The sequence below is a fragment of the Sphaeramia orbicularis genome, chromosome 13 (assembly GCF_902148855.1).
Source record: "Sphaeramia orbicularis chromosome 13, fSphaOr1.1, whole genome shotgun sequence".
NCBI lineage: Eukaryota > Metazoa > Chordata > Actinopteri > Kurtiformes > Apogonidae > Sphaeramia > Sphaeramia orbicularis.
In genome coordinates this window covers 29,776,423-29,889,786 of record NC_043969.1, presented here as the reverse complement: position 1 = coordinate 29,889,786, position 113,364 = coordinate 29,776,423, and the positions used below count along the sequence as shown (strand labels likewise).

At 38.3% G+C, this 113,364-nt stretch overlaps 3 protein-coding genes across 3 annotated transcripts; 2 read left to right on the top strand and 1 right to left on the bottom strand.

The window, feature by feature from the left end:
* Positions 1 to 24,878: 24,878 nt before the first annotated feature.
* Positions 24,879 to 34,836, top strand: LOC115431820 (probable G-protein coupled receptor 149). The gene is made up of 5 exons (XM_030152471.1): positions 24,879 to 26,147; positions 28,149 to 28,329; positions 28,417 to 28,919; positions 32,126 to 32,269; positions 32,362 to 34,836. The coding sequence occupies exons 1-5, from the start codon at positions 25,173 to 25,175 to the stop codon at positions 32,872 to 32,874; spliced, it is 2,316 nt and encodes a 771-aa protein (XP_030008331.1). The 5' UTR covers positions 24,879 to 25,172; the 3' UTR covers positions 32,875 to 34,836.
* Positions 34,837 to 40,847: 6,011 nt separating this feature from the next.
* dhx36 (DEAH (Asp-Glu-Ala-His) box polypeptide 36) lies at positions 40,848 to 65,043 on the top strand. The gene is made up of 26 exons (XM_030152457.1): positions 40,848 to 41,381; positions 42,123 to 42,280; positions 44,992 to 45,111; positions 45,204 to 45,399; positions 45,499 to 45,537; positions 45,707 to 45,877; positions 46,069 to 46,148; positions 50,023 to 50,097; positions 50,726 to 50,892; positions 50,976 to 51,057; positions 51,160 to 51,300; positions 52,319 to 52,424; positions 56,586 to 56,673; positions 57,103 to 57,158; positions 57,293 to 57,357; positions 57,885 to 58,028; positions 58,410 to 58,527; positions 59,458 to 59,556; positions 60,747 to 60,920; positions 61,035 to 61,121; positions 61,204 to 61,287; positions 61,427 to 61,526; positions 61,697 to 61,784; positions 62,875 to 62,995; positions 64,190 to 64,342; positions 64,452 to 65,043. Exons 1-26 carry the CDS (start codon positions 41,118 to 41,120, stop codon positions 64,686 to 64,688), a joined length of 3,213 nt encoding a protein of 1,070 aa, XP_030008317.1. The 5' UTR covers positions 40,848 to 41,117; the 3' UTR covers positions 64,689 to 65,043.
* A 1,486-nt stretch (positions 65,044 to 66,529) lies between these two features.
* LOC115431808 (rho guanine nucleotide exchange factor 26) lies at positions 66,530 to 103,458 on the bottom strand. The gene is made up of 15 exons (XM_030152458.1): positions 103,302 to 103,458; positions 101,306 to 102,886; positions 100,516 to 100,570; positions 100,271 to 100,413; positions 97,299 to 97,355; positions 96,773 to 96,933; positions 88,660 to 88,812; positions 88,372 to 88,501; positions 87,727 to 87,801; positions 87,361 to 87,450; positions 85,798 to 85,952; positions 81,496 to 81,705; positions 69,853 to 69,923; positions 67,821 to 67,922; positions 66,530 to 67,431 (listed from the first exon to the last, which is right to left on the bottom strand). Exons 2-15 carry the CDS (start codon positions 102,770 to 102,772, stop codon positions 67,289 to 67,291), a joined length of 3,012 nt encoding a protein of 1,003 aa, XP_030008318.1. The 5' UTR covers positions 102,773 to 102,886; positions 103,302 to 103,458; the 3' UTR covers positions 66,530 to 67,288.
* Positions 103,459 to 113,364: the final 9,906 nt, after the last annotated feature.

Sequence of the window (113,364 nt, the reverse complement as noted above, 5' to 3'; positions counted from 1 at the left end):
AAACAGATAGCTGCAGTCCAAATAATTAACAATTTATTAAAGCTTTATTGATGGATTTCCAAATAGAACAGAAAAAGAGCAGCTAAGAGGATTGTTCGCAACCCCGTTACCCAAGAGATAATCTCATCATTGAATATCAGACAATTCTTCATTGACAAATAATGAGGTTGAAACCTTATTAAATTACAAATAAGCTGTTAAAGCCTAGTAGTATGGCAGAAGAAGGAGTCAGAGTCACGTTTCTGTTCTATTTCACTGCCTGTGTGAGGAAAAGAGGCTCAAATCTACCTGAAGTTAAAAGATTCTTCTGGCATTAGCATACATATAGCAACTACATGCACCATCTATATTATAAAAGCCAAGTGGCCTCTTTGTGCGTGTGTGTGTGTGTGTCTCAGGAATCACACAAAATCCAGAAAGAGCTGACTGCTTCAGTTTGGAATATTTATGTATTTTTGGTCAAGGAAGACAGTAGTGAAAACGGTAAGTTGATAGAACCAATATTTTGAGAGATATTAGTAATTTTGGAATACAATACCCTTACAATCACGTTGCTATGCCCAGAATGCTTTGGCGGTGACTGCTGGACAGCATGCATGAATACTCAACAGCATAAAAACTACCACATTTAGAACCTGTGGATCCCCATGGGTCAACACGCTAGTCATCTATATTATAAAAGGGAAGTGGACTCTGTCTGTGTGTCTCGGGCATCACAAAAAATCCAGAAAGAGCTGACTACTGCACTTTGGCATACTTATGGATTTGTGGTCAAGGAAGAGATTAGCGAAAACAGCAAGTTGATAGGACCAGTACTTTGGGAGATTTAGTAATTTTGGAATACAAAGCCTTACAATTGCCCTGCCCAGAATCATTGAATCATAGAATTGAAGTGGGTTATCTAGCAACAGATAAACAATAGGGCCACATTGCCATGGTGTCATATTTCATGTACAGAAACAGACCCTCCACCTGAGAGGTTATTCAACTGAAAATACAAGTGGAATTTACCAAGAAAGTAAAGGAATGAACTGTATCAGAGGTAAGTTCATTATCTGCCACATCTAGAACCAGTGGTTCCCCAGTGATTTATACTATTTGAATAGCTACATATCATATTATTATTGTTATTATTATTATTTGCATGTATTTTCTGTGATCTTGAAGATGACTGCCTTTTGAATTGTAGTCAATCTGACTAAATCTGTAACACTCATTTCAATTATATAAACTTTAATTTACTTACTCTCTGATACCCTGAGACCTGTTTAAATGCACAGTCTCACAATATTTCAAGCAGATCCTATTTCTGTGCAGTTTTGTCTTTTCTTTGTCACCAGTCCATATGTTTACACATGAATATGGGAAAAGCATTATGCAGGCTTAACAATGCTAATACCACAGTGGGATTCATCCTAATCCTGATACTGAAGATGGATTCGACGGAGAGCAGCTACTGATCAAAATGTAAGGCATGTCTAGACCGATTCCCAAGACACGTCTTTCTTTTGTCTATGGAGAACCAACAGTATTTCTTGAGTTAATGCCGGGGTATTTAGTTTTAGACTGTGCAACCGACTATTGTACTTGTAACAACCATTTCAGAGCGCAGCAGTGCTGTCTCACATGACCACCTTTGTGTGGCATTCTATGTCTTGTAAGCAGATATCTTACCATTTCAAACACTATTTGTTTTAACACGCTAACACGATTTGCAAACTAGTGCAGACATTTTGTCACTTTACTTTGGGTTTAAACACTCTGTTCCCTCACCTGTCTTGTCTTCTGTCCTAAATTCTCTGACCAGAAACATTTACGTCTCCTTGACTGTGAACAAGCAATAGAAACTAACAAATTGTCCATCTTTTTCCTTTTCTTTGTGACTTTCTGTTTCAGCACTATAATTCAATATCTTTCAAGGTTTCAGCAGTAAGTGACCTTATGATGAGAGCTGAAATGTTTATTTGGCCCATGAAGGTGAAAAATACAATAATCTACAGAGACCCATCTACCTGTGTAGTCTGTTCAGAAAGGCTCTGGTTGAACACCACTTTGGTGCTTTATGTAAAGTTACTGCCCTCTAATGTTCTGTAATGAAAGCACAGCAGCACTGAGTGTTGGCTGTAGCCCCCTGTGGTGAAGCACACTTGTTATTTTTAGTGATGTTCAAAAGAAAGATTTTTTACGCCAGCCAGATTCTTCAAACTGCTCATCTCCGTCTCCAGTGCGCACTGGATTGGAAAGACCAAGATTGAAAACATATTTCCCAAGATAAAGTCTTCTGCCAGGTGACTTTTCGGGGAAGTGCTTTACTCCCACAGTGCTCTAGTTTGATAGTAGGCCTGCCTGAAAGGCTTTAAAAAGTTTGCCCAGCCATGCTTGTCAGCAGCGTGTGGATGATAGCCTGGGTTTGGAGATGTCAGTCAACCTTTCCACCAGGATTCAGTCCCTCATGATCTGTTTGTTTTGGATAATTCAGACATCCAGCTCTTAAGTTAAAATGCAGAAATGTTTATTTAATGAACAATCACATTTCATAATTTACATGTCACTCCGCCTTTTTGCATCATTCCAAGCTACTGTCATCTTCTTAAAAGTCCATTAGATGGTCGAGCTCCAATGAGGCAGATTACTTTAAAAATGTTGCCAGTCATATTGCATTTTGTTGAATTCTGGTAACAGTAAGACATGTCTGCTGACAGTGTCTGTCTGACTATACGCTTATTGCATCAAAGGAATGAATGAGTGCAGAATAGTAAAATGAAGCCCCGAGGGGGAAAAGAGGTACTAATGGGGCCTTAATGAAAATCTCTAGTCTACTCATTATTGTAGAAACACACACACATAATTCACACAGCATGGAAAGATGGCAACATTGACACACACACAGGAAAACACACATGCGCAGAAAAACAGATGGCTTTGTCACATGACCTCTTTATTATGCACTTTTTTCGTCTCCTCACTCCTCTGTCATTTTATGCTGTCTTTTAGTCGAATTAGAAACAAAACACCTATCATCATTTTATGCATAACTACCCAAATAAACTATACACAGCAGGTTTACTTTAATATTCTCACTGTAAACATCCACGTATATTAGATGTTTCCTTGTCATTTTCTTTCTTCTACTTCCTCTAAGTAATTGATTCCATTAAGCTCAGGATGCTGCAGGAATTCATTATGCTGATTAGTGTGCTGTAGGTTGTAGGGATGAAGGTTTGGAGACCATGTATTGTGGCTGTCAAAAAAAAAAAAGAAAGAAAAAAGAATCAGAGAGTTAATTTGATGCATTTCTTCACAGTCAGATGCTTTGCTGATTACTTCTCCCCTTAGGACTGTAGCTCAGTGCTTCAGTGACTTAGTCTTTTTCTGGACTAGAACAGCTGTTCCAGAATCCAAGCATATGAGGGTTAAGCATTACTGTTTTTAATACGTCTAGCACATTTCATACTCGCTTCAACACTGACAATATTTGTATAAGTGTGTTTAACATCTTCCATGTAAGTGATCCAGCATTTAGGACCACCATCATGTTTCACTCCAGCATCAGCACTTTTCTCACAGACACCAGTATTTCCATAGTGCAACAGGTCCCTCTTGTGGACATATCAGTAACTTTCCATTAAAGACACTTGTGACCACTTAAAAATACAATGTCTACTCATCACCAGTCAGGAATAGCTGCACATTTGTCTTTCAGGTCAAAGACAATGTGATTTTCTTACAGGTTTTGTTTGATCACAACACCTAAAATTAACCAGTAATTTGTAAAACTATTACAATTCACATCTAACATTAAGGAATATTCAAGTAAATTCATGGAGTGACACAGTGGTGAAGTAGAGACGCTTCACAGCAAGAAGGTCTTGGGTTTGATTCTAACACCAGTCAATGGGGGTGGGACCTTTCATTATGGAGTCTGCATGGATTCTCTCCACGTACTCCAGCTTCCTCCCACCATCCAAAGACATGCACTGATAGGTTAATTGCTTAATCTAAATTGCCCATAGGAGTGAATGTGAGAGTGACTGTTTGTTTCTACATGTCAGCCCTGCAATGAACTGGTGACATGTCCAGGGTGTACCCCACCTACGCCCTTAAGTAGCTGGGAGCCCGTGACCCTAGTGAGGATAAAGCGGGCTCAGAAAATGAATGAATGAAAGTAAAATCATTCTAAACAACAAATCAAACACCAAATCAAGTGGAGAGAGTTTAAAATGACACAAAATCTATTATAATTTTTATATTCCCAGTAAGGGATAATAATTTAACAAACAAATAACAAACATTTCTATTGGACTTTAAAGCCACTTTTACCAACTGCTTTTCAGCACATATATAATACTAAAACATTTTAAACAAAGTATTAACAAAATATCATAATATAAAATATTAATAGAAGACTTACAGTGAAATCAAATGCACAAGAATGGATGAAATTAAATTTAAAACATTTCATTTGCAAGACTGCAAGATTCATTTGCAACACTAAGAACAAAATACATTTTAAGTAAACAGTTGAGAAAATATGAACACAGAAATAGAAAATAAATATTGTGACAAAGTCTGTTCATAAAAATATGATTTAAAAAATATGTTTAAAAAATGTATTTATATAATTTAAAAAGCCAAAAAGACAGTGAATTGCTGAATAATACTCTGTGAATTCATTTGTTCCTTCCTACATAGGATTGAATTACAAAGACATTAACATTATTTTTGAAAAGAAAGTTTATTTACAGTTGTTATTTTATCAGTTGAATAAATGCAGAGTTCATTTTGATAATAAATAATGAAAATATCTGACCCATTGTTCTGACTTGCTATTACCTTTTTCTGGCTGTCTTCGATGTGACTCACTTGGATGATTCTGTCTCTGAAAGTAGGTGTTATAATGTTTGCTCTGAGTCTCCATGTGTATTGTTATCACTGCAACTCCAATTACACTGAAAATTCTGTTTTAACCATCTGGATGTGTAATACCCCTCAGCTTGATAATTGTCCTTATCTTAATCCTTTCAGGAATCCACAGTAGTAACTTTTACAAACTTCTGTAAAAGTATAAATCCATATTTCAGTACACTGGGACACAAACTGGAACTTAGGAAATGTGTTAAAGTGAGAAAACAAAAGAATGGGGAGGGCAAGTAAAAGGGCAGAAGGTGTCTATTTATGCCTATAAACTCCATCTGGTGTTTCCATGGCAACAGAGATGTGAATTTTATGTGGCCTTACATGACTTTATGACAATCAACTAGTATAGATACACATATGCATAACATGAAGAAGCAGATATTAACATTTTCTTGTTTTTGTCTTATTTTCTTTCTTTTTTAATAAACTAATGCATTTGCTATGTCAAAATTTAATTTAGTATATTAAATCAAAAGTATGGCCCTCAAAAACACAGGTTCATGTATTATGATAACTCTTGTGCACACTTTATACACATTACTGGCACACTCCTGTGTATGTGTTTGTGTAGGGTGTAATCTTGGCTAAATTAACCAACCAAATTAATTTAATTTTAATTTATATTCATGAAATGTAATACACTCCTGATCAAAATTTTAAGACCAGTTTAAAAAATTGCATGAAACCACATTTTTCATTGTTGGATCTTCAGAAAATTCTAAGTAGAGTTTCAAAATGCAAAAAGAAGAAATGGGAGTGAGACAAAAACAAAACTGGAGTAAGCAATTTATTGAAAACAACAATTAAACTGAAATAGGCTGTTCATCATCTGATCAAAAGTTTAAGACCACAGCCTTTAAAAGCCAAAATCTGTGCAAAAATGTGGATTCAATGTCATTTTCTGTCAGGTATTCACACTGTCATGACCTCCAGATGGCAAAGGCAAAAAAGCTTTCTCTCTTTGAATGTGGTTGGATTGTTGAGCTGCATAAGCAAGGCCTCTGGCAATGTGCCATGTGCTGAGGTTGGACGCAGTAAGACAGTCGTTCAAAGAGAAAAAGCTTTTTTGCCTTTGCATCAGGAGGTCATGACAGTGTGAATACCTGATAGAAAACGACATTGAATCCACATTTTTGCACAGATTTTGGCTTTTAAAGGCTGTGGTCTTAAACTTTCGATCGGCTGATGAACAGCCTATTTCAGTTTAATTGCTGTTTTCAATAAATTGCTTACTCTTTTTTTTTGGTCTCACTCCCATTTCTTCTTTTTGCATTTCGAAACTCTACTTAGAACCTTCTTAAGATCCAACAGTGGAAAATGTAAATTCATGCAATTTTTCAACTGGTCTTAAAAGTTTGATCAGAAGTATATGTAAGAGTTTTAGAAATGAATTTTAGAAAACAGTATTTACCATGCCAATACAAATATTCAACCTCAACCCTTTAATGTCAAAGTCCAAACAAATTTTTATTATTGAAGTAAAAATATATGATGTAAAACAAGTGCATAGATATCCATCCCTTTCAAGTCAGTATCTAGTAGATGCACCTTTGATCACAAACACTGCTCTGTGTTTATGTGGATAGGTCTCAGTCAGGGTTGTACATCTGGATGCTGCAATTTTACTCCATTCCTCTTTACACAACTGCTCACTGTGCAGCGGTCAGATGAACAGCCTTTTTCAAGCTCAACCACAATTTCTCCATTGGATTGAGATTTGGGCCTGTGCACAAGATTCACCTTGTTGTTTCAAACCATTTCTGTGTAGCTTTCACAACATGCTTTGGGTAATTTGTTCGGTTGGAAAATAAATCTTCTCCCGTCGTAGTTGTCTTACAGACTGAATCAGACCCTTTACAAACCCTTCCAGGGCCTGCTGCTGAGAAGCATCTCCACAGCATGATGCTGCCTCCACTGTGCTTCACAGTGGGGATGATACATTTGTGTTGATGTGTCAAACACTGCCTGTAGTCTGATGGCCAAAAAGAACCACTTTGGTCCCATGAGACAAAAGAACCTTCTTTCTGTTGTCTGTGCAATATCCCACATGCCTTTGGGTAAATTTTAGTTGAGATTTCTTCCTCTTTGCCCCAATGCCATAAATGTTTGACAAGCAAAGAACACAGGCAACAGTTTCTGTCTGCGCAGTCTCTTTCAACTCGGCAGCTGAAGCTTTTAACTCATAGGGCTCTTGGCGTCCTCCCTAACTGGTCTCCTTCTTCACAGTCACTCAGTTACTACAGACATCCTGCTTTAGGTAGAGTTACACATGCGCTAAATTCCCTCCATTTCTTACTAATGGATTTAACTGAAGTCCAGGGGATGTTCAGTGACATGGAATCTTTTTTTTTTTTTTTTTTTTTGCGGATCTGTCGTCTGACTTAAATGTTTCAATAACCTTTTCTCAGAGCTGCTTGGAGTGCTCTTTTGTCTTCACAAAGCCAGTGATACTGATGATTCATTGAACCTGTCAGACATGGATGTCTTTATGCTTCAGAGACATTCAGATGATCTCCACTTCACTAGATGTAAGAGTTTTATTTGGAATGAATACTGAATGAAGCCACTTTGTAGCATGATATATTTTGAATTAATTTACATTTATTTGTTTTCATTTTGACACTAAAGAGTTTTTTTTTTTTTTTTTTATTGTTTTGAGAAATGCAAAGTTACATTGACTCCATTAATAAAAGAAATAAACACTGAAAATATCTGAGATGGGTGAATACCCTTTATACTCACTGTATTCTCTCATTTATGATAGCTTTTTTAAATATAGATTAGTCATTGCAGACACAAGTCTGTGTAGTTCAGAAGTTCAAGGAAAATCCAATACTTTGAATTCAATTCAGATACCTTTTATTTACATAGTGTCAATCACGATGCACATTTATTTCAAGGTTATTTCACAAGGTTATTTCAAGGTACAATACAGAGAAGAACCCAACTAAACAACCCAGCTAAACATCTCAGCGTGAGTTCATGCTGGGAAAAAAAAAAAAAAAACTCAGATAGAACCAGGCTCTGGGTAGGCGTCCATCTGCCTTGACTGGTTGAGCTGAATGGAAAGAGGAGAGAAAAGAGAAGCATAAAGAGAGAGGAACAAACAACACAAATACTGGATAACATCGAACACTGGGCAGTTGTAGGCCAGTAACAATACAACAGGAAGTACAGGTCCAGAACCAGAGATACATGCAGAAAGAAGCAGGGAGAGTGAGGAAAGAGAGGGAAAAAACAAACAAACTATGGCAAAGGAAAGATTCAGGTAATGACATTTAATGATGCCACCTATAAATACAATGAAGGAGTCTTAAAGTTAGAGACAATACCTGCACCCTGGACCCAAACTGGGGGCTGGTCCCATACAGTTTTGCCTCCCGGTCTGGATTTAACACCAGAACCACCATGAGGTCATTATGACCTCTCTCACCTTTTATGTGCATGTAACTCTGTTTGAATGAAAACCCCATGTCTAACAGTCGAAGACTTTTCCTAAAAGTGTGTAATACATCATCCTGTGTATTTTGGGGACTCCGGAAGAAAAGAGAGTAAATAACAGTGCTCTTACCTTGAAACTCTTTTGACCTCCATTGCTCTTAATGCAAAAATGGTAAATAGACTGCAAGTAAATAATAATGATGATAATAATAATAATAATAATAATAATAATAATAATAATAATAATAATAATAATGATAATAATAATAACTATGGTCTTCATTTGTGTTCATCTGTCATGAGAGGACGGGACTGCTATTGTTTTAACATTCAATGTTTATATTATTAGGTATTGTGTGGGCGGCCGTGGCTCAGGGGGTAGAGAGAGTCGTCCAATAATCGAAGGGTTGGTGGTTCCTAGTCATGTGCTGTTGTGTGCTTGGGCAAGGCACTTCACCCTCCTTGCCTCCAGTGTTGCTACTCACATGGGTGTATGAATGCATATGAATGTTTGGTGGTGGTCAGAGGGGCTGAAGGTGCAAATTGGCAGCTACACTTCCATCAGCCTTCCCCAGGGCAGCTGTGGCTACATATATAGTTTACCACCACCACAGTGTGAATATGTGAGTGAATGAATAATGAATCCACTGTACTTGTTTTGAGTGTGTGTTCATAGAAAAGCATCATATAAATCTATTATTATTATTATTATTATTATTATTATTATTATTATTATTATTATTATTATCAGCCGTGTTCATTTTTGATCTGTTACTACATATGTTTTTCACTTGATTATTTAACTGAAGTGAATGTATATTGTTATATTGCTAAAACAAAATAAATCCTAATTTAAAATGCATAAATTTGTGATGTTTTGTTATTTCAGCCTTTTTACAAGCTATTAAAATAAAAAGACAGAAAAGACAGACCAAATATTCCAGTGGTAAACTTCTAATTTACAATTATAAATGCCTGCTGTGGTGCAAGGTCAAAATGACCTCATGGCAGTTCTAGGAGGTACTGCATGGTTGGCAGTTCTAGTGTTAAAGACTTGGAACCACAAGTAAACCTGCATTCTAAGAGTAAAGTGTTCTTTTTGGGTTAAGAGGTCTTTGATACCTGACCGGACTTTTTTTATTTTGGTTGTTGACAGATTAAAAAGGCCCTTAAAAGACCTTGCCTTTTGCCAGGTCACAGTTGTAAATAAGAGTATTTTCTTAATCGGTCTTGCCTGGTTAAAACTAGGCTAAAAAAATATATTTAACCGTAGTTTTTGCAGATATCCAATGAAGACTACTGTTCGAGAAATATGATATCTATTCCCAACTCCTGTTAGACGTCAAAACACAAGATAAACAAGTCTCCTTCATAACTTTACTGCAAAGTGGTGATAAATTACTTGTTTGCATTTTCATTTGCTCTCACATCAAGCAAATACAGAGGCATATTAGCATTAATTTAAAGTCATGACTCTGCTCACCAGATTAATATAAGATTCTTGATCTGATGTGTTTGTTTTTCATGCATATTTATTAGATATTTGGCTGTAATTATTTATTCTTTAATATTTATTTTGGGTTGGCTTTTGGATTGTTTTGAAGTGTCTAGGACTGAGTGGAGACTCGATTCATCAGTAGGACAAAAAGCCAGTTCTCAGTCAGGGGCAGACCACAAGTAATCAGCTCCCAGGAAGAGGAGCTAAAGGTGAGCGTTTTATATGTCAGGAGGATGCCAGTCAAGGAAAGGGAAGCCAGGCAAATAAAATGTGTATACGGCTGATCAGTCACCTGAAAAAATCCATTTGACAAGGAATGAACTCAGCTTACAACTGTATCTAAATTCTAAATCTGTTGTAACCTCAACCCAGACAAGCAAGTACAGTTCAGGGACTCCTTTGTAGAACCATATGAGGGTCTTAACAGGTTAGTTTGAATTGTGTGATCATTTTAAGTGTATGCTACAGTATATTTACATTTTATAATCTGGTTTACCTTTCTGTCATACACTGTCATAAGCCTTAAGCCCAGGCTGACCCAGCAAAACAACAACTCTGCAGCTCAGCCCTTTTGCATTGCCCACTTATGTTACTGTGATTTTGGTGTTTTAATCACAGACTGAACATAATTACCAGGTGGAAGAACTGTGGCGTTGCCTATTGGTTTCTGAACTGCTGTTTTGAGGCCACAAGTTTGCAATTTAGGACTCACTGTGTTGGCTTTTGGAACAGGATGAAGAATTTTGAGCTTTTTTAACCAATAACATTTCAGTAGGACTTCACAGCTCAGTCATGACATGGTAATAGTGTGGTTAGTGTTTGGTAATATGTAGATAGTAATGAAGTAATTCCACTTAAACACAAAGAAATAACCAGTTATAATTCCACTTGTTCTTTTCATTCAATGTAACACTATTTTTTGCTAAATTTAGTGAACAGATCAGAACAAATATCAGAAGAGCTAGAACTCTGTATACATGAGAAAACATTCTGCTGCACAATTATTTATGAGAAACTTCACTTTGGGGGTTTTGTGGGCCTTCTCATGAAGGACAGGATTTCAAAATCAATAGGCAAGTTCAATCTTGTTTAGTGTTTTATATGTTTGCTCAGGATTTTCATTGCTATGAATCATGCGAGCCAGCTCTCACTAGCTTACTGATGTAATCTGACAGCTCAGGCAAACAGTAGCCAAAAGATATTAACTTGACTTTAGCTTGAGTATTTGTTTGACTGGAATAAAGAAATGGGCATGAACAGTCTATAGCCCCTTTCACACAACACTTCTGTTATGGGAATATTTCGCCTTTATTCCGGAGCGACATCTGTGTAAATTAAAATGGTGGATCAATTGGTCCCATTTTTATCATGGCTTTGTAACGCCTTTGGAGGTAGTAACAAAGCCGTGATAAAGGTGGAATCATGATTCTGGAACGCTATGTAAAAGGAACACCTCTCGTTCCACAACCAAAGTGTGACATTTGGATGAAGTATTGCATGTGCGACCCCTGAGCCGGGGGAATTTAAAAATGAGTACATTAAACAAACATATCAACATAACTAGAAAGACGTCATTCTGGGGAGACGCTGAGATCTGCGAGCTGTTGTCGCTTGGGGCGGAGGACTCTATCCATGCTAACATTTGTGGAACGGGAAAAGATGGACCGACTCTGGAGAGGTTACCAACACTGCTATGCTCTGGGTATTTCTGGCACGGAAGTCATATGTCACATGTCACACTATACACTGCGTCACCACCCCTTTGATTTCCGGAACGCAGATCCGCTGTGTAAAAGTCCAACCTGTCTCACCTCTGTTACTCCTTTGTCTTGGTTGTGGAAATTGGTCAATGGTGGAAAAAAGGTGGGATCACCATCTTGCCTTTTTTTCCGGTATCTCTGTGTAAAAGTGGCTTATATATCAATAATGCTATGAACTCGATAGCTTAGATTAGAACTGTATGACTGTCTCAACCAGACTTACCAGTGTCATTAGGGTGGCAATCAAAGAAACTAATTGTGGCAAGCTGTCTCTGTGCACAAAGTGTAAAATTTGACATTTTGTTATAACTTTGTATTAGATGTAGGTCTTTCTAAAGGTCACAGGCAAAATCATCATAATGCCACAGGCTACAAGGCTGAAATCTGAACTGTGTGACCCTCTCAACAGGGGGATTAAACAATGTTATCATGAAGGTGAACGGAGAGGCTTTACTTATGATTATTTGTTACAGTGCACAAAATGTAGAATATTTTACTCTCTCAACCTAAGGATTTAAAAGTTTGCAAAAATGGAGACAGAGAGGCTTTAAATGTGGACACTCACGATGCTCAATCTGTAAAATTTGATATACAGGTTTAACTCGACGGAAGGGTTGCAAAAGGTCATGGTCAATAATTTTTAAAAGCTTGAGCTAGGAGGCTGAAATGTGAATGCGTGACCCTCTAAACCTTGTATCAAAATGAAGACAATGAGTGCAGTGGGAAAAAAAAAATCTACCTGTAGTCATGCAGTGTAAAATTGGATATTATGGTAGATGTTCCCATTTGATATAGTGGTTGCAAAAATGTCAAGGTTTGTTTCTCCACAATTCTACCAGCAGGGAGGCGGAAATTTGAACTTTTTGACCCTCATTAATCGGAGAAGCTCTAATCAATCTAATAGAGCTGTCGATGTGCAATGTTTTGCATCCGAGTTTAACATTGTATCAGATGTGGGAGTTAACTACATGTCTCGGTTAATATCCCCACAATGCCTTGGGCTGTAAGGCTGAACTTTGACCTATGAGATTTTCCCAGCTTAACATTTTCTCTTCATGCACCTTAAAAGGGATAGCATTCTCAATTCTGTTGTAAATGTACAGTGATAATAAAGACATTCATCCATTCATTTATTCATTAAACAGTGTTAAAATGTTGGCAACTAAAGAGGTTTTAAATCTGGTGAGTTGTCATTGTGCACAGAGCGTAAAATCTGACATTTATGTATAACTTTGTATTGAATGTAAGGGTTTCCAAATGGTCTAGAAGGCTAAAGTTTGACTCATGTGGTCCTCAACCTAACGACAGTACTGACATGAGTAGCTTTACTTGTAACAGTGCACAAAGCATAAAATTTGACATTTGTACACATTTTTCGATTAAAACCCAGGGTTCTCAAATGATACAGGCAATACCTCTGCAATGTCATGAATCTGAACCTATTCCTTAATCTTCTTAATATTATGCATCAGCTGTCAACATTAAGAAAAATGAGTCAGCTACAAGCAGCTTTTAAAAAAAAAAAAAAAAGGTTTTACTGGCTTGGATTTTATCCTGCTGTCCTTCATGTGACAATCACTAAAATCTTCAATCTCGAGGTATTGCACAGCATGTTCTCATCCTCTCCAAGTTCTGTGATTTCTGCTCCTTTCCCTCTGTCAGCAGTGCAGCAGTATGGCATAAAAAGTCAACCTGATTGACCCTCTTGTGTGCATTTTACACCCTGATTGACCCTTGGTTCTTTATGTTTGGTTTACTTTTGCATTCTGCAGTCCTGGTTCATAGTTATCATACACAATTTACCACAAGTGATTAGATGTAATAATTATGCCATCAAGTCTACATTTTTATCTAATATTCAAGTTAAATTAATTGGAACAGATAGTTATGCATTCTATATCTATACATCACAGCTATTAACATCATTTCTTGAGCATTACCTTAAAACAATAGAGATATTACTTGAGATGAATTGAATTATGGCATTATGATATGGTAATTAGCATTTTTATTCCAAATAATTTCCAATGAATTTTACTGGAGTTGTTACATACTTATTATGTTGATATTTACGTGGTATAAATCATTAACTATGCATTACCAAACTATTATTTCCATGCTATTATAAAGTAGTAAAGCACTACCAAAACAGATGAATTCCAGTAAGCCTGCTCAAATCCACCCAAAATGATTTATCAATGCTTAAATTAAATAAAATAATATATTTTTAAAACTCTAAGAAAAGATCATGTTTTTGTCATTGATGATTTTGTTTCAAACATTTTTCATAAAGCACAAAATATATAAGATCCAACAGACTATAACTTCTTGTAGTCGATGGAAATTAATATAGAGAGATCTGATACTGAAAGTAATTGGAGGAAAAACACCATGGAAGAGGATCTGCCAACATGGTCTCAGGGGCTTTAAGTGGTACCAAACAGGACTCAATAAGGACTCTGAGTCCATGATCCTGGGACCACTTTGCTCCGGTCTGTTTCTTTAGGTTGTTATACACTGTTTTCCCATTTCCTCAGCTGAAACTTAGTTATTGATTTCATCCCTTGAGATTTCTGCCTGATTCATGTGTCATTGTCAGAAAATGACTCACAGCAGTAATATGGCTCTACTGGTGGGCCATAAGTCTGAGAGAAATGTACACTAACAGGAGGGCATCGATATCAGACAGGTTAATAATGATAATGCCAGTTTACCTAAAGCCTGTTTAATCTCTTAACACCATTCAGTCATTTAATGGGACAGGCTTATAGCAGAAGTGTGACACCAACATGCAAAACAAGAAATACAGTAATGGTTGTTTTCTCTGATGAAGCCAAATTAGAGAAATTAAAGAGAAAGCACATGACTAGACTCACTTTTTTTAATTACTGAGATTTCTTGTATAGTTTTACCTGTTGCAGTGCTGTGATTAGCATCATTTTGGTTGCATTTCAAAGCGAATTGAGTCAGTCAAGTTCTAAAAAAAAAACCCTCAAGCTAACCACCAGATTAAAGGCCTTTACTCACCAGGAGCCAAATGAAAAAAACATATGAAGTGTTCACAATAATATTTTACATCTTTGCTCAAATGAGCAACAATGCAAGTTTGTGACAGTTGCAATACCTATATATTAAAAGATTTGAGTATATTTGTATGACCATTCATTCAAGGGCATTCAACAGAAGTAGCAATGGATTTAATGATGGATTTAACATCATCTTAAGTCTCACCTGCAGCCTGTGTGTTTGATCCAGTATCCTCAGTTCCTCTGAGTTTATGTCCAGGGTCCAGTTAAAAAATACACACACACAATACAAACTGTATTTGATTCATAGGACATTCATGATACAGAAACTCTTCACAATCCCAATAGCCTTGTTGTTTGGTGATTCTGCTCCACACACTGTCTGTTGTAATCTTTATCATTTGTGTGATTCACAAAAAGTCTGGTCCATCATTGCTCTTGCTACTTCATGTCTATGTCACACAAACAATTGTCTTATGACCTTATCTGAGCTGTGAAAGCACCAGTTTTTCTCGATGTAATATTCACATTGTGTGAAAATACCCATGGCATAAACAATGATTTGAAAAAATACAATGACATGCAAATTAATCACATGACAAAATAGCCCAAGGGTGTAAAGACCTGAACTGTTAAGCAAGGGGTTTCATCATTGAAATCAAACCCCCTGTTGCAGAAAACAGGTTAGACTGACACTCAGCTCAGGTTTGATCAAAAATGAGTTGGTTTCCTTAACAGCTTGACTAAAAATTGCAAACCCAAATTTGGTCAGCATAAGCAGACTAGACATATAACTAGGTTTGACAGAGTTCACAGCTGGCTGATGGTCAGTCAGCCAGAGGGCTTCGCCCACCATTTTTTGGAGCCCAACAATAAAAGTTTGTGTAGGAGGAGTAAAAGTGATTGGGTTGGTAGACACAGATTCTCGGGTCATATTAATACACTGTAATGCCCACACAATGTTTCAGTGTTTGATGCAGCAACAGCCTTTTTACACTTGGATGACGTAATATACTCATCTCATTTCTCCTCTCACAACATTTCAAAGAGCACCTTCAGAGATTTGTGAAGTAGAGGCTGGATAAGAACAGTCGGATTTAACATTAGATAAGATCCTGAGGTATATGATTAATGAGACATGGATGAGAAAATATTTGTTTTATAAAAATTAATTAGCAGTCATAGCATACACTTGGAGACACCAGCACCCTTCAAAACATATAATGATTGAAAAATGTAAATGCCGTTTAACTTAGTCAAGTCCCGTTGGATATTTACAAACTGCATGCCTGCCCTCTTTCCTTTTGAGTGATATGGACCAAAAGTGTTGTAAAATAAGGATGGATGCGTCACAGGAGGCAAAATTAAAAAAGGGTCTATTAAATAAAAAGGAGCTTTGAATATCCAACTTGGCAGACAAGTGAGCTGTCATAACCAACTGCTGATCAGAACCTGGAAAGGCAGTCACAAAAGCTTTGTATTCTATCGAAGATCTTATTAACTGAGGGGAAAAAATGGTGTAACTCTGTATGGGGGCCAGAGATATCTGAGCTCAGCACCCAGTGGCAGTCAGTGGTATTACAGTTTAAGATACATCGTCACATCCTAAAGTCCCCCTCAACAGACAGGCTATGTGATATTTCTACTAAATATTAAAAATTACATTCAAGTACCATTAGACTGTTTAGACCTAAGAATTCTGATATTATGCCAAAGATAATAATACATTAGATTGTAAAGTTATGAACTGAATGTATCTACACCAGTGGAACTGGAGACATGTGATCACTAGAGGAAGTAATGAGTCATTTTGCAAGTCTCCCATGTGGAAAACAAACACTACGGGGCCTTTGACCAACGTTTCAGAATATGAGGTGAGACCCATTTTGAAACAACTTTCATTATCAAAGAAAATGATAAAGCGATAGAAGCCCCAGTAGTGTTCTACATTCTACATTGATCTGTTTAAGGTGTATTTGAGGTTTTTCTTACCAAGTAAATTGAATAAATTGCCTTTTTGTAATCCAGACTCATCATTTGAGGAGAAGAAAAAAAAAAAAATCCAAAACATGTCACAAAAAGTTGCCAAGTACAATTTTGATGCATTTTGTTTTATTATTCATGAACTACAATGGGGAAGTCCTCTGTCCTTCACTCTACTGTCCCCGCAAAGAGTGTCTGGAGTGTTTCTGTCCTGTAGGATTGGAGAAGTGGCATTCATAGGCTGTTTACAGGGAGAGGATGGACAATCAATGACCAGTTGGTAGAGAATTTTTTAAATTAAATTGATTAGTTTGTTTAGTATAGCCAGTGCCCAGTGCCTTGGTTACTTTTGTTTTTTTCTTTTTGGCGTTAGTATTGTCAGTGTAATGATTATTTCATCACTAAATTTTAAGAAGAACCGTTAACATAGAGTGTGAGTATTATCCATCCTTGTGTATTTCCTTCTCAGCCAAATTATCTGTATATTTTTGTGAGGATATTTTATCCAAATAAAATTAGATAACTGCTTTTTTTTTTTTTTTTTGCTTTTTTTTAATATATTCACTATGAGTGTTTTGAGCATGAATCATTTGCATCTAGAGTATCACATCTCAGGCAGTTTAACCTGAAGTGAGAAGTGAGAAAGTGTTCATTTTTTCAGCTTGCTGTAACCTACTTGGGACTTGTTAAACCTGCTGCAGGGATTGTTACAGGTCTAAAGAAGATCTGCACGGTTGCTGAATGCCACAGACCACAAGGCTTGGCAGAGTTAAAGTCGTTTTTGGGCAATGCAAGGTTTTATCAAATGCCAAGGAAGGACTTCACAAAGGCGATAGTTGAAGATCTGGGTCTAAACAGTTGGTTTATGTTAGTCTTGCAGGAAGTACATTTGTCCTTACTGTTCATGAGAACAGAATGGCAATGAGCAGCTAAGTAAATGTAAAAGCAGAAGCTAAAAATTCAAGATAATCTAATTCTAAATCAGCACTTTAACAATCTTAACAACCAGTGACTGTATTTTGCATTTGTGTCCCATTGAGCACCTCTGCAGACTTTGAGTCATTTTGTATTTGTGGCATCACCTATTCATCTTCTTTTCCTCATTCAGTTTTTCTTCCATTTTTTATGCAAATATATTCTTCCATTCTGTTTTGTCTCTGTATCTTTCTGTGAAGTGCTGCTTCATTAATATTTGATGTGACTTGGGATAATGATGCACTTAGACTGTGTGTATTTGTGTGTTTTTGTGTGTGCGTGCAGGTGTGGGTGGATTCATGTTTGGCAGTGGGAAAGGCACTCCAGCTCCACAATTTAGTGTAACAAACTGTGCTGCTGTGAATTAAAAACATACCACAAGAGGCCACTAAGCAACAAAGTACAGCAGTGTGATTTAACTTTACACACATGTACAATCCATCACATTATTAATGCACTTGAAGGGTCTTTATGCAACATATCACAGTCATCTATCATTGATCAGCTGCTTCTCTTTCATGGTCTGGATTAATTGAAGCAAAGATACAATGAGATTTTACTTCATAGATTCACTTTCATTTCTGAGCCAATATTACAGATAAATGCTTTATTAGATTCTGTAAGACAGCTGTAATACACAAAACTATTGCTTCATTAGTTTTAATGTAATTTCATGAGACATTGTTATATGTTTACTGATGTAGGCAATGAAATGGAAATGTCAGGTTTTAGCAAACACCTTTTGTGTGTTAACATAAGCCATATTACTCATAATTAGCCTCATTTCCTAGATTTAATATACTGTAACATTCTGCAAGGGGCTTCACAGTGCATAAGGGATGGAAAATGATGCTGGTGGTTACCAAAGACCACCACTGAGATATATATATATATATATATATATATATATATATATATATATATATATATATATATATATATATATATATATATATATATATATATATACATATATCAAGGTAGTAAGTGATTCTGTACTCAACACATGATTAAGGTCTTAAATTTTACCACTGGGGCGGCTGTGGCTCAGGTGGTAGAGTGGGTCGTCCAATAACCGAAGGGTTGGCAGTTCGAATCCTGCTCTGTCCTAGTCAGTCCATTGTGTCCTTGAGCAAGACACTTCACCCTCCCTGCCTCCAGTGTCACCCACATTGGTGTATGAATGTTTGGTGGTGGTCGGAGGGGCCGTAAGCGCAAATTGGCAGCCACGCTTCTGTCAGCCTGTCCCAGGGCAGCTGTGGCTACAAATGTAGTTTACCACCAGCAGAGTGTGAATGTGAGAGCGAATGAATAATGGGTCAATAATGTACAGCGCTTTGGGTGTCTAGAAAGGCGCTCTAGAAATCCAATCCATTATTATTATTATTCCATTCATTTAAAGTGGAACTATGTAACATTTTTACCTTAATTAAACAGCTTCATTGTTAATTGTGATGGTTAAATGGCTTGTTAGGGGGAGGATGGAAGCCCTCCCCCTCCCCACTAGGGTCTCTAGGGCCAAATATGCCACTTGCAACTTCTCTGCCACCGTTCATGTGGCCTAAATCTCATTTCTAGTGAGAAACAGCATGGTTTACGGCACTTCGACACAAACACACCCTCAGCCATGTACCGCTGGCTAGCTGCAAACACAAGCCAGCCATGCCTTCATTTCACAGGTGTTTATTATGGCAGAGAAATGGAAGAGGTGGCTGTTGTCAGAGGATGAAGGAAGAAGAAAAGAGTGAATGATCAAACCAGATACACGCCAAGAGTCTGCCTTGGTCAAGCTTTTCCAGAATGGCAAGAGTTGAAAGAAAAAGAAATGTGCAAATCGGATGCAAACTTGGCATTGTTGCTACTTCACTTCTAAGCATTGCTGAGATTAATTCTCTATGTATTTCAGTGTATTTGCGCGCTTTTGATGATGCTATTGGGTGTAACGTTGTTTACTCGTTTGTGAACTTGTTTTATGAATGATGCCCCGATGCTTGCTAGTTAGCGAAGATGTTAGCATACTCATGTTAGCATGTTTTTTTTGTTGGCAGCTCCAAGAATAAGTCTGGATTCTTTTAGGTCTCATTTTTATAAATTCATTGTTGACTTGATCTGATCACAAACAAAATATAACTCAGCTGAGGATCCACACCCCAAGTGGGGAAAATGGACCCAGACATTCAAATGCACATCACTTTTATAATCCTTGTAAACTGATCTCCAAACTTTGGGCTGACCCCTTGTGCTAGGTGGGTTGGATCACACAACATGCACTGGTGTCATCTGACTCTAAAGTCAAGCAGATGTGAAACCTCAACTCTATGTAAAACCCCCTATTTAGTGTTTACCTCTTAATCTCTTGTTGTTTATGATCATCTATGAGCATGTGTATTTAAAAGTGTGCCAAAGGTAAAGTCCTGTGATCATAAGTCTGACAGTTTAGTATGTGACCAAGATGTGACCTATCCTAAAAACTTTACGACTGACCAGTGAAACAAAGAAAATCTAGTGACACAAAAGAATCCTGATTAATAGTGACTAACATGTGATTAAACCCAAGAATTCAACCATCCAAATTAAAATAATATTTTACTCACTAGTAATCATAACTGTTTGTGTCACGTAGGTGTGTGTTTGTTTAGTTTACTTGGTGGTCCTTTGTCTGCCTCAGGAATGCATTTTTACTACTAGCCACAAATTTTGTCATTTGAATCTACTTTTTGTGAGATGTATGTAGTTCACTGTATGACCCATGTCTAATTTGTTTCGTCTGAATAGCGACTGGCACAACAACTAGCCTTGAAGTTCGATCTCACCTGGTGTTGTACAATACTTTTCCCTTGTACAGGTGAAGGTCTAGATCAGGGGTGTCCAAACCCGGTCCTCGAGGGCCAGTATCCTGCGTGTTTTAGATATTTCCCTCTTCCAGCGCACCTGGAAGCCATTACACTGTTATCAGGCTTGTGTAGAGCTTGATGATGAGCTGGTCATTAATTGAACCAGGTGTGCTGGAAGAGGGAAAAATCTAAAACATGCAGGATACCAGCCCTCGAGGACCGGATTTGGACACCCCTGGTCTTGATGATTGTTGCGGATGACAGTGCGCTAATCGCTAACGGGGCCGGAATGTGGTGACAGGTGGGAGCTGCTGATGTTTGTTAGTTTGTTAGTTCTTAAGCTGTGCAGCTAATGCTAGCAGGGCGGTGCTAGCAACTGCAGATGGAGCCCCAGACCGGCAGTCTCTGCACCCATAACCGGCATGTCAGTGTGACCCGTCCACCTGGATGGCCAGGGGGTTCCTGTCCACACGTCCCCCCACTGCAGTTCCACTTCCACGACCACCTCTGTGAAATGAAAACAAATGTCCGAAACTTCAATGTCCGACCAAAGTTTCCCACTCCGTTCTGCTCCAGTATTGTCTTTGATAAGTATTTTTTGCCTTCTCGTAGCTTAACTGGGCTTCATGACAGTGGATGTGTACTTCAAAACTGTAGGGGAGCTCCACTGAGAAAAATGACCACAAAAATAGTGAAGAGGAACCAAAATGGTAATATTTTACATAGTTCCACTTAAACTTGGACCACCCTAAAGATTACCCGGAGATTCATCTGTATTAATCACACATCTGATTGCCATACCTGAATCAAAATGAAGTGTTGGAGGGGAAAAATCGCATAACATAAACACTAAACCATTTCAATGCATAGTTTCTACCGAAGCATTTAAGTACGGTAGTTCCACAGATAAGTGTAATTTATAGAAAATGCCCAGAGATGTGTCTTTTCAGTCAACTTATTTTTACTCATAAATTAAAAGTTAAAATAAAGATTGAAATTATTGAAGATAAACTGTGACTAATATATTAAAACAGACACTTGGAAAAAATAGAGAAAACTAGACAAATTAAAGTTGATGTTCCTTAAAAATAACTTGAAACAATGCAAACACGTAACTGGTTATTAATATTATTTGAGTTAAAACTAATTCATTACCATTTGAAGTAGTTCATTTGAGTTGGTCCAACAATTACAGTGTAGGCTAAATAAATAAATAACACTCCCAGATCAGTGTTGGGTTTGGAACAGGCTGGAACCCAGAGGACACAGAAGAATTGTAACATCAAAAGAGAATGATAGAAGGAAACTTACAAAATAACTGCAAAGATGACATTGTTTCACCAGTACAAATGTGAAACCAAGCAGTGCAAAGAGGTAAATAACAAAAATAAGGACAGCCGAAGGTCAAAAACACCAACACATCTGCAGAAATGACAGAAAAGACTGATTCAGCATCCTCCAAACTGATATTTATGAGTTTTTACACCAGGACGAATGACATTAAAAGCTACAGGTAATGACAAAAAACACCAGTAATTCATATAATGTTACAGTTAAGGCTGGGTTATAGGTTTAGGCACAAAAACACTTCACTTTGTATTAGCTAAAGATTAAAAAAAAAAAAAAAAGAATGTTACATGGTGACTATTTCACAATTATCACATTTAGAAAGTACATTAAGGAACAGTAACAATACCAGTCTCCTTGTTTAAGTCTAAAGGTTTACTATTTTATCATATCAACACTGACTCCCTCACAATAAAGAGATTTTCCATATAAAAATGTCACCAAGCTGTTCACAGATTTTACCAGAAAAATACTGACAGTTTTAACTCCTGTAATAACAGCCAAATGTGTTGTTTGTCTGGTGATTTCAGGCATTTACACACTGACTAGCAGGTGAAAAACACTTGGGTAAAAGAAAGAAAATAAATGACTGATGAGTTAAAAATAAGTTAAATGGTCCTAAAACTACATATTTTTCAGGATCTTTTGGTAATTTTATTACTTATTTTGACTGTCACCACTAATTGATTTTACTAAACTGAATTACACATGTGAATTTCATGTGATAATATATATCTGTGTTTTCATCTTGTCCATTTATCTCCTCACCTACCTTGATATCAGATGTATTTATAGCCTTTCTCCTCTAAATAGATAATGGGATGGGTTTTGACAGGAAAGCTTTTCATCATTTCCCGGCTTTTATTGTATTGCGCTGTTTTTCCTCAGTGCTTAGGAAAACCTACACAAAACTGCACTGTCACCTTGTAATTTCTGAAATACACACAAATAAAGTATTGCATGCAATAGGCGCAAACACAAAGTAGGTCACCTTGATGTGTGACGCTGATCTCAGCTGGTGTGTGTCTGTGTGTGTCTGCATGCGTGTGTGTGTGTGTGTGTGTGTGTGTGTGTGTGTGTGTGTGTGTGTGTGTGCAACCTTGTGGATTGTGTTTTGTCCTCATATGTTCCTCTCTGTGTGTCGAGAGAGACTCTACTCATTAGGCTGGCAGTAAGTCACTTAGCCCAAACTCTAATTTAATTAGAAGACCTGAAGTCAGATGCACTTACAGTAACATTTGCATCCACACAAATATATGTTGCTCGAGGCTACAAGGGGAGCTCTGTATCTTCACATCCCGTACGTGATATCATATAGTAAGACTGAGTGGGAACATGTCATCTTGCAGATTCATGTGCACATTTATCTGCCATCATTGAGAACAAATTAGCCGTGCACACCGACTGCTTTTAGAATAAATGAACACCCGTGAACCATCAAATATACTGAGGAATCCTTCACCCTGAAAATCCTTGAACACCCCAGGGAATTACATGACAAGGCCAGTTCAACACAAGGGTATAGGATTTACACACACACGTTCCCCTTCTCATTCCTTTGCCAAGTCAGATACTCACATTGTCTCACTGGGAATCTTTCATTTAGCTCTTATTTAGTAGCATTTCCAAGTGTTGTCCCTCTACGTAGCTTTAATCTTGTACAGATTGAAGCAAATTAAAACTTAATCATTCATTAAATTATAATTCAGAACACATCTCTGGAGTAAAACATGATATAAGCCAGGGGTGTCAAACATGCGGCCCGGGGGCCAAAACCAGCCCGCCAAAGGGTCCAATCCGGCCTGCAGGATGAATTACTGAAAGCAAAAAATCACACTGAAGATATTAACAGTCAAGGATGTCAAAATAAATTTAGTTCAATTCCATCTAAAGTGGGTCAGACCAGTAAAATACTATCATAATAAAGTATAAATAACGAAAACCACATATTTTTCTCTTTGTTTTAGTGTAAAAAAAAAAAGTAAAATTACACAAAAATGTTAATATTTACAGACTAGCTTTTTACAAAAAATGTGAAAAACCTGAACAAATATGAACAACCTGAAATGTCTTAAGAGAATTAAGAGTAATTTTACCAATATTCTGTCTGTTATTAAATGTTTTGTGCATTTGTAGATCCACTGTGATCTGTACGTTGTAATGAACATGTAAAAATGAGAAGCTGAGGCCAAATAATGGCATAAATTGTTAAAATTACACTTTTTTTTTTTCTAAATAAATTTCATTTTGGTCATGGTTTGTTCATGTTTTTCTACATTTTTTAAAAGGATAGTTTGTAGATGTAAACATTTTAATAATATAATCTTACTTTTTTCACTCTAAAACATAGAAATTAGACATACAAATGTTGGAATTGATAATATTTATGTATTATTATGTTATTATTTTAATGACCCGGCCCACTGCAGGTCATATTGGGCTGTATGTGGCCCCTGAACTAACATGAGTTTGACACCCCTGATATAAGCTGTCTTGAAAAGATCTTCTTTTGTGATGGTTGCTCAGATCTAATAGCATGACACACAAGATAAACACAGAAAACACACTTACAGTACACTGGCCTTACTCTGTTTTCAGTTTCTGCTTAAAAGGACATTCATGGTCACAAGATACCACTCACTACTTATCTAAATGATGCTCCCCTTGTTATTTTAGCCCTGGCATTTAGCTGCTCTATTCCATTATAGTGCACAGGATTTACCAGAACTGACTTTCACATGAATGTATCTGAAGATGTTCATTTTGCCTTCAACATGAAATTAACCATAAAGTGATGGGTTCTTCACGCATGAGCAAAAATAAATAAGCACTAGCATGGAAGAATAAAAAAAAAGACTAATTGTGTATTTTACGCCTCTGTATCCAGTTGCAGTTAAATGCACAATGAGGGGGCGCGTTATGACCTGGCAAGACCCGAGGAAGGGGTCGAGTTTAAGCATAAATGAAACCGCATCCTGATGCATCGGACCTGTTTCACACACAGTAGTAATGGGCTGTGTTTGGCCCAACCCGACTGACTGCCATGAAGGGGGAGTGTGTGTGTGTGTGTGGGGGGGGGGGGGGGGGCGGTGATGACGAAAGCGCGTAAATCGGTAGCTGGAGACGAGAGTGCCCTTGTTGCGCGGTTTGAACGGAGAAGTGTCTACCAGGACCATAACCGGAGGCTTCATATTCGAGGCACTAGGAAGCTTTGGATACGTGAAGCTGGAGGAGAACGCTGCCATGTGTGCATTGTTTTTATTCTGTGGAATTTTGCAGAAATGCCAACATCACGCATTTGCGCCGTGGAGAACTTTATAGACTAACGGGTTGCATCTGAGCAAATAAAAGTGCCAAAAGAGATAAAGAAGATAAAGTTAATTGACCAAAAATGTCCACGACGCACCTCAGCTCCCCGGCGCCTAACAGGAGCTACCTTTCCACGGCCACCTCCGAGGAGCCGGATCCCTCAGAAGTGGAAAGACAAATGCGCCTGCTGCTCTTCGGCTTGTGCGTAACCATCGCCGCTGCCACCTTTGTCGGGGGTGTTTATTCACTCCTGTCTCTCATCCGGATGAGGAGGAAAACCTCTCTGTGTCTCATTGTGGCTTCCATGTCCGTGGATGACCTGCTCAGTGTGGTCCCTCTGTCCCTCTTCATGCTCCTTCAGTGGGAAAGACACGGAGGCGCAGGGTCGGGGAGCTTGTGCACTTTATCCGGACTTCTGTACGTGTTCCAGGGCGTTTCTAGCAATATGAAGGCTTGTCTTATAGCAGCCTACACTTTTTATGTCACCAAGAGGTTTGGAGTGCTTCAGTCCGTCCGTCGGCCCTTGAGAGTGGCGTGGGCTATCGCCGGTGTGTGGGCGATCAGCCTGACCGTGAGTGTGTTACCTCTGTGCGGATGGGGCAGCTTTACGCCTGCCTCTCTTGGGTGTTTCCCAGAAATCGATAGTTTTTACATCCTGCTGCTTTTCTCCTTATACTCCCTTTGTTTCTGTGGCTTGCTGTTTTTCTTCATCCCCCTCACCTACCAGCTGCTGTGCTCCAGAGAGCCCCAGCGGACTTTACTGTACCCGACTTATCTGGACATGGCCAGGGGACTGAGTGGCTCCTCTCACCTCTGTGACATCCAGTCCTTCTCCCCGGACAGCATGAATAAAAGTTTCGGTGCCTACAATGAGCTGAGTCCAAGTTCGTGCGGGACAGGGTCGGGGCTCAGGGAGAGAGAGGACAGTGGTTTGTCCCCGGTGTCCGTCAGCGGCCAGAGGACAGCCGCTGTAGGGGACACACCGGTGGTGTTTGCGCAAAAGCGCTTCTCCATGATCCTCGCGGTTGTTCGAGTTATTTTATGGATGCCAATGATGGTAAGCATACAATAAGAGACATCTGAAGCCAAAAGCAACAGTCTCTATTACTTTAACCCATAAAAACCCAAACATCCACCATCTACTAAAATCACCTGCTGATATAAACGGTTTAATCCCTGTTCATCCACTTATCCATGTTAATAATTGGTATAAAATACAGTTTGTCATCTTTTCATGGTCATCAGATATGACCCATTTGAGCGTCCAGAGGCTCCGTTGTGAACGTGGAAACATAGTCTTCTTCTACAACATTGATTCACTAATAAAACCCATGGAGTTGGATCAATGACAGTGGATGGACACACTTGGTTTGTGTTCAGTTAATGATAGATTTAACTGAAAATGCCACTTTTTCTTTAGTTTTCTCTATTTTTGATATAATAATGCTTAACTTTACTCTGAGCTTTCATGAACATGTGCATGATTAGTAAATTAAATGTTGGAAAATACCTGATTTTCACTGGAAAAAAAAAAAAAAAAATGCAGAAGACAATATGACAGTAAATGGTGATGAAACATTTCATGAGCGTTAAATATAGAGAAAAATTCATTTAGGAACTGCCACAAATGTTACACTAGGTCCTTATGGATTAAGCAATGCCCCTCGTCTAAAACGCCCTTACCAAAGAGGTAATATAAGAATAATACAAATTCTCCAAACCTTTTACCCAAGTTATCCGTTCTTCTCATTTGGCAAATGAGGAGGACTTGAAATCTGAGACAGAACCAACTGTTATTTATCCTGAAGAATGAATTGTACAGCTGCAATATAGAAATGCCAAACAAGAACAGTCTAAAGCCCACACACTGAAACAGCCACAGGGCCAACTGGAAACATGTACCTTTAATTTAGTACAAGATACTGCAGCTCTTTAATTTAATATATTAAGTATAATATATACATGATTGAATTGATATTTTGCCATTGTGATGGGGCTGTGACTTTGAATTATGCATTGTGGATAAGATTAACATAAAGTACTGGAGATTCTTGTGGCATTATGCTCTAATGAAATGAAAACACTCATCTATTTTCATTTGATGTAGTTTATTTGATTTTTTTCTTTGTTGGAACCTGGATGTCTGGAAAATGCATGCACACTCTATTCATTAATTATCTGGCATCCTCAAAGTCTTCAACCCTTTTAATCATCACAGTCACTGATGAATAAATGAGAATACTTATGTATCTATGTCTAGGCTTCCTTTTATATTGAAAAGTACATAGGCCTTGAAATCAGCAGATTTCATTCTAACACCAATAAAGCAGCCTTCATCTGGTTTCATTGCAAAATAATGTACGTGATTGCCACACAGTGAGAGCTGCAGTTACATTTGTTAGTGCTCAAACAAAGAAAAAGAAAAGAACTTAGGGTGATGAATGATGTGCAGCCAGTAAACAATGGTGTGCAAACAAATATGGCATTTGAAAAGTCAGAGAACAAATGCACTGGAAATGATTATTGCATATAATCAAGTCAAAACACAACTGTTCAGAATCACATCAGACACAACACAACAATTCATGCTGATGTTTTTTTTCTGGGGTTTTGATTTTTAAACAACAAATATGCCATGTCCCCAAAGGTTTCCCTGTAGATTGCTTTTTGTATTTTTAATCACGTAAATAAGCATCTTTTTGGGCCAATAACACTCCAATCATGCATTTGATGCTGTGCCATGGCTGTGTTGCATGAATAGTTTTCATTTTTAAAAGGGAAGGCTTTAATTTCCCACTATAAAGGAGAAGCAATCAATAAAAGTCCACATTTAATGGAAAAAAAACAATCTACTTTAGGGCTGACTATAAAGAGAACAGTAGTACAATAATGAAACTGTGTTGTATTGTGGCTTGACTTGCACTGAAATCTCTCACAATAATAGCGAAGAGTAAGGATCTGGTTTCATTCATATGTTTCCCTGCCCCCACATCCTCATGCATATTGGATCCCTGACTGTTCAGTGAATTAATTTCCCCTTCCTCCCTTTCATTCACAGACTTTGGTGCTAGTACGCCATGCAGTGAATGCACGCAGCTCCTCCCTGGAGACGTTGAGCTTCTTTCTCACTTTGCTCGCCCCAGCGGTCACCCCTGTGTTCGTGCTGTCTGAGCGCTGGATCCACATGCCATGTGGTTGCTTCATCAACTGCAAACGGGATCCAACACAGGAGCCATCAGGTAGACCACAATCATAGTGAATCACATTTAGGTACCTTTAGTTTTTGTTGCAGCAATTAAATTATTCATTTATCACTTTTTTCACAGTGATGAAACGAAGACTTGAGTTTAATCTCTCATTCCAACAAGGATATGGAGTGTACAAGTTGTCCCATGCCACTTTGTCTCATCACAGTCCATCCATTGAGAGGCCACCCTATCATAGTCTTTTCAACTGTGATTTCCCAAATACTCGCCTTAATGCACTAGAAAGTGGGGGTCTCTCCAGCTCGGGGCCCGACTTTGAGTTCAGCACCACGTGCCCGGTGGACAGCTCCTCTCACGCTGACCTTCTGTTAGAAGCAGAGGCCGGTGGGGGGGAGGCGTTGGCTGATTGTCCTCCACTTCCCCATGAGAAACATGGAGACGGTAATGACTTCCGCTGTGTCCCGCCACTGTCATCTCATCACCGGGAGCAAGATCATAATTTCACTGATGCGTCCTCAGTGTTTGAGGGACCGGAAAGGAGGCTATCGCATGAAGAGTGTCGGAAAATCGAGCTGACAGACTGGGAGTGGTGCAGGAGTAAATCAGAGAGAACACCCAGACAGGTATATTTCTCTCTCTGATCACTCAGTTTATTACTGCTGAGCTATTAAATTAAGTAATTTGTACTCGTCTTTTTGTAGCTTATGGCTTTTATTAATTGATTCACCGAGAACAGGCCTGTTTTCTATTTGTAAACCAGTCAAACATATTCTTCATTAGCATGCAACATATGATGATGCACTGCAAAGGTGGTCTAAAGGAGTGATTAGTGTGGGAGACCATAAAACTGATGAATTTTCAATATCCTTTACAGTGTTTACATTTTGGTCAGAAGGAAATTAAATACACTTACTGCAGTGCATTGTTAGAAAAAGGTACATTGTAGAGGTAGGCACACATCTGATGGGGTTGAATACATAGCCAGGGTTCAAAGAACACAGTTCTTGTTTCTGGTGTGCATTTACAGTAAGTGTATGTCTGAATGCCTGTCTGCCTCTCTGTTTGTTGGTTTGTGTCTCTGTGGGTTTTTTCCGCATCTGTGAATATGCCTCTTTATATTCAAGCTGACAGTCTGAAAGCTGTGCATGTGATTTAGATAAGGTGGTTAAAACCCTCTCTCCCTTACCTCTCCTCTCTACACTCTCCATATAGCAACATTATCGTCATCTGTGCAAAGGTTCAGTGATTCTGACTAGTGGAGCAATTGATCAAGATACCATCAGCAGCTTAGTATTTTATTAAACATTGTTACCTTGTCTTTCATACCATTCATTGGCACTTCACAGATACTATAAAGAAAGACCACAGGGCCAACTCTTCATTGATGACATTCTTAATGAGATTCATCCATTGGGGGATTTAGCTCACTGAAGGTCAGCTCACACTCACAAAAGCTGCGTTTTGAGTGATGGAGATGTGGCATGAATTGGGAATGAAAACAAAATAAAAAATTCAACATTTCAATCCATTTCTGATTCATGATTTAGAGTGGCTACCTAAGATCGACAGAAAACTTCTATGAGTGCAGAGTATACAAGCACACGGTATTTCACTCATAAATGTATGGAGTCATTCAGAATTTTCTCTTTCCACCAGATACAAAGTCAGAGAGATCATGCTTCTTATAGCCAGTTACCATCCATTCAACTCTGAATTTAGTTTCCGTTTTTGTTCATGGTGAGTTACCATGTCTGTGATTTGTTGGATGAAGTGAATTGCCAGACAGGGTCAGAGGAGCAAAGGCCAAATGATGAATGTATCCTAGTATTAGGGATACCAGAGAACAACTTCATTCTAGTTTACATTGATGCAGCTACAGTTTATACTTCTGAAACTGACAACACAGAACACTAACAAACTTGTTGCAGAGCTACAGGACAAACAGGGATATGAGTGGATACCATAACAGCGATATACATTTACATGCCTACACTCTTTACTATATTATTCATGCGTCTCTTCTCTGTATTTCTTCCTGACTGTCTCTGCTTACAAGTATGAAATGTTTTGGTTTTAAAATCACCAGAGGGTGGAAAATCCATGGAGCATGCATCTACAGCTTGGCTTGCACTCACTTTTCATCATGTATAAGTCTGAGTTGCTTGCTGCTGTGTGTGTCCTACTTCTTGGTTTCTTAGTAGCAAAGTGTTTATAAGTACAATTACAGTGTGACAGTGCATACGCCAACAAACAGGAAAAAAACATACTATATGTATATCAGTCATATGTCAGTATGTGTAAAGATAATACATAGCAAAAAAAGACACAGGGATTCAAACAGCCTTTCAGCTCCCCAGAGGGAAAAAAATGACAGACAGCAAACACACATACAGTATATCCACATGAAGCCAAACAATAGATGAAAGCCGAGCCTTAATATTTTGTTTCTTAGCTGTGTTTTGTTCTTTGTTAGCAGGCTAGATGTCATTATCCAGCATCTCTCCTGCTTACTGTCAGCCCTTCTGGCCCTTAGAATCCGCAGGGAGAGGTGGAATTAGAGCTTAAAGACATCTTTACCCTCGCTTTGACTTTATACTCACTGTTAGCAAGCACAGAGCTGGGGGTGCATTCACAAGGCTCTTCCCTGAGGGCAAATGAAAATCTAATGTGCATTCAGATGTATGGAACTGAAACCCATTTACTTTTCTGAGAACACATCCAAAATGTTAAATGTTGTTCTTCCCACAGGGCTGTGTTGTGGAGAATGAAAATCAAATAATTTTTTGGTCTGAAAAAAATAAACCTAAGATCAATGTACTGCACAATCTTCAGGTCAGTTTCAGTGCTAATGCTTATGCTATACAAAAGGCTAATGTTAGAGACTATAATTGAACATAATGGTGTTAAAAGTAATGGCATCAAAGAATTGCATAAATGTCATGTGGGTTTGCATTTGCTGAAATACTCAATGGACAGCAAAAGGAAAAGAAATTATCCATGTGACATATAGACTCACCCAGGCTCACATATCCATCAGTGTACTTCCCACACTTATTGTTATGAGCGTTATTTGATTAACTTGACATTGTGTTTTCGGCTCAACATCACAGGCTTTCTCTCTCCCTCTGAGTCTCACTCCATTCTCATTGATGCACAGACACATAAAGTAAAATAGACTCAGAAAGGACAGCATATTGGCAACCTTTTTTGTGTTTATTGTGCAACATATTCATGATTACATCAGTACATTGAACTAAAGTAAATAATTTAGAGGCTTTAATGAGACTTGCCACAGTCTCCCCACTGTCTCCTCACAGGGAGTGCGTGCTTCTCCATGCCTGGATTATGCTTTTTCTCAACAGTGGCAGATATTTATTTTTGAAGTAGCAAATTAATGTCTATCTACAAAATAGAAAATATGATTTGATTATGTCTAAATGATAACAAAGTCAAAGGAAAATGATGCTGTACTACTGTGTGTTAGTCCAATGCTGAAATAACTTCCAGCAGTTTCTTTAGACATGCTACTGTAACATTTCATTTTAACAACAAAGTGTTGTTGATGGGGCTCTGACAAGTAAGGCTCATTAACTCCAGGAATGGAAATGGCTGGTCAACACATTCATCTTTTAGCATTTGACATCGTGGTCACAATCTGAGCTCAATTCATTTGGACATGCAGAAGAATCTTATAACTGATGGAAATTAGAAGCTGCAGTGTTTACTTTAAAGATAGAACAAAATGAGGCTGGAACTTATTATACCTGTAAATACAAATGCTGCGTAATGATTGATTTGTGTGTGTGTGTGTTTTCTTTTTAATATGCAGCGGTCATCAGGTGGTCTGTCCATCCCACTGTGCGCCTTCCAGGGCACTGTATCTCTACAAGCCCCCACTGGAAAGACCCTCTCTCTCTCTACATATGAGGTCAGCAGTGATGGACTCAAAATTTCCCCCAACAATGCCAAAAAGGTAACAGCAATTACTATTTTTTTTTCTATTACTACAGGATTCAGTTCCTTTTTGTAAATAACTGGTGTTGCAAATCCTTTTCTGCTTCAAAGGTGGAAGTGTATCGTTCCAAATCGGTCGGCCATGAGCCCAGTGCAGATGACCCGGCATCAGGAGGAGGAGCTGGAGATGTGAATGTTAGCAATGTTGGTATAGGCATGGATTTAGGAATGGGGATGGGAATAGTATCGGCGGTGGGGGATACTAATGTGAAGATCCACCTGGAAGTTCTGGAGATCTGTGACAATGAGGAAGCAATGGACAGTGTCTCCATCATCTCCAACATCAGTCAGTCCTCCACCCACGCCCGCTCGCCGTCCCTACGCTACTCACGCAGAGAAAACCGCTTCGTCTCTTGTGACCTGGGTGAAACTGCTTCGTATTCTCTGCTCATCCCCAGCAGTGGCAATCCAGAAGCAGAGACCATCAATATCACTATACCTGACACTGTGGAGGCTCACCGGCAGAACAGCCGACGACAAACTCAAGAGAGCTCAGGGTATCGTGAGGAGATCCAGCTGCTAAATGAAGCCTACAGAAAGCAGGCTGGGGATGAGGAAAACTGACATACATATGGGGTAAGACAGGGTGGCTCACTCTAGTGAAGAGAGGAAGATAAAGATGAAGCTCTGAGTGCAAAATATGAGAGACAGACTTCCTAATCATTTCACATTTGCTTCGTTCTGATCATTGACTGAACTGACAGGTGACCCAAATAGAGACTTAGTTATACTGGTATATTAGTATGTTTGCCTCCTCTTTTACTTCCTCTTCAGATAACATTTGACAGCAGCTCTATTTAGAGTATGTAGAGATAGATTAGGCTAGAAGAAGGGAAAGAGTCATAAACTGGGGTAAACAAAAGTGAGACCGTGTCACAGGAGGCGAAGGGTGAGAGAGAGAAAGTATTCCAGCAGATCGTCTCTACTCCTGTCAAGACCTTCACCATATGGCAGACTGCCATCGTAGAATAGATACAGCAAGAGAAAAAAATCACCTAGACATGGAAAAGGAGTGGCCAAGGTTTGGTCACATGTCTAACATGAAGATGAAGACTACGTCACCAGTGACTCAGCTGTGATGGGAGGGGTCACCTGACCCGTGTGTCTGACTCATCCTAGTGTGTTGTTGTGCATTTTTGAGTGTGACTGTGTTTCACCTACAAAACTGGCCTTTCTTATGAGGAAAAAGGCTGATTAGATGAGTGCAATGATCTGAGGTATCAGCTGCCAATGTGTGCATATGTACCCGTATAAAGAATGTGTTGTTTATTCTGTACCTATTATTTAATTATGGTATGTAAATGTATGTCCATTCCTTCCATCCCTGCTGTGTGTCCACTATGTATTACACGAGTAATGTTCATGCTTTAAAATGTGTGACAGGTCACTGAAAATATCAAATAGAAGAAAAGAAAGAGGCAAGGCAAAGAGAATGCATGGGACTATTGAAGAAGAGGGGATTTTCAAGGAATGACTGTGTGCATATTTGACTGTAGGCTGAATATGAATGTATATTTCAGAGCCATTTTGTGAATCAATTCTTGAGTGCTCAGTTCAGTGAGCTACCTGGGGCTCCATTTCTATTGCATACATGCATAAATTCAGGACTGGAATCAAATTTTCATGAATAGTATTGTAACACTGTATCACTCAAGTACCAGTTTTAACACTTACAAGGACTGTGAACATCTATCTTTTTTCTCTTTCACAATAATATCAGTATATTAGTATTAATTATATGCACAGTTTTCATGTATGTGTGTATCCGAACTGCAGTAACAAAGTAAAAATATGTATTTAAGAGCAACTTTAGAATATGTATTTATTTGAGCTTCCTTTATGATGGTGTCTTAATACATATGTTTGTTTACTTGTTTCACCTTCAACACATCATGTATACTAGGTTGAATTAATTTACAGGGCTTTTGAACTGTGCAGTAACAAGCTCATTTAATCAGCTGCAACATGCTAACTATATCCTCCTGACGGTTTTCATTAAAAATTCATACAGGAAAATTGCCTCAAACAAGACTGAGCTGCATTTCTGCATCTCCAATCCTCTTGGGTAAAATACATATATGAGAATAACGTACAGGTGAATGAATCATGACTAATGTAAAGATGCATTTAAATTCTGTGCTTTCACAATGAACAGAACGGTCTTAGCAGTTAATGGTTTTCAGCTGAACAGAGCTTTGTCTCAGCAGCCTAGCAGAGTGAAAGTAATTTGATCATCTGCAACTACGGTTCATCTTCTGGTCAAGAATTCTCCTAAACCATATTGATCAATAAAGCGCTATTTGGTGTGTTTGTGAGAATTAGCTTTAGAGGTTTTGGCATGTTTGCTCATTCAGTCACTCAGCTGTCTGCACTGACTGGGTGAGGTGCAAACACATGATACACTTGTTCCTTATAATGGATAAAGCAAATAAAGCAATGTTATTCACTAGTGACCTGGTTTTCAGCTAACATTAATGAGTACATATTGTGGAAAATAGGGTTTTCATTTCTTTTTGCATCATAAAACAGATCTAGAGGCACTAAAAATATACTATTAAATTGCTTGCTCGATGGAGAAACACTCACGGCCCTTTTTTTTTTTTTTTTTTTTTTTTTTTTTAAATAACCAGGCCTACAACAAGTTGTTTCAATTTCTGCATATTTGTGATGTGACATTGATACAGTCACTGCTCTCAGTCTGTCCTCCAGGACCCGGTGTAGACTCCAGAACCACCAGAACCATCCTGGTACCCTAGAATGATTTGTCAGGGTGTCTACATAATGGTATCCATGACAACAGCTGGAAAGGCGTGTGGGTGGTGGAGTATTTGCATTTAAAGTAACAGACACTGAAACATCCTTTATGGAACAGGGCTGAAATCCAATGAATGATTTGTATTGTATTCAAAGCTAAAACTTAAAATACACCATCTGGGAGCACGCAAGACTTAGATGAACTTGTCAAATTGGGGTACAATAGTTTCCCTTGCAACTAACCCATGTATACACATACATCTGACCTAAAATCCGTCATTGTAACGTTTATATTCAAATGTATTGTATAACCATCATCATTATTTTAACTTCTCTATGCAAAACATTTGCAGAAATAATTATGCAGGAGCAGCATACAGGGATGGGGAAAGAAAATCAGATACTACTAAGGCACCGAGAGAAGGGCATATAGCAGTGAAAACTGCATAGTACATAAACAAGTGTAATTACCAAATGATCTGGCCAGCAGCGATGTGTGATCATTCTGATCCAAGGACTTTCACCTCCCACTCAAATCTCTGATTATGCTCAGGCAAAAAGATACAGGTAAGTCTGCGTCAAAATGCTGTATAAGTGGCATTACTTGAAACCTCCATGCATACATAGAGTATACCTTCAGTAAATAGCACATATATTATTGAATATGAAAGGCAAACCATGAGAGGATAAAACATCTTCAAGCATGATGATGATGAATGTTGTTTTATCTTTGTTAAATGATTCAGTGCGGTCAGAGATCATTTATATGCAAGTAGTCCTGAGGGCATGAAAACAAGGTGAGCAAAAATATATATCTGCAAATGGTCGAAGAGCAGAAGGGGGAGGGGGTCTAAAGCATATCAAACAGTCCTCTCTCTCTTCTCATGTCCTTTTGTTTTCACAACCACTACTAAAATGGCTCTGTCATCTTTTTCCTCACACACACATTTCAGCTTCATTCCCAACATTTTTGAAGCTTCACCACCTTTATTTTTCTCTATTTACGGTCCTTATTGTTACACTCCATTTTCATTCTCTCACCTTTTCCCCTTGGAACAGAGCCAGCTGAAATGTTTCTAAGTAATGACTCAGATAAAATGGGCAGCTGAAGAGGGATTCTGTGTAAGTCATGACGCAAACAGATAAAATGTCGACTATGTCTTTTAATTGTAAAGGTATTTAGACTCAGTAGATTTTCTTCAGCTGTACACAATGGGCTGAAGTTGCAGTAAATAAACTATGTAAAAAAATTATATGATTATTATTATTACATTGTATAATTCATTTCATGTAGATGAATGAATTTTATTGAAATGATCTGCATCTGTGTATGTACATGGATTGTGGCATGTATTGCATTCTTAAATGTATGTGCAAAAGGGTTAACATTGATTACACCCTCTCTTTAACCTCTCATTTAACTACTAATGTGAGCAAACCACATAAATGAACCCTAAATCTTTATTCCCAGTTTTTGTTTTCCAGTGTACGTTTTCTCTAAAAAGATCTTTTATTTGTTATTTTGATTTTGTGAGACGAAGACAGAATGAGGAATGACAGAAAGAAATAAAAGGTAGAAAAACATCTTGTGCTCATTTAATATCCCCGGAATTAATACAGAGTTGATAACAGTCCTGTTAGATATTTGGTTTAAGTGTGAAGGTCCAAACCATCCAATAGAGTCACTGGAGGGTGAAGAAATGAAAAACATGAAAGAGTTTATTTATCCATCAATAGCAAAATGAAGAAAACAGAATTGAGAGAAAATCTGTTATCTGTTTAGTGATGTATCTGTGAGTTTTTGTCGTGTTTAGTGTGAATCATAAAAGCAGGTAATGGCAAGGTTACACTAAAATGCCAGCTAAAGACAGGCAGTGGGTTGCTAATCCATTATATCATGGGTTAAGGACTTTTAGTAAAGGAAGACAGATTTCCACACTTTAACATGGTTAAATATTATTTTTATTTTTTGCAGTTTCTAAGAAGCAAAAGGTCACTGATAAATTACACAATGGTGTAAAATGAAAGCAGACTAAAAAAAACCCCAAAACTCTACCTCTGAGGTAATATAATCTATGGCAGTCAGGGTAGATCTTTTTCATTTGGCTGTAACCTTTAAGGCCCACACAACAGGTCACTCCCTGTCCCTGATGCTGCAGTGGGCTTGGAACGGTTTCAACAGCAGCACAGAAATGTGCATTGGTGATGCTTAGAATTAAAAAAAAAAAAAAGTCATTAAAAAGCCAGGCAGTATTTTTATTCATCCAGTCTCCTTCAAAGGCTTAGTCTATGTCTGTGCAATCAATTTTCTTTCAATATGGATGAAAAAGTATATTTTGGAAGCAAACCATTAAATAGAGCAGACTTGATGTAAGGTTAAAATATGGGGAAACTGACTAATTGACCTTCACTCAGCCACAGCCATCATAGTTACTGGTCTTACACCTGTCAAGTTTTGGCACCCAGCATGTCATTCATGATTTGAGAGGCTTTACAAGACATCGTTTATTCTGCCTCTCTTACATTCCTACATTCTACTCTCACATTCATTCATTTACCTCCCACATTCTTATATTCTGTCCTGCACATTTATATATCTTTCACAAATTCATAAATTCTTCTTTCACATTCAATCATTTTACCCCCACATTTACATATTTTCCCTCACACGTAATGCATTTTAACTCTCAAATACATATGCACTGAAAACATACATGCAAAATAGAAGTGTATGCAGAAAATAGCCTATGTGTGTGTATTCGAGGAGATTATATGCATGTGTGAGGACAAATACATGGATATATGAGAAGAATATGCATGTATGATGAGAATTTATGTGTATAGTATAGTGTGTGTAGTGTAGTGGAATTGGACGGCAGAGAAGCTTGAGTAGGGATGGTCATCTATACCTGAATGTGAGTTGTTAAAATGTATGACTGTGAAAGGTGAATGTATGAATGTGAGAGAGATAGAATAAATTATGTTTTGTATGCCCCCTTGACATTTTCAGCTTTATCACACATGTTCAAAAGGAATAAATTGAAAACCTCTCTAATAAGAGTTATAAAATATTAGAGAGAGGTCCACAGAAAGGGCTAGAAGAGCTTGTCTTTGCAATATAATGGTAATTTAATCACCAAAATCACTGAAACGCTAACTAACATTAGCTTGGTTAGCACACAGTTGTTAGCATAAACCCCAAACTTTAACTTTAATTTTATGTTCGGTAGTTGAGTATCGAGTACTTGAGGAGAAGTAGCGCTGCATGATTACTTGATTTTAAATTGAAATTGGATTATTTAATTGGGTCAATGTATAAAAACGGGTAATCGTCCAAATGAATTTCATCTTTCTCGTGTCTCTGGGCTACTGTAGGCTCCTCCTCCTAACTGTAAGAATGGCCTCCATATTCTTTGGTCTCCACACACCAATACAAAAATGGCGTTTGCTAAGGAGACTGAGAAGTTTATAGCTAAAAATAGCAAAAGCAAGTCGGTTGTGTGGAACTTGTTTGGCTTAGAAATTTCCAATGAAGAAGAAACCATTCCTCGCTACAAACTCTGCCTGAAGGTGGTATCTGTCAAAGAAGGCAACACAACCAACTTATTTCAGCACCTCAAACATCATCACACACCAGAATGGGAGCAGCGCGTTGCATTGTGAGCTACACACGAAAACGACATGCCGACTAAAACACCACAAACAAACAAAATGATTGAAATACTTCTGTTGTCTTTTGTAGTTTTATCTGAAAATCAAAATCGAAAATCAAGTTTTAGAGGAAAAAATTAGGATTTTATTTTTGACCAAAATTCTGCAGCCCTAGGCGGAAGATTGCTTATGATAGCCTCTTAACTTAAAGTAACCAAACTGATGTTCATTGAGGCCAGATTATAAAAGCAGATCTGTAATACACATTACAGTCCTTTCTGTCTACATTTCTGCATTATTTCACAACTGTTATTACAGAAACTTTATATAATGTCCTTGAGAATATCTCATTTATATCTGCCCAATATTTTAGTTAGTTGTTACCATATATCATAAAACAATGGAACAATCTGTTCACAAGTTCTCACATATACTTCAACTAAAATACATTCAACATATTATTTTCACCTGTTTATGTGCATGGTCGCTAATAAACTCCCTATATTCTCAGATGATCTCTTTAATGTAACTTAATGTTTAACAATGAGCCATTTTCATCTTATGAAGGAACATTTTTAATGTTGGTTTTACAGGTTACAGGTTAAACTGTCATAAAAATATAAACCATTTAGTGACTGTGTATAAATATTTATTAAATGTAAACTATGGCTTTAACTAGTGATAAATGGTGGCATATTTTTATTGCTAATAAATACAACTCATGGGGTGCTTAAGTGACTGTACATATAATTGTTTATATGTATGAGCACCATTCAGTCTCTGCTTGTGTCTTCTCTGGTTCTGAAAGCTTGACAGGCCTCTTCTGCTTAGATACAGTGGCTAACATGGGATTGGACAGCAGCTGTTTTTGGGAAGGACATGGTGAGGGTAATTCCCACCTATTTGAGAACAATCAGGTGTAATACTGTATATTCATATCACAGTTTACTTTCCTTATCCCTGACCCCACATGGTAAGGCACATGCAGATTCTATAGAGAAAAAAAGTTTTAGAAGGTAAATTTTCTGTATACTTTTCAATCCTAGTTATATTCATCACATATAAATATAGTATAATGTTTTTTATCTCAGTAAACCACTTTTTGAGGCATATCACATGGTGAGGCCTCTGTCTGTAACTGTGTTACAGTGATAAGTAGGTTATGACAAAGAAATGCTGTGTATGTGACATTAACTCATGAGGCATGTGGTTCTCATAGAACCTTTAATTGAAACCATACTGTGCTGAGTGCAGCACAGAACAGTACAAAATTGTATCTGTTGTTGTTTTGTAAGGTTGTAAAGAGCACATGGAATTATTCTCTTTTTTTATTTAGATAAAACAAGATACTACAGGTCTGCAATATTAAACACATGCACACACAAAACAAACAGACAGGAAAAATTAATGCAGTAAATATCCTATTGTTCCAACACACTAAGACACTTTGGTCTGTAGAAGACATTTTTAAGCTAACTATTATTTTTGTTAACTTTGTTTTTGAAGTTGATTTTTTTCTGGATGTAAAATTTATTTATATAGCGTCTTTCATGGACAAAAATTAACAAGTCAATAGGCATAGAATATAAGTTAAACAATACACATGGATAGAACTAACTAAGAGCAAGCACATACATGTTTTAATCTGCTTCTTAAACGTATCAAGTGTGTGCACAGATCTTGAGACCAATGGGAGCAAGTGTACAACATAGAAAAAGAGCAATATTGGTGTCCATTGGACCTTTAAGTGGACCTGGTTAGAAGCCTCACAGCAGCATTCAAGACTGTTTTTGTAGGTGTTGAAATTTTTTTAAACCTGTAATTTCTGCATCATCTGTATCGTCTTTGTTGAAAATAAAAATTGCACATCTCTGATCATTAATGTGACAAAGACTAGTAGTTCTAATATTACTACTTGAGATAAAGATATTGAAGCAAAAGTGCTTAAGTAAAATCTGTGGCCAATTAAAAATATTTTTGCATTGATGATGCTATTAAAAAAGTAAAATAAAATCTTTATATGTACTATAAATTACAATTTTGTATGGCTTTCAGATGTGGAGCAGCCAGCCAACCACAGGGCGATACGTCATATTCCATCGCCTGATATATAACGTCATCAAAAAGCGACACGCCGGATGGCGATGATATGTATACCAACAGCTTCAGTAGCGTTTCATTCTTGGTAGTTTAATAGTAAATTATATGACTAATTTGTAAATTGCACGCGTATTGGCCCAATTATAGCTGTAAAATAATTGTATGTGATCACAGCATCATATTTTTGGAGTTCAGACAGCTCGTGGACAATAAACGTTAGCAGTTACAGTAGCTACAAGACATTTACCGGCTAACGGTTAGTGACAGAAATTTATTAGAATTGGTTCTTCCGCTGCGACGTTATGAGTTATGGGTATGGCGGCTGCGGTGGACGAAGAGGCAGAAGAGGAGGTCGAGGTAATAGAGACGGCAGCAGAGAAAGATGGGACCGAGGAGGAGGAGGAGGAAGAGGGAGCATGAGAGGGCACAGCTCCGACTATGACCACGACGGAGGAGCAGATGGTGGACAACGGGACCGTCCTCCACCACACCTGAGAGGCCGTGAGATCGGTCTGTGGTACGCCAGATACGGAGCTGTGAGGAGGAAACAGGCTGACCGCAGATCGGTATGGGTCATGGCTTGAATGCTTACAGGATGCTGACAGTATGATGAACAAGGCTATAAGAAAGTATGACCAGGCTTACCCTCGGCACAGATCAATAATTTCCCCCTCCTCTTGGGTTGTAAGTTCTTGCTGCAGATCTGTCCTCTGGATTTGCTTATTGCTTCTCAGGTACTCCATTAACTCAAAGGTTTTTGGGAAAATATTACATCTGTGAATCTATTACAATCATTGCAAAACATTTACCTGGCCAATGTGAAGAAAATTAGAAAATAAAAGATGATTATTGAAAGAAAAATGTTGCTATTCAATACAATAATTATCAAAGTTTTCTGCTCATTTCAGTTAAAAGGTTGAAAGGCGAAATGTATGGAAATTTTATCCTTGAAAAGTCATAAGATTTTGCCTCTAAAAATGTTTTGGAGGCCTGCACTAGTGCATCAGTGCCTTTATAAATAGTCAGGAATCTAAGGAAGAATGACAGATATTCTCTACATGAAGATTTTTATTATTTATTTATCTTTACTTTGCAGAATTTTGAAAAGACTGAGAAATACAAGTGTCAAATGTTTTATGAAATACAGAGGAACATTGTTCTTTAATATGAATCATATTATTATATATTGTCATTTAATTTACATAAAGGATCTTTAGTATATAATGAGGTACCAGTTTTTCTTGATTCCACAATTTAAGGTTAGGCATTGGAGTAAGCATAATTTTCCCATTTCTGTATGCATGCAGCGGGCAGTCGTCCAAATGGATGAGGCCAGAGAGCAGCACATTACCAGGCTGCTTAATTCTGTCCAGAATGATCAACCTCGTCCAGAGAGAGACAGCAGGGATGTCAGAGCCACTTCATCTGATAACTGGCATGGAGCTAGTACTAGCACTGGTCATTGGTAAGAATTGATTGGCAGTATTGTATACAGGTATAAAAATGTATGCATACATTTACATACATTGTAGTGTAGTTGTTTTCATCTCCTGATCATCTGAAAGACAACCAGATTTTAAAGGGGTTATATGTAGTATTGATATTTCAAACTCACGGCAAAAAATAAAACTGTGTCTTTCTTCACTTTAAGTGTCATTGGATAGTTTATATTATAGCTCTTTTAGCTTAGGGGTCAGTTCAGCCAAGGAGTTAAACCCCACCTCCTACAATTTTAATGAAATGTATTATATAGGTAATGCATTGCCAGAAAAGCCAAAATTTCAAATTTTAGCTTTGTCAAACAATGGTTTTCGAGATGTCACAATTAAATTTTTTCACTCTTTTGTGAAAAAGGCTATAGCAGCCAAATATCAAATTGCTGTAACTCAGCAACCACTGGTCTGATTTTTAAAAAGCAAGGTGTTTCTGTTAAGGGGAGGCCATAAGGAATCTAAATCTAGCATTCTTTTGGATATTTGGGTACTTTTGAGTTGGATGACCTTTTGACCTAAATTTTGACCTTGAAATTGACACTTAAATGCTTGCATGTGGTGAGTCCTTGAAAGTCTGTTTGTGTATGAAAAATAAGAGACACAGGCTTCTGTCCTTATCAGTTCTTTCAGTCCTGTGTCTTGGCCTTGGAAGGATGTTTTGACTGCAACAGAACAGATTAGACAAGAGTGGCTCCAGCTGCTTTACCAGCTCCCAGGAGAAACAAAATTAAACAGGGAAAAATGATTTGATTTCTATTTAATTTCATTATAGGTCAATTTTGTTGTAAGTGGGACTCAGCATTTAACTCCTCACTTCAGAACTGGTAGATCCCTGCGCAGTTCATCCACTTGTCCCTCAGTACCGCAATTTGCTGGAGCGCATCCATGGTCTGTCCAGTGATGTAATCCAACTTTTTGTGTGAGCCCGCAGCTCATCCAGCCAGGTCTCACATCCAATCCTCCGACTGCGCCACTGTTCACTGTAATACCTTCACGTTGTCACTAACCACTCCAAGGTGCTCCTTAATTTTTATCGACAGCAGTGGGCTCTCTTTATGTGCTGCTGTCTTTCCAACTTTGCGATAAACCAGGGCAACTCCAAGACCAATTACAAGGTGTCCTGTTATCAAAAATCCAAATAGGTAAATATCCTCAATATCCTCCACCAACAGAACCAACAGGCATACTACCTCCACTTGTTTCAAGTTTCAATAGCATACCCGGCTACAAAAGTCCTGTCAGGGCAGGCAGGCTCCCCCAGGCCCCTGTTCCTGGGTGAAAATATCTTGTCAATTGCGTTGAGTGACCAGTTGGTCAATTCCATAAATTAGTTGTTCGAGAGTACAGCAAACAGGGGATCCAAAGATAAAATCAGACGAGACGCAGAGGCAAAAGCAGGAGAAAAAAAGAGAAAGGCAAGGACAGCTCAGAGACACGTCTGCTCTCGACAGAGGACAGGAAGGAAGGTCTGGACTTTGTGGTGGCCAGTCCATGTGTGAAAAAGGTGTCTCATGCTCCCTGAACCACTCTTTCTCAGTTTGAGCCTGATGAGTCCTGTCATTGTCATCCTCGACTATGCAGGTGAAATCAGGGAAGAAAAAATCGATTGATGGAATAACCTGGTCATTCAGTATATTCAGGTAGTCAGCTTACCTTATTCTTTGGGCACATAATGTTGCTGAACCTGGACCTGACCAACTGCAGCAATCCCAGATCATAGCACTGCCCCCATAGGCTTCCACAGTCGGCACTAGGCATGATGAATGCATCACTTCATCTGCCTCTCTTCTTACCCTGATGCACCCATCACTCTGGAACAGGGTAAATCTGGACTCGTCAGACCACATGACCTTCTTCCATTCCTCCAGAGTCTAATCTTTATGCTCCCTAGCAAACTGAAGCCTTTTCTTCCAGTTAGCCTCACTGATTAGTTGTTTTCTTAAGGCTACACAGCTGTTCAGTCCCAATCCCTTGAGTTCCTTCACATCGTGCATGTGGAAATGCTCTTACTTTTACCATTAAACATAGCCCTGAGTTCTCCTGTTCCTTTTGATTTCACCAGCCATTTAAATGATTGCAGAATATGATCAATCAGGATTTTTTTCCGACCACATATCTTCCTTGAAGACGATGGTTCCTCACTATACTTCCAGTTTTTAATAATGCGTTGGACAGTTCTTAATCCAATTTTAGTAGTTTCTACAATCTCTTTAGATATTTTCTCTGCTTGATGCATGCCAATGATTTGACCCTTCTTAAACAGACTAACATCTTTTCCACGACCACCGGATGTGTCTTTTGATATGGTTGTTTAAGAAATGAGAAGCTACTCATTGCATCAGTTGGGGTTAAATAACTTGTTGCCAGTTGAAAGATAAGTGCTCATGCAGTAATTATCCAGTAGGAGGCTCGTATCTATTTGCTCAGTTAAATCCCGGTAGCGACTTTTTCTTTGGCCACAAAGTGTATGTTCCGTTCATATCTCTACAATCCATTATATTGATGTCTTTGGCATGACTTGGTAATTCTTTATTCTAAATGATACTTTTAGGTCATTTTTTAATATTTGAAAGTAGAAATACTTCATGTAGCCCCTTTAAAAGGAGATGTGTATGTTTGCCAGCTGTGTCTTTTGTCAGAAGTTTTATATGTTCTTCAGTATTGACATAAGCTGGTTTCATAGTTACTTTGATGGAGATTTGCCTGAAGATAAACCTAAGAATGAGAGCAAATCTGTCAAGGAGGAAGAGGAGGACGAAGATTGTAGTATGGCAGAAAACAAAGGAGTTCACAAATCTCAGAGGTAGGAAAGCACATAGTAAACACTAAAAACTCATCAAAACTGTACCATTATATTTTGACTGTTTACTTAAGCATGTTATTGTGTTTGTTCAGTTACTCTCAGGCTAAAGATGAGCCTCCAGACATGTGGGATGAAGATGAACAGGAGGAGGACAAAGAGAAACTGAGAATTCCAGATAAAGATGCAGAGTTCTTACTTCAGGAAATAGTCAGAGACAGGTCTCTGGATGATTATTTAAAGAGTGATCTTGAGAGCAAAAAATCTGATATGAAGTACAAGGAAATGCTGGTGAGAATATTCATTAACATTGAGTTTAATACATTCATGGGTAAAAGCCGAAGTATCCTAACATCAACAACTGAGACATCTGTTCATATTTGTCTTTAGAAATTCAGAGAAAAACTCCCATCGTATGGGAAAAGAGAGGTGAGTGCTCAAAAACTAAATGAAAACTGACTAAACTTAATGCAGTAATTTTTATTTAGATTAATTTACACATTTGAATGTTTTGTCTTTATGTTTAGCCTCATGTTGCCATTTTGCTTTATCCTACTTTCATATTCCTTCCAAATTTTTAACCTGCTTCCATCTTCAGGAACTGGTGGAACTGATCAACTCTAACCGGGTCTTGGTTGTGAGTGGAGAGACAGGGTGTGGAAAGACCACCCAGGTCACTCAGTTCATCCTGGACGACTATATTAACCGAGGCGTGGGGTCAACATGCCGTATTGTCTGCACACAGCCTCGTCGCATCAGTGCTATTTCTGTATGTAGGCACATTTTAAAATCATAATGAATCTATGTGCATGCATGTACTTGTATTTTCACTGATGAGTTTGTGCTGTGTGTTTACATTTTCTATGCTATTTTCTGCATTCCTAACATAGATTATGTTCAAAATCTAAAATTCATTGCAATGACTGTACCATGTAAAGATTGTTTGTGTTTTTTTCTCAGGTAGCAGAACGTGTTGCAGCAGAAAGAGCAGAAAGTGTAGGGAATGGGAATTCCTGTGGTTATCAAATCCGCCTTCAAAGGTAAGGACATTTTTTGAGACAAGACAGCGGTAGAACTGTTTGTATTATGAGTATAGAATAATTATACAGTTTTATGCAATTTTTATGATGAACAAGCTTTTACATAATAAGAAACATGTTAGAAAGTTTCTTGTCGAGCTGACCTGACCTGTCACTGGATCAGTCTGTTCAGAATGAATTGGGTAACCCTTGGCTTGAAGTAATTAATGGTATAAGTCAATTTCAAGCAACAATGCTAAACAACCATGATGCACTTTTGATTGTATTTCTTTAGCTTTGGCTTGTTAACTCAAGGGATGTCCTGTGCTTTGAATGGCAGACAAATTATGCTTCAGAAGACAAAATGATGTGTTCATTTACGCCATGTAAATTCAAAAATGTATGTGTTTAGAGCAGGAAAGTTTGTATATTTTCTCTGTTTACCTTTGTTAGTATCCGTTATTACACTGAGATTATGACAGTGCTTTTCCATGTTAATATTCAAACTTTTAGTAAATTAGCTTTCTTGCTTTAGCTTTCAGGTACTGTCCAGACACTTTTTTGATTGTCTGCATTATCAATATATCGATATTGTTCAGTATGGAAAAAAATATTCTGATAATATTTTTGGCCGTATTGCCCAGCCCTTATTGGAACTATGCATAACTATAAAATCATACCTAAGTGGGTCCTGATGCAGTATACAGGAAATGGCCCTTAATGAAAAGAAATGGCAAGGTGGTTCTGTTCGATTCATTTACAGTCTGTTACTTACCACTGTTTGGTTTTATTTGATGGACTACAGATGTTCTCAGTTCATGTATTATCGCAGAGGATGATATTTAATTCATGCTTGAGTAAGATTACTATGAATGTGTGGTTCACCCTTTAACATTTATATTACAAACCATTGTTGCATGTGAGTCAATATTTCTCCAGTATTTTCTGATGCTCTGGATTCCTTTGTCTGAGGCAGAAAAAGGTCTCCTGAATATGTTCATAAAATACCTAAATACAAAAGAAAGACTGCTCATTTCACTTTGGTGGGGGTTTGTTGGTCAATGGGGTAATTGAGATGAAAAGGAAAATGAATTTGTACGACAGGAAATTAGTGTTTTTTTAGTCTGAGGAGTAGGTAATAATGCTAAGTAGATGAGAGTAATCATGAATATCCTGTTATCAAGATAGAGGTAAAGCTTGAGATAAAGATACTTAAGTAGTATCATAGTGAATGAACAGATTTTATTAACAGACAACAGGGTGTAGCAAACCAAGGCTGGTATGATTGTTGAATACAAAATATACAACCAGATATGAAGGCGCACCCAGACATAAAAAGAGAGATAACTGGCTGTCGAATAAAGACTCTGGTGTTATTTCTTTGTTTTCTCTTGTTTGTATCAAACAACTAGTCTTTGAAGTAGATTAGAGCCTAGTCCATTTTCTAAAGGCATTTTTGTGAGCTTTATTTATCTTGCTGCATAGTCACTGTCACCGACTGCGGGTGTTTCTCAGTGGGAATATTCAAAATCTAGCAATTTATACTTTAAACTTTGTTCAAGTTACCGCTGATGCCTCCATCCCCCCACAGTACACACTGTTCCTGAAAAAACAAAGCTTTGGCCCTGTATTTTAACTCCCATTAGGCTCTCAGTGGGTAATTAACTTTTTTTCAAAAACTCTCTGAATTAATTTTGGCCGCAACAGTTGGATGTTTTTTGCAACTTCAGTTACATTTGCATTAAACCAGTCCAGGCAAACGCTGAATTTATTTTGCTCTGGTGCTGCTGAGTTGATATAATAAACACAAAGATGAGAACAGTTTGAAATGAATAAAAATTAAATTCTTCAGATTCACAATCAATTTATTCACACCTAGGATATTTTGAAATTGCTCTAATGAACCAGATATGATGGAAAATGACAGTAGGAAGCTGCTGCTGAATTTGAACATTAATCAGTATTATTTGTAACAAGTAACTACAGTGTTTAATTTTCAGCTGTAAAAAAACAGATGTTAATTGTTAAAAAATAATCCAAACTCTGACATGCTACATGGCAAAGCTTGTGTGTAGTTCACTTATTAATAGAAAGTGTATTTGAAAGATGTTCTGTAAAAGAGGTGGTGGTGAGTCTGGGATTTAACTAAACAAAATGTCACTATTATTTGTAATTATTTTGAGCAGCTTTCAGCCTTAATTAATGCTTATATAACACAAGATATGAACACAGCGAACACAAATGGATTTTTAAACCAAGATATTCCTCAGAGAGTACCTTTTAAATTAATAGTATATTATAATAACATTAGAAGGAGCTCCTGATAACACTGCACAGGCTCAGCCTCAAGATACTTCTGCTGTAACTCTGTCTTTATCTGGACAGCCAGATAACTTTAACATATTAGTCCATTAAAAAAAAATCTATATAAACTGTTCAGCCAAAAATAAAGTCAAATACACAACATTTCATTGGTCTGTTGGCATCTTTGATCACATGAAGCATTGTTTATTCCACAGAACCTTTACGCGGTGTCACCATAAATGTCACAACATTTATTTCCATCTAGAGTTGATTGAGTTTATTGCCAAGTTCTTGTACTAATGAGGGGACATTAGACCACCAAATAAAGTGTTCTCCATCACATCCCAAAGATTCTCAGTGGGGTTCAGGTGTGGACTCTGTGATGTCCAATTCATGTGTGAAAATGATGTCTCATACTTCCTGAACCACTCTTTCACAATATGAGCCTGATGAAAAAAAAAACAAAAAAAAAACGCCACTGACGTCCAAACCTGGTCATTCAGTTTATTTATGTTTATCTAACCTCAGATCATTTCACTGCCCCCACAAGCTTGTACTGTAGGCACTGGGCATGATGGATTATCTTTGACCTTTCTTCTCACCTTGATGCACCCATCCCTCTGGAACAGGATCAGTCTGGACTCATCAGACCACATGACCTTTTTCCATTGAAACAGTCTAATCTCTATGCTCTCAATCAAACTATCAAGCTACTCACTGCATCAGTTACTCACAGAACTTGTTGCAGCTTAAACATATCAAAATCAACACATAAATTAACTACTTATTTTAAAACTCATTTATTTATGATTGCTTTTTATGTTTAACTGTTTTATGTGTTTGGTTCCAGTTTTTATCTGCTGTATGTAAAGTATCTTTGAGTGCCATGAAAAGCGCTATACAAATAAAATATATTATTATTATTATTATTTATTCAAATACACATTTTTGTTTTTTTTTTCAGGCCAGGCTGTGTATGTGTATTATTAAACAAACAGCATAGTAAGTACATAAGGGACATGTAAGACATCATATATCTGAAGGACTACACTGACAATAACATTGAATATTTAGCAAAATTAACAACTGAATGAAGTGACAAGGCAAGACAAGGCAGGTTTATTTATATAGCACATATCATGTACAAGACAATTCAAAGTGTTTAACCTAAAATATTAAAAGCATTACAGCAGGAGCAAAAAAAAGTATTGGCATGAGAAAAACGAACAAACAAACAAAATCAGATAAATAGATAAAACAGATCAACAGATAAAACAGACAAGCAGATAAAACAGATAAAAACTTTTAGCTTAAAAGGAACAGTGCAGATCTGAACTGATAAATAAAAACTCTATTCAAATGCAGCTGAGAACAGGTGGGTCTTTAACCTGGATTTAAATGAACTGAGTGTTTCAGCTGATCTGAGGCTTTCTGGGAGTTTGTTCCAGACATGTGGAGCATAGAAGCTGAATGCAATGTGACATTTTAATCTAATAACCACTGCATTTACAACTTTTAATTTTCATTTTGTTTTTTTGTTCATTGAGAAATAAAAGCACTTTCTCAACCTATCTTCCCTCCCATTTCCCAGTCGGTTACCACGGAGACAAGGATCGGTCCTGTACTGTACAACAGGCATTATTCTTCAGTGGCTTCGCTCAGACCCGTGAGTCTCACTCATCCTAGTCCTTATCACATCCTCTCCTAGCATGTCTTCAGTTTTTTTTTTTTTTTTTCCTTGTCTTTGTGTCTCACTTCCAACTGTCCTTTCTTGAGTCTCTTATTCCCTCTGTTTTGTATCCCTGTTGAATTGACGCTGACTCTACTGTCTGTGGAAGAGGCATTAGTATGGATCCCCATTCTCATAGGCAGAAAAATAGACACACACAGCTTCTGTTGACTCATCTCTGCATGCTCATCCTTGCATTCTGAGTGTATTTAGAAAACCACAGAGACTAAGTGAGGGTGCCAGCTTTTCTTGTTGTCTTGCTTCATGCTTTTTTCAGAATTGGTAAAACTCTAGTGAGTCTCTGAAGGGCTACATAGACTGACAAAATGGTCCAGGGTGATGGAATTAAGTTGTGTTTACACAGCAGCTGGCTTAAAAGATGAGCATTTGCTTGAATGTTAGCTCTGTTTACAGCTTTAATCTTTAACATTATACTGGTTCAGCCATTATATTAGTGATACATTAACCTTCAGGATGTTAAATATCATACTGCATTTCACTCAAATCTAATTAACATAGCAGAAAACATAAGTGATGTGAACCCCTTTCCCACCATGTCTCTCAGATTGTTGTCAAGTATCAGCCACCTGGTGCTGGATGAGATTCATGAGAGGAACCTACAGTCTGATGTTTTACTCATCATTGTGAAGGACCTACTCCATATGCGTGATGACCTTAAGGTCATCCTCATGAGTGCCACACTAAATGCTGAGAAGTTCTCTCAATATTTTGGTACAAACTTTACCAGACAAATTTTTTCTGCCAAAGTTTTTTTTTAAAGACTAAATAACCCTTTTTTAAATACCTCCTTGTAGACAACTGTCCTATGATACACATTCCTGGTTTGACCTTCCCAGTGAAGGAATTTTTCCTTGAAGATGTTGTGGAAATGACAAGGTAAAGTGACACTATTCCCAAACACGCATATAAAAATGAAGCTCTTACATCTCGTCAGTTGTCATGGGTTCTTCTATAAACTGGCTGGTGTGTGTCTGACAGGTATCAGCCCCAGAATAGGGACCGCCGCTCCTCCTGGAAACGAGGCTTTTGGCAAGGACACAACTCCAGACCTGAGAAAGAGGTGAAAGAGGCGGAGTACAGAGAGATGTGGCCTTGTTTTGCACGAACATTAGAGGGCAGGTGAGTCAGTCAGATCAGAGGGGTTAAGCTGGTGGTGCAGTAGCCAATGGATGTGTTTAGATGACAAAAAGAAGATACAGGCTTTGTGTTACATTTTCTAAAGGTTACCTCCCCATCGGACTTGAACTTTAATATGAAACCTGAGTGTATGAAAGGTGAATGCAAAATGATACAACTTTCTGCCACTTCCAGTGGTTTTATAGATTTCTCACATAAATATTGATCCGTGTTTCTGCTTTAAAGTCTTATTCTTACGATCCAAGAGGCTAAGGTATATTAAAATGAATGTTATGGAATATCAGCCACTTAAACACAAGCCAAGAAACACTACGAAAAGTAGCTAACTTGTTTGTCTCTTTAAAAATGTAAAACCAAATTTATGCCAAATGGAGATGTTATGTATTGTTACTGTTCTGGTTTTTAAACATTTCTTGAACTCTGTATAGTGGTATTTATTGTGTTGTCATTGCCTTTGCTTATATATCTGTGGTATTTAAATATCCTTTGTCCTCAGTTTGATGTAAAAGGGTTATCATTTTTATGATGAACAATGGAGGTACCATAGTTCTTGTATCACTCGGCTGTGCACAGATGTCAGCGGGTCTCCATTCCCTCTGCTCTAATGAGCTCATAATGACCTCAGTTTTAAGCAATGGCAGTGCCCAGGGAAGAGATGTATTTGTCTTTGACAAAAGAGGGAAAAAACTGAAATAATGGTTTGCACTGTAAGCTAAAAAGAGACCAGGAAAGCAGTTGACAATTATTAAATACATTTTTCAAGCAGATAGCAAGATCACCGAGGTAAAGTATGCATGGTGAATACAATGACACATTAGAGTTAATGTTTATCATCAAACATGAATTTGCTACTTTAGTGAAATGTGTGAATTACTCATCAACATAATACAACATAATATCAAATCATTTTTTCAGTCTTAACTCTGGTGTGACAGTTGAAGCAGAGCAGTGTTTTATTGTGAAAGATGTTTTTCTTAATTATATATGTTATTTGTTACAGATACTCTCACACAACCATTGAGGCACTGGAGAAGTTGGACAACGATGACAAAATCGACTTGGAACTTATCATGGCACTGATACACCACATTGTGCGCGAAGATGAAGTAAGTTTTCCTTGAAATTTGTGACCCAGCTGAAAGTGGCAAAATGGTAGTGTTGAAAAGTACATTTTCACTTGGCTGCATTTGTTGGCAGGGATAAAAATGAAATTTAAATGTAGCCTGTAATGTTTCTAAGCAGCCTGAAGCCCTGAGGCTGAAAATGTAATCACTGAAAGACCCGGGTGCTTGGATTAAGAAATCTCATGGCCTTTTGATCACAGACAGACAGGGAGACTGAGGCCCGGTCCCCAAGATAGTTTCAGATCAAGTAAATATGAATGGGTAACACAGTCACAGAAACTGACAAAGGAGAGAAGTTCAGTACAGTCATAGGTAGACCAGATGGAAGGAGCAGAAGGATGAGCTTCCAAACAGAGTCACGTTAGATCAGAGGAAATAACGCAGATCCTGGCAGCAGATCTGTGCTAATGAGTTGATCGAACAGATGCTCTCCAAAGCAAATTCATTCCCTTTTTTCTCATTCCAATTCTTACCATATTTCTTGGTTTTCATGTTGGTGTTGCTTCACTAATATGATATCTTTATAGATAGTAGCATGTTTTAAAGTGTAATGCTGTATTTCTTGCAGTTGATACACAGTAAGCAACATTATGCCAACTCTGTTTTATTCATTTTACTGACTCTCAGATTAAATATTTTAAGTCTTCAAATATGTAAAACATATTTATGAAGTTTGGACAGGTTATGTGAACTGCATATATTTTATTTTTCTTGTGGAGTTCTACTATTGTGGCAGTTCCCAAATCATTTTTTCTCTATATCCTCACCCAGTAAGTAAACATTTTAACCATTTTACATTAAATAATTGCCTTAACTGGAAACAGCATGATGCAGCTGTTTTTCAGATATGTTTTTTTATTTTTTTTATATAAAGTCCTTTTCAGTGGACATTTTCTTTTTTTTTCTTTTTTTTTTAAGTAACGCTGTGAAACTCTTGTCCACTATAGAGGACAAAAATGCATTGCTGGGTCTCAGAAGGATATCTTACCTATCTTCAGTCTTTTATCACCATTTATTATAGAATGATCCTTTTAATTTTGATTTTTTTTCAGTGTAAATCATGTATTTTCCAATATTTAATTCATTGTTCATGTACAGGGTGGGGAAGCAAAATTTACAATGAACATTTAGGTGTTTTTTCTCAGCAGGCACTACGTCAATTGTTTTGAAACCAAACATATATTGATGTCATAATCATACCTAACACTATTATCCATGCCTTTTCAGAAACTTTTGCCCATATGAGTAATCAGGAAAGCAAACGTCAGAGTGTGTGATTTGTTGAATGCACTCGTTACACCAAAGGAGATTTCAAAAATAGTTGGAGTGTCCATAAAGACTGTTTATAATGTAAAGAAGAGAATGACTATGAGCAAAAGTATTACGAGAAAGTCTGGAAGATACTATTAAAGAAGAATGGGAGAAGTTGTCACCCGAATATTTGAGGAACACTTGTGCAAGTTTCAGGAAGCGTGTGAAGGCAGTTATTGAGAAAGAAGGAGGACACACAGAATGAAAACATTTTCTATTATGTAAATTTTCTTGTGGCAAATAAATTCTCATGACTTTCAATAAACTAATTGGTCATACACTGTCTTTCAATCCCTGCCTCAAAATATTGTAAATGTTGCTTTCCCACCCTGTAGATGTTCATAAAACCTCACAGTAAATTCAAAGGTTGTTACATCAGAAACAGAGAAAACTGAAGAAAAAGTGACTTTCAGTCAAATATATCATTAACTTAACATAAAAACAAGTGTCTCCATCCACTGTCATTAATCAAACTCCAAGGGTTTTGTTGGTGAATCAGTGTTGTAGAAGATGGCGGTGTTTCCATGTTCACTTTTGAGCCTCTGAACGTCCAAATGGGTCATATCTGATGACAATGAAAAGATGACGAACTGTATTTTGCACCAATTATTTACATGGGTTGATAGGATTTATGGATCAACAGGCATTAAACAGTTTAGATCAGTAGATGGGTTTGATTGCCAGTGGCTGTTTGGGTCTTTATGGGTTAAATGTGTTGAAACTGGGCCTTAGAATTCGCTCCACACAGTTCGTTGAGATCAGCCTGGTCTGAGCAGGGCCTAGGTTACAACAGTGTGGCATGTAGCTGTCATTGTACAAAAAAAAAAACATGTGAGAGAGAAAAAAATGAAAGAAAGCAAAGCCTAGAATGAGAGGTGACTAACGGAGGGAGACAGAATAATTATCCTTTCCCATTTAAAGCCGTATCTCTATCAGTCATGGCAACCTTGAATCGGTCAACTAGCTGATTCGCCGTGGCATTGTCAAAGGGCCAAGAGGGAACTGGCTCATCTGCCATGACGGGGGTTCTCAACTGAGGATGCAAGGCGTCTGCCAGGGTTTCAACTGTGATGATCTGTTAATTATGTTACAGAGTCTGTGATTAGACACCTAGGGGGTTGACATGCTGGCATTAATGAACGTCTGCTAGGTGCAATTGTGTCTGTAGGTGGCTGTGTGTACAATAAATAGGGCATCAACACTGCCACAGTCATTGTAATGCTACTAGAATTTTAGTTGGAGTTAATCACACCTTGCTTATGTGCTGCATAATTGCATATGTATGAACATGTGTTTCAGTAAAGTTGTAAGTAAACGCACTGCCTGAAATGTCTGTCTTTCACACACCTACACAGCCACAGGCATTAGCACACACTTACAGTCCCATGTGGGTGCCAGTGGTTGAAAACTGGTAATAATAATTACCTTTAATTAAAAGGCGGCAGGGGGGTATGAGGGGTGCTTAGGGCCCTGCAGCTACATTTATTTTCTGTTCTTCATCTCCCTTTATTCTTCTCAGAGAATGAATAGCAGAGTCCTTTTTAAAGGACTTTTTTAAAGGTTATTTTTAACCATGTTAATATTATTCTCAGAGTAATTTAGTTGAAACTTGCATCATTCATAAGATGAAATAGTGATGTCAGAGACCTAAGATCACTGATCTGAACGTAAAGCTTAAGCGTACAGGCGGTGTAGCTGAGGTTCCTAGTGCTCATGTGGTTTTACATTATACAGTATTTCAGTGATACACTGCATGCACTAGAGCACGGATAAAGACAGTCAATTTTTCACCATGGTACATACATTTCCTCTCTTCCCAACTGTCATCTTTATGTAAATACTTGATAATCTTTCAAGCGTCTGTGGTTTGATCTGAATGTTTGACTTCTGACTTTTAGCATGCAAAAATATTCAACCCTCATATTTGTGTCAGCCACAGACAACCAGCTACAAAGTATGCAAACCTTGGTTGGATTTTTTAGGCTTTCTAAACAGATATTTCCTGACCTTAATCAAGGAATTCTACAACAGCATTTTATTATGTAAAATTCTTGCTTTTGTCAGGAGAAAATTAATTATGGATTGATGAAACAGTGGGTTTTTTTTTTTTACTTAGACGTTCAGAGGTTTTTAAAAACGTCCTTTAAAGGGGATTGCAGTATTAAAAAAATCTTAACTATTACCATCAGAAATTAAAAAAAAAAAACTGCAACAGCTAACCTTGATCAAGTTATATCGATTGAAAAATATTGTTTCAAATAGTAAATATAAATGATAAAGTGGGTTGACTGCTGTACTGTCACAATATTCTGTTAACATAACATCAACTGTATCTGTGCATTAAATGGTTGACCACTCACCAACGTTTTTGGACGGCTCAAAGTACAGAGATCAGCTCAAACTGGACGACGTCCAACTCTATTAGCCAACATCATCTGCTATCCCGCTGATGTTTTCTCAGCTTGCGTTTGTGCGCCTCTGTATTGTCCAGATGCCTAATTGCTTTCCACTTCCATTTTGCGCTGTTGAGAGAATCAAGTCCATCCCTGTGGTAATGTGACCGCAAGGCCTGTCCAGTGTTGGTGAAATGTCAGGATGATGATGTTGGCAGAGGATACTGGTGTCTTTTGTGCTGCTGAATGTGGAGCTTGGAAGCTCAGGGGCAAGTTCTGCCTCAGCTTGGCTCCTCAGAGAACTCTGGCACCCTGCTCACTTGGCATATTTGTGGCTCCAGCTAATGTTTTTTTTCTTTGTTTTTTTTTTTTTGTCCTTGTTGGTATTTGTAACTGTGTCTGTCTGTCTTAAATTCTGTTTTATGTGTTTGTCTGACAGGAAGGAGCAATCCTGGTTTTCCTGCCTGGCTGGGACAATATCAGCAGTCTGAATGACCTGCTCATGGCTCAACCTATGTTTCGATCAGGTATACATATGATAACATACACACAGCACATGCTGTCACTCTTTGACTATAAAGTACATATTTGTTTTTTTTTTTTAATTGTATATTATGTTGATGTTATGTTGCTGGGTTGTTTCAAAACAAGCACCTCGTAAAATGAATTAAGTGAAAACTGTTCATGCTGAGCACACTTCTGTTACTCCAGGCTTATGAGAACAGTCTTCAAAACATCTTCTACCTTCAAATAAAATGTGGATTTTTCACTTGATTTGTTAATTAATAATCAATAAATTATGATGGTAAATCATTGCATAACAAGTATTACATAGAATATTCCTGTTTTTTTTTCATAACGGCACCATCATGCACAAGTCTTATGTTGTCTTCACTTTGACAAACATAGCTTTTTGGAGCTTTTTGAGTTTTTCTTGTGTGTTTCTTGCGTTTTAGATCGGTTCGTTATCTTCCCTTTGCACTCCCTCATGCCGACTGTTAATCAGACTCAGGTCAGCATCATCAGTTCATCTTTCTGTGTGTGTTTGTTCGACTGTGTTTGTCCTTTCTGCCATTTGGCATTCTATATTCCATTTTCGGTATCAGAAAAAAAAAACACCTCATCTTTCTCTCTCACTCTTCTCAGGTGTTCAAAAAGCCTCCTCCTGGAGTTCGAAAGATCATAATAGCTACCAATATAGCTGAGACTAGGTAGGTGTATATGTGTCTTTTGGCTTCTTCAACTTTTAGTCTTGTACCCTTTGAAGAAATACTCTGGAACAATGACACATTTAGTCTGGTATGTGTATGTTTTTGTGTATGAGTGTTACACAGTAGGTTCCAGTCATTGGAAACAGCAGATTTGAGTCTAATTGGCATACACTTCTTGGATTGATTATGAATACCATCACACAGACTTAGACAGAGCACACTGAATCAGTGACAAGCAATTTGTTAATGCATTCACATAGCTTCACATTCACCCAAACACGCACTAACTGAGCAAATTTAGAAGCTGTTTGCACTCTGACATTGCTAGACTAAATATAGACTGGAAATGTACCAAAGGGACTACAATTTATTTTTACTTCTGAATGATTGTGTGTATGTGTGACTCAGCTAAGCATCTCAGACAGACTGCTTTGAAGTATTTTTCTCCTTGATTTGGGCTTTATGTCATCCAGTTTTTCTTTCCTTTCCTTTCCTCTACCCCCCCCCCCCCCCTTCCTTCCTCACAGCATCACCATAGATGATGTCGTGTATGTGATAGATGGAGGGAAAATTAAGGAAACCAACTTTGACACCCATAACAACATCAGCACCATGGCAGCAGAGTGGGTTAGTCTGGCCAACGCCAAACAAAGAAAAGGACGTGCGGGCAGGTGTGTTTTTGTGTCTCTCTGCTGTGGTTTTGGTAGATATTTCTATAATGAGGCCACATAGTATGTTAGTGCCTTTAGGTATGCTTTACTAATCCGGGAGGATTATTTTGCTTCCTTTTTTGTCATCTCAGCTCTGCATCAGTCTTTCCCATCAGCCCACACTTTCCCAGCCGTAAACAAAAAGAAATACAAAATGTTGCCGGTTGTTTCCAGTCTGTTACTTGAGATGTCTGTTCCGCTACCTAGTTCTGACATCAGACTGGAGTGAGCCCCAATTAGTAGGAGCTGCTCAGAGACTGCAGCTTCATTGCCTTGATGTTGAAGTCCCTCACACAGGACTGATAGTGTAAAAAAAAATTTCCCGCTCTTCTTCATGTACAGGGTGCGTCCAGGGAAGTGCTATCATCTTTATAACAATCTCAGGGCCAGTCTGCTGGATGACTATCAATTACCCGAAATCATGAGGACGCCGCTGGAGGAGCTATGCTTGCAGATCAAGGTTGTGTATCTGGGACAAAAGTGGGAAGACTGACTGACAGAGGGAAGCGAAAAGGTTTTAACTTCTGACTTTAGACGAGAACTAGATTGCTGTGAATGAGTTTTTTCAGTAGGGAAGTGAAACAAGGACAGGGCTGGTGTATTTTTCATTTTTTCGTCTTGGGGTACATTACTGTCTCTCCAGGCTAATGAGAGCAAGGGATGGACATTATGGTCTGACTCATGCCCTTTGCTGTAGTGCTGTCTCTCTTCTGGGCGTGGGTCTCTCCAGTTCTCTTACAAGAACAGTCTTTTGATGCCAACTGTATTTTTTTCCTCCTCTTTTTGCTTTCTCTTTTTAAATCCTCCAGCTCCACTCAGGCATACTAATGGAACATTAAGCCAGAGTTCACACAGATCTAGTGCTTGCGATGATTGTTCTCACCAGTTGCTTTATTTATGTATATGAGTGTGTGTCTTCCACTCATCCAGTTGGATGCATCTGAATGTGTGTGCAGTGTGGTTTATGAAGCTAGTGGGTGAGAGGCGGACTAATGCATCAGTCTGTCCTTCAAGTGCGAGAAACATTGACAGCATGGTAACCCTGAGCAGACTCTCACACAAACACTTCAGTACCTCCCTTTTTATTCAGACACAAATGTCCTCTGTAGTTTGCCACTGGTTGATATTGGTGTTGCATTTAAAATCTCTTTTTATTTATTTATTTATTTGTTTGTTTGTTTGTTTTTTTTCAGTGAATACGCAATTTAGAAAAAAAAGATATTTACAAAATTGGTTCCAGTCGTCGCTTTGGGTCTCTGCTGAGCTAGACTTTAACAAAATCATGTTTGTCAATGAGATTTAAAAAAACCTGAGAATAAATTACAGGCTTGACCTTGATGTATTTCCATTCTTGTGCAATGTGTAAACTAATGCAATATGTGTTGTCTAGATTTTGAAGCTTGGATCAATCGCTAGATTTCTGGAAAAAGCTCTGGACCCTCCAACTGAAAAGGCTGTCAATCTATCCATCAAGAACCTCACTGACCTGGTAAGAAAGAGCGAAGTATAAAATAAAATTCAAAGGAGTGATATTTTACTTTTTTAAATGGAATTATGCATTTGAAAACATTTCCCTGTGGTCTACATAAACTGTAAATGCTATGCTGGGGTCTGAATTCTTAATTAATTGAACTCCACAGGTCCATCTTCAACCCTATTTTTGAGTAATGACAGGAAAAAGGTCGTTTTGAGCGCTGGCCCTTTAAACGCAAATGACCCCACTCCCTCCTGGGTTGTTGACCGTGCTGCTCTGTCCCGTTCAGCTACTTGAATTTGTTAATACAACCGACAACTGAACATTTTAGGTAATTGGCTCAAAGTTTGGACATATTTTCAGTATGGACTACAACTGCTGCTGCTGACAAACAATTATGGCGTACTCGGAGAAATGTTCATCAGAAGTCTTGATCTTATATGTGCAAACGTCATGACGTAACTAGTTGTAAACGTAACAAATTAAGAAGGAATTGAAACTGGTTGTAAAAATCCACTCAATTTTTGCCAGAATGAATATAAAGATAGCTTTGCAGCACCTGGAGGGTTCAAATTCAAACTTTATGAACTATTGGACCACAGATACACAAATTAATGTACCAAAGACTAATAAAAGTGGGTTTAGCAAAATATGACCCCTGTAAAACAAGTGCAAATCTGTAATAAACACCAAAAATCTCTCACAGTTATAGTCTCAGTTCCAAAAAAAGTTGGGACATAGAATGTAAATAAATACAGAATGCAATGATCTGCCAATTTCATTAAGCCATATTGTTTCGCAATAGAACATAGGAAATGTATGCACCTGTTTACGATAAAAATGTTGCAACTTTTTTGAATTGTGGCCGTAGTATTTTAGCTAGCATAAAGATCCTCTGTGCACCTGGGTTCATCTCCTGTCAGCAAGCTCTATGTACACTACTATTAGGGATGTTATTGGGCTCCAAAAACAAACTCAGAACTAACAAAGAAAAGAGAGGGTACAACATGAGCATTGTTTCATTCTAAGAAGTTTAAAAACAAATAAAATACTTGAAGAGAGTCGAGTAGTTGCTCCTGAAAACCTCTCATTAACATTTCTACCTGGTTTGAAACACAAAAAAATGCTGTATTTCACTGTTGTGGATATGGCTGTTAACATGTTGACTTACGTTTTGTGCGTTTTGTGACAATCCTGCGCATCAGAATGCCTTGGATCATGCAGAGAACCTGACAGCGCTTGGCATCCATCTGGCTCGTCTACCCGTGGAGCCCCACATTGGCAAACTCATACTGTTCGGAGCTCTGCTGGGCTGCCTTGACCCTGTCCTCACCATCGCAGCTTCACTCAGCTTCAAAGACCCTTTCTTCATACCCCTGGTAGGTCACCAAGTCCACAGTTATGAAAATTAATGCAGGTAGTGACACACATGTGCACTTTATCACATGTGCTCCTGTATATGCTGTGGGTTTTCTGAGTGGATGTCCTTTCAGGGTAAAGAAAAGATGGCAGATATGAAAAGAAAAGTGCTGTCCAGAAACTCCAAGAGTGACCACCTCACTATTGTCAATGCCTTTCAGGTAAAATATCCACATCTGTCATGTCTATGTTGCCGAGGAAATTGTTGATTCTGTCTTAATTTGCTATCCATCGATTGGTTAGGGTTGGGAGGATGCGAAACAGCGTGGTGCGAGATATGAGAGGGAGTACTGCTGGGACAACTTCCTGTCTGCCAATACTCTCCAGGTGAGCCAGTCTGATTTCAAGTGATACATCGAAGCGCTTTGAAAATGAAACCCAGCAATTACATTTGGACATTGATTTCTATCCGGGATGTTAATGAAATGCAGTTTTTTTGGCACTAATTTGTTTTTTGATCATCCAGATGCTGCACAACATGAAGGGTCAGTTTGCTGAGCATCTAATGCATGCAGGCTTTGTCAGCAGCAAGGACCCCAAAGACCCCAAATCTAATGTCAACTCAGGTAACAAAGGGGAACTGGTAGCATGTGAATCAGCTGTACAGTATTGGTGAATAGGATAATGGAATGTGTAATATTCATAAATACTAAAATCGGGCTATGGAGCAGTTATGAAATGTGAGACAAGTCCAATAAATGCAGTACTTTTTATTTATTCTTTCTTTTTTCCCCAGACAATGACAAGTTAATCAAGGCGGTGATTGTCGCTGGTCTGTACCCAAAGGTGGCCATGATCAGACCATGTCACAGCAAGAAAAGGCCGTGAGTCTTTGAGCCCGTTCAAAGATGGACATGAGCAAAAACAAAAACTGCACAGAGCGGCGTAGAGAATTCGATCATTCCTATTGATCCCTAGGCAGAAAATGAGGTTTTAGTGTCCCGTCAGACCTATAAGGAAAGAGATCTGTAAGGCTTCAGTGATGACTACCTGGGGCTTTACGGTGACCACGTCAGGAGGATTGTCAAAAACACAAGCCCTTTGCTGGTGCTGATCACTGCAGTCATCCTGAAAGTGCCCTGAGGCGGCTGTCATAGGCAGCGGCTGTGACCTGTGTGCGAATGATAGACGCATGCAACGGGGAGACAGACTCTGGCAGACGCACTGTCACTTTTATTTGTCCGTCTCGGTGACAGCTCTAGACTCAGTTGCTCAGTGAAATTACCAGGGCCGTTCTCTCTGCATAAGTAATCCTCACTGTGTCACTGTTGCGATGCCAAGGCAGTTAGAAGTTTATACTGGTCCGCACCATAGCTCTGCATTATTTAACAAATTCATTGTTTGATGAAGCACATTCTTTTATTTTCCTGCAAAAATCAGACAACTGTCTGCTACAAACAGCTTGTTCCCTGCAGTCAGTTTTGTCTGTCTGACACGCAGGAGTTTGGAACATAGTCTTACTTTTGTGAAATCTGTACCAGATAATTCAGAGTTTTACTTTTTTGTGCTACAGTGGTAGGAGGGATTTTTCGGATCCTATCTTATGCTTTGTAGATATGAGATTACAAAAAAAACATTTATTTATTTCAGAGCTATAAAAAAGATTTTCACATAAGTTCTGAAATAATATACAAAGTCCTGTTCAGCATTGAAACATACTTGACAATGACTTTATGGCTGCAAATGTCACTTTACAGGAAACTGAGGCTTAGTATCCCATAAACATCTGATAATGATAAATATGGATTCAATCAGCGCCATCTCATAAGCGTTCAGAATACATCACATTTGTGTTTGCTGTCAGATACTGACATTATATTGATAAAACCAATGTTGAGCTCATGATGTTTTTGATAATTACAGAGATTTATAGCTGATTGTTAGATTTGTAACAAACATTTCATCTGTTCTCAGGGTCAAGGTGTACACACAGGCTGATGGAAAGGTGTGTATCCACCCGAAATCAGTGAATTCTGAAGAGACTGAGTTCAATTATACGTGGCTCATCTATCACCTGAAGATGAGAACAACTAGCGTGAGTACTCTCAGATGAAATGGAAACATAAGTGCATTTGCTTCTACGCCAAGTGCAGTGCCATTACATAAACCTCATGTTTTAATGTTTTGGTTTGTCTTGCTCTGTGCGTCGTTTCAATTTTCTGTGCATTCCTCTGAAAGGTGTGTGTGAGTGTGAAGAACGACCAGTGGTTAAAGGTTGGCAGTTGTAGCCACGCTGGCTTTACACATAATGAATATTTGATTAAAACACAGCCTTTCAACTCGATCTCAAAGGCTCTTGTGCTTCAAAGCTCGCAGACACAATGTAAGGGGATGGTGGTGTCGAGCGCACGGACGGGTCAATACAGCTCCCTGACTGTCGCCCTCACTCCCCTTCCCCTTTTTTCTCTTGAGCTCTTTTTGTAGCCCCTCCCTTCCCTGCTTTCCATCTATCGGTCTTTGTTCCGTTTGTGCTGTCTCTCTCTGTAAATGTTACCATTCTGCAAAATAACACCTTTCATGTCTTCTCTGATTGCTACCTGTGCCTTTTGTCTCTCTTTGCAGCCTTCGTCTTTATGAAAAAAGTGTTGCTATTATTATTGCCAGCATTCAGTGCTATTTTTATTTGTATGCTAATGTATATGTAAGTTGCATAGAGTGCATTGTTGCTAGCAATTCCAAAATGGAAGTAAGTGCAATAATGCAAAACTATTGAGGAATGCACTTTGTTTACAAAGAAATAGTCAACAGTAGACCAAGGCCATGCACAGAGAAATGAAAAAGCATAGAAAGTGAGGGATGACGCGTAACTGCATTTCCTCTGACGCACTAACCCCCGGTGGTCTGAGATAATATCTATATAAGAAAATCAGTTTTCTTTGACTCGGTTTGTCATCTGTATGTTGGTTTATTTAGTGCATCGGTAGTCAATTTACTCTGCAAAAGCAGCTGTTAGTTTAACAGGAGGAGGAATATGGATGGACAAAGAGTGTAGTAGTACATTAGTGAGATTCACAGGGCAAGATGACATTTCTGCTACCACTGAAGGCACTGAAACACATTCAAACTCACCCAGCCTCTCTTCACTAATAGGACACTTTCAGCCCACACCACAGAATAGCTGTCAGGCACAGTGTGTCATAATGATCCCGCTCTTTGTCAGCAAGTGTGTTAGCTTGTTTGCTGTAATACTCTTATCACTTGTTAGTGACATCTTTCTGCGTGTCCTCAGATCTTCCTCTACGATTGCACCGAGGTATCCCCGTTCTCCCTGCTGTTCTTCGGAGGAGACATCACTATACAGAGAGATGAGGACCAGGAGACCATCGCAGTTGACCAGTGGATCGTTTTCAGATCCCCTGCACGCATTGCACATCTTGTCAAGGTAGCGAATCACATCAGCACACTTCAGACATATTGTCATCAGTCTTGGCTCCACAAAAAAAAAAAAAAAAAAGTCATATGTCTTCATTTTCTATCTCTTCCACACACAGAGTCTGAAAAAAGAGCTGGACTCTCTGTTGGAGGAGAAAATCCGTAACCCTGCACCTGTTGACTGGCAAAACCGTCAGTCCAAAGACTGTGCCGTCATCACAGCCATCATAGACCTCATCACCACCCAGGAGAAGTCTACAGGTACGAGCGCTACAGGCTATGACAGAGCATGGGCACCCGCTCCGAGAGGACAACACATATACTTCAACAACAATGATGATGACGATGATGACTAATGGCCATGTTGAAGAGAATTCCTTTGTTCTGCTGGCTGAGAAGAAAATAGCTTAAGAAATGACTGATTGTATCCATGGAAGATGGCACAGAGGTTAGTTGAGATATTTATGGCAAAAGGATGACTGCTTGGATGGTGAGACTTAGTTGAAATTTTAGAGGTGCTTCTGAAGAGGCCAAACGCAAGATCCCCAAAATACTGGACAACATGAGCATTTGAATGACACTCATGATTGTGTTTCTTTGTTTTTGGTCATTTTATGCAAAGACCCATCCGTGTTCTTATGCAGTCATCATTTGTTTTGTTCATTTGTTAGTTTTTACATTTCTGCACAATAAAGTTCCAAAAACACCTCACATAACTTTGCGTCATTAATCAGAAAAAACACTAAGACTGCACCCTGGGGTCTTATGTAACGGGTGCTGTTTACTTTGAGAGATCAGTTATGAAAATAATGAGTAATATTTGTTTGTTTTCAACACACAGCTGCAAGTCTGGTTTAACAGCATATATCTTTTAAATATGTTTAAGTGCTGCTGCCCAGAGGTTGTATTCACATTTTTGATTCATCTGCACCGTATGTCCAGAGAGCACATAATTTATTGTACCATATGTTACTGGAGGAATAAAAGTAGAGTTATTTTCCTCGGTCCATCTTACAGCGGTCATATGGGGAAAAAGGAAGCTACATTCGAGCACTTAAGCTTTTTTATTAACAGTAGCTGATGAAAATATATAAGTTTGACTAAGTCCGTGATATAAATCTGTATTTAGGAAAACATACATGTTACATTACAGCCTGTTTAAAGTATTTACATGTACACAGTTCATTTACAAAAGTTACAGAAAGAGGAAGTGATTGAAATACAGATTAATTCATGCCAATATGTGTATTATAACAGCTATTTTTCCCTGAGTGAATGAAAAGCGTTTTCTTCTGTCGAGATCCTTCGAATGTCGTCTTCCTGCAGAACGCTGCGCCTGCTACAGTCATACTTCGCTCAGTGCAACTCAACAGTTGTGGTTGTCATTCGTACTGGAGCCAAAGCAGTGGGCTTGATAGATGGTGTTATCACCACACTCTGACCAAGCCATCCATTTCCTTTAGCTTGGCACGGCAACACTAAAAAGATGAGTCACAGCGGACGATCACATTAAAAGCACGACTGGGACGGAAGACTCGTCTCTTCCGGTGTCACCAGCAGCACACAAATTAATTTCAGCTCGCCTTTGAAGCATCAAATCCTAAAGGGATATTTTTATAGATATATATACACACACTTCTCAGGCTGGCATCAAGAGTGTGCAATATTTCAGGTTGTTCTAATCATTGAGTGGACAGAGAGAATAATGGCATTCATGACACAAATGTAGAGTCTGAATCATGATGGTGACAACTGTGGTGGAAAACAGATACTCAGTCCCTTTGATTAACCCACAGCTGGAATATAAAATTGTAATTCTCAAAAAGACTGTAATCCTTAATTTTATCTTTTTCACAAAAAGTGCCTTAAGTTTCAGACAAGTTGTACACTGGAAAAAATCTAAATCTTACCAAGTGTATTTTTCTCATTTCTAGTCAAAATATCTCATCACATTTAAAATAAGACAGAATCACTAAAAAAGTAACTTAATTCAAGCAAAAGAAATCTGCCAATGGAGCAAGTGGAAATTATCTTGGTTAGATTTCTTGAAATAAGATTTTCAAGATCTATTGTCCAAAAATAAGTTCTTACATCTCATTGAAAAGTTACTCCTTAGGTGATTATGTCTTATTTTAAGTGTGATGTGATATTTTGACTAGAAATGAGAAAAATACACTTAGTGAGATTTAGACTTTTTCCAGTGTATGTTTTCTTTTACAGTTCAGTTTATATCACTCTGCATCAATACAATTTCATTTGCCATCAGATGCTACTGAAGGACGAGTTTCTGCACTAACCCACGCGCTGTAAAAGGGAGGTGCCCATCACATCATCTTATCAGTTTCAGAACTAACTAGTGGGAAAGTTTCTTATTATGCAGCCTTAGCCTCATTAACGGTGCAGGCATCAGGCGTCTGTCGCTATTTGGTCGACTTTACCTCCTATAGCGGCGATGCAGTCTCTGTTATTACATTGCACATCACTTACACTCAAAATATGTTTGACAAGAAAAATTGTACAAATTTCACATCGTCTGTCATGTAGCAGAGTCTTGAAAGCAGTGACTTCGGCAGTGGGTGTGAAGTTTTCTAACCAGCAGATAAATAATGAATGTGACAAATCCCACTGTCAAATCATCCCACCCACACACACACAGAAAACGACCATTAATTAAGGAAATCTCTGCTCTTCCACTGTTTGTTCTGAACACAGTCTTTGCTTTCAAAGTCAGCATGCCTGATATTTATTCAGTGGACACCGAGCAGGAGTCTGAGTTATGGTTTGATCTGAGAGGAGCGAGAGCAGCATCCACAACGCTTTGATTCTCCTCGTGGTCCTTTTAAAATAGGTTCCTGTTACTGAACTCATTTGTCTGGGTTCATCGCTTATAAAGGCAGGTCGCTGCTGCACCCGGGGGGGGGGGGTCTCTCTGGTTTAAGTATGCACCTCACAGTCGTCACACGTTGGTCTCCAACCCCTGCAAACGGTCCATCCTCTGCATGTTACGCTCGATGGTGGCTTGGCAGGTGATTGGTTCGCTGCACTCTGCGAGGAACCAGCCCCTTTCTCCGTCTCGCAGGCGCTCACCTTCATACCAACCTACGATGAGAAACAGCAACGGTATGAAAACGAGCTTTACTTGTGCTTTTAAAGGAGTGATATTTTGCTTTTTTAAAAAATGGAATTATGCATTTTAAAACATTTCCATGTGGTCTATATAAACTGTAAATGCTATGCTTGGGTCTGAATTCTTCATTAATTCAACTCCACAGGTCCATCTTCAACCCTATTTCTGAGTAATGACACTAGAAAGGTCGTTTTGAGTGCTGGCTTTTGTATAGGAGCGCAAAATTAAATCAAATCTTCAAACAGTATCTGGAAAGAGAAGGAACTGAAATGCACGATGGCACAAGTACTTAACAAAATGAGGAACTTTACATAAAGAGCCAAAAAAACCCAAACAAACTGAGAATTAATGGCTAACTTACCGTCCACGGTCTGTGAAACCAGCACCACATCAGCCACCTGCAGGGATAACTCATCTGGCTGTTTGGCAGTGTAAGTTCGGATCACCTCCACTTGCATAGCATCTGGAAAAAAAACACCCAAATTCATCAGTCATCTTAGGTAGATTACAGACCTTATAGGGAGTCAAAGTCCTACCCCTTCCCCAGTGGCCTAACATCAGAAAAATTATAAATGAATGACTTATTTTGGACCACCAACAATGCAAATGCCCAATTATCAACAAAAAACAAAAAAGAAAAAGTATCCTACGATGTCCTCCTGAGACCTACGAAGCTTAAAATTTAGGCTTTTTTACATTAAATAATTGTCCTGATTGGAAACTGCATAATGCAACTTTTTTTTTTTCAAATCCATATTTTCTAATTTTTTTTAATGGAACGTGAAACTCTTGTTCCCCTACTGAGGACAAAAGTTCATTGCTGGGTCTCAAGAGGGTTCTAAAGAAATATTTAATACAATTTTAGCGTTATTTACACATCGAAAAAGGAGTGGGGAGAGCGGAACACTTATTTTTAATCCCAGCCCCTTTTCTTTAGGTCATGTATTATAATAATTCAACCTGCTGACATTACTCTAAGTTACAAGTCCATAATTAGTCACAGCCTCAGCAAAACAATGATCATCCCACCAGAGAAAGAGAAGAAAAATAACACAATAATAATAATAATAATAATAATAATAATAATAATCTCACACCCAAGAAATAAACAATAGAAACCAACTGATAACATTTTGCTCCCCATATATTGACAAAATCATATCTTTGTACCACTGTTTAAACTGAAATATATTTGGACATTGTTTCACTTCACTACACAAACAGAAACACACAAGCTCTTCCTTGTTGTACGCACCTTCACACTTAAAAAATTATGAAACCCCCTTAAATTGTGATTTCCTTCCATATTAATAAATGTTTTCTAAATCCAAAGTGAGAGACAACTAATTTTTTATTCTCTTTGTATTGTGCAATCATACACACACAAGGTTTAACAAGTTAAAAGGTCATTTTATGCACTAGGAAGGTCATGGTTTGTGGTAAAGAAGCATCTAGTTTAAAGTTCAACAGCTGAATGGACTGCATCGCCTGTGAAAAAACATCCACCGCCTTGGTCCATTTTACGTCAGTCATTGAGTGTGAGATGAAAAAGTATCTAAAAAGGTGAATATAGCATCTGTTTCGCTTGGCGATTTGATGTTTTTCCTAAAATTAGAAAAAAATAAGTATTTTACCAGAGGATCAATTGAAAAGTTCCATAAGTTATGGGACCCCTTCATTTTGTATTTTTTTTAGGCTCAACACCCTCCCGTAGCATCATATACCCTGTAAGCTAGAAATAATGCAGAAAAATATCCCTTATTTAATTTACCCATATCATGATTTATATTATTGTGTGCCCAACCCCATTTATTTATTTATTGTTCCATGTTTAGTGGTAGTTTGTATGTATGTGGGAAGGGGGGGAGACAGTGGATTCAGTTGGTTAAACTAAGAAAAACAATTCAAGACACTGTGTCTAAAATGCATCATATATTGTTTTTCCTTTCTAGAATTAAAAAAAATGAATATAAATACATTCTGCTCATGTTGAAGCTTCAGAGACATCTCCAACAGCCAAGAGACATTTACAATAATGTCACCTCTGGCCTTTCTTTACATTTATATATTTTCAGCCTCATCAAAACAGTTTTACCACATATCATGACTTTTTTGACTTGTATATTGATCTTTTAAACTGACCAACATCATATGTGTAAATGATGCATACATCAAATCAGAAAAGTAGTTGTATCTCACATTTGATCTGACTAATGCAATTTTTTTCCTGACATTAAGGTTCATAGTAAAGGCACTTCTGCTTTCTATTTGCACAAACATATTGAACCAGTTCTTATAATGAACACTGAGGAAAAGAAAGAGTTTCACCTTTGACCACAAGGTGGAGCACCAAGCTCAAAGGAGAGTGTGTGTGTGTTCATGGGCAAACTCACTTGTTCTGTCCTGACTCTTCTTATTGTTGAGGTTCTGACCCAGGGCACTGATCCATCGCGCTCGCTCATTCCTAAACACACACATACGTCACATAAGGAATTTATTATAACACATAATACAAACTCAAATGACCAGAACTAAGGTGAGGATGTTGGCGCAGATGAACACTTCTACAGGTGTACTGCAGGTATGGAAAATGAAAGTAACGGGTGTTTTAACAAACATGGTCACAGAAAACACTGTGGAAATATAAGAGGCCTGTACGCACAAAACAGTTGAAAGGCTGCAGAAGAAAAAGGGGTAATTTAGTCTTCCCTCCCTCCTTTCTAACCCTGTCAGTGAGAGAACAGAGGTGTTTTCAGTCCAAGAGAACTGAGCAGAACAAGTACAAAGGCCGATTCTCAGGAGGGGACAGACCTGCTTTTTCTTTCCCTTTCTCATGTGTGTTTCATGAGAAAAAAAAAAACAGTGGGTGGAGTCACACAGGTCAGATTCCAAGAAATACTATCTCTGATTTCACCTGTTCTCAGCTCCAATCTAGAAAAAAGGCAAGAGAGCGGGCAGATGAAGGGGGATCATAAGGCGAACCAGAGGGGGTTTATTGAGGCCCCTCAGTGACTCAGCCCAAAGACGGGTAAATCAAAAACTATGAGCAGTTTGTTTGGACCCTGTTAATAATGGGTCAAATTTGCCTGAAACAGGAAAAGTCCCCTGAGTCAGACGGCATCATTGTGCTTTCATTGTACATCTGCTGTTCTGACCCTTTTCAGGATAAGTAGTCTGTAAAATACCAGGTCACGTCATCCTCAAATGACTAAATGAATATCATAAAGTCATAAAACCTGAAGGCCAGTGCTCTGAACCCGCAGTGTGCATGCAAAATGTCATATTATCACAGCTGAAGGATGATCTTTGGAGTCTGATAATACATTTTACAGTCTGACTGATCCACATAATCACCTTTTTTAAGAGCTTTCTGTTGATCTGTTTTTCTCCAATATCACCACTGTCATTTAAAACTGTCCAGATGACTTCATCCAAATGATCATAACCAAAAGTCAAACATTTAACAAATATTTGTATGCTTCCTGGTCAAATTGGCAGTTTGTGCTCGTAACTCATCTTTCCCAAATACGAGTGTGGGCTGAAAAGTTCATAGCCTGACTAAGATGGAGTTATTGCACAGCAATGAAACTTGGCATACATTAAATTCAACCTTTCCTGATACTAACTGCATGGTTTCCCTCCAGATAAACCCACATTAGATAAATAATTTAGGACTTTGAAAAGTAGTACAACAGACATTTCATGAAAATGCTTGCTTTTCACCCCTCCCCTCTTGAATTCAGCTTCCCAGTTTGCACAGTTGATAAAGCTGGAGCATCATCCCCTATAGCAACCATGTCAGCATGAATGTCCTTGGGGGGCTAACCCCTTTTTCTGCAGACATTTGATAAGACCACGGTGCCAAGAATGGTTCACCAAATGTCTCTGGTACTACTTTTCAAAGTCCTGAATTATTTATCCAGTGGGGGTTTATCTGGAAGGAAACCATGCAATTAGTATTAGGAGAGGTTGAATTTAATGTATGCCAAGTTTCATTGCTGTGGATAACTCCTTCTTAGTCAGGCTATGAACTTTTCAGCACCCCCTCGTATATCAGCTGGTTTAAAAATGTTCAATAATAAAGCACGTGAAACGGAGGAAAGGTGTCACCCATATAAGACGAGACGAGGAAAATAATGTAAAGGATTTTACGAAAGATGTAGAAGGTGCAACAAAATGACAAACAAAAATGATGGAAAAGACATAACAAGATGCAAGAAGACAAAAGGTTTAATAAAATAAATTATGAAAGAAACAAGAATAAAGTGACATAAAAAGATGAGCTGAAAGTGAAGATGCATGAAGATGAAAATGACAAAAGATGCAAGAATGTGAGAAATTACATGAATGTCTCAAAAAGATGAAAATTCTATTTAAAAAAAAAAAAAAAGCATGAGAAGATAAAGAACAACATGAAAGTCGAGACAAAAATGATGTAAAAGACCAAACAAGATGTAAGTGTGTGTGTGAGGGGGGGCACTTTCGAAGAGTATTTTGACAGTGGAAAAGTCAGTAAATGAGACGTAAACTTTAGAACTGAATATGTTTGAAAACCACTAAACCTTATGTCCACGAAGAGCAAAGCAAAACAGACAACATAATACTATTTACTTTTTTTTTCAGTACTTGAAATGCAAATTGGTAACCATTGTAATGTTGATTAAACATTGTTTAGCCATCTGTCCAAACATATACAGTAAATATCACAACATTTTCAGCATGCATCATGATACGTCTGAACTGGTCTCATTGTTTTTGACAGATTGTGATATTAACCCTTAGATGCATAAGTGGGTCAGCAAAGACCTGGTGAGGATGTTATCTTGCAATATCATTGTAATGTAATGAGAAGTTATTATTATTTCATATTCTAGGTATTCCTAAAAAAAAAAAAAACATGTTATTGAAATCATGCCATTTAAATTTTTAACTGACCTTTTAAAGATTGTATGACATGGTAGTTTTTGGATGACTACCCCAAGCTTCCATAGTCGGGTCAAAATGACTCACATTCATTTTCAATGGAATTCCATCTGAACCTTTGATTCATTCTACAGCAAAACCAAAGGACTCACTCACGCACACATTATCAACATTGTTCTATTGCTGTTATATTCTATATATAATTAGCTTTTCAGATTGTCAAAATATTAAAAATAAAATTAAATAAATAAATGGTTAAAAATGTATAAAAAAAGAAAAATAAAAAACATTTCAAATATGAAATCATTCTTTTGTAGACCAAAATATAATACAAATGATTATTTTTAGCATGACAAAATGACAAAAGTGGCATAAAAACACATGGATTTTAACTCAGGTCATTTTTGATTCCTTTAAGCTCCAGTCACTCATACATCTAAGGGTTAAACTATATCTGATGTTCTCTATCGTGAATGTATTGCTAACATGTGAGCTGCTCGGTGGGAAAGGCAGCTGTTAGTTGTTGCTCTTGACAGCTGGACACACATACCAACAGTCTGATATGTGAACATACGGAACACACCACTATGACGGTCTGCCCTTTGGCGCTAAAACAGCTGAAATAGTTTTAGAAAAAACTATGAATGTGAACTCATTCAGTTGATCAGACACATGCTCACAAACAGGCAACCACAAGTGTTTGAAAGGAACGCCACTAAATGGTTATCTATGGAATGTGAGGCACATACCAAGAAGGGTTCAGGTAAAAAAAAAACCTCACTTAAACAGCAGGAGTGTGTTTGTGAATACTAAATGGCAGGTGCTCGTCTCCTTGTCCCTCTCTAGATGATCTGGATCAGTCTGTTCATGGTATTAAAGCTCCTTCTGCATTCAGCCTAAAGAGCAGGGGAATGTCAAGCATCATAAATCCGTAGTCGGAGGGTCTTATTTCAGCGCTGAATAGTAGAGAGGCCTCGCTGTGCTGCAAAACCTCTTCCACACACACAGATAAAGAGTGATGACAGCCTCCTTCTAGCCTTCCTTCCTCTGCCAACTAAAAATCACCACCAGATCACTGTTTTGTTTTTCATTAATTTCACGCTCATCTCTACCTCCTCACCCTGTCTGTTCCTTCCTATCAGCGTGTTTACCTTTAACCCAACCCCTCCCCTTGTTTCCACTTAACCACAAATCACAAAGGTATTCGGGTACGATTTCTGCTCCTCAAAAACATTACGACTCTAGAACCGAGAACCGTCCAGGGAAACTCCCAGGCAGATGGAACAGTTCCCATCAGCCCACTTCTTCTTATCATCTATAAACGAAAGCAGACACAGAAGGGCAATCCAAAACAATCACTTAAGTAGAAGCAGACAGAGTAGAAATGTAAAAAAAAAAAAAAAAAAAAAAGTACAACAGAAGTACAGATTCGCTGTTATGTAACTGACTAGTGCTGCTTTGTGTTGTTGCTGCATATCTGACAGAAGTGTTTTGCTGCAGACCACTATAGCTGCTCTGTTCCACTAATAGAGACGCGCTATTCACAGACTTTGCTCGACAGGACAACATCATGGGGAAGGCTGGCTGTCATGCGCAACAGAAAACAAAAGGATACACAGGAAAGGAAGAGGACACAGAAGTGGGGAATCACAAACTATACCAGAGAGACTGTCTGAGCTCCACACACAGACATCCTTGTGCCATCTCCACTCCAGCTGCCCGTCTGAATTCCTTATGTATTATGTCACAACCACGGTCAAACATCTATTTAATTCAGCTAAATGTGTCTGAGACCTCACACAGCGATAGGAACTGTACACAGATACACCATCAGTGTAAAAGGGCTCAACAGGTGGAGAACAAATGCAACTGAATGCACAAACACCCACACTAACCAGCATGGAAAAAAAAACATTGATTTTTATAGTTTCATTTCCACAAGAAAACAAAAACCCGCCTTCGATCAGAATGTGTGGAATTTCACATCGGAGCCCCGCTTCCGCTGCTCTTAGATTCAACATAGTGTGTTATACATGCAGTGTAACTAACATCTTTCTGGGAAATTGAGGTTAGCTCTGTGAAAATCATTAAAAATGCCCACATCGCAAATGATTATTCCTCTGGAGACCATTCTTACTCAACAAAAATTGAAAATGTAACCGGTTTGTGAATGTGTTCAGATAATAGTACATCAAGTCGATATTTGAGTCCCGTTTCGTTTTCAGTTCATGTAATGTTGAAAAGAAATCATGTACTCATCACACATAAATGCAAATACACGGGAGAAATCTGATTTTTAATGCAACAGTCATTTTTGTTGTTGTTGTGAAATATTTGTGGTTAATGTTTGTATACTACAGGGTTCCCACTCTTTCCCTGAAATTATTTTCTAGGACTTATCCAGGACATTTTGCTGCTACAGAGACAAGTTATCATGTCATACACTAATACATTCCCCCTCATTCTTTGAAAGTGTTCTTTTGGACAGTTGTAACTTGCATTTACCCAGATTGTTTCTATGTTTATTACTGTGATGTGCAGTTTATGGCTATGATTTATTTATGAAAAATAAGTATGACAAATATATCATAGAATAATGCAAACACACCCACAGATTACAGCCTAGCACTTCATTAGCCTGACCAAATGGAGTTACAATATTCAACTGGGCAATTCCCAACTCAACTTTCTCTTCTCTCTTACACTTCCTCTAAACATATTTGTATATTTTCAATAAATCACTGAAAAACAATTTCCTTTGCATCATCTCAGTTAAGGTCATGAGGCAGGGGGAGGAGAAAAAATTTTCCAGGATAACTTAGCTGTTTCCAGGACATTTGGCCTTTTTTCTCATTTTCCATGTTTTCCATGACTGGAAAATTGGTCAATCATTTTCCAGGTTTTCCAGGACAAATGGGAACCCTGTATTGTCTTGTTATTGATCTCTGTCTCCTGATGGGGATACAGATGTAAATTAGCTTGTCGCTAACTCAACTACAGATAATAGCTGTGCTTTACACCTGTGAAATAAATTAAAAAAGGCAAATAAAATAAAGAAATTGAGATTTTATTTTTTGCCCACATCACCCAAGTCTTAGGAGCTTTATTTTAACATTAACACAGAAATAAAGCACAAACCAGTCTTGTATTTGTGAGGTCTTTTCTTCTTTAAAAAAAAAAAAAAAAAAAAAATTTGCTTGCAAATAAATAACTTTGTTCAATTTAAGAAGTGTGATTTAACAGATGTCACCAGTACAAGTGATCATTTTTGACACTTTTTACAGCGTAAATAAATAATCAAAAATAAGTCCTTCAGTAGATAATGAAAATAGTCAGTAGTTGTACCCTCCCCTTCCTCACAATGGTTTCTAAAAGCGTCTAAGGCTTTGATAAGAAGCCAAACCCGGCTGGCTAAAGCACCACTTCCATGTGTCATGTTGGGTTAAATCACTAAATCGGGATGAATGGACCGACGAGGAGGAAGTTATTCTCTGGTCATCAAAAACAAAACGCTGCCAGAGACAGTGGCCGCTGTCTAAAAGATGAGACACGGGACCATGAAGCAGGGTCACAAAGAGTGAAGCAACAGGCAGGGAGGAGGGAGAGTGTGGGAAACAGCCCACTTTTCAATGGGCTGCTGCTAGGCAACTGCTTTAACAATGCCTAGCAACCACTATAACAATGGACAGTTGCCAGGTTTTCTCCTCGGCTCATTCAGAGTTACAGTGCACACACACACACACACACACCTACACACACCTACACACACACACACACACACACACACACACATCATTACATGTCAGCCAAGGGCCCCAAATCCACGCTCTCAAAAGGTGGGAGTCTGGGGGCTTTCCACAACAAAACACACACTACAGTGAGTGGAGGCAGTTTGAAGACCCCCCCCTTTCATGTATACATGGGCCTGATCTAAGACTCGGTGGGCAGCACGCTTAAGTCATGTCACACACACCGACCCCCACACAGACTCAGAGCGGTCACGCTTAATATTATTATTTCAGCCATTTTATCAGGTGTGCAGCTTTATAACAATGCATTTTCTACAGTGATGTTTATAATACTACGGTTTAATTTCACACAAGATATACAAAGGTGCAAAAACACTTACAGACCTGCAGATTAAAGCTTCAGTGTGTGATATTTTTGGCCATCACCGGGCAGAAAATCCAATTGGTCTGAGACTATATGAGACTTTTGCACATGTTCTAGCTTTTGTTACAAGCTGTGGAAAAAATCACAGGGTAGATTTTTGTTGGGGATGTTTTTTTTGTTGTTGTAAATGTGTGATTGACAGCTTTAACTACCAATTGCCATTAAGATTCTGTCAAAACTGACTCTACCATGATACTTCTGATGGATTACTGCAGTTTCATCATAGTTTTATCATTTCATCTGTTATATTTATGACTCATTCACAATGATGCAGATATTTTGCAAAACATATTTGTCTCTACATTTGGGCCTCTCATCTACATGAAAACAGTGTTTTAGGTGGCAAAAACTGACAATTTTACAAATGCCTACCAGAGGGAAAATGTTTAAAACCTCCCGTTAATGTGTATCTGTGTGGAGAGGAAACAAGGTGATTGCAAAGCGATGGCATCAGACCCCATTTTGCACATATGTATTATTACTTTGTGTAATGAAGCTGCACCTGAAACATCAAATCCAGGTGTATAAACCAGTGTATGACCTGCAGTAGATCGAGGTCAACACAAATACCTCTAGGAAAACAGGCCAAATCCAGCATTATGGGGAAATCTTCACAAAAAATACATTTCAACAACCTTAACCCAACATTTGGTTCAGAAACCTAACTTGTTGCACATTTTCATGACAGATTAAAGCTTCTGAAACTGCTCTGTTCAATATTATCCATAGTGTCCACAGCGTAAGGCTGGCAGAAACAATGGTTTATCCAAGTATTTATAGCAGTTTGTGATCATTTTTTTTGTGGTTGACCTGATAGAAATATTTCAACAAAAAACCACTAAAAATAAAAAAAGAAGAGGAAGAAAATAACTGTTTAGAAAATTATCTGTGTTAATGTAGACTTGGCATTACAGAGCTGCAGAAGGTAGGTGTATAATTTCTAGTGCAATCAAACGATTAAAATTTTTTATTAGATTAATCACAGGGTTGCTGTGGATTAATTTTGATTAATCATGATTAAATATCATTCATTATTATTCTATATTAATCGCATTTCATTTTGCATGAGAAAATAGATTCAAGAAAGAAGGGAATATATATTTACTTAACATGTTTATTAAATGCCTTCAACAGTTTCAACAAAACAACTTGAGACAACTGTTCCGTCTTGGTTTTTTTGTCCTCATATTTCCATCCAGAGGGTCAACCTGCTGTTTAGTGTCATCCATCTTTATCGGTTAGTTCTGCTGCCTGTCACTACCGGATCAACTGCCCATTTGCTCGTGGGTGATGTTAACTCTACTTGGACAAACTGCCTCAAATGCGTTTCCAGAGATGTTCAGAGTCATTTTGCATTAATTAACTGTGTTAACATTTTCAATCAGATTAATCAAGACAATGGATTAATCCGAGTTAACGCATCAGCCCTAATACTTTCACATTCTGGTGTTTTTTCCCTTGAAATCTTTCCCTTCATTTTCACCAAGCACATTTTAGGAGACTTAAAACGGCCTTTCTCTGCCTGTATATGCTGCTGCCTACTCTTACTTGAACACGTCTTCAGTTCAGATGAACCCTTTATGAACCCTGACTGTGCTATTTTCTTGAAGCTTATGCTCTTCCTTAAAAAAAACTGATTGTTTGACCTGCAAGGTTTGCAGGTTAATCACTTACTGACTCCCTTCTATTACCTTTTACACTGTCATACTGAGACAGTGCCAAAAGTACGGTGAAAACATCCTAACATCCCACGTGATATGAACCAATGTGTGTAGTAGTATCAACTGACTTTAGGCAACTTAGAAAGAGTAGAAATAAAGTCTAAAACCAACAACTGAAAGATAATTTTACATTTTAAGACATTTGTGATACATCCAATATATGGTGTTTTTACCCACTGGATTTATACAAGTCCAGCAAGACAACTCCTTTGGAAATATCTGTCTTTAGCTGCTAAATCTTCCTCCTGTGAGTCTTGTTGTTATTGTTGTTGTGTGCTTTATACAGTAGAAAACCACAGCTTCTGTAATGAGAATGGAGGGTGTTTCTCAAACTACACTGGAATGAGGAGGAGCAAGCCTTAAAGCGTTGAAGCACACTGAATAATTACAGTGAAAACTCAGTATGTGTACGCATGGATTGCAATTTCTACCGCAGACTAGAACAAATAAACCCTGTAGGAAGACCAATATATGACAGATCCCCTTTGTTTGTACGGGTTATATAATCTATCTAAACAACTTCGCTCCACAGTCTATTTGCTGTACAAAGAAAGACGGGGAGATTTTCTTTGAACTTTACAAACGCCGCTAAAAGGCGTGGATTCTGGGCCAATCAGATGTGTGAGTAATCACTACACATGCTATGAATTATGGCTCTAACTGATAGAAACAAAAAACATGGCTTTCACCAGAATGACTCAGGTTTTAAATTGACTCTAGACAACCCCAGCCAGCTCTGTCAACAAAACAATCATCCGGTATCATCGACCTGCGTTACAGCAGAAACATGACAGCATAACTGATAAATAAAGTTGAATTCTTAGGTCACATAAACAACAACAACCAGTAGGATGCAGGCTATGTCATTTGGAACAGATGTAACAAAATATTCCTGGGACCCGTCATGATCCACAATGGACTAAGAAGGGAGGAAAGAGGGGTAGAAGTATTGTCTTTCTTTAAGTATACTAGTAAGCAAGAAGGGGAGATGAGGTGAAAGGAGTCTGTTGCAGAGATTAGAAGCACCTGAGCTACTTCTTAAAGAGATACAGTCGGTCTTGAGCCAAAGAAAATGAATCCTGACTGGAAAGAGCAGCCAACACCCAAACCTCAGAAGTACTCCAACCTACCAATATTCAGGCTATTGTGTGGTATTTTAAAGGGGTCATATGTAGTATTGAAATTCCAAACTCTCAACATCAGGGCGAAATCACCTACCAGAACACACTTCCAACTACCAAAACCACTAATGAATCAGTGCTATGTATCCACAGACTGTATCACTCACTGAATAAAGTATAAAGCTCATTGTTTACACACATCTGTATTCTGAGATCATCAGGTTTTCACCTTCTACCAAAAACTCATAGGCTGCTATTTTGACAAAATAACCCAATGTCTTATAATCTTCACATGTAGCATTAGCTGATAGTTTACATCAGGGGTGGCCAACCCTGGTCCTGGAGAGCCACTATCCTGCATGTTTCATCAAGCTCTGCAGAATCCTAATAACGACCGTCAGGTGTACTGGAAGAGGGAAATATCTAAAACATGCAGGATAGTGGCTCTCCAGGACCAGGGTTGGCCACCCCAGGTTTACATTATATAAGGGCTGCAACTAACGATAATTTTAATAATCGATTAATCTGTAGATTATTTTAATAACTAATCGATTCATCAAATAAACAAAAAACTCAATTCTTAAAGATCAGTATTTAACCCAAAGCAATATAGGCTGCAGACAAGTCACTAATGATTACATCCCTGCAATGACTTCAGGTATAGTTAGCGAGCACTAGTCCACTACCTAGACTCGTTATGGCTAGAGACTAGCAAGATATAGTCTTCAACCAGCTCTGATTATAGTCTATCAAACTAGTGTTGTATGTATTAGTTCCAGTCAGCGATAGGTCTGGTGGCCTGATAAATGGAATTGGATAAAACTTTATAACTACAATGATAGTGTCTAAATAGTCAATGGGCAAAAGTAATCACGACATGTAGGCTATCTTAAGCTAGGTTTACATTATGTTCCCACTGGCCACAGCAGCCCCGTTTACGCAAAATGTACTGTGCCATGGGATTTTGGCCATTTTTTTCTCCATATTCAAGTTTTGTTGCATGAACGGCGCACTATGTTTCAGCCAAACGGGGCTGCTGTGGCCACTGTGAACATACTGTAAACTTAAAAATCTGGCCCAGCATCCGAAGTCTCAGCCATGCTGCTCTGTGTTTTCCTCTGTTACACTACACTGTGTGCCAGCAGACCTCAACACGAACATGCTCAAGACCCAATGAATCGACTGTTGAATTTGTTGCCAACTCTTAAGAACCTATTTGGATCGATTTAATCGATTCGTTGTTGCAGCACTACATTATAGCTCTGTTAGCTTAGCTCTGTTTTTAGACAGAAATCGTCAACAGTAAAATAACAAATTAACTAGCTTTCTTGATGGTTTTTGTTGTCAATAGCTACTCTAAAGATTGTTTGGCATTGTCCAAACAAGGTCAAAGCTATCATACTACAGTCTGAACTGTGGGTCAACAATAATCAAACTCACTTGTGTAAAATCGATGATGTAATTTCAGCATCAAATTCCACTCTTTTCATTTTGAGCTTTGTTCAGCGGTGAAAACAACAGTGCTTCTAATTTTTCGTCACTTTCTTTGACTCTAATACTTGTTTCTTAGTGGTTCTCATCCCATCTGGCCACTGTCTGATGGTTTGGTCCAAGACCCTGTGATGTTAGTTTTCCTCACCATGACAGACCAGCAGAATGACTCACTACTACCTCTAGTGGACACAAAAATTCATTCATGTTTCTTCAATCCAGTACATTGGGGGTTTTGGCATCCCCTTAAAGCCCTTTATTACCTCCGCCAAGGAGGTTATGTTTTTGCTGGGATCAGTCGGTCTGTCCATGTGCAAGATAACTCAAAAAGTTATGAACAGATTTGGATGGAAATTTCATGTTGATGTTCAATGTTGATACTGGCACAAGGAACAAATGATTAAATTTTGGTGGTGATCGGAGGGGGGGGGGGACACACACTGATCTGCCTTGGCGGATGTCTGTGCTCTCCGAGTGCTTTTCTAGTTTTAAATTACACTGATCATTTTAGGTCATTTTTCAATATTTGAAAGTAGAAATACTACATATAGCCCCTTTAAAACTGCATCTTAAGTGGAAATAAAAGGTAACAGATTTAAAGACTCACATCAACTCTGTCCCCAGGATCATCAGCACTTTTTCACCGGAGTGATTGCTGTGGAAGTTAAGTCGGAAGAGGTGGTTGCCGCCGGCTTGGCGTGAGCTCAACATGCTGGCGGTGCTTCTGACGGGTGACAGGTTGAGATCCTCTGGCTGGCAGGATCCCACCCAGATCTCATCCCTCAGAGCGTAGTCGATAACAGTGTAACTGTCCTCACTGGCAGAGAGAAAAGAAGATTTTGTTGCAGTTATTTGATCTTTGAAATGGCAATGCAATAGACAGAATGTCCTCATAACAAATGAAACTGTTTGTATGATGTTTTTAAGTTACTCGGTTGTTTTAAACACAGACTGACGCCAAATGTCAGTCCAGTTATTCAGCTGCCTTAATAAGTCACATGCTCCATTTTTTTCCAAACATGCACACATGTACATGCCTACAATCCCCAGGAGTACCTTTACCTGACCCTATGCTCGGCAGAATACACAGTAAGTTAGAAACATCTGGAGCTGATTGTGAAACATGGGACCTCTACTGTGGCACTGGACCAAGAGAAAAAGTATATGCATGTCTGTTTTCATAGTGCTCAAACGAACAGGAGCTTAACTCCAGTCCACATGTGTTCTATCAAGCAGGAGACGTAAACAGCAGCCAAGCTAAGAGGCTACATTGAAGGAATTAGGTTATTATAAGACACATGAGCATTGGAATATACTTTGATGACGCTTACTACAGACAATACACGCAAACAAGAAGGAACAAGGTACTAAGCAGTGCATCTGTCCATGTCTAAGCTCTGGGTCCATGACTGTTTTGAGACACCAATCACGACAAGTGTTATTATCAGCCCTTAAGGTCCACTTATCCGTTAACTTAAAGCCAATTAGACACATTTAAAGAAAGAAAAAGTACAGAAAAACTGAGGAAGTGGACAGGAAAGGGAATGTGGACTGAATGGGATAGAAAATGTACTGTTTGTGATTGCAAACTGTGACCACAAACTGCCTTCTGGCAAACCGGACTGACTTCAAGATGAGCCTCTTGGCCTTAACTTCTGTTTTTACAAAGCTCACATGTGAAGCGAAAAATTTAAGGTCTGCATTTTTTTAGGCTCCCAACTGCCCTACAGGTAAAATGCCTGTGATTCCATTTACATACATGAGAAAAAGGGGGATGGGAAGGGTGGGGAAAATGCATGTTTGAGGGGTGAGTTTTCTTCCAGCGTATTCTGTGTCAGGTTATTACTAAACAGAGAAATGAAAGCAGCATCCTGTGGTGAAATAAGAAGCTCAATCTACTGTTTGTACTCAAAAACAAACACACCTTGCCGGAATGAGGATCACTTTGGCATTAGAGATAGCGCAGGCATTTACTGTATGTCATCACAGCTGTCTGTTACCATCTTACATGTGTGCAACCTGTTCTGCAACACACAGACACAGACACACACACACACCTACACACACACACAGAGCTAACGCAAATCCTCAGAGTGGAGATGTCTAGATAGGATTCGAAGTAAAGCATAAAACAGACACCCATATCTACACAGGATTAAAGTGAAATGTCCTGGTGAAAAGTAGGAGTGTCAAGACCGAGGCATAGTCAAACAAACAGAAAGCAGGAAAAAAAAAAAACAGAGTAAACCAGGTTTATGTTTGCACTAATACATAGGTGACCAAGCATAGAGGGAAAGAAATACCAAGTTCAAAGATAGGCAGGAAAGAAATGAAATAAGTTAGAAATGTACGTGTTACTGGATGTTTAGCCGATGCCCAGCATCACACAGGAAAAGGGGGGAGTAGAGATGAGAGAGGAGCCAGCTGGTGTGGACTCAGTGTTATATAAGTGTTCCTGTGAACCAGAGTGCAGCGGCTCAACACTTTCCCTGCTGCGTGACAACAGCAGAGTCCGACATGGGCTTCGAGTCCAAGAGCCGGTTAGAATTTGGATCTGTTCAACAGTGATAAAACATCCAGATTTCTGAAGCTAACAGAGTCTGACAAATCTCACGTTGACGTCTTATTGTTGTGTTTTTAATAGGGTTTGGATTTTCTTCTCTGTCATTATTCAAAGGCAATGTACAAAAGTATAAGGTAATGATTAACAAATGTGTTAACAGGCAAGACCTTTGTTCCTGCAACGTCCTTCAAAATATGGTTAGTACTTGAAAATGCTGGACTAAAAACATGGATTCAATTAAATGGTTAAAAAGCATGAACTTACATTGATTTAATGCTTAAATAATACATAAGATGAGACAATATTAATTCACTTATTAGAGGTAATGTGGCAGTTTGTATGTTTTCATTTAAATAAAAAAATGCATTAGAGAAATACCAAAGTTCTGGCATATATTGAAGGTCATCCAGAAAGATAAATATCTAATTTGTCCATTGAGAATATGGTCCATGATTTTAACACAGACATACAATTAGAAATTATACACGTTTTAAAATGTGTTATATGTTGACACCAGTAAAAAGTTTGTAGCAGCCTTTATGCCTGTGTCATATTAGGACACATCACACCTCCGTCTTTTCAGACTTCCTATTCCCACTGATTTGAAAAGCATAAATATGTTCATGTAAGTTGTCAGCAATTATGACGAGAAAATGTTAAATTAATGTTTTATCCAAGTTTAGAGGCAAATTTTTCTTCCAAAGTGAGAGCTGAAGAAACCAGACGGTTATTTGTTGTTTAAAATGATTATTCACAGTCAAAATATGACAAACATTTCCCAAATCTAGAGGAAGTACAATGAAAACAACTCTAATGAAAATTGAAATTTCAACAGAGTAAAATTAAGTTAAAAAAAAAAACTCATTTTGTCAGCATTTTAGACAACAGTGTAAAATCGAATCACCATATAAAACTACATCATGACATTTATCATCATTGTTTTATAGCCAAACCCCCAATTAGCAAATAAACACCCAAATTCAATGTATCCCCAAACTTTTGTTCATATAGTGAAGATGGAACACGGAACAGAACCACGAATAATCTTCTGTCAACACTGAAAGTATTCCAGGGTCATAGGTGTGTTTTTATTGTGTCACTGATGACTGAGTGTGGTTTTGGTCTTCTCACCTCCTTCTGGGTTTGATGTTACTCTTAGAGGCTGAAACTTGTGAAAAATGAGGTAAGAAGACGGTGAAAGTTTTCAGTCGTATTCTGTAACATTATTGCATTTGGCACCAGGGCCCAGTTTGCTGCTCATAGGTTATTCCCGGACTCGCTCCTTCTTCTAATGACTTGGTATGGAGCTAATGTAGCATTATGTCTAGGAGGGTTTGTGACCTGGTGGTGCCTGGCTGGCCTGGCGTGCCTCCTCTGCAGTGTTATTGTTTTGATTACTGCAGATGGAGTGCTGTAGAGTAGCGTGCCACTGCAGGGCTCCAGCGCTCCCACAGAACAAACCAATATTATAACAGCTTCTCTTCTTGAAACACACACACACATTTACCCAGACTCTGATTCCGGAGCACTCCCTTTACCAAATCCTTCTTCCAAACACAGACCTGACACCACATACTGCTGGAGTCTGCCGGCCTGGATCAGATTCCCAGAAAAATAACATACGGAATAATGTTTTTTAATATTTTTTTCACGATGCGATTCTTAGGAATTCTGAGTCTGCAAGTAGAAAGAATGAGTTCCAGACAGATGGAGATGAGCGGGAATGGACTTTCTTTTTCATGCCTGCACACCCACACTGAGATGTTACATAAAAACCATAGCATTTCCAGGAAATCCTCTTTATGGCTTTCCCCATGGTGCTGCCTAAAACTACAGGAAACAGACAAGGGAGGGAAACTCACTGACTGGAGAGATACTAAGCAGTCCTGCTAGTTTTACGTGATTCATGACACATGGCACATGTTGAAATCTTGACAACATCCAGACAAAAGCCGACAGATTCACAATGCCAAGTTGCGACAAGTTCAGGTAACTGCACCTGTTCAGCCTAAGAATCAAAGTGACAGCACAGACTTATTATTTATATTGTGAATTTCCACATTTCAACTGTAGTTATTTCAGCTTCAGCCTAAGTCACTGTTTTCCATTCGGACAGATTTCCCAGAACAAGTTTCAACACGATACTAAAGATGACATTATCACACTCCCTGTACTCAGGGTCTTGGCCTCACACAAACTAACCAGCGGTTTGAGATTACACTTTCACCTTCGACATGTCAGAGCAGGTGAGTTATGTGGAAACCCTGCACACCAAGGTCACAGTCCCACCGGTGAAATTATAAACAGAGTCTGGCGGTACTGGCCAAATGTTCACTCAAAGCTCACCTCTTCTTCCTAGTGACGATGAGGACATCATTGAAGAGGAAGAAATAGACCTGCTGCCGTGACGTCCGCTTCAGGAAGATGCCGTTGTCCTCTACAAAGGCCGTCAGCTCTCCTCTCTTCACCATCCACCTGGACGATGACACCAACGGGAAAGGCTGGAGGCATGTAAAAGGAGAGGTAATGAATGAGGGTTAGCAATGAATAGACAGACAATAAATCTAAGAGTTTTTTTGACAATGACAGAGCTGTCAGGAAATACTAAATAACTATTTGCATTTGCATGTGTGAACAGCTGGCAATGCGGACAGAATACGTTCACTAGACATCTGTGAATCCCAAATGTTCCTGCAGATAGTTCCCACACTACTTAGCCACACTTGAGCCTGCCAAACCTTGTGTGCATTATAGATACTTGCCAAGTGATTGACGGTAGTGTGTGGCCTTTGTGTTAATGCTTCTGCATGTCAGTACATGATTGCATTAGCTCATGTTTTACAAGCAGAACAAACTGCCCTTCCCAACTCAGCTGACACAGCTGATCTGTGTCGTAATACACTGTACATGGCACAAAGGTATGAGGAATTATGAGCAGAAATACGTAAGTTCTACAGTTGAAAAATGTGTTAACAAATGACAGAACTGTCTGATGGAAAATAAAAGGGGGAAAATATTGTAAATACACTGAAGACTAAAATAAATGCAATTTTTCTTGGTAGATTAACACTTCTGCTGTTGCCCACAGCTGGTGTTTTGCTTCTGTACAGTTATGTCAGTCTGATGAGTAAATACTTCATACAACCAAAAGGCAAGAACCTCAAGAATGGCGCCAATGCGGAAATATGTTTCAAGTTGTAATATAACTCACAGAGAGTTTGAGAAAACTTCTGTCTAAAAAAATAAAAATAAAAAAGTAATTTTTTTTTCTCTGAAGCTGCTTTCCAGTTTGTCCATTTTAATTGCTCCATCTTCAATTTTCTCCTGTGTTAATTATATCTCAGGAAAAACAGAAGAATCTGATGTACAGTTGTGTTTGATGCTCACTGACGACTCAGAGCTCTGGTTTACTTTATGAAACATATTTTTTCCTGACACACAGCTCCTCTTTAACTGTGTTTAATAGGTTCCATTAATGAAACCATAAAATTACTTTGGTACACAAAGCTTTATGACATTTACTGTTTTACAGAGTGAGTAAACTATCATTTAGCATGAGCTCTAGTTCCACCTATTTAGTCCAAATATGGTCACTTACTTCTGCCTCCAAAAAGCCAACACAGCAATAGCTGAATTATAAGCTGCTATACTGACCAGCTGACCCTGTATATGTTGCTCTGTTCATGGTTGCGTGTTAATCTTAAGGCAACTCTAACTGTCTTACACAGATATTGTCACCCAACACTTCCAGAAACACCCTGATCTAAAATTTGAGAAAAAGGTTAATACATATAGCCCCGTTTGTACAAACATGGTCACCTCTGGCTCCAAAAAGCCAACATGGTGATGGCCTATAGTGGATGGTTCCTCCATCCACTATAGGTCATATAGTTTATGCTGCACCCATACCTTAATCTTGAACTCCAACTGTGAGTTGATGGTGTACATCATCTCTGTTCTTTCCATGGTGCGAGCTCCTTCATTACACTTCCTCACCACCTGTACACACACAGATACAGTGTTCATTGATTTTTTTCTATAAGAACTCTCTGCATGTAATTTATTTTAAGATGACAGCTATACTGAATGAGGAATGACTCCTGTCTGGTGTAGGCTGGTATACAACAAGACTGGAGAGAAAACACACACACATATATATATATATATATATATATATATATATATATATATATATACATATGAGTAAAGATTTATGCAGACATAAATATTCACCCAAGTCCAACCTGAAGGTCTGTTCCATGTTACTTAACTGACCTTGCTGACAGCTTGTAAAGCCTTTTTGCACTCTTCATACTGTGCAGATTCTTTAGGCGTCTTCTGACAAATTGTCTGCAAGATAATGAATTCAAGCAAAAACAGTTATTTTCTTCTAGTTCGAAAGTTATTTTCCTTAACAAATAGGTCACTAGAAACACATTCACACACAAAACATTCACAACAATGAGTTTGCTTTTTGCACACTGCACTCTATCAAGGGCCTGATAAAATATTGATGTCAGAAAGAAGCTATGGGAAGAAATGAAGTGAACCCAAACTTTCTCAGGGTCCAAAAGCCTCCGAGTGAACGAGCATAAACCCCAGAGTCTCTAGAGAGAGAGTGACGGAAGACTGTGACATGAAAGTAGAGCAAGAGATAGGAAGAGAGGGAAGCACAGTAGGGACAGAGTGTTGTTGTGCCAAAGGAAGCATTAAAGTGAGAAAAAAAAAACACTGAAAAAGGAGGAGGAGGGAAAGCTATATCACTTAAAACCAATGAATGATGTAAGGTCATAGAAAGAACTTTGAGGTCAGTGAGTTGAAAGACTATGGAGGAACATACCCTATGTATAGTTCAGGTCAAGAAAAAGGAACAAACAAACGGTTATGTAAGAGCTTATACGATGTCTCGAATGCACTCACATCCATGAGCAGGGGCAGGCGAGTGATCCTCTGCATGGGAAGGATGAGAAAGGAGATCATGGGGAGGTTCCTGCAGTCTGGGTGGGCCTCGGTCCTGGTCAGCACCTCCTTGAAAGCTGGATTCTTGGAGCTGTGAGGGATGATAGTAGTAGGTGTTAACAAAGAGGAGTATCCCAAATGAGAAAACAGGAAAAATACGGAGTTTTGGCTCAAAGTATTAATGCTGGAGTCAATCCAAGTGAGTCAGGATAAGACTATTTGCTGAAGCGTGTTCGCCCGGTCACTCACACCAGCCTCTGCAGGGTCCTCTGTTGGTAGACCTCATTGGAGCAGTAGGTGATGTACGGGTCAAAGTTGGACTGAGCGTGTTTGCAGACGATATCGCTGACATCGCTGATAACTATGCTCTGTTGGTGCCTTTCCTCCAGCTCACTGAAGAACCTAAACAGAAGGGTGTGGTGTATGAGTAACAGCTGGCACGTTGAGGATACATTCTTTACATATCGACAGCTTGATTCAGAAGCATCAAATTGTTAGTCACTGCATACTTCAGGAAAATATAGGAAACAGTGACAGATACAAAGTCAGGAAGGCGGGAAGTTTTGCCAACACCTTTCAGGATAACAAAAGAGGAACTGCACACCTCTTAAAATAGACATAGCCTACCATTAACCATAACACAGAGGCTTTTCCTCTTCCTGAGCACCACCAGATGGCCACTTTAATGGCACGCCACATGGCCAACTTCAAGCGAATAAGTGTTTTCGCGTGTGTGATCCAAGGTGACAAACAGGAAACTGTCACACAGACACAGGACGCTGACCTTGACCTGCCGGACTCAGTTTGAGCTCATCTGTACAAGCACCTATAGTGAACTCATGACTCTCCAATCTGCAAACATTGCGAATGTGCTTCTATCTATAGGAAACAATGCTTCTTGGGACATGTAGCCTTGCATCCATGACCTTTGAACTCTGATCTTCCTAATAAGAGCACAACCACTCTGGATAACCAGGAATGCAAACACACACATTTACTTGCCCTCTGGCCTATGTGTTAAAAGGGCGTTTCAAGGCTTTAACGGGTCAAGGACGCTCAAGTTCATCTGCTGTAAAAACTCACTGACCCAAATGACAGTTTGCCGTCATGAGTGACACTGCTGAGCAATTGGAATTAGGTTACAGCAGTGGTTCCCAACCTTTTTTTGCCTCGTGACCCCATTTTAACATCACAAATTTCTGGCGATCCCAGACATTGAAAAGAGAGTTTTTTTTCTTTTTTGATAAAATTAATTTGCTTTTGTTGCTCTACTGTTTGCTCTACTATATTGCAAATAAACGTTAATTTGTAAGGACATTTAGGCTATATAACGTATAATATTATGGATGGAGACAGATAGTACACTAGCACACAGCAGACATTTTGGCTTTTCCTCGTTGCTTTCGATGATGCTGGTAAATCCATACTGAAGGAAACTTTCATCGTATTTTCTCTGCCTTTTTGGTGTCTGCTTCTCAGTTTCTCTTGGAGATGTCCTAACGGGGTCAGGTGGGTGAAGAAATCTTTCCGTTCTCTGTTCAGTCCGGTTTTCTGACTCCGACTGTGTCCGGGCAGGTCGACATGTAGTAACGCATGCAGTCATATGATCTGGTCAATAAAGATATGCCCTCTCAGATATTATATCCTGCATTTTATTTGAACTTGATTTTTATTAGGAAAAGTGTGTGGTGTTTTAATTATAATGAAATATATATTCAATCGTTAATTTTTTTTTTTATTAGGTTTTTGTTTTGTTTTTATCAATTACTAGAAATTTCAGGCAACCCCATTTGAATTCCATGTGACCCCAAGGTTGAAAAACACTGAGTTACAGAAAATGTGGATATGAAAACTAAGGTGCTGACCAACATGTAGAAGTGAAACTGTCATCAACACAGATTGAATACATTTAGACTGAAACTGAAAATACAAATAAAACCTACAATTTCCAAAGAAACAAAAAACAAATTAAACTGAACAATAGGAAATAACCAAAAGAATTCTAGTCTTGTAAAATTTCATTAAACATTTCATTTTCTCCCCATTGTTAAAGACCCATGATGTTTTAGAATGAAATGGCTTCTAAGAAAATAAGAACTTTATTCAAGAAAAGTTTTGTCTCTCATAGCTGATATTATGTCTTCATTTTACTCTTTCAGCTTCTATACCTGAAGCTTTTCCTCATAATACTTATCAAACAAAATTTCTAAAAAAAAAAAAAAAATACAAATTCTTCTCATGCACTCATAAAACTTAGATCTTTAGAAATAGATCTTTAAAAAAAAAAAAGCTGGACTAAATAAAACAGCATAAAAATGAAAAATAACAGGAATTGTAAAACAAGAATAACCCCCCCCCCCCCCCCCCCCCGCACAAGTATGTTACTGACCTTCTAAAGAATCTGATGTAATGTCATGATCCTGAGGCTGCAGAAATCCACCTGAATACACTCCTCCCACTCATTCTCACCGCCTGCAGGTGGACTGATACTGCATGTCTGCTATCATTTAGAGGGGAAACTCACATCTGACTCTCTGTTTCAGTTCAAACATCTTGTTTAACCGGTGCTACAGGCTATTTTATATCTTATGATCTGCAGTCCCTACATGTCTTTACCCTCCAGTCTCTACTGTATTGTACTGATATGCATGGTCCGAGTACAGGAATGCGAGAGGACGGTGTTGGACCACAGCAAGTCTGAACACAGGGAGGAATTTAGGAGGAATTTCATCAGTACAATTACAAAATGGAAACTGGACACAAAGTAAATAATTTCCTGAAAACAATGATAGTTATAGCGGCGTGTACTCCATCTGAAATTAGATCACATACAGTCCAACAAGATCCTGATATAGAATTTCTGAGTCAATATCACAGAGAACAGCCCTGATGAGTTCTCAGTAAATGCTTTTCCGACCAGTTACATGTTCTTGCCGTGATCTACATGTTTTTGCTGTGTTCATGCTTGTGCTGTAATTCTAAACCTTAGGGACCCCTGAGGACATTTTGGCACATTTTTGTCATTTTTGATTTGGTGATCATTATGGCTGTGTTACAGCTTATGGCATGATTTATTTATTTATTTATTTATTTTACATTTATTGAATCTGTCAGTTACTCGTATGGGTCTATTATACACTACTGACACTTTTTGAACCCTCTGGAGAAAAAAACTTACATAAAAATCATTATACATCAATTGTTTTTTTCTGCTTAAATCAGCTCTGCTTAAAACTACCAGATGTTCAGCAATTTTGAGGATTTTAAACCTATAAATGACAGTTATATCTGGTATGAGTCTGGTTTCGACCAACTCGATATGTAAAGCGTCAGGAGATAACTTTTGTTATGATTTGGTGCTACATAAATAAAATTTGATTGATTGATTGACTATGTGATGACACTTTTTTTAATAAAACAACACAAAATATGAGCTATTTTTCATACAATACATGGTGTAGGGATGCGTTATTGTTTTAAATCAGAGTCTTGGACTTGTCAGAAATTAACAATAACACTGATTCATTGCATCAGTAGTTTTTGTGCAGTGCAGGACATTCATGGCAAAAAGTGCCTCATTGGCTTACACTGAAACCACTTTTTTTTATCTTGCATAAGAAAAACTAATGCAATGAAAATGTTGTTACTACTTTTACATTTCCAATACTATAATCACCAGGAATGCTCCACCCCCGACTATTCATTACATTAAAAAAAAGAAAATCTTGTTTTTTGTTTTTTTTCATAAATAACAACAGTGACATCATATATTCAAACTGGAATTTAAAGGGTTAAAATTCCGAAAATGATTGAATTTTTGGTGGTTTTGAGCAGAGCTGATGTGGTTTTAAGGATCTATGCAGAAAAAATATTGATATTTAATGATTTTACAGCAGTATTTTTGTGCACATTTTTACCTCGAGGATCCCTGGATGGGAAGGAAATTAGAGAGAGCCACAAGAGTTAAGGCAACTCTACATTTTTTGCACAGATTCATTCACCCAACACTCCCAGAAACACCATGGTTATGATCTAAAGTTTGAGAACAAGGTTAACACATAAACCCCGCTCATTTCATTTGATTTGGCAACAGACAACCACGTGATGATAATGTGACTGGACTGCTTCAGGTCTATAAATACAGATTTTTAAAATAACCCTCCCAGAATTAGTAACAAACCGTTTCCTGAGTGCGGCCTGTTAAACTCAGGACTATGGGATGGAAACCTCAAAAGTTAAAGGTCTGGACTACTATAGCATGGATGCAACTATATAGTATACCACTAACAATGAACCTTCAGAGGGAAATAAAACTCACCCTTACACATGGTTACTATATTTCAAACACACAAAAATGTACTCTGTCCTTGTAGGAAGCCTCGAGTCACAACATGGGTTTGGGTTCGTTTTCAGACAAATTATTTTTCATGGCTGTCAGTACAAATGAATGGGTATCAGAAGAAAGTATTTGCACATTTGTATGGCCAATTAATCCATCTGTTATCCACTGAAAACTGTTATGGACGACTTGGGGATGCTACAGTTCAATTGTACCCATTGGCAATTCTAGTGTAAATAACCTACAAGACACTGAGAAATGATGACATTCTGCCATATGTAACCACTATGGGTGTAACAGGACAGAAAAAAAGGGGTTTGGTACGTTTTCGGTACAGGGGCCTTCAGTTTGATACATTTTCAATATGTTTTCAATACAGTGAAGAAGAACAGTGAAGGGGGGGTGCTCTGTAACTATCTACATTTCTACGAAATATAGTTCAGTCATTTGTGCATCAACAATGTTATGTATTTTTGTATTTTTTAATGTTCAATGTTCATTTATGGCAAACACCATAATTTACTGAGTGTTTTTGAATGCCTCACAGTATTCCCTGAGGTGCTGTGAACATGATCTCACAGTAACACCACAGCAGAGGCACGGTAAGGGAAAAGAGGAGTAGGTTCACTTGATTGTGCCAATTTGAGTTAAAAAATAAAAATGTTTTTGCTATAAAGGAACCCGTGGACTCTTTTGTGCGACAAAGCTGCAACAAACTAAACTGAACGTCCAACTTCGAACGTCCAACCCGGGTTCTATTCCTAATGCATGTGTAGTGTTTTGGGGTTTTTTTTTCCATCGGCACTGAGAATTCACTGCTGAATGTATATGGAGGAAACCCTGCACATGGGTTCTGCTTGTGTCCACCTGCTTCCTGAGTGTTTGTGTTTTTCACATATTCTACATGTTTTGATTTGGTACACCTCTGTATTGTATGGAAGGCCCCAAACTGAAATGGTTCAGTACAAACGAGTGCACTGTTCCACCTCTAATAACCACTGATGTAACACAGTTTTACCAGCATTTCTTAACTGTGCTTCCACCTGTTTAAGGGATATTTAAAAGTGCACGGTTACCTGAACATGAATGGCAATAGTCATGCAGTATATATACAGCCAAGTGCATCTTTAAACAGAGGCAAAAACAGACAGATGCAGCCCCCAGCCGTCCTGAACAGAGGAATGTTCATGCTGATAATATATCGATAATTTAGATTAACTGTTCTTTCTCCTCTGATGCTTCTCTCAGTTTTCCTTTCTGGCTCTGCTTTATGTCTTTCAACATGTGACCTCACATCCATTCAGAAAACAGCTCAGTACTCCTTACCCATAACACAACAGGACTGTGCAAAAGTCTAAGGCCAACTCTAAGTCGAAGCTTTGTTCTTTTTTCAGGGTTGAAATGAGCATTTATGTTTGTTTCTCATTCTCTTTTCTTCAGACACAACATGAAAATACAGGAAACATGTGCACAGCCTTAAAAGACACAAAAAACTAAATGGGTTGTAAAGGTTAACGTCACTATTTAGTGTGACCTTTGTCCCAAAGACAAGAAGCTGCACAAACAGGAACATCTGACATGTATTGAATGAAACCTGGAATAAAACAGCAGAAAATGAATGCTCAAATCTCATAGTCTGAACAAAAGGGTTAAAGACATGTTCCATGTAAAAGGTCACACTACATACCACCGCTTTGGTTTACAGCAGCTGTTTTTCCCTGAATCTTTTGTTTTTACTCATGTACATTTAGATAGGGCTGGGCAATAAAAGGAAAACTATACATCACGAAATAACTTTTCCTCGATAGAAGTATGAGACATGCTCGATACAATTTCAATAGAATTCATTTGTCCATGTTTTGACAGACATAAGAACAGCTAATCATAGTTAAATAGCATTGTACCAAACCAATCACACTAGAGCCATGGCAAGTTAGGTTGACGCACACAGCACAGGCATAAGAGCAGCCGTAACACAGATGCTAACATTTAGGCTGCAGCGGGAGAAAATGAGTGTTCCCTCGGGAAAAAAATTGACCAAGAACTCGGGCGACCGGGTTACTGAAAAGTAGGGTGCAGCATAAAAGCCGGGAGTTGGATGGTCACAGCATGTTAAGTTTCATTTTCAGTTTACACCAGTTACAGTAGTTACGGCAGTTAAGGAACGCACCCCCACGTATATAATCCCTGTATTGTTGGTGAAGATGGTCTGTTTTGTTTGTGTTCTCTTTTAAACCTTGAAAGCTTTTACCTGCTGGTCAGACTTTTCCTTTAGTTTTAAATACATGTACCTGTTTTATTTATCTGAAGCAGTTGTATAATGTTCTTCAGCACATCTGTCATGTTCAACCTCGGACAGAAAATAAATCATATTTAACCAAAAACCTTCTGATGTCTTCACAACTAACTTATGAGTAATGGAAATTTTAAGCTTGGCAAAAATAGTGATTTGATTTACATTGTGATACAAATGAAAAAACTTACTGTGATGTGATTTTTTTCCATATTGCCCAGCCCTATATCCAGATTGTATCAGAAACTGAGAAGTTCATGTGTTTTTTTGCACAGTACTGTAAATATCTAAAGAACCACTTTTAAATAGCACATCATTATTTTTGCAGACACACCTAGCATGTGATGAGTGAGGTCTACCAACTCTTACATGTGAGTAAAAGAGGGATTATGTAGCTCATTTGCTCAAACCAGAAACCACAAACACCAGTAATACATTGTAAAAGAACATCCTATAGCCCTCTGGCTCCCATCAACACAACAAAAACTCCTATATACATAACATACATTAAAAGAAATACATGCAGTTTTTTGTTTTTTTTTTGTAAGTCAGGTAAAATGCATGTTTAAAGAACATCCCACCAGAGGAATGTCATCACTATTGTTTCTTGCAGACACACCTTGTATAGGTTGAGTGAGGTCTACCGCCTGTTACATGTGAGTGAAGGGGGGGGTGATATACAGTAGCTCATTGGTAAAACCAGAAACCACAAAAACTAGAAACACAGTGTAAGAGAAAATCTTCCAGCCCTCAGGCTCCCATCAGCAGCACCACAGAAACACTCCTATGTACACTCAAGGAAAAAAGAAATGCACCATTTTCACTTCCTCAATTTTTTCAGAAATGTGACAGTTATTGCAAAATTGCAAACTACAATGAGTTCAGTACTATTCTGAGACAAAATAAAATTATTGTTTTCCTGGTTCCGGTTGATTGATTTTGATTAGCAATAAGAACTGTATTTTATATTCCTTACCCATGTCTGCTCATAAGTGAAACTCACAGATGAATTGGACCTCTGCTCAATTGTGCACCACCATTCCCTATAAAAAGACACCAAAATGGAGCAAAAACACATTTGTCCACAATGCTGCGACTACTGCAACCGGAGAGAGATCGGGCCATTGGCATGCTTCAAGCTGGACAGAGCAGACGGGCTGTAGCCAGGCACGGTCCTGTGCAGCGGTTGTAACACGCGGTCGACCAGATCTGGGACGGTCATTGGAGGAGCCGGTGGTGTGGTAACACTCAGCAAGGCGTACAACGGTAGAGTGGTGGACTCCAAACACCCTGGCTACGGCCCGTGTGCTCCGTCCAGCTTGAAGCATGCCAATGGCCCCATCTCTCTCCGGTTGCAGTAGTCGTGGCATTGTGGACAAATGTGTTTTTGCTCCATTTTGGTGTCTTTTTATCGGGAATGGTTGTGCACAATTGAGGGGAGGTCCAATTCATCTGTGAGTTTCACTCATGAGCAGACATGGGTGAGGAATTCAAAAATACCGTTCTTCTTGCTAATCAAAATCAATCAACCGGAACCAGGAAAACAATTATGTCATTTTGACTCAGAATAGTACTGAACTCATTGTAGTTTGCAATTTTGCAATAACTGTCACATTTCTGAAAAAAATCGAGAAAATGAAAATGGTGCGTTTCTTTTTTCCTTGAGTGTACATGCACTAAGAGAATATGTATTTTAAAAGGAAGTTAAATACTAAAACACAGGCACTTACTTCTTGCTGGCCTCGCAGACATCAGTGATATTAGAGAAAAGGTGGTGGTGTTCAGTCTTGGTCATGGCCTCACTTAGCTCTGCAGAGTTTTTGAACATGCGGATCAGGATCTCCAGACTGTGCAGATACGAGTGCTCTGAGGAGATGAGCTCAAAGATGGCCTAATGAAGGGACAGAATGATGGAGGAAGAAGAGTGAGAGTTAGCTTTTTCATGCCCCACATGCATCTTATTCCATTTATGACTTGTTCTTCTGTCATCCCTCTAGGTCATGTACATGTTTTACATACCTGTGTGCTTATATCACAGTTGGCATGATATAAATCGATGCCATAAATATTAAAGCTCTAACATTAGCTCATCTGTGACTAATCATCAGTTAAATGTTTTTCCTACATCTGTCCTTCCTTGCATCACTTTTGTTTTTTAAGATGTTTTCCGCTGCTCTGCTTTAATGGCTTTTTTACTGGTCTAGTGGAGTTTATAGACACCAAATGGACAGACTTGTATGTTATTGTGATTCCTACCTCTTGTCTTTTGCGTTCCTCTTGACTCAGACGGTCAGACAGGCCACTTTTCTTTACCTAAACAAAAACACACAAAAAAGCATAAATTTAAGACAGAATTCAGAGTAGTGTGTCAGACCTCTCCTGTATTTATTCTGTTTTACTATAATTTTCCATGTCTGCACCAGTTGTCTTTGATTTAGTAATACCTCAAATTTCATCTGGTCCAGATTGTACAATTTCTTTGTCTGAGAATGAATCATTTTACTGAAATTAAAGCTAAATTTTTTTTTTTTTTTTCTGTGAACGGTGCAGAAAGTCACCGTTTTCTGCTTCTGGGTTTATTTCTATCTGTACATCTAAATTTTATTAAGCAAATACGGTTTGATTTTAATACTGTTGTGGGTGTTTTTCAGGATATCAATTTACTTTGAATTAACTGTACATGTGTCCGAAATGAATTACATTGTCAACTAAACTAATGCACAGTCAAACATATCTTTGGGGACTCTTAGGCTACAGGACAGACAGCAGGTCTTAATGCACAATATGGATTTTTTGGTGAAATCCTATGTTTATGTGTGCTCATTCATATTACACATTAAATGTGACTTCTATCAGTTTTGAGTATGAACTGAATGCAACCCTGAAGCGACGCACATGTGCAAAAGAGGTCCTGATGGAATACATGACCACACAGGCACACACTGTGTTTACAGAAGTAACACTCCTGAGATGCAGAATTGTGGTGTTTGTTGCATTTCCATGATGTAAAGGTTGATAAATGGCTGTTCAGACTGAAGTCATAGTGCAAAATATCAGATATTTATCAGATTTAGGACCACATATGAAAGTGGCCTCAGTCGGATTTGAAGAGAATCAGATTTGTGCTGTTCAAACTGTCTTTAACAGATCGGATACAGGTCATATATGGGGGAAAAAAAATCAGATTTGGGCCACATTTGTCTGCAGTCTGAACATAGCGTTAGAGGTTCAGCAATAGGCAAGTTCAAGCATCTGCTTTCAATGGTTAAACTGGAAGCCATGAAAAGTTTTTTCAGGTCAAGGGTCCTTGGCATTTATAGTAAGGGTTGTGTGCATGTGTGTTTGCGTGCCTGTTGTCACTGCACACAAAGAAAGCACTTTGCAAACCAGACTGAAAAAGGACCCAATAAAGTTGTTGGAGAAAATGGGAAAAGAATGAGTCACAAGCAAGTTTAACAAACAGCCAAGTTGAATTCACAAAACTAGGAGCAAATTTTGCAAAAGCAGTTTGGCTGAAAGCATTCACTTTACAGGGAAGTGTATGTACGTGTTGGTATGTAGCAGAAATAATCTGTCTAGAGTAATATGAAGAAAATGAAAACAAAGCAGACCGTAAGAAAGGACAGGGTGTGGAGTTCTTGTGAATTAAAGGAGTATGTGGCTTTGTTAGACTGAAAGTAATCCTTAAATAAAAAAGTATGCCTCCATCTCATGTTCTACCAGAAATAACTAGTTTGACTTGAGGCTCGTACACCTTATACTACAACTACATCACACATGAAATCCTGAGAGGCCGTCTGTCTTCACTTCCACCTGCTTCTCATCCGGTTTTAGTAAAACAGCACAAAGCAGTGACCTGCCTCTGGAGGAGTCTTGCTTTTCTCTAGCTTCCTGCTGCCCTCAGCAAACAGCGAGAACAAACAAACCTGCAGCAAACCAAACATCACAGTTTTTTTTGTGTTATATTATTTGCTCCACACATCGCCTATTTTTCATTTGTTGTTCCTACTTTCCCCTGTTAATCCACTCCGCTCACTGCTAAGTCAGTAGGTGTTTCATTCGCTGGTAACCATGCACCAAGCTGTGCCAGATGAACTTTACTCTGCTTTGTAGTTTCACTGGGTGTTACTGACAAACAATCAATTAAGTATCATTATTTCACGGCATGATATGTGGCAAAACCAAAACTAAAATGAAAGAAACCGGCTTCCCACCATGCCTAACCTCAGAAACTACAGGCTATAATTCTTAGACACAGCACGTCATCAAAGAAGCCAAAGAGACAAGAGGTGCTACAGGTACAGAAAAGGAAGGGAGGGGCCAAGTGAGAGGACACTTGTTGCAAAGTCTCGTGTGATGTTAACTTGTAGATCCGGTTTTTGTTTCCACTTAAGTTAAGCTAATTCCTGTAAAATGAAAGACTGTCTAGCGACCATTCCCTAAAACGTTACAGAAAAAAAAACAATCCCACACAATTGGAAAGTTACAGAGGATTATGCCATGTGCTGACAGCACAAACCGAAACAATGAAATGCTGTTTTGATAGAAGAAAGTTTACTCTGTTCAAAGTGGTGAAGCCATATTCTACTAGATTTCTTGCTGTAACACAGAGGATCAGAGAAATCCTCGAAAATTCTCCACATTCAGTCAAATTCACACAGATTTTCTCCCCAGTAATTTTAAAACTGACATGAATTACCTCCATCTCTTCCTTCTCTCCCTGAGGAACAAACAGATGTGATTGCTTGCGTAGAAAACAAAATTAGCTCAATCCCGTCCCCTTTTTACGCTATTATGTAATGCAGCACTACTGCTCTTCTCTCTAGAGGCAGCATTTTAAGCATATTTGCAGTCTGACGAGTCTGTAAAGTTTGCCAACACACTGGCATTAGGCCCAGTGGCGCTTCCAAGACTTCCTGTGGGTCTGGCTGACTGTCTGCATCTCCTTACCATCAGTCCTACACAAAGTGCTCCTGTACTCCCTGATAAACAGAGAGAGGGGCAGAGAAAGGCACAAACAGAGGGAGGATGGTATGAACTGTAGCCAAACTGGATATGACAGCATTCTTCACAGCGCTAGCATTCCAGTTCTCCACAGCCACAGCATTAAGTGTATATATGTGCTAGATGTAGAGAGGGAGTGAGAAGGATTTAAGAGAAAGAATGAAGATACCACAGCTATGTGTGTGTGTGTGTGTGTGTGTGTGTGTGTGTGTGTTATGTCTGACCACGCTGAGTTGGCTCCAGGAGGTGCGTATGGGTCTGTACTGCACCACAATGCCGTTATCAGGTTTGGGCTCTCTGGAATCGGCGTCTTCATCTGAGTCATTATGTAAGGCCTTCTCCTGGTAGTTCTGATAAAGCTCCTCCTCTGAAATGCACAGGTTTTTAACAGATATCAAAAACACTTAAAAGACATAAAGTTAAATTCAATGTTAAAAAGAGACTAAAAAAAAAGTAAAGTTGTTCTCACCCTCACTATCAAACGTTCGTTGCGTGATCAAAACATTCCTCTTATCTGAACTTATCTGAAAAATACAAATGTTAAACAAACTCCGATGGATCACACACACTTCACACACATTCACACACTTCAACCGGAAACCATTTGCACATCTGTCACCTGTCCATGACCTATGACCTCCCTCAGTGACCCCCTGCCTCATCACAGAAATAACTCTTGTGCAGGTAATGAGCGCGGTGTAGTATTACATCACGTCTCCCAACAATGACATTAATTGTTTCCTTGTAAGGCTTTGTCCTAGTTTTGATGCAGCTAAATTTGTTCCACAATAAACTGCCTGTGTTGAAATTTTACAACATGAACTTTACCTCCCAGTAGACACTGTAAAAGTCTGTGCGCACACTATAAAATGTAAATCCACACACTGGATAGTGAATAAATGAGCTGGGAAACTGCAAACAGTAACAGCTATAAAAAAAAAAAAAAAAAAAAAAAAAAAAAATGAACTGCAGTAATTCAGGACAAATTTACTTATTATTTAGTAACTGCTGAGTTCAACAACAGACTTTTAGACAAACTCCTGTACAAATTGATAAACTGGTTCTTTTGGTATCATTATTTCCTCAGAAAGTGGAAAAAGCTGAAAAATCCAGTTGCACTTTTTCATTGCAAAAAGCTTTTTAACATATCTACTGTATATTTACATGTGCATCCTCCAAGTTCTTAAATTCCTCTTCAGGATGTTTTCAAGATCCACACTTTTATACATCTTAAGTTTCATCCTAAGAGGTGAACTCACCTTATTTTTTCCTGTGATGGTCCCGGGGCTTGTAGGTTTTGCTGTTCCAGGACTTGAAGGTTTTGCTCTTCCAGGACTTGTAGGTTTTGCTGTTGTCACAGTTTTTGGCGTGCCAGGACTGGCGGTTTTGGGTATTGTTGGACTGGACGTTTTGGGTGTTGTTGGACTGGTAGGGCTAATAGTGTGAGGAGATGATGGACTCACTGGAGAAGCTGCATTATCTCCATCTAGTCCTTTGATAAGAGGCTGAGAAAGCCGATGGGCCTTTGGATCCACTGTGGGAACCTCCAATTCCACTCCACTCACAACAGCCTTCCTATAGGAGGTACTCCTCAAGCCTCTTCGTAATGTGCCTGGGCTTTCACTGTCCCCATCTGCCCCTTCCCCAGAGCCCCCTGTAGAGAAGTATGTCCCTGTCTCCACCATGCTAAGAGCTTTTAACGCTCGTTTGGAACTATCCAATCCCAGCAGTCCTGCTAAACTTTGACCTTGCACCGCAGCAGGAGACGCTTTGGTCTGCCGAATGTCAGATGCTAAGCCCTTGGGGATGAGCTGCTGGGTGCCCATCTTCAGAGCAGCTGGGCTGTGGGTGCTGAGAACGATGGAAGAAGAAGAAGGAGAGATGGACGGGGAAAGAGAGGGAGTGGGTGAGGCAGAGGAAGATGAAGACGGCCTTGTTTCCTGCGTAGAAGTGTGCAAGGGTGAGGACTTTGTGAGGGGCGTCTGTCCTCGTTCTGCTGGAGACGGGGAGCGTGGGGTGGGGGGGTCTGAGGATGTGAGGGATGAGAGGGAGGGGATGCTTGAAGTGGAGCTGTGGGAGGGGGTCGGGGTATGCCGGCCAAGAGGAGAAGGACTGGATGCAGATGAAGGCGAGGACAGTTCATGATGGTGGTGGCTGTTGTTATTCGGGGTTTGAGGAGAAGGAACAGGAGAAGAACAGTTTTGAGGAGGTGAAGGTGAACTTGTCCCAAAAGTAATCTGGTCTTTCCTTGTGCTCAGATTGAACAGATTTGACATCCCTTTCTTTTCAGGCCATACTGGAACTCCATTACTGGATTTCTCCCTGTCACACTCTCCATTACACACTCTATTGTCCAGTGAAGCAGATCTGCTGTCCTCAGACCTAAATTTGGACAATGAGAAACGTCCGTTGGAAAGATGCCCGATGCTGATGCTCCGGACAACTCTGGATTTCCTGGAGGGTTTGTGCAGAACATGCTTTAGCACTGTAGTGTTTCTTCCAGGACAGGTGGGTGTAACCAGTAGTCTCTCAGCAGGTTGGCTCAAAGTGAAGGAACACTTATCCTCCACAGGAAAGTCTGTTGTCATGACCCCATTTATGTGGTAACTGAGGGGCCGTGCTTTTGGTTTGTTGGCGTCTTGGGGGCCCCTGCAGTTATCCGAGCGCCGCCTCCACAAAGGAGTAATGTTATTGTTGGACAAATCCACATCATTGCCAATATCCATGGTCCTTTTAGTATCTGTATCCTCTTCTTTATCTGTGCAGGGAGCAGCTTCAAAGCTACAGGTTACAATGTCACAATGCAAACACTGCAGTCCTGTAGAGAACTGAGCCCAAGCCTGTGGGTAAACAAAAGGCAGGAATACCAATCAGTACCAAAAGCTTCAGGGCACTGTCCACATTCCCACCGTTTACTCATTAACATGAATTAACTGCACAAGTGGAATTAAAAGCTGCTGAACTGGTCAATACAGGAGCTAAAGCAGCTGAACACAGATGACCAGCCTTTTGTACGAGGTCATTGTTGTGAAATGACCTAAATACAACAACAAAGATTTAGTTGGTAGTGAGCAGTGATATTACAAGTGGGAAAAAAGTGAAACAATAGCTGAGTTTAGACCCCTTGTGTCTTAAATTGCAGAACTCTACGTATTTGTTTAACAAAATCCACTGCGTAACTGACGCACCGCGGCACTTTACACCAATCTGACCAACGTGGAAAATAAAGGAAAAAAAAGTTTAAGTGAAACTTACCTCTAATCTGATGTTCTGTCCCACAATTCTACCATTGTGATTTGTGACTGAAAACAATATTCTTAAGCAGAAAAAAAGTTCAGATTTAGTCCAACTTAACTGTGATCGATTGGAAACTCGTGTGCGCGACAGAGAGCGCGTCTGATGCGCTTTTGGTTGAGTGGAGGAGTTTCTACGGGAGCATGAGGAGGAGGAGGAGGAGGAGGAGGAAGGGGGCGGAAACAAAGCAGGGGTAGAGGCAGCTCAAACTTGTCATGAACTCACCTCTTGAAACATTTACCGCATTGGTTTCCTTAGGTTTAACTCTGGGCTGGATCAGTGGATCACTGGAACTTTTACGCGTTTTTTTTTTTTTTTTTTTTTTTTTTTTTAAAGTGGCAACATGAGTAAACAGACATTCATATTCATGTAAAATCTCTTAACTGGCTCAAAGCTCGATGTCTATTAACTTTTCTCGTTGATTAGAAATTAAATAAAACGCTGGTATGACAACCACCTGCACGTCTCATTTAATGGAGCTACTGCATTTACCTGTTGATGTTTTGCGCCACACTGTGTGCAAAGGCGCAACTGCAACAAGCCCACGCAACAGTGTGATAATGACCAGCGGACAGAAGACAATGGAATACAACATTTATTCTTTCAACCACAAATTTATGTTCCCAGAATACCTCTATGGAGACTTGTTTGCGTGTATTTATAATAAAGGGTGTTTTTTTTTTTATGTGTTTAAGCTCCTCTGATGGTGGATAAACCATTCCATCCTGATACAATATATCATGATGGATGGGATGCTTTTAAAATCATTATAGGATTCTGATAGATTTATTGTTTTTCGTTCTTAATGCAAAAGCAATTTCTGTTGTGCAACTGGTGGTTAAGAATCAATAAAACATTTTTATTGCGAAATTCTGTGTGTGACAGAAGTATTTGTCAATAACAGCCTGGAAAATAACAACCCTAGTTCATTTTCTAAAAAAAAAAAAAAAATGTCACACAGATTAGTCACAAAAAATTCCACAGCAGATGCCAAAGCATACAAAACAGGTAGAACATTTGGTGAGGAGTCACTCAGTCTGTTTCTGTGAATAGTGCGTCACCGTGTGGCTGTTTTGCACCAGTGCAGTCATCTATGTGACCGCTAAGGGGCGCCATGTGTATCCATATCAATACCACTGGTCACACATGAGCAGTGGAACACACACACACAGTCGTAAATCAGGTTTAAAGCTGAACTTATGTGTAATTTGCTGATCACTTTTGGTGCTTTGTATTAGTGCGATGTGTTTCTACAGTAATGTGCAAACGTTCTCATCCAACATCAGGTTTGTTGTTTTTGCAGGGTACAAACATATTTATTTCTTATTCTATTTTCTTCAAAAAAAATAAAATAAAATAAAATACAGGAAATATGTGCACAGCCTTAAAAGACATTTAAAAACTGACCTAAATTGGTTCTAAAAGGTTAAAGTGACTATTTAGTGTGACCTCTGACCCCATGACAAGAAGCAGCACAAACAGAAACATCTGACATGTGTTGAATGTTTCACTCAACACATATCAGGTATAAAGCAACAGACAAGTAATGGATTAGGTCTCATACTGTCTGAACAAAAAGACATTAAAGACATGTTAAATGCAAAGGTAGGTCACACTAAACATTACTGTAAGAGTAAAAATGGGGAAATGCAAATAATAAGCAAATATTCTGGGGTAAACATAAGCACAGTAATAGTAAAGACATGTTTATAATGTTATACAGACATAGTTTTAGTTTGTTGTTAGATATTTGCTGTACATTTAAGTTTACAGTAATGTTAAGTTGATATTCTGTTATCAGGGATTCTGCCTAAGGGGCCACTGTTCTGGGAGACGAGAGAGTTAAGGAGGGACACGGGGTGTGGAGTTAGTCTGTCCTGTGCATTAGAGTTCACTAAAAGTTATGACAAAGACCCTGTACCTGTTTTGACTGATTTATTCCTTCACACACACCCACATCGGTTGCATTACCACAGTGGTTTATAGGTTTATAGAAGTGGTTTTTCCCTTTGACTTTGTTTTTTACTGCTGTATATACTTCACATATAGTATATACAGATTGTATCTTAATACAAAGACTGAAAAATGAATATGTGTGGCCATTCTAACTTTATTAAACCAACAAACCTAACCTAACCTGTTGGCCTGGGACTTTTGCATAGTCCTGTATATGTATGTACGTGTAGATCATTTGTGCTGTCAGCTGTTTCACTCCCGTCTCTCCCTACCTTCTTTAAAACAGACTTTAAAACCAACTTAACCCATAAAGACCCAGCGCTACTTTTATGGCAGTTCCCAAATGATTTTTTTTCTCTATATTTAACATTTCCTAAATCATTTATCACTATTCACTACAAAATAATCCCCCGTATTTAAATTTCTTTCAGTGAAAATCAGGTATTTTCCAATATTTAATGTTCTGATCATGTAGATGTTCATAAAAGCTCAGATTAACGTTGAGGGTTATTACATCAAAAACAGGGAAAAATGAGGAAAAAGTGACTTTTTCAGTAAATATATATCAATAACTGAACATAAAACAAGTGTCTCCATCCACTGCCATTGGTTAATGAGCTTTATTGGTGAATCAATGTTGTTGAAGATGACAGTGTTTCCACGTTCACTACGGAGCCTCTGAACGTCCAAATGAGTCATATCTGATGACCATGAAAAGATGACAAACTGTATTTTACAACGATTATTTCCATGTATTGATAGGATTAGTGGATCAACAATTATTAAACATTTTACATCAGCAGATGCTTTTGGTCACCCGTGGCTGTTTGAGTCTTTATGGGTTAATTCCTTGCACCGTGGGTTGAGAGTTTTTCAATTCTTCAGCATGTCTGGTACACATGAATTAATCATAGAGCTGACTTTGACTTATATATTACATATAATAGCAGTCAAAATCAAACAATGATGCAGCTTAACCGATTCCATTTTTATCTATAGATCATGACAAACATAACTGAGGGACTGGATGAATTTTAATCTAAAGATTTCACTTAGTTAAACAAAGAGTGTATAGACACTGCTGCCCAGAAAGTTGGAATCACATATTTTTACCTCTTCTTATGAAATGATTGTGACAGTGTGGTTGATTCTTGATAGATAAAATGTAACTGGGACTATGATGTGTATAAAAGGAAATAAAAAGAGGAATGTGTCTGAAAACAAATTATTCCAACTTTATGGGCAACAGTGTATATAAAACAGAAGAATGTTTCTTTGCTTAATAGTTTCATGAATTTAGGTAGATAGTAAAAACTGGTGTATTCAAAGGATCAGTGTACCTAAGTCTGAACTTACAAAATTACAAACAGCTCAAAATAGAGCAGCTAGACTTACTCTTGATTGTTGTTATAGATCTAGTGTTGACTGAATGCATTCTTGTCTTAGATGGTCGAAGGTTATTCAAAGGTTATCTACCAGATTATTGTTATTTATTCGCAACATCATTTACACCAAGTATCCTACAGCTCTTGCCCATCAAATTGGATGTAACTCTGATGTTCATCACTACAGTACCAGAGCCCCAACTCAAGGTTTACTTACATGACCATGGCCAAAAACTAATTCAATGAAAAGCACTGTTGTATATAGAGCTATTTCTTTATGGAACACTCTTCCTTTAAATATTTGAGACATTTCAAGTAAGAAAGCATTTCAAAAACATGTAAAGTCACTATTCAGGCTTGAGAGTTTCTAGTCTTTTTATATTACCATTTTGGGAATCTCTCTCTCTCTCTCTCTCTCTCTCTCTCTCTCTCTCTCTCTCTCTCTCTCTCTCTCTCTTCTTCTTCTTCTTCTTCTTCTTCTTCTTCTTTTCTTCCTCTCCTTTCTTTTTACTGTAACTGGATCTGTGTTTTGTGATTTTGCATCCTGAACTTTTTTTTTTTTTTTGAGGACCCCAGGAAGACTAGCCTGGCATTTGGCGTTGGCTAATGGGGCTCCTCAATAAAGAATAAACAAGAATAAAGTGAGGTCACACACACACACACACACACACACACACACACACACATCCACATATAAAGACACAGATGTTCTTTTCAGGATGTTCTGAACATTTTGAATCTGTAGTCAGGATTTACCTCTGTCTCGATGTTATATTGCTTATCTTTGTATCTTTACCAAACCTACTGAAATGGAATCAGGATTACAAGATATATCAAGACAATATAAACCAAACAGAATGATCAAAAGAACAATGAGTCCCTGTTTTTTTTACCAGTCAGACAGATATCCTTATGACTCCTCTGCTGTGACAATCGTCACTATAGAGGAAGTGAAGCCGTCTATCCTGTTACATTGTTTAAAAGAACTATACATTTCCTCACGTTGTTTGGTTATAGATCCTTCCTCTGCGACTGGAAAAGTGTGAAAAAATGTGTCATTGAAATATCCATCCTGAGTCCAAAGAGACGCGCTTAATCTTCACACTTTTTTTTTTTCTGGTGAGAAGGCAAATACACACATTCTGCTTGGATTAATGGGGTTTAAAGTAGATAGATAGAATGTATGGACAAGGCTTTCTCCTTGAAGTAGAGTATTACATCGCAGAGATACCACAAGCTTCTGCAGATACCATTACTTATTTGTACAATACAAGCATTGAAGTCTGATAAGGAAAAAACATCTTATGCTTTGTGCAGACAAGAAAAGCTACTGGAAGTGACAGGGCTATAGATTTCCAGTCCTGCAGTGCTTATGAAACAAAAAACTAGTGACATTTCCAAAATAAAAATCATACATCTGAGAAAATACAGTCAAACATCCTGCATTTTGTGTTTTATTTTTGCTTGCAGCTCATCAGCAGGATTCACACCCTTAAAATTCAAACACAAGATTTATGATGAATATGTCACATGTTTTTCTTGAAGATGAATGTGAAAGATTTTCCTGGTTACAGTAAACTTTTGGTTGGAGGCTGAAATAATCTTACAGAGTTAACCCTTTATTTATTGGACAAGTGACTATTTTTGGTCATTTCTGCATGCATTACAAGACAGTGACAGCAACAGTTCCAGTGAGGACAGAGAGGCAACAATCTGAGGTCCAGTGTGGTCTCCAGGGTCTGTAAGGTCCACCTCTGCATGAACAGTGAGTGGACCTGCTTTGTTAGGTACCATGAAGTAATGGTACTAATGTAAGGAATGATGTTCAAAGGGATAATGTGTACACTGCAAAAATGAAAATCTTACCAAGTGTATTTTTCTTATTTCTAGGCAAAATATCTCATCACACTTAAAATAAGACATAATCACCTAAAGAATAACTTTTCAGAGAGATATAAGAACTTATTTCTGGACAATAGATCTTGAAAATCTTATTTCAAGAAATCTTACCAAGATCATTTTCACTTATTCCATTGGCAGATTTTTTTTACTCAACTTTTTTTTTTTTTTTTTCTTAATTCAAGCAAAAGAAATCTGCCAGTGGAACAAGTGAAAATTATCTTGGTAAGATTTCTTGAAATAAGATTTTCAAGATCTGTCGTCTTGGTGACTATGTCTTATTTCTAGTGTGATAAGATATTTTGACTAGAAATGAGAAAAATACACTCTGTAAGATTTTGATTTTTGCAGTGTATGTTGACAACTGTCTGTATCGGCACTTATGTCATTGTAATGCTATAAAAATATGTTCTAATGTTCAAAAATACATGGTTCTTTCACCTTATATGTGTTCTTCTTGATTTTTTTAAATATATATACTTCTGGGCTTTTATTTTATTTTATTGCCACGAATGGGTAAGAAACCATATATGGTAACTTCATTCACTTTGATTTTCTACATAATAATAAAAATTTTGAAAAATTTCCCAAAAGTAATAAAGCCTTGTTATGTCCTCCAATAACACACTTGGGGTGAAATATTGAATTTCAGAGCATTTCTATGAGTGACCTATAAAGGGTTAAATCACAGCGGCCAAGGCTTTTAAACCAGTTCTTCAGGTAAAAACAAAAACAAAAACAACAAAGTGAGGGAGTAGCTTTCATTGTGAACCCTCGCACTGCTCATAAAAATGCTTTTTAGTCGCTCTGAGTTGGTCTATATGGTCTGTCTGCACCGCTCACTGAGTCATCCCCACTGTCACACATATAAACTCTGCTGACCTTCAGATCTAGAAATGAAAATGCAGTGCAACATTCCCCGTAGGCTGGTTTCCTCTGTAAATGGAGCGAACTTCCTCCACTGATCACTGTCCTTAAATTCACTAAAAAGATGATATGAACTGTGGTTAATGCACTGCAATCAAACAGGTCAAATAGCAACAGAACGTGATAAAAATCTTGATCAAAAAACAGGAATAAAACCGAGGACACGAGTAAATAGTCAATAGGGGGAAACACACATCAGTGCTCTAATACGGTTTAGCCTATGAATGAAATGTGGCTTATATTACACAAAGAAAGCATATCTTGTTATAGCAGGTGTCAAGGATTACTGCCTCAGCTTTCATTCTTTTTGAACTAAAGCTGCTTAACCTGTAGGATTTTACCTGAAGTGCTCCTCCACTGTTCTGTATCAGACTACCTTGAGTAATTACATTCAAAAGTGTCTGTTATAATACAGGGGGAAAAAAGCATTAACAAAAGAGATTACATTAATTTTACATAAACAGAAGACCAGAATTTATGAATCATGCATGATAGCACAGTATTACTCTGACAAATATCTGCAGGATAAAAAACTGGACTGAGCTTTTTTAAGAAGAATACAGATACAGAAAAAGAAATCAATTATCACCGATTTTTATTTATTAATTTTTTTTCAGTTTCTTCAATCTTTCTTTACAAATTTTTTGAAATGACCTTGGAGTTTAAATATGCTAAATCTTATGTATGTTAATAAGTTATGTTGGAAAACAAATGATACAAATTATACATAAACATGAGTTTATACATTTATACATTTAATCTTTTTCTGTCAGGCCCCCCTTTGGAGGACAAACAATCTCCAGGCCCCCGTCAACCCCAACAACATTGTGACAGCGGTGCAATTATAACTTTCATTGAAAGAAACATCAATATTGTAACAATACGCTTTGCTTTTCCTTGAATAATTAGTTGTGCAAATTAAAAAAACTTAGATTTTTGCTTGAACAATACAAATAAACTCAACCAGAATGCTCCCTGAGACAATATTTTTCCAAATATAAATAGGAAATGTGCAATTATCTTACAATTATGATAATAAAGTTACATTTTTCAGAACAACAAATTAATTTTGATAACAAAGATAAACATTTGAACAATATCACAGGCTGCAATGAACCTGTTTCCAGTACACATCTCAGAACATTAAAGTGCAAATTGTACAAACAGTGCAAAAACAGAAACATTGCACATTTTTGTTTTCCAGTCCAATCCTTGTCCATTCTCCAAACCTAAACTCTCTGTCCAGTCTAGTGACAGAACATCATGGCAGTAGATTTGTTTGTTGTACATCCATAAAATGAGTCCAGGGTGCTCCAATGCTAAAACATTAGTTCCACCTGCTACATGTTCTAACCTGAAGAAAAAAGAAAAACACCCGGCGGTGATCCCATGGCCCCCGTGGCAAGCCTTTGCACCCCCCCCCCCCACACACACACACACTTTGAGAAACACTGCTCTAGAGAGAAGCTGTAAAGTGGATGTTTTAATACCTATTTTCTCATCTGATTCTCATTTCACATTTCACCCAATTACTGTATTGTGGTGTCTACACTAACATTTGTGACTTAATTTTTAATCGGTGACTTAAATTTACAGTTTCACCGTTTTCATTCTGGAGGTATTTTACTTGTAGATAAATGTATTTGATTATAGTGGATGAAGAGAATATCCAGTGCCCAATATTCCAGTGTCTGACATTCACTGAACAGCAATGAATAATTTCAATACTGACTTTTCACGCTTCATTTGCAATAACAGGGTCTATTTTTTTCATGACGGTCTAGGTAGATGGACTAATTAGATCTTCCATCCATCCATCCATCCATCCATCCATCCATCCATCCATCCATCCATCCATTAAATGCATATATTTTTATAACTGTATATTTTTATACAACTATTTCTTACCTTTTTATACTGTATGTGTGTTAATCTCTTGTAGTGTGGATTGAAAGAAACTGTTTTTCTATTCTTCTGCATGACTGGTACACAAAACGGGTCGGTATAAGTAAAGCTGACTTTGACTTGTATAGTTACAGACAAAAACAAACAAACATTTCAGCAATTCTACCAAGGAAGGCCCACGCTGGAATCAAACCCACGACCTTCTTACTTTGTGGTGCTGTGTTGCCCATGAAGAGAATAAGTTTATCATTGTATTAGGTATTTCAGTCTACACATGCAGAAAAATGAGCCAATCTTTGGTAGCAAGGAGTAAACAATCCCATAAAGCAATAAAATTGATGTTTATGGCCCATGATAACTTTCCATAATCATCCAAATTACATATTACTTATAATAAACATATCTAATTACATTACAGGAAAATATTGCCAAAAATATAAAAGTGCTACAACAGCGATGGCCGAATAGCGTGGATGACTGTGGTGAGTGTTCGCCCGAGGTAGTGTAGCATATAATTCAGATAATTCACTCGCAGACAATGGGGATCACAGCTGCAGTCAGGAATGCAGGGGTCAGATGATTCCTCCTCATGATGATGGTGTGACAATAAAAATGCCACCGACAGAGGCAAGAAGTCACATGAAGACAGAAACACAGAAAGGGTTTTGTGCAGAAAGTGCAAACTAAACCAGGCGTAACATACCATACCTGTCAAACAGAAGCTTATGTAGTGAATTATAGGAGCACAAATGAGCTGTTACACTTGTGCTCATAAGTTTACAGACCCTGACAGAATGCACGTGGGACAGTCTTGGATGTTCCTACATGACAATGACCCAAAACACAAGGCCAAGTCGACCTGTCATTGGCTCCAGCTGAAAAAACTGAAGGTGAAGGAGTGGCCGTCTGACCTCGATATCATTGAGCCACTTTGGGGAGGTCTCAAACATGCAGTACATGCATGAAAACACAAAATCTTAAAGGAACTGAAGGTGTTTTGCCAAGAAGAATGAGCAGCTTTAGCATCTGAGAAAATAAAGTGCCTCATCCACAACTACCACAAAAGACTTCAAACTGCCATTGATGTTAAAGGGGCCAATACAGAGGATTAACCCTTTATAGGGTGCTCATGGAAATACTCTGAAATTCAAAATTTCAACCTTGGTGTGTTCTTGGACATTATCATCTACCTCCTCTTGCCATAAATCGTCTTATTCTTAGCTACTTATACTCTGCATTTATTTATTTGTTTATTGTTGATGTGGTATGACTGTGTTTGTGGAGCAGTGACCAAATTTTGTATTTTGAATTTCCCCTTGGGGATTAATAAAGTAAATCTATCTATCTATCTATCTATCTATCTATCTATCTATCTATCTATCTATCTATCTATCTATCTATCTATCTATCTATCTATCTATCTATCTATCTATCTATCTATCTATCTATCTATCTATCTATCTATCTATCTATCTATCTATCTAAAACATCTGAACAGCACTTGCTAAAAAGTAAACACATGCAATAAAACAGTTATAAGGTCATAACCTGACAAAAATCACTCATATTCACTATTGACAGCTTTAAAATGTCTATAAAATCTCTGTGAATCACTGTATAGTTTTATTTAAAAAAAAAAACAAAATGCTTCTGGACCTCACTGAGGCATGAGATTGGCCCCATATGTTATGTTTGAGGAAATTACCAAAAATAGTCACTTGCCTGATAAAGGGTTAAGAACTAGGGTATGTAAACTTTTGATCAGGGTCATTTGGGTAGTTTCTGTTGTCAGTATGATTTAAAAAGACCAAACACATTTGTTTGATAATAAATGGCGTCACCCAACCACTAGCCACGAGTGACAGAAAAGTTTTTGTATTATTATTCATATTCTGTGAAAAATGGCCAAAGAATCACACATTTCTGCTAGGGTATGTAAACTTATGAGCACA

What these genes read in the sequence shown, in the direction of transcription:
- LOC115431820 (XM_030152471.1), top strand. Translation starts at nt 25,173, where the DNA reads ATGTCCACGACGCACCTCAGCTCCCCGGCGCCTAACAGGAGCTACCTT. An exon ending in TTTTATGGATGCCAATGATG is followed by an intron (nt 26,148 to 28,148) that starts GTAAGCATACAA and finishes TTTCATTCACAG; the next exon opens with ACTTTGGTGCTAGTACGCCA. An exon ending in CCCCCAACAATGCCAAAAAG is followed by an intron (nt 32,270 to 32,361) that starts GTAACAGCAATT and finishes TCTGCTTCAAAG; the next exon opens with GTGGAAGTGTATCGTTCCAA.
- LOC115431808 (XM_030152458.1), bottom strand. Translation starts at nt 102,772, where the DNA reads ATGGATATTGGCAATGATGTGGATTTGTCCAACAATAACATTACTCCT. An exon ending in ATCGTCACTAGGAAGAAGAG is followed by an intron (nt 81,706 to 85,797) that starts GTGAGCTTTGAG and finishes TCTCTCTGCCAG; the next exon opens with TGAGGACAGTTACACTGTTA. An exon ending in GAAGAGTCAGGACAGAACAA is followed by an intron (nt 67,923 to 69,852) that starts GTGAGTTTGCCC and finishes TTTTTTTTCCAG; the next exon opens with ATGCTATGCAAGTGGAGGTG.
- dhx36 (XM_030152457.1), top strand. Translation starts at nt 41,118, where the DNA reads ATGAGTTATGGGTATGGCGGCTGCGGTGGACGAAGAGGCAGAAGAGGA. An exon ending in GATGTTGTGGAAATGACAAG is followed by an intron (nt 51,058 to 51,159) that starts GTAAAGTGACAC and finishes TGTGTCTGACAG; the next exon opens with GTATCAGCCCCAGAATAGGG. An exon ending in TCAAGAACCTCACTGACCTG is followed by an intron (nt 59,557 to 60,746) that starts GTAAGAAAGAGC and finishes CCTGCGCATCAG; the next exon opens with AATGCCTTGGATCATGCAGA.